The sequence below is a fragment of the Python bivittatus genome, unplaced genomic scaffold (genome assembly GCF_059951505.1).
Source record: "Python bivittatus isolate LINGU-HERP-01145 unplaced genomic scaffold, Pbiv_v1 ctg000700_np1212, whole genome shotgun sequence".
Classification (NCBI taxonomy): Eukaryota; Metazoa; Chordata; class Lepidosauria; order Squamata; family Pythonidae; genus Python; species Python bivittatus.
In genome coordinates, this window is record NW_028277098.1 from 21,360,474 (window position 1) to 21,486,078 (window position 125,605).

The 125,605-nt window shown below is 38.8% G+C and overlaps 6 protein-coding genes across 12 annotated transcripts; 3 read left to right on the forward strand and 3 right to left on the reverse strand.

The window, feature by feature from the left end:
• Positions 1-2,257: 2,257 nt before the first annotated feature.
• Positions 2,258-16,913, reverse strand: RTCA (RNA 3'-terminal phosphate cyclase). 2 transcript variants are annotated; one of them, XM_088153932.1, is made up of 11 exons: positions 16,690-16,913; positions 16,050-16,150; positions 12,426-12,569; positions 11,788-11,911; positions 10,690-10,748; positions 9,891-10,032; positions 8,324-8,448; positions 8,130-8,188; positions 6,027-6,121; positions 3,833-3,937; positions 2,258-2,800 (listed from the first exon to the last, which is right to left on the reverse strand). In XM_088153932.1, exons 1-11 carry the CDS (start codon positions 16,735-16,737, stop codon positions 2,702-2,704), a joined length of 1,101 nt encoding a protein of 366 aa, XP_088010058.1. In that variant the 5' UTR covers positions 16,738-16,913; the 3' UTR covers positions 2,258-2,701. The 2 variants fall into 2 exon arrangements, with proteins under 2 accessions (XP_088010058.1, XP_088010057.1); XM_088153931.1 differs by lacking the exons at positions 16,050-16,150; positions 16,690-16,913 and adding an exon at positions 15,516-15,597.
• Positions 16,914-17,956: 1,043 nt separating this feature from the next.
• DBT (dihydrolipoamide branched chain transacylase E2) lies at positions 17,957-44,132 on the forward strand. The gene is made up of 11 exons (XM_007420252.3): positions 17,957-18,049; positions 31,448-31,571; positions 32,723-32,798; positions 33,838-34,019; positions 35,476-35,603; positions 37,298-37,538; positions 39,253-39,419; positions 40,666-40,743; positions 42,064-42,255; positions 42,725-42,796; positions 43,490-44,132. The coding sequence occupies exons 1-11, from the start codon at positions 17,999-18,001 to the stop codon at positions 43,655-43,657; spliced, it is 1,479 nt and encodes a 492-aa protein (XP_007420314.1). The 5' UTR covers positions 17,957-17,998; the 3' UTR covers positions 43,658-44,132.
• Positions 44,133-47,120: 2,988 nt separating this feature from the next.
• LRRC39 (leucine rich repeat containing 39) lies at positions 47,121-59,934 on the forward strand. 2 transcript variants are annotated; one of them, XM_007420253.4, is made up of 9 exons: positions 47,121-47,426; positions 47,676-47,942; positions 48,517-48,622; positions 49,948-50,104; positions 51,711-51,847; positions 53,774-53,919; positions 54,806-54,958; positions 57,142-57,281; positions 59,225-59,934. In XM_007420253.4, exons 2-9 carry the CDS (start codon positions 47,782-47,784, stop codon positions 59,269-59,271), a joined length of 1,047 nt encoding a protein of 348 aa, XP_007420315.1. In that variant the 5' UTR covers positions 47,121-47,426; positions 47,676-47,781; the 3' UTR covers positions 59,272-59,934. The 2 variants fall into 2 exon arrangements, with proteins under 2 accessions (XP_007420315.1, XP_025020004.1); XM_025164236.2 differs by lacking the exons at positions 47,121-47,426; positions 47,676-47,942; positions 48,517-48,622 and adding an exon at positions 48,684-49,237.
• On the reverse strand, positions 59,512-68,991 carry TRMT13 (tRNA methyltransferase 13). The gene is made up of 11 exons (XM_007420280.4): positions 68,833-68,991; positions 68,057-68,103; positions 67,912-67,978; positions 66,994-67,056; positions 63,906-63,978; positions 63,577-63,683; positions 62,835-63,002; positions 62,531-62,597; positions 61,074-61,148; positions 60,263-60,683; positions 59,512-59,707 (listed from the first exon to the last, which is right to left on the reverse strand). Exons 1-11 carry the CDS (start codon positions 68,968-68,970, stop codon positions 59,512-59,514), a joined length of 1,422 nt encoding a protein of 473 aa, XP_007420342.2. The 5' UTR covers positions 68,971-68,991.
• Positions 68,992-69,072: 81 nt separating this feature from the next.
• SASS6 (SAS-6 centriolar assembly protein) lies at positions 69,073-90,568 on the forward strand. 5 transcript variants are annotated; one of them, XM_088153854.1, is made up of 17 exons: positions 69,073-69,171; positions 72,836-72,896; positions 75,952-76,031; positions 77,495-77,599; positions 79,955-80,126; positions 80,681-80,758; positions 81,248-81,367; positions 81,448-81,639; positions 81,860-82,054; positions 82,867-82,956; positions 83,043-83,222; positions 83,793-83,874; positions 84,442-84,560; positions 85,007-85,132; positions 86,386-86,483; positions 87,940-88,042; positions 88,128-90,568. In XM_088153854.1, the coding sequence occupies exons 1-17, from the start codon at positions 69,104-69,106 to the stop codon at positions 88,137-88,139; spliced, it is 1,881 nt and encodes a 626-aa protein (XP_088009980.1). In that variant the 5' UTR covers positions 69,073-69,103; the 3' UTR covers positions 88,140-90,568. The 5 variants fall into 5 exon arrangements, with proteins under 5 accessions (XP_088009980.1, XP_088009981.1, XP_088009978.1 ...); XM_088153855.1 differs by having other exon boundaries at positions 88,131-90,568; XM_088153852.1 differs by having other exon boundaries at positions 87,940-88,034.
• A 4,132-nt stretch (positions 90,569-94,700) lies between these two features.
• On the reverse strand, positions 94,701-120,194 carry SLC71A1 (solute carrier family 71 member 1). The gene is made up of 12 exons (XM_007420254.4): positions 119,860-120,194; positions 111,743-111,838; positions 109,311-109,373; positions 108,705-108,832; positions 106,512-106,626; positions 105,390-105,608; positions 103,750-103,863; positions 103,297-103,368; positions 101,209-101,321; positions 100,850-100,947; positions 100,356-100,513; positions 94,701-96,023 (listed from the first exon to the last, which is right to left on the reverse strand). Exons 1-12 carry the CDS (start codon positions 119,944-119,946, stop codon positions 95,817-95,819), a joined length of 1,470 nt encoding a protein of 489 aa, XP_007420316.1. The 5' UTR covers positions 119,947-120,194; the 3' UTR covers positions 94,701-95,816.
• Between the last annotated feature and the right edge of the window lie 5,411 nt (positions 120,195-125,605).

A 125,605-nucleotide genomic window follows, 5' to 3' on the forward strand; every position in this document is an offset into this window, starting at 1 on the left:
TATTTTGGAAAACAGAACTGTAAACACCTCTTATGAAAAAAGAGCCACAGAGAAATTGGAATAATTAGATTTCAACATTTGCAAACAGTTAAGGAAATCAATCAGGTTACCTTTGGAAAACTCAGTTTCAACCCGGGAGAATGTATACCTCATTTTCATAATAGGACTTTCACTTTATAACATCTGATGCAATTTTCAGAACAAACTTAGACTTGGAATTAAATTGGAATTAAAAAGAGGTCTGGTTTGTTTATCAACTACAAACTATGCTATAAAGCAATTTAGTTATTTTTGGCTTAATGTGATATGCAACACACTAATATTTATTTTGCTCATCTGCCAGACCAATTCTGGCTTGTTCAACAAATAATTAAAGTAAACCTTATATTTATTTACTTATGTTCAACAAATAATTAAAATAAACCCTATATTAATATAACACAGGGTTATTTAATATAACCCTGTGTTATATTAACAGAGAACAGTCATATTTATGCATGCTAAGCCATGGTTTGCTGAACAAACCATGGTAGCTGAGTTCATACATAACATTAAATCAAAACTAAAGAATTATTATGGCTTAATACAGAAGTAGGCAACAGTATGCTGGCTAGGGCTGCTGGGAGTTGTAGTTCAGCAGAATCTGGAATGCTACATTTATCCTCATCTGATTTAGAATGTTATAAGTAACAGGCTGAGAGCCAGTGTGGTGTAGTGGTTAAGGCAGTGTTGTCCAAACTTGGCCACTTTAAGATGAGTGGACTTCAACTCCCAGAATTCCCCAGCCAGCATGGCTGGGTGGGGAATTCTGGGAGTTGAAGTCCACTCATCTTAAAGTGGCCAAGTTTGGACAACACTGGGTTAAGGCATCAGGCTAGAAATTGGGAGACTGAGAGTTCTAGTCCCACCTTAGGCACAAAGCCAGCTGGGTGACCTTGGGCCAGTCGCTCTCTCTCAGCCCTAGGAAGGAGGCAATGGCAAACCACTTCTGAAAACCCTTGCCAAGAAAACTGCAGGGATTTGTCCAGGCAGTCTTGGAGAACTGGACACGACTGAACGGATAGGAAAAAAAAAGTAACAGGTTAGTCTGTCAATGACAACTTTAAGATTTCTGCATCAACATTCCAACTATAATATTTCGGACATGATGCAAAGTCCCGGTTCCGATAATGCTTGGAAAGCTGAAGAGGAAGTAGATGGCCAGTGGAAGGTGGATAGATTCAATTATGACAGCAATGAAAACATCACTGAGAGACCTAGAAGGCCAAGACAGATCATTCTGGAAAGAATCTATCCATATGGTTGCTAAGAATCAACAGGTGGCATCTTGATGGCACTTAATCATCATTCCAGCTATAACCTTCTCCAATCTAGTACTTTCCAGTTATGTTGGAACTACAAGCTGCAGCATTCTGATCTTAGATTGGTCCTGACCCTCTAGGCCATTAGGAAAGCCCCAAAGACATGGCTCTGCCACCGTGCCTGGGACTCTGGCAGTGTTGGGGAGCTCTTACAATGGCTGTATTGAGCTGATGTAGAATGAATTCCGCTGCTGATTGTGATTTTATATTTTTAAAATTGATTATGGACATTTTTTATATGTTTGTATGTTGGCTTTTAACTTTTTTATTGTTTTTACTTCTTGTGAGCCATCCAGAGTCGTTTACGTTAAATGGATGGCCATACAAATTGAAATAACACCACCACCATCACCACCAAACAATATCTGCCTATGCCAGGCCCTTGGGAAGTACTCAATAGGTGGATAAAAAAGCCAAATCCAGTCTAAACATCTGGCTGACTGTGCAACCAATCACAATAATAATTCTCAACTAGCATGGGGGGATTCAGCTGTAGATCACATGGATTCTATGAAAGCAGATGCCCAGAATGTCCTCTTCTTAAGATTCCATAATGGTTGATCAATACATTAAGGGCTTTAGAAAAATCCCTAGAAACGCCAGAAAAAGTAGATCTGTTTTTGTGGAGTGAATGCTATGACAAGTATCTTTATAACACAATGTTTTTTGAAGGAAAAAAAGAAAATCCAGAAAAGTGTGGATGTGGTTATGTGTTGCCCCCTTCAGGCAATTCATACTACTGGAATTATTTCTGAACAATTGTTTTCATTAAAGAAAAAGCAATTCATTCTGGCTTCTATTACTATACAGGGACACATTTGGAAAGACTTTATGATGAAACATCAGGACAAATATTCAGTGCCAGCTACCCTCAAGAAAGTATAACTTAAATATCATTTCTATCTGTTGAAATTGCTTTATTTTCTTTCTGAAATTATGAGCAACAAGGTGATTACAAAATACATATGTATGAGTGTGCATGAGAAAGATAGCTGTATCTTTGTACCCATTATATTGCATGGCACAGCATATGATCAACCCCCGGGGGAGCAGAAATAATTACTGAATCCTAGAAGACATTTTTAAAAGCCGAAGAGATCATTTTCCAACTCTGTTGCATCTGTCCTGAACAGCTGCTCTGGTATCTGTTGTGTAAGCAATGGCCTATTCCATCTAGCTCACAGTCCAGAAGAACTACCCTTCATTGGAATTAATTTAAAGCAATTGCTAATCACACAACCTTTATTCAAACATTCCGGTGAATGTAGTGCAAATACATTTATATAGATATTAAAAAACCAAACCAAAATAAAAATAAACCATCCCACCAAGAGCAATAACTAGAGATTGGTGTTTAGCAATCCGATTCCTTGGCACTCAATAATATGGGCATCCTTGGAAGATTCTTCATCTTCTGATTTTGTCACTGTAAAGTTAGCCTGCAAACAAAAATTTTAAAAAAACTGCCATAAACTTGTTTTAATTAACTTTCTGAAATTGTTCTTCACATGGATTGGACACTGGGCAAAGTACAAGACACAAAAAATTCAAAAATTACAAATACAATACAGGTAGTCCTTGCTTACCGACTGCAATTGGGACCAGCAACTGCATCGCTAAGCAAAATTTCATGTCACCACACTGGACTTATGTCAGTTCCGCTGCAGTTGCTAAGCAAATCACCATGGGTCATTAAGTGCAACATCATGTTACTGCAATTTGCAACTTCCTGATGGCTTCCCCACTGACTCTGCTTGTTGGAAGCCAGCTCTGAAAATCACAAATGGTGATCACGTGACTGCAGGATGCTGTGACCATCATTAATGCACACCAGTTGCCAAGCACCAAATTGCAATTATGTGACCATGGGGATGCTGTGATGGCTGTAAGTTCAAGGACCGGTCTTAAACCTACTTTTTCAGTGCCATTGTAATTTCAAACAGTCGTTGAACGAGGCAGTCGGTAAGTGAGGACTATCTGTAAGGTGATATTTATTAATACTGTAATGTTAGCACCAGTTGAACTTCCCCAAAGAGAACATTCTAAAGTCAGAATGTCATCCCAAAAAAGACATTATTCTTTACATATATGACGTGTGCTGCTACTAATGATCTTCAGGGAAATCTCAAGCTTGTATCCTGCCGATATGCAGCCATTGTACAAACCGTGGATGGTTAAAAACAGATCCTCAGGCCAACTACTCCATAAATCAACCATTAGACAAGGCAAGGCAGCTACCCCAAGGAGTAGGTGCTGGAGGACAGTAAAGATAAAACCTCAATTGTTATGCATCCTATCTTAGGCCTAATATAATGTTGAAAATAATTGCCATTTTTTCCTTTGCATGTAGAATTGTGAAGGACATCATCATATTTTTTGCTTCAGACAGCGAAACATCTTGGGCCAGCCCTTTGTTCACTTTGAGTAAGACTGACAGCTTTTGAAGATCTGTAAAGAAAACCGATACTCACTTTCGTCAGCAGTTCTGCAAAATGTATCGCAGTTTCCGTGTGCAGCGTAATTGGTCCAGTTCTCATTCTCGAAATCCCATTTGCTAAAGCCATGAAAATTATCAGCTGGAGGGGATAAAAAACAGCCAACCAGCATTAGGAATGCCTCAAGTGATAAATTACTCCCTGATATAAAAGAAGAAGAAAAAAAGACACAGCATTCCTTGACTATTGGAGTGGAGCATCTTTTTTATGGGATGCCTTTCCATCTAGATGTTTTTGTATTTATAGCTTGCACCATTCTGAATTACCCGAGCTGATTACAGTCAAGTCACTGAAAAAAGTTTCTATTTCAATAATTAACAGATTAAGGCTGCAATCCTGAACACATCATTAGGAGTAAGTGCCACTGAATGTAAAAATACTGATAAAATAATCTTACTGGTTGTTATTACTTAATAAAATGTATTAGTCAGAAAAGGTGCTCCCAGACTCCTCCTGATTTTTTACCACGATAGATTAACGTGACTTTCCTCCTACAACACACTTTACTGTCTCTGTTGTAAAACACACTAAACCTACAACCTTTTCCAGTTTCACACAAGGTTCTAATGCTCTGGAAAGATTCTGGATCTTCAGGCTAGTTCTTGAGCATGCTGCTTTATTATTGTTGTTAGTTAAACAGAGTTCATTAACAGGCCACTTTAGTCAAAATTTCTGAGTACAGTGTTAAAAATCCTAGCCATAATGGCTAGAAGGTGGGCATCACTTTGGTAAATTCATCTCAAGCTATTTTATATTAATACAACTATTTAGCATCATGAAAATACAGGAAGCCGGCAAGGAAAGTTGCAAGTCACTGGGGTAAGTCCCCCCCGCACCCAACCTTTCTTCACTCACATGCATTGCACCCTCCTTCCCCTCTTTGCTCACACACACCTCATGCTCTCTTTCCATGGCCTCTCTGCGCTTGCACACACACATACATCCCACACCTTCTTTCCATGGCCTCCCTGCAATTGCACACATGCACCCCACGCCCTCTTTCCACAGCCTCCCCACACGTGCACCCTGCACCCTCTTTCCACAGCTTCCCTGCAGTTGCATGCAGCCCGCACCCTCATTCCCTGGCCTTTCTGAGCTTGCCCCGCACTGAGCACCCCCTCTCCCAACTTGCGCATGGCCTGCGATGGGCCTCCCAGGGCCTCCCCCACCTCCCTGAGGCACCACTGCGCTCTTTACTGAGATTCCCTCTGCTTCCCGCTTAACAACCTGCACATCTTGGGTTATGATGACAACCAGGACTGCTTGGATTGCCGTTGCTAAGCGATGCGGTCATGCGATGTCGCACTTCATGACCGCATAGCTTAGTGATGGCAATCCCGATACCAATTGCAGTCGTAACTCGAGGACTACCTGTATCTGTTTTTAATTTTTTTTTAAAAAAAGGCAAATTTACAGAAAAATAAGGCTGTAGAAAAGTAGCCCAAAATCTTTGTAAATGTCTGTCAAAATTTGCAAAGCTATAGAGTGGCATTTCAGAATTGCAAGTAGAGTTGAAAGGGAACCTTTCATAGAGAATGACCTGAGAGGAAGGTCTGCTGAATTAAGTGGATTTCTTTGTCAGATCTGCCTTTCCCTTTCACTAACAGCCATCGTGGCTGGTATTTCCAATGCCAGAAAATCTCAACTCTACAAAGGCCCCCCAATCGAGGTACACAAAAGGAGAGGAAAGCCAGGGATCCATGTGGCTCAAAGCTCTCCTGGGACACCAGCATGCTCCGCCAACAGGGCAGAAAATTAAACCCTCTCAAGAGCTGATCTAAGCTTACTCTCCTTCATGGCATACAACTGAAATAAAATACTGTTTAAAAAAACAAAAAAAGAATGGGGAGTGATAGTTGTCTCTTTATTTTTTTCCAGTGAGGTTGGAGTAATTTATTATTAGAATGTTCCTAATAAACCTCAGGAATTATTCTGCCAAACAATTTTCTTCCAACTTTGCTCTCCAGCTGTGTTGGATTACAACTCCCATTCACCTGCAGTTGGCAAGATGGGAATTACAGGCCACCATAGCTAGTGGGCAACAGATTGAGAAAACCTGGATACTGAAGCAGTAACTCCTTGGAATCCTAATCCACGTGTGTGAGAAGGTGTATGTGTACATGTGATATTTCAGCTTTCTTGTGAGAGATTTCCCACGTGCAGATCTTACCTGGTCCTGCAGATAATCATCCACAGCACCACCATGCCGAAGATTTCCCAGCAACATCTCTGCCGCTTCGATTCCAACTTTGTCTGCATTTTTACCTGTGAGAAAAATTAAGTGGAGAGATGATTTAAATAAAATTCCTATAACAAGATTGCCTCTTTAATAAATGAAAATGTATTCATAGTGGATTTCTATCTTTTGATTTATTTTTTTATAATTCAGTTATAAAAGAGATTCATTCATTTTTACAAGGTAATCAGGGAGACTTATGTATGAAGTTTTGCTTTGTTATGAAATTATATGCAAGTATACTCATAAAATTTTATTTGATTTAGAATGCACTGTAACAGAATATACATCATGGCTTCTCTCAGCTATGTGCTATAGTAAGAGCTTGATTTAGTGAACCTTGATACAATGAACTTTGCATGCAATGGACCAGTTTCCACAGCACTGAAATCTCTTGCATGATAACATAATTATGTGAATGAAGTAAGTGGATGCAAATCATGTCACTGGCATTATGAAGTAATCACTACTTCAATGTAGGTTTGCATTTAAAATATATTTGTGAATAATGGACACCCTCCCCCTTATTTCATTAAAACAAGGTTTCATGCTATATTTAGATCAGCCTTTCCAAATCAGTTATCCTCCAGATGTGTTGAAAATTCTGGGAATTATAATCCCAACATAGGGGAGATCAGCACGTTAGAAAGGGCTCATCTAAATTCTAGATGACCCTCCAAAGTGTAGACCTCATTCCCTCAAGATATACTGGGCCAGTTCCATGGCCAATTCTTGTTGAAAAGATATTCCCTTAAGATATTCCCTGCTGCATTTAAGAAGTTATTTTTGTTGTCATCATGTTTAAGGAAAAAACTTCAAAACTGACTCTACCAAAATGCCTGCAAATATGTTTCTAGAAACCAACAAACAGAACAGACTGCTGCAAACAGCATTCAAAGATACATTGTCTCTCAAAATTAAAGTTCTTGTCAAGATGATTGCTGCTAACAAATGTATCTTCTCCATATCTAATACCTGTTTAAACACACCTCATTTTCATGACAGCTCTCAACCCACATCAACAGCAGTTTCTGCGCTAATGAGTATCTATACAGTTAAAACTGTCTCCACTTGGTCAGGAGTGGCATAATTTCCTCAAACTCCATTAGAGGAATAAATATTGTTTACAATCTCATGGCCACCACCCAAAATGGTAGACCCAGAGTTCTTATACTGAAGTTGTCTCCTCAAGCGCTTTTCCTAGCAGCAACATATCATAAATATTGGGAGTGGGAAAATATGACACATACTCTGCCATTTAATTATTCAGAGGGCTAACTGTACAAAAACATTTTTTTATTTAACAATAATATTATATGGTAGATAATTTGGGATGTGATATCAGCAACACTCCATGCTTATTTATAAAATGATAGTTATGGCCACCAAGGTCTCTTTTTTCTTCTAAAAATTTTCCTTTCCTTTCCTTTCCTTTCCTTTCCTTTCCTTTCCTTTCTCCTTTCCTTTCCTTTCTCCTTTCCTTTCCTTTCTCCTTTCCTTTCCTTTCTCCTTTCCTTTCCTTTCCTTTCCCTTTTTGTTAATCTCCTCTCTCTTCTCTCCTCCTTCTTCCCCCCAAGTTCTCTTAGCCTTCTGCCCCACTTCCCTTATAAGGAAGTGTCTGATTAATCCATTACTTGCATTATATTAAACAACAGTGCACCCTGTCATCACAGCCTCTTTTTCCAGCTGGTTTAGAAGAAAGATCTGTGTATAAGGGGCAGAGAAGGCAGATACTATCTCACTTCTCCTCTTACACATGCACACTCCCTCTTCAGAACTAAGCTTACAGACTTAACCAGGGCAAGTGCTCTATTTCTAATAAGAAGTCTTTGTTCTAGAGCACCCATGTGTTGTAACAAAGCTGTCATCTGCTAAGCATATAAATCATATTAATCCTGAGAAAGGAACTGGAGATGTGATGCTAGGGAAGACACGATCATACTTTTGGTTTGTAAACATAAAGCAAGAGCCTTCTGCAAAATGGATAATGAGAAGGTAACTCGCATGAAGCAATGTCCTAGTGCCTAAAGTTCTCACCTCTTTTACCAAGGGATGATCCTGCTAGCAAGCAGCCAGTGGATGTCTCTGCAACAATTCTAAATAAGGTAAAAATTTACTTATAGAATTATATGAAAACGTTGATGCCCACCCCACCTTGTCTTCCCCAAAACAGCTCCAAAGAAACCTTGGCCATAAACTGGCCTGCTCAAATGACAACCAAACCCACTCACATAATCCCAGATCCTGTTCCAAAGGCCTCATTATCCGGCTCTCTAACAGCCTGAATATTGACATAAAGATCCCGGATCTCCTTCCTGATGCATTTCACTGCAGCAGAAGCCATATCTTTGGCTACCTAAAGTAACGAAATAAAATGAGTTTAATAGTCATATGGAATCCCCAATGCAAAAGCTTTCCATCATATATGTATTTTACATGGAAAGAGGATGGGGAAAGATTGCAATTTTGCCGAAGATTTGCAAATGATGCCTTCTAAAAAGCTGATCTAGAGACTTAGTTTGCTTAGAATACCCTGCCTGGTGATCCTTGCTATTTCTACAGAGTTTTATACAGCAGGGACATTCAACCTATTTCAGGTTGTGGATTCTACTTAGTGTTTGAATGGCAAGTCAGGGGCTGAACTCAAGTACGTTGGAAAAAGAAATAAACATTAAAATCTTTAAACTGAATCAAACACAGTAATAAGAATACCGCCCTTGGGTTTATTGAGTTTTCTGGTGAAGAAAAAAAAACTACAATGTCAATGCAACTTCTGGAGGGGTTCTAGAGGCCACACTGAAGACTCAGGGTGTGTGTCAAACAGCCTTAGGGCCTCAGGTTAGGTAACCCTGCTACAGAAAGGAGGCCTCATCTGAAAACCTTCCCTCAGAGCAAATCTCAGTCCTGTGATCAGTCACCTACAGAGCAGTTTTACAGGGTTCTTATCAACCTGTCTTATGCTAACTTGTAAGACAGACATGGCTTATTTGACTCATTCAGCAGATGGAAGGCTGATATGAAGAACAAAAAGGGGATTTTTCTAAGGCTACCAAATAACCTTCTGGACAAGGTGAGAGTCAAACTCTCAGCCGTTATGTTACATCACCTTTTTCATGTATCATATTTGGCTGTCTGACTCGGGTTTTTTGGAATTACTTATTAATCTTTTGTAATAACCTATGCAGTGGTGCTCTTATAATCAAGTCCTAGGCACATTTAGGGGCCACTCATAATCCCCATCTTTCAAAAATGGAAATGCTATATTGTACCAGGTTAGGCTATTTGTCCATCTTGCCCACTACTGTCAACTCTGACCAGAACTTGCCACATCTTAGGCAAATGTCCTTCTTATTTGTTTTGTTGTCCTGTCATAACTGAAGATGCCAGTTAAAGGACTCAATCTGGGACCTCCTTCAGGCAAAGGATGTTCTTTACAATGGAGCTATTTATTTTTAGCCTTATGATTACATAACAAATTTCTTAATAAGGCAACAAGTGCAGAAATATAATATGTCCACTTTATTATGCTGTTATCATGACTAAATTGCCCACAAATTTTTTTCAAGGTAGCGTGGCATCTTTCTAAGCCTTAACTAGCTTAACAATAACTTGCTGATAACCAGAGGATGGGTGCACACCAAATGGGAAATCATAAGCTATGATTTACAAATCCTAACTTGTAAACCAAACCAAACAAACCACATTATAACTTAAAGCACTGTGAACTCTATCCAACTTTGGATCCAAATCTTACAGGACAAGCCCTTTTTCTTGCCTAAATCTATTAGACATACTTACTTTGATTGGCAAAGCTCCAGCTACAAAGGCTCTTCCATGTATCTTGGCCACAATGCCACGGTCAGTTAAATTGATTGGGTTTAGCTGCTTAACTGGGGACATTCGGACAACCACTTCACCACCCCCTTTGGGATAGTAGCCCCTGTTAAAAAGTAATGAAACACAAGCAGAGTTCAAAATAACAAGTTGATTTTTTTCTGCCATTAAAGATAAACCTTAAACATAAATAGTAGTCCTGCAAAAAGCTTATTTAATGTAGTGTTCTATTTCCTACACCACCCCATTAGAGAATTTTTGAGAAGCTCACAAGCAGGCTATGAACATCAGGGGTCCAGTAAGTAAGTATTCATGGAGGAGGAGGCTCAAAAGCAGAAGGAGCTATCACCTCACCCTCTACTCTTAAGGCACGTCTAGTCCCCTTGGTGTGACACTGATATCACCTGGCTTTGAGTGATGTGCAAATTCCAAAAAGGAAACAAAACCAGGGCAAAGAAGTGAAGGAGAAAATCAAAAGGCAATTCAGTTTAATGGAGTCACAATTTCATTAATTAAATACAGTGCATGATTATTCTCCATATTATTTAACAACTTAGACAAGTTACAAGTTATGAAAGAGCTTAAGGGAGGCTACACTACAACTTTGGGGCCTTAGTTTTTGCACCTCTGTCTTAGAAGGCCATTAAAGCAGGATATAAGTTAAAGGGAATGTCTGTTGTTGCCAAAATGCAGGAAAGTTATTGGATATGGAAATTTGCAATCATAGAGACAAGACACAAGTCCACATACAACTAGAACTCACCTCCTTTTTATGTCACAGTCTAGAGTCAAACCAAACTTCTCAACCATTGGCTTGAAGACCTGCAGAGTAAATACATTTGCTGAAAAATACAGGTACATCATTGTAATGAGTAAAGATCCCTTTTAATTATGTTGCCAGAGTAATGGGGAAAATAGATAGATAGATAGATAGATAGATAGATAGATAGATAGATAGATAGATAATCTATCTATCTATCTATCTATCTATCTATCGGCCTCACTCCTATTTTGTTGGAGTATGGAAAACTGTCATTTCCATAAACCATAGTTTGCTATCAAAAACTATAATTTCTTCATGTTTTAAGGACAAAGTATGATTTGTGCACATCAGTTCTATATGCTTGGGACAAAGTAGCATATTCTAATCTGCCACGAACTAGAAGTAGAAGCTCATAGCTTACTCCTTTGTACATAAAAGAAAAGGGTTTGGGGGCAGATGTGCCATATTATCCACACAATCCTATTATTTTCAACAATAAAAAATATTTAGCATCCAACTGAGTAATTTCAAGAAGCAAACAAAATTTGGAAATAATTATTCACCTCATTGCTTGTGACAAGCGAGAACTGAGTTTCCAAATGAATAGGTAGGGAGGCATTTATTACAATTTGAGTAAATTGATTAAAGCAGTTTTAACTTGCTTTAACATTGGTCTGATCAGCTTTAGCACTGTTTCACCAGAGATGTCCACAAAAGGGCTTTAAAAAGTTAACATGGCCGCAACTGAAGCTCTTCCCCTTTTATGTGCATCAGAACACATATAAAAAAGGGGTAATCTTGGCTCATGGCCATCATGATTTTTTTTTTAACCTCCTATGCTTGATTTTAGCCTTGCTTAACTGCTCCCACTTTTTTTATGGGGACTTTTAAAAGCTGATTTTTCTTTTCTTTCCTGCTGTATTTTCAGGCAGATGGATGATAAAAATGCTTGAGGACCAACAAATCTAGTGAACATATTCCCAGTGTCTGCATCGGTAAAGCTGATCAGAGACGTCTATTGTGAAACAATCGAAAATGAAGGATAACTCGGACTGCAAGATCAAAGGCCCAACTTTAAGCAAATGAACTTCTGTTTACCATTAACGTATAGTCAATCTGAGGAGCCATCTCTGCATTGGTGCCTCCTTTCAAACGAAGTTCAGAAGGAGAGGCCGCAAAAAGGACACAGGGCATTGCTACTTGCATTAGCAAGCAAACACTCCTATGGTAAAAAAAAAAATGCATAGAGAAAATAGGTTTATGTTCTCATTATGTTCCCAGCTCCAGGATCCACAAAAGGGAAAAATCTACACAAGAGAAAAATGCTCCTTACAAAAGAATTATTTTTAGAAAACAGCAGAATCTATACACACACACACAAAAGATGATCAGGTCATACAGAGAGTCATAAAAGATGAGTGTTTATGAAAGAGCTATTATTTCTGCCACACACACAATATCTATCTAAGGCGTCTGTATGTGTGTGTATGCGCACGTGCGTGTGTGTGTGTGTGTGCACATGCATATTTATACCTTTTCTTTCATTTTGCAGCAAGGCCTTTCTTCATCTGGTGTCTTCTAGGTGCATTGGACTACAATTCCCATATCATACTCAGCCATCCCTGACTGGTGACGAAGAATTGTTATCCAATACATCTGGAAGGACACAAGTCTATAGCTTTAACAGTTTCTCTTCAAAATTGAGCGCTAATTAATACAAATGCAGAAAAGAATACCCTGCTGTTTTAGTGTCTGCTATGTGAGTTCCACCCTTGATCTTCCCAGGCATGAAGGTGATCTCTGTTGACCCGATTTCTCCACCTTCCATCTGCCCATCACACAGATCACGAACCATTTCCAATCCAGACAGGTGCTGAGGCCTTCAAGTCAAATACATTGAATTAGAACATAAAAAAAGCCTGGGCATGCATTCCTGATACAAAGGATGCTCACCTTGGGTGTGCCTTGTAGTGATGACCTTCCTACATCACAGGCCGATTAGCCATTTCCCTACTAGCCCAGAAAGAGTAGCAACAACCCCTTGACAAGCAAGTGACAATTATTCCCAATCCTTATCCAGGATAAGGAAATGGGTGCCCTTCACCTAATTTCACAAGGCCTGTGGTTTCAAAATCCTTCTCTAAGCAATCAATTCAGACTTCTGACAAGTGTGATATATATTCCTTCCTCAGCAATCTGTTACACAGAGTAGGGAGAGAGACAACAGGATGTCAACATGAGAATGGGAGGGGGATGTTATATTGTATAAGAATGATAGGTTTAAAAAGATATTTTTGTTAGTCATTATATTGTTTATTCATTACATATATTATATTTTAACTGCTATTGGCTTGCCACTGAGAATCAGTTTTATGATAGAAGCAGCACATAAGCCTGAGAAATAAAAAATAACATAATTTATGATTGTTGAAGTGACTTTGATAGGACCTGTGCCCTAAAAGACAGGATATAAATAATAGGAGTAAAAATAAAACAACATAATCTAATGTGTACAACCATATAGTACAACATAATATCATTCAATGCCACAATGCCATCCTAACAGGACTTGGGCAAGCTGCTATACTTTTATTCATCCACAGGCATGTCTGTAGATGCATAAAAGGTGAAAATATCTACAGAAGAGTTTTAAGGCAGTTTTATAGCCAAAGAAGCATTAGTCTCTTTTTCCCATTTCAGATCATCCCTGCTATATACATAATGAGAAAAGATGCCCAAATGCCTAACCAAAATAAACTGCAAGTTAACTGAGGCAGCTTGTAATTATTTTTTCTACTACTCAGGCTAGGCACCCTGCTCTTAGTTGTTAGATCAGATCCTTCCATGAATCTCTTACATTCCAGAAAGTAAATTCTGTAATTCTACCATTTCATCTTGCACCGGAACTAAATCTATCAGAAGTCATCAAGCAGGGAAACATATCAGAAAGATTCTGAGGACAATCTTGAACTGTGATGAATTGAAGAGTGTATTGTCGAAGGCTTTCACAGCCGGAATACGATGGCTGGTGTGGGTCTTCCGGGCTGTGTGGCCATGTTCTGGAAGTTTTGTTTCCTAACGTTTCACCCGCATCTTCAGAGGGCAGGAGCAGTTCTCTCTGTGCCCAGGATGATGTGACCCTGTTGTGGGTATTTATAGAGATCAGCGAGGGTGCCTGAAGGGGGGGGGGTGTTTGTGGGGGTTTGGGTTAACGATTGGCTGCTGTTTTGGTGTCAGAATCTGTGTGTATCTTCCTGGGGGTTAGGCAGGGTTTTGTCTATTGAGTTGTTAACGAGTGGCTGCTGGTGATTAGAATGTTCATTGTGTGAATTGTTCACGCGTCCTGGTGGTTGAGCTGAGTTCGTTGACCTTTTGCAGGCTGTATTTTTCAGGATTGGTAGCCAGGTTTTGTTGATTTTTAGACTTTCCTCTTTTTTACTGAAACTGTGCTGGTGTTGGTGAATCTCAATGGCTTCCTGGTATAGCCTGGTATAGTGGCTGTTGGTGTGGTCCAGTATCTGTGTTTTCAAATAGGATTTTGTGTCCAGTGTGCTTGAGAGCATGTTCAGCTACTGCAGATTTTTCTGGCTGCTGTAGTCTGCAGTGTCTTTCGTGTTCTTTTATCCTGGTATGGATGCTGCATCGGGACCACAAAACGCAGCATCCATACCAGGATAAAAGAACACGAAAGACACTGCAGACTACAGCAACCAAAAAAATCTGCAGTAGCTGAACATGCTCTCAAGCATACTGGACACAAAATCCTATTTGAAAACACAGAGATACTGGACCACACCAACAGCCACTATACCAGGCTATACCGGGAAGCCACTGAGATTCACCAACACCAGCACAGTTACAATAAAAAAGAGAGTCTAAAAATCAACAAAACCTGGCTACCAATCCTGAAAAATACAGCCTGCAAAAGGTCAACGAACTCAGCTCAACCACCAGGACGCGTGAACAATTCACACAATGAACATTCTAATCACCAGCAGCCACTCATTAACAACTCAATAGAAAAAACCCTGCCTAACCCCCAGGAAGATACACACAGATTCTGACACCAAAACAGCAGCCAATCGTTAACCCAAACCCCCACAAACACCCCCCCCCCCCTTCAGGCACCCTCGCTGATCTCTATAAATACCCACAACAGGGTCACATCATCCTGGGCACAGAGAGAACTGCTCCTGCCCTCTGAAGATGCGGGTGAAACGTTAGGAAACAAAACTTCCAGAACACGGCCACCCAACCCGGAAGACCCACACCAGCCAATTGAAGAGTGTATCAGAAAGTAAACATTTATATAGGAGAGTAACTAGTGGGAATTTATTTGGAAGAGAAGGTAAATGGATTTTATTTTAAGGTATGTCCAATACTCTATGCCACCTGCCCTGCAAGCATGAACATTCAGCATAAAAAGTTCAGTGATATCACCAGCAGCCATATATCACTGGTAGCAAAGTGCACTGGATTTATTGCAAAGCTAACTCTGTGCTGTACTAATCTATTTCTGATCTGATCCAGAAAGTTTATTAACAGATTCTGACATAGAACATTACAGGTCAGTACTGAACACTCCAATACTAAACAAGTTTTCCATATAAAGGGTTTATTTTTTTGATATGGAAAGCATCCAGCCCCCATTGCACCTTGAAGTAGCATAGAGCAGGGAAAACAAACTTGTGGGTCTCCAGATCAGTGCTTCTCAACCTTGGCATGGCTGGCTGGGGAATTCTGGGAGTTGAAGTCCACGCATCTTAAAGTTGCCAAGGTTGAGAAGCACTGATCTAGATGCTGTTAAACCACAACTCCTAATATACCTCACTATTGGTCATGCTGGCTGAGGATGCTGGGAATTTCAGTTTAGCAGCCTCTGGAGGTCCACAGGCATTCCCTCACGGTCTGTGAAAAACAGAGGTTTAAAACCACAATGAGAACTAAGCCTAACAACATAGCTTAAACCAGTCTAGCATACCAACACCAGCTCAAGAATGGTTATGCCAGCAGATGGCAGCATCTGGGTGATGTTTCTGAGTTTGGACCTGGTTACTATTTGGATCACCCAGAGAATTTCAGGGCTTCCAATGCCAAATCATCTACTTCCTTACTGTTGCTTGAATACTACATGGACTCACCAGGAGTCAAGCTTGATTTGAGAGAGCCTTTATCCTTGATAGCCATTGGAAAATGGGTGCTCCTTTGTAGCCACCATAAAAACTAAAAGGGTTTTAGTAATTTTTGTGAACTTCTCCACAAATCCAGCACAAACATGAGCTACAATGATCCGATAGCATTTTTTCCCCTAAGATTAGCTCTAAAGAAATCCACTTTCCCAACAATTCACCAGGATTTACCTTAGGCCAGGCTGACTCCTGCCAGCTCTGATATTTTTCACCTGCAAAGGTGTCCTGAGCAAGCAACTCAGAGCTGTAGAAACCCGCAAGATCTGGCCGCCCTGCAAGAGAGGTAGATCATCAAACCTCATAAAACTGCAGCTGTTGCTGAAGATTGGAAAACCTACCCAGGGTTCAACCTGTGTCAAGTTCACGGGTCCTGTAATGCCCTTTTTCAAAGAACGGATGGAGTACTGGGGGGGGGGGGGGACGGAGTATTAGGGCGGGTGAGCACAGATGTCATCGATGGGCTTAGCAAGGCCAGCCGCTAAGGCTGGAATTCTTACACTCATTCACTCAATGGGAGGCATACACAAGCTGTTCCTGTAGACACCCGCTGGCAAAGGAGAAACCCAAGGCCTAATATTCCCGTTTCCAAATTTAAAAAGATCCACGGCAGAATGGTCTTGGACTCTGCTTCGGGGAAGGAGAGACGGGGTTAACCTTTTTTGCCAGCGATGATGAGAATGGCGAGCACTCTTCTTACCTGCCCTCCGATACCTATCAAACCCTTCCTTCCTTCCTTCCTTCCTTCCTTCCCCCGCCCCGAGCCTGCGCCCCAGGACCCCGCTGCCCGCGATTCTCTCTCCCGCTAACTCACCCCTTCCATAATGCCGCCATCTATCTCCGCTCGGCCTTCGTCGCCCATGGTGGGCCGCCGCTGAGGGGCCGCGTCCTGGGCCCTGCAACTGAGGAGGCGCCTCCGAGAGATCAACCCTCTCGCTCCCAGGAGCAGAAAAGGCGAGGGGCCGGAACCCGGCGCAAGGCAAGCGCGCAGGGCGATAAATCCAGCCACGGCGGCAGCGGCGCCACCTCCTCCGGCTTTGAGCCTCTACTGAGAAAGCGGGCGGGGAGCAGGCGCAGAACGGGGCCGGGCGCCGCAGCTGCCGCGGGTTCGGAAGCTCATCACTCGGGGACTCGGTTGCTCCGGCGACTTAGAAAGTGGGGTCTTCGGCTGTCTGAGCAGGCTGGGTTCTCCGACTGCCAAGTTATTTCGATATACAGCTTTTCGAAAGCCTTTGCCAGGAGAGCTATTATTTTTTCCTCCTAAATATATGTAAGTTGCATTTCAGCCGGAGCTCGACTGAATCGGTACGCGGAGCCTTCGTTTGTGACCTGATTCACACCCTTATGAGGCCTGTTGAATAAACGCAATTGGCGGGACTGAAGAAATCGGAAAAAGACACGCTGAACTTAGATTGGGCTTGAGAAAGTTGTTGCAGCAGGCCACATCATATATATATTGCCTCTAGGATACAGACGATGCAGGCTGCCTAAGAGAGTTGTATAGCCTGAAAACCTGCATCCCTTTTAGCCGTAGTGGGTGAGAGAGATGTGCATACACGTGCAGAGAGTGAGAGGCAGCGTGTGAATGTGTGTACACACACACAAACACAGATACCCCGCTAGCCAACCTCACCTGGGCGGGGCGGGTGATGTCCCGCCCTGTGAAACATCATCTCTCCTCAGAGGAGGTTGGCCCCATCCCTCTTAATTTTCCTCAAGACTTGGTTCCATCATCAGGCTTGGGGGTCTCAAGGGAATGGTGAGTTGATGAGGTGGCTCCATTGTCTGTAAGATCTGATGCTCCCTCCTTGCCTTTTTAATCATATATTATTGTTTTGATTGTTTTTTATATTCCTATTTTATATTTTTTATTGTAAGCCGCCCAGAGTCCCGGTTTGTGAGATGGGCGCCTATATAGATGATGATGATGATGATAACCAGCACTGCAACTTCTTCCTCCGCTTTCGAAGCGAAGCACCTCCCCTCCACAATAATTCATTTTACCGAAGAAGCGGAGGCAGCTTTTCATTTTGTAATTGGCCGGCGGGTGCAAAAGGTGCGCTCCGATTGGCTGACAGGGGGGAGGAGTGGGAAGGCGTGGGAATCTATCTTTCCGGGATAAGATGGCGGCAACGATTGCATTGAGGAGCAGCTGCCGAGCAGCCGGGCGTTTGGTAAGGAACAGAGAGCGGTGGGAGCTGAAAAATGTGAGAAGGGGGAACAGTAGGTGCTTCATGGGCCCTGCTGGTTTCCATTCCTCTCTACAGAGAATAGGAGAGCCGAAAGGATCTACTTGGATCCTCTTGCTCTTTAGCAAGTGCACGGATTGTTGATCCTGTTCTTCTCAAATGTGAGAGGAGTTATGGGTATTTAATCAAAATTAGCGACTCAGTCATCATAAAAGGACTGCAAGCCATCCACGGTTTGTGCCCTGTTGGCCGTAGTCATTCTTCCAGAAATAAGCTTCAGTGCCATGCATAAGTGTAAGCATCTTAGTGATTTGAGATTCTAACTTGCTATTTTCTGTAATTTCAGTGTTACCAAACCTGTCTGAACAGAGATTTCCATGTACCTATATTCCTATACTTGTTTTTTTTTTTAAGGTTGTACAATTCTAATTCATGGCTGAAATGTTTTCCAACAGCTGTTTGCCTGGAATAATGCAGCCTTCCCACCTATCACAGATGTGTTGATTTAAGACACTTTCCCAGAGAGTTTTTGGAGCTGTTCAGAAGCAGCCCTGGGTCTGTGCAGTTCCCCAGGGTCAGCATTTTTGAGATGTAAGAGTTCTCTGTTTCTGAAACTGAAGCAAAGCTGGTCTTTTCTTTTTACAATATGCAGTTCTACTGAGCTTTAAAAATCTTGTTTTTGCACTGGTGGAACTTTTAAACTCCCCTCAGCCCCCATTTCCTGGACATAATTCATAAGCTCTTAGCACTGAGAGTTATGCATTAGCACAGGTCTTTCAAGGGTGAAGTTGGCTTTGCAGCTCCCCTATAAGCAATTGCTCAGGGGTTTTGTTTGTTTTTTGGGCAATCAACCAGACATCAGGTTCAACAGGAGCTTGGCATCTCTGTGCACACTCCCTCAGCATTTTTACATTCATGGAAGAACAGATCACTGCTGATTGTTTCTGAGCGACTGAGGAGCAGAAACAGTGAAAGTGTGGAAAAGTTCTCCAAGTCCCCAAATTTCCAGCCAGCATGATTGTTGACTGTACTAGACCAGAGGTTTTCAGACTTTTTCAGGCATAACCTATGTTACCTATAAGCTTTCAGAAGCATTTCTTTTTTTGCTGAAAATATAATATTCTGCCAGATGGTTGTCTTTGTGATCTAAAGATTGTTTCTAGTTCAGATGTAAGCTTACAAGATTACCTAATATAGCTTAGTTATGGCTCAATTTCTCTAGTTTACAGTAGAAATTGTAGAAGATAGTGTGGCTTCTATCTTTCAGATATCTACCTATAGGTAAAATGAGCTTTCTGAATTGTAATGGTTTACAGATCTGGAAAGATCCAAGGGCTGGCAGCCCTTTCAGGTTAATGAATGCAAATTGTGTAGTTGTGATTACTTGCTGTAGTAAATCTCAGTATGCCTTGGATTGGTAGATGCACAATCTTGGATTAGTAGTTTTCTGCCTTTGAGGAAGCATGTTCTTGATAATAACTGCCATCCTTGAGTGACATATCACCTTTACAAGGCTCCTTTTTATGTATAATTGTGAATTTCTTTATGCCAGTCTTTGACTTTCAGTTTTGCCTTTCACTAGATACAGACTGCCTGCCAAAATGACATTGAAATTCTTCTAGTCACCCTGGCTGACTAATCTTTTTAGGTAGAAGGTAACCTTAGGCTTCATATCAAAACATTAGTTGGATGTCAGAACATTCAGTAAACAGGTCCAGAGAGGCCTGCAGAGCAGACATTAGAGGTCATATCTAACCAGGATCATCATAAAATTCTCCTACTAAGATACTTTATCTGATTTGGAAAGATTTTGTTACTTATTTTGAGCATTGAATTTATCAGAAGCTCTTGTTTCACTAAGCAGATAACATATCAGTTTAAATTTTGTTTGTTCTGTTTTAGATCAAGCAGCAGGCATACTTCTCTCTCCCTTCCTCACTCACTTTTTCCCAGATTCCTTTAGTAATATGAACTCTTGCTAAGAATTAGTTAATTCACAATTACTTATCTGTAAATTTAGGTACTCTTTTACCTGGAACTCAGATAAAATCCTTTTATATTCAGCAAGCCATGGTCAAGGAGGAAGAAAAAACAATCATCTATTATATTCTTTGCATGAATCAAAATGATGCTTGAAATATGTAAAATTGTGGCAATATAAATTTGATCCACTGAACAGTTTGGAGCAGTTTACATAAGGTTTCAGAGTAACATACTATCTAGGCAATGTTCAGTACCAGATTTGAGATCAAAGCTGCATATTAGCAGCGTCCTGCTCTCTGCCCTGTGGCCTTTTCTCAAAATCCTCAGCCCACTGGTGGATCCAGACCAGGCACTTCCAGACAGTTAAGTTTTGTAGTTGCCAGTTCCATTCATGAGGGAGAGTGATTTTTTTATTTATTTAATCTATTTATATGGCTGGCCAACTCACAGATTGTGACTCTTGGTAGTTGACGTAAGCATACAATTCCAAAATATAGATAAGGACACCCCCAAATGAAAGCATAACATAACTGAGGCCAACCCACAATCATTCAGTTTCCAATCATTTCATATGGACTCATCTAACACTCTGGCCTAGGGAAAAAGGCAGATCTTCAAGGCTTTAGGGAAGACTAACAAGGTTGAAGCCACATGAATCTTGGGTGACATGCTTTTTTAGAGGGCAGGCGGGGACCAGCATCATGCCCATCCTGTCAGGTCTTGCAGGATTGGAACCCTTTATGGAATTTTTGCTGAAGAAAGAAAAAAAATGAACTTGTGATTTATGGGTTTGATGATCAGAAAGGGTAGACTATGGAAGAAGGAGATTATGATGTAATCTTAGAATAAAATATAAATGCATTTGTAACCACTGTTAAGATAGACCACTTCTTTATAATCCTTTTCTTTCTTTTTTTTTCATCTTTTTTCTATTTTCTTCCTTATCCATTCAGTATTTTTCTTTATTTTTTATTTCTTTTTCAAAATCTGTATAGTATTTTTATCTTGTAAAAACATTCTTTAATAAAAATTATATATATAAAAAAAGATCTTGTAGGACTGGCAGACTCAGTTGAAGGTAGGTAGTCCTGCAGGCAGCCTGGCCATATTCCATGAAGGGCTTTATAGGTGGTAACTGACATCTTGAATTGTACCTAGAAGCTTAGTGGGAGCCAGTGGAGCTTGCAGAGCAGTGATGTTACATGGATGTACTGTGCCCATAATTACACATGCCATTGTATTCTGGACCAGTTGCCTTTTCCAGGTGGTCTTCAAGGACAGCCCTATGTAGAACACATTGTAACAATCCAACCAGGAGTTGACGAAGGCATAGGCAACTGAACAGTGTCTCCTAATCCAGAAATGAGCACAATTGGTACAGAAGCTGGATTTGTGCAAAGGCCCTCCTGGCCATAGCTGCTACCTGCTCTTCAAGCAGGAGCTGAGAGCCTGGGGGGACCCCTATGTTGCATACTACAGTAGTTCTGTCTGGAGGAGTGCTATCCCATCCAAAATGAAAGATGGAAGGTCCCCAGGTCTAGGGGCCCCAACACCCATAACCATTTGGAATTGCTAGGATTAAGCCAAATCTTGTTCTTGTCCATCCAGACTCCCACTGTCTCCAAATACTAAGAAAGAACCTTGATGGCATCACTTAGTCAGCTAGGAGTAGAGATATATAACTGAGTATCATCAGAATACTGATAATATTTAATTCCATGTCAACAGATGATCTCACCAAGTGGTTTCACATGGATGTTAAAATAAGAGTGGCGAGAGTAGAGAGTCATTAGGGACTCTACAAAGTAGGGGTCAAGGGCTAGATCTTCCCCTTTCTACCAGCACTGACTGACTACGAGCACTAACTGGTCCTGGAAGAAAGAGGAAAACCACCATAATACTGTGTTTTCCATTCCCAGCCCCCAAAGTTGGTCCAGAAAGACATCATTATTGATGGTATTGAAGGCTGCTGAGAGATCACTGAGGGCTTGGATGGATGTACTACCCCCATCCCAATCCTGCTAAACATCATCCACAGGTGTGATCAATAATGTCTCAGTACTGTATCTTGGTCTGAAACCCAACTGAAAAGGGTCCAGATAATCTGTTTGTTCCATGCCCCACTGAAGCTGCAAACCAACCACCTTCTCAACAACCATCCCTAAAAAGAGAAGATTGGAGAGGGATGAAAGTTCTCCAACACTTAATGCAGTGATGGTTTCTGGAGGAGATGATGGATCATCACCTCTTTGAGAGCTGGTGGAACCATTTCCTTATTCATTCATCCATCACCATCTGGATTCAATTACATGTCTCTTGGGAGGCCTTAACCAGCCAGGAAGCACAGGAATACACAGGTGGGTCCACTTACAGCTGCAAGGACCCTATCCACTTCCTTGGGGCTAACAGGCTCAAATTCTTCCTAGATAAAAGGAATACTTCAACATTTAAATCATCAAAGTTGCACTAAACTGTCTGCAATTACAAACTGCTTTTTTCTTTTACTGATTCTTACCTTTTAAAAATAAAGACTCTCATAAGTTTTTCTCAGTTCCCAAGGACTTTGTGTAGTTTTTCTGACGCTACAGAAGTGACTTTCTATCCTTTTTGTAGGGTTCCCCCCCCCATTTCCCATTGAAACTTTGGGTTTTCTTAGGGTTTTCTATTCAAGTACTAACCAGGTCAAACCCTATTTAATACTTCAAGTTCAGCCAAGGTTACTTAGGTGTTCTACCAGAGCTCAATCTTATCTACATACATAAATGCAGTTTATCTGAAATATGGCTGATAACATAACATGAATTTGGGAAATCACTTTATAAAAGTCTGTAATAATTACACTGAATTCCACTATGAAATAGGACTTATGTAAGATGCCAGAGCGGCTAATCTCAACAAAAGGATTAACAGTAAGTATAATCTTGCTGTGTAAATCTATACATGTACAAAAAATTGTATTTTGGTTCCTTATATTTATGAGCTTAAATGTTCTTGTGCTGTAGTCTGGCTATGGATTGTATTAAGTTATCTTCCTACAGAAGTAAATGTGTTCATAATGAGTATTGAAATAGCTACCTGTGGTGCCTTGGTGTTACTTTTAAATGGAAATATACTGAACAGTGAAAAAAATAAAAATGGTTTCTTTAAAAACGGCTAGGTAGCTGGAACCCCTTGGGGGATGTGTTTGCATATGTTTTCTGTTTGGTTGGCCAGATTTGCCCTTTTTTCCTTTATTTTTATTCTTTATCTTGCTTTTTCTTATTTGCCTTCTTTATTTTTATTTGTTCTTTAAATTATCTTTTCTTATTCATACAGTATTGTCTTTTATTTTGTCTGTTATATTGTGAGCCACCCAGAGTCATTCTGGAGTCAGGCAGCACCTAAATAAAATACATTGAATTAAATTAATCCCAAGAAGCCTGCCTTATTCGAATAAGAATGCCCTCAAAGGTACTTGGTGTTCTGAGAGCATATTTGGGATGGTCCACCAAAGCAGGGTTGAATTTACTTACTCGTAAAATGGCACACAGAACCAGTCACCAGTCTCCATTCAAGAGAAGGTAGTCTAGTGAAGTTGTGTCCTTGCCACCCTCTCTAGCCCCCCTCCCAAAATGCTCTCTTATCACCCAGACCTAAGTCTCTAACTTTATCTGGCAAGTATTTATTTATTTAACCAGTTTATATAGCTGCTGATCTCCCCACAGGCATACAGTTAAGCTAAAAACAATCAATACATTAAAAATATAAAAATCAAAATAGAGAATAAAAGAATGTTAAAAATAAGGGAGCCGCCTCACTAATTCCCCATCCTCTGGGGTCCCCAGACCTGCTGGCATAACCAGGTCTTAAGGGACCTCTGGAAGCTCAACAATGATGAGGCCAACCTCACCTCGGGGGAGAAGATTCCACAGCACAAGCACCACAGCAGAAAAGGCCCACCACCTGGGGCTTGCCAAATGTAGCTCCTTAGGCGATGGAACCCACAACATGCCCTCCCTGCTGGATCTGGTAGGACAGGCAGATGAAATTGGGGAGAGATGGTCCCTCAGGTAGCCCAGCCCCATGCCATAAAGGGCTTTAAAGGTCAATACCAGCACATTGAATTGGACCCAGAAAAAAAACTGGTAACCAATCCAGCTCACGAAGTAGAAGTACGTGTATTCTACTAGAAACACACCTAACTGCTTGCACCACTGCAGTTTGCACCAGCTGACGTTTCTGGATACTCTTCAAGGGCAGTCCCATGTTGAGTACATTGCAGTAGTCTAACCAGGAGTTGGCCAGGGCATGAGTGACTGTGAGTAGGTCCCTCTGATCTAGGAATGGGAGCAAAAGTAGTCACATTTCCAAACAGAACACTGGATTACAGCCCCCTCCTCCCTTTATTATGTAAGATTGTTTGTATGGTCCAGAGACATTCAATAAAATAAACTAAAAATAAAATAAAATACAAAATAGCTGTTGGAGGCTTTTGCTTTGCAGCTTGCAGCTTTCCTTTTTTTTTAATTAAAAGAAATCCTAAGAATTAAAGTCAGTTGGGGCGAGGAGCCTTTCAGGTGTCAAAAGAAGTATTTACTGGCATAAAGGTACCTGCAGGTACTGCATTGCCAATCCTTCAGTTATATCTATCTGGATGTGTATTCCCTTAAATGTGTTAAGAAAATGTCCATAGAGAATAGCTGCCATGTTAAATCCATTGGGATTTCTCTAATAGAATGAATGAAACAAAGAACTTTTTAGTTGACCTTGGTTTCTGCAAATCTTGCCATGTGAGTTGTGGGTGGCATTTGATAACTCTGATGCCACCCACATCATATGGGTTGCAAGGTTGCTGTCCTTTCAGCACTGGAGCATTATCTGTGGATATATCCTAAGATGGACCAATTTTGAGGAACAGGAAACTACTTTTGCCTCTGCAAGATGCTGGACATTGTGTGTAGAGGCAGTGGAATAGGATAGTAAGCTTATATAATTCTCGTGAAACAAACATAGGCCATTTGAAGGATCTTTTAAAAATTCTATACTGTGACTGCACGTATTTTTTTCTTTAATAAATACAAAAGAGAATAAGAGAAATGATTTCTTTTAATTTCTCTGTTGTGGAATTTTTGCCAAAGACAGGAGCACAACACTGAGGAGAAGATCCATGTTTATTGCAATGATCATTGGGTGCCTGCTTTCAAGAAAGAGGGACCCTGAACAATAGTAAAGGCCTTTTTGGCAAAAAGGGGAGATATTGGGGAACCAGCCACCAATTCAGTCATTGTAGGAACTGAAGTATTGTGCAAACCATTCTGATTAAGTATGCTGCCGGCAGGGGAGAAAAGAAAAAGAAACAAAATGGTTTTCTTTAGGGAAAGGACTGACTGGGATATGCAAGCAGTGTGGGAGAAGAGATTTCTGAAATAGATACTGGCATTATAGCAAAGCAGAGTATAAACGGTAGTACTGAGTGGGTTATTAAGGGGGTATGTGAAGTTGGGGTTGCATGGGTCAGAGGAATTCACAATTACCCCAATATCTGTGAATGCAACAGAGCCCAAAATGTAGACAGGAGTGCCTGAACAGTTTCTTTTGCTGAAATCCAATCCCCAACACCTCCCCCTCCCTTCACCAGGTTGCATAAAGGAAGCATTTGACATAATTCTGACAACCAATTCAATTCCCCCCTCAAGTCCACTTATAAATTTCTACCACTGTCCCTCTTGGCACAAGGTCAAGTTGCACTAGGCAGAGGTCCAGATATTGAAGTGGTAAAGTACAATGAGCAGTTAGTTGAGACAGGTCGGGATGTGAAAAAAAGGAGTACGGGTCTCTCCTTTTGGGGAGAGGCTTAGAAGAGGTGGTCCTTAACTTGCACAGTTCAGCTTGAAAGGTGATAGAAAGATCAAGATCAAGTCCATGCCTGCAGAGTCCCACTGAAGTGATGATTCCAGCGACCAGTGTGATTTCCCACAGAAGTCAAAGGGTGCAGTCCATGCCTTCAGGAGGGAGAAAGAAAATGGCTTAGGCGGTTGAATACAGGGCAATTCACCCTGCAAGCTATCTCTTACAATCTGCACACTCAATCTTCCGCAGGATTCCCTGAGTTTCACTTGAGGGGTTTTACCTGCCCATTGTATGTACTGTAGACACATGGCATATCAACAGTAAAAGTACATTTAGAGTTTTAGTTGATTATTAGAGAGTGCTGAGTTCACACCCACTCTCTCACAAAGTCAAAATAGTCCCAAATTTTAGAGTCATTCAGTGGCTTTGTGTAGACAGGGAATCTGCCTTGCCAATGATGTGTATACCCAATAGTTATACTGCTGTTCAGTGATGGCCATCTGGCAGTTGAAATGTCAGTATCTGCAGCAGTCAGCAGGAGGAAGAGGCAAGCATTTTCAGCTAGCAGGCATTTTTGCTTTAAACAGATTCACACCCCAACTCAAGAACTTGGAAAACTCCTCCTGAGGTGACTGCAGTCGTCCTTGTGAGTTCTTATTGAAGTCTACTGAACAAAAAGACAATTGTTACCCACTCTTGTAGGGGAGTCGTCTTGTATTTGGAGATGTGAAGCATTTTTTTCCTGCAAGGCAAAATACTTTGCCTGCTTTCAAACACCCGGTGCCTCTTTTCACCCACACTTTTGCTCTTGTGGCCTCAAATTGTCTTTCCCCCTTTTCTTAACTCTGTGCAGGAGGGTTCCCTTTTGTCACATGAGGGAAGGTGATTTTGTGCAGGATCAGTTGCACCGCGCTCTCTCCTGCTGTGAGGCTCATTTCAGGTCTCTCAGTCTAGGTGGAGAAGCATTCCTTGGTAGCCAGGGTCTATTACACCCTCTCCCCCCTCCCTTACGTCTATGCCCAGTAGTGCCAAGTCTGTTATTTTTTTTTTTTAATTTACACTGATGTCACTGGGCACTCTCAGGTCTGTTCCTGAAGCTTCCTCAGTTACAGTCACCAGCAGGAAAGCATCAGGTTCTAACTTCCACACACGGAGTGTGCAAGCCTTCTCTCCTGGGAGGGGGTTTTGATATTGGGCATAGACTAGGTGGGGGTCAACAGACTGTTGATTGAGCTTCAGGATGGCTTGATCCAATAGTGGTCTCCATCCCTTCAACAATTTGTGGCCAGACAGGAGGTGGATTTGCTGCCTTGGGAGGCTTTACCTGTGAAAACCCAGTATCAGTGTCCCAAGAGTTCTCCAAAAGATTGGATTTGCCTCACAGTGCAGAGAATGGCTGAGTACCAGATCCAGTTGATCACCTTCGTAGGGATCCTTGAGCCTTGTTAGGATTAATTACCTGATCATGTAGTGTAAGATGAAGCTGCTAGGTTGATTCTTACTACCATAGGGAAGACAAATCATGAGAGGTTAGCATAATTGTAGAAATGCATACCCAGATAACAGGCCCTCACACTGTGAAAGGGTATGGGTGAATGCAAGCAGCCTTGAGGCAAAACTTGGACTGCTCATCACATTTCTACTTAGATGAGAACATTATTATATACTTCAACTACTAAGGAATTTAATATCTTCTCATTCCTAATAATTTCCAAGAATGATAACTTGAAAAGCTGGACAGACATTGACATAGGAATTTATAGAGTGCCTGGACTGCTTCCAGAGCCAGAAGTTGTTGAAAATTATTGTTTTCTTTTGTTTTCAGATAGACCATACCAGTCCATGGAGACTCTATCCAATATTGTCCTAAACATTGTTTCCCTTTTGTTCATAATATCCATACTGCGGGACAAAGATGAAACCTATAAGTTTTTCCTCATAACCCATTTAGTTTAAAAGTAAAACACATGAAGACCCCCTTTAGGGCTGGACTTTTATTGCAAAGCAGAGAATGAGATTGCTGATAAAAGTTGAAATGCAAAGCACTCTTGGGGGCAGCACAGCAATAGGGCAAAAAATGTACCTCCCTCCCCCCTTCTCCGAGCTATTGCTTCTCTGAGCTTGCGTAGGTCTTCTTGAGAGAAGTTACCACTTTTTCCTAACAGTAGCAAGTGAAAGAAATAAATCTGCAAAAGAAAACATTTGAAATGCAGATCTTTATTCTAAAAAAGAAACACTTAAAGTCCAGCCCATTTACTGCAATCACCTTTTTTACTTTAGAGGGGGAAGCAAGGTCCCCCCACTGCTTCAAATCTGATAGACTGGAAAGAAAAGATTGCTTAGGGCTTTTGTTTTTTGGGAACTAATGCTCCAAAACCATAAGGGTAGGAGACTTTTCATAACATTTTCCTGAAAAACATCAGCTTTTTCCTGAAAAACATCAGGTTTCTCCCCTGATGTTTCTCAAATAAAACATGCCATGTTGCTGGAATTATTTTGTAATAGCATGTATAAAGTACAAAATACTGTACTGGGGCGTGTTGCAAAGATGTTTGCCATTACAGTAGTATTTGAGCCTTCAGACGTTTACTCCTACCCTCACTCCTGGCCAGATGTTTTCCTGCACCAGGAGGAAAAAAAAGAAGAAGAAAATGCACTCCTTCAGTTCTTCCTGGGCCAATTCTTGGTAGCGTTTCCGGTGGGCTGTTCAAATAGCTTATAGCTGCTTCTTTCCCACCTTGAGATCAGGCCCTCAGACAATGCCAGTAAACAGACGTCCACCTTTATCTTCCCCATTCCCAACACACTAACCTCTCACAAACCCTCTTACAACATACAGTGTGCTTTTCTTTGCTTCCATCCATCTGCATCTTTTGATGCCTTCCAAAAGACCCCTTTGTCCCTTTGCACTCCATCTTCTGCAACCATGCCCAATCCTTCCACCTTCACTGAGGCCCACTTCCACCAGTTCAAAGCAGGCCTGCTGCAGTCAACCTGCCCAATGCTATGTCCACACAGACTTCAGTCTTCCTCTACTCAAGACTGCCACTTCCTGACCACTGGAGCTCTCCTGTACCTTTACATGGAGAGGAGACTTCAACTCCTCTGACCCAGAGCTCTATTAAAAGGTCCCAGAATCCCTGATCTATTGGAGGGTGGGAACACAGTTATGTTTCCTATCACCACACAACTCCAGTGGCTCAAGTAGGTATGGCTTTGTTTCACCTGGTGATGTTCTGAATTGGCTTTAAGTGTAGATAACGAACAATACACCAGCACACATGCATCAAGAAGAGAAATGAAAAGGAGAAAGGGTCAGTTCCAAAAAAGAAATACACAAATCAAAGTACAAGAGGAGGTCTCTACAAAAGTAATTAAAAGAAAGATTAAACATGTGGCATGTCAGGAACGCACACCACCAGCAAGTAAAGAATTCCAGTCATTATTCAGATTTTATTGCCCATTGTTATACTTGGTGGTGCCTTTTCCTTTTTTTTTTTTTTTTTAGCTTGGTTCAGTAGGAATTAGTGGAGCAATCAGGGGCAGAGAGTGGGGAATGGAGATGAGCTTGTGCAAAGGTGGCAAAAGCTAGAGAGGTCCAGGAGAAAACATGGAGAGGTAGGATGGGGTCTCCACCAGGAGCCTGAAAGAGTGGGTAGAGCAGTCACAAAGAAATCAGCAAGGAAGGCATAAATCAGAAGAGGAAAGTTAAGGAAAAAGAGCAGCCCTACATTTTCAGCTAGAGTATTAGCCATAGGGGCTGAGACTTAAAGAAATCCAGGGTTATGGGGTAGAGGTTCCCAAAGTCTAAAAATATCCTTTGGAAAGAAATCTCATTTCCCTACTTGTATTCTGGAGAGCGGAGGGAAAGGGGAACACACGCACATGCGAGTGCGCACACACACACATTTGGGAGCTGAAATGAGCAGGAGGCCTCAAAAAGTTCCCTGGGGTACTTAGGCATGGCTGTACCTCATGGTTCAGAAAGACAAAACACAGGTGCAGGCACAGACATGCTTAAAAACAACTACTGATAACTCTTGGGTTATTGGAGATAGTTTGATTATTTATTTTTTAATAGTCCCCTCCTTTTTTGCGGGGGGCGGTGAGAGAAAAAGAGAGAAAGAGCTGCTCTGCGCCCTTGCGTTCTAAGAAATCCACTTGGGAAATCCTAAGTCCAACTGCACAAAGCAACAAAAAGGAGACAAGAAATGAGCTCACAAATAACTCTCAGACTCACAAACAACATGTGCACATACAACCACGGACAGTCTGGATCCGATTACTCTCTTTAGGCCCGGGGAGGTGCCAGGCTAGGACTCACCCTTGTGATGCTGGTTGGCTTTTGCTTCTTCCCAAACCCTTCTTTCTTGCTCCTGTCGTACCCTGCTTGGAAGAGGAGCTGACAGAGCTGCCCCCACCGCGAATCCCGCTTGGAAGGGGAACCGGCAGAGCTGTTTGGAACCCTGGCATCATCCTCTGGCCCCTGTCTGAGTCCCACTTGGAAGGGGAGCAACAGTTCCAGCAACCGCCACCTAAACTGCCCACAACCTACTGGTGCACAAAACTATGCTGGTGGCAACTTAAACCATCCGCAACTCTTACCTACCAGCGCTGTCCCGGCAATCTCTTAGCTTTCTCCTCAGGGACTGATCCAGGCACCGCTCTGGGGAGTGCTGACTCAAGGGAGGAAGGGATGCAAAGGATCCCATGGGTACCCAGTCTCATCTGTAGCCAGAACTCACCAGAGCAGATCACTGGATCCCACTGCTGACACCAGAACTGCTGTGGAATTTTTGCCAGAGACAGGAACGCAACACTGAGAAGAACCATGTTTATTGCAATGATCATTGGGTGCCTGCTTTCAAGAAAGAGGGACCCTGAACAATAGAAAAGCATAGAATGTATACATTTTTGAGGTTGAGAGGCGGGAAATCTGAGGAATCTGATTCCAGGATGGGTGTTAAATGGGGGATAAATGGCTTTTCTGTGGTGAGATAAGAACCACGCTTTAGCCTGAGTCAAGGAATCTATTGCAAAAGAGAACAGAATGTTGCACTCTTAATAAGGACAGAATTCCTGTGGTTTCTCATTTATTAGCAAAGGATTTCCTTGGCAAACCTTAAGCAGACAGGTGATGGCCCTCCCATTGTTTCAGTATGATAGTATTAAGATGGCTATTTTTGGCAGTGGAACATGGTCACTCTTGGGTCATGCGATAGCTTGGAGCTGATCCTGTTTTGCATGAGCAAAGAATGGCAGAAGGAAGTGGAGAAAAGAGTTTATGAGAGGGGGGCAGAAAGAGAGGCAGGGGGAAGGGGGGAGAGTTTCCAGCTTTATTTCATTATTTTTCCATCACATCTCATAAGCCCTTGATTTGGCAGTAACTCCCTTTCTCCCAAAGAGAATGGTCATTAATGGTGAAAGGGATAAAAATGATACTTCTGCTAATTTGGGTCTCAATAGTTTAAAAAATGTTTTCTTTTTGTTCTTTTTGCAAATTAAAAGGGGTATGTGGAAACTTCAAGAATACTTTGCTCTTACAGTTTTAATTTTTCTTTCCTTGGCCAGCTCTGTGTTCACCAGATAAGGCTGTATAATAACTTTTGTTTGCTAAAGCAAAAATACATTTCTGAGTTTGAGAAGACTTTATGGAGGTACCAACATCAGCATCGATCATTTAGAACAACTGCTGGTAAGATTCCTTCATGTTCAAATGAGTTAATATTTTTCATTAAGTGTCATTTGCTCTATAAATACCAGAGAAAGGCAGGCAAAGAATGAAAGATTCAGGCTTTTGAAATGTGCACATTTTTCTAAAGTGTGCAGCTCTCAAATACAGTAGTAGAGGCCAGTTGTTCTTCTGCAGATATAAGGCCTTGTGTATGCATTCAGACAATTATTTAAAAATTATCCTTTTGACTGACCATGCAGTTCATCATGTGCATGACAACCAAGCCGTTAATAATAGTTTTCTATTCTCAAACAATGTAAAAGTTGGAGAGTTCAGAGAGCTAAGATATAATTGAATATAGCCCTGTGTTTATTAGGGTAAAGTCAATTATTTGTCAAAGGAATGTCACATTTAACAAGAGAGTATAGAAACCCTGTGGGACCAGCTTCTGGGGTACAAGAAAAGTAGTCCAGTATGTACTTGTAGAGATAGCTTCACTTACAGTAATTATTATCCACACAATTTTTGGCAATTGATTGATTATATGCCATCAAGTCAGTGTCAACTCTTAGTAACCACATAGATTTTCTCCATGATGATCTGTCCCTAACCTATCCTTTCAGCTCTTCCAACAGTGCACCCTTTGCCACTGTAACCGAGTCTATCTACCTTGCTGCTGCCGGTCATCATCTTCTCTTTCCTTCCACCTTTCCCAGCACTAGACCCTTCTCCAGAGAGCTAGGTCTTTGCATAATGTGTCCAAAGTAGGATATAAAAATGGCAAACTGTATTTTTATTACAATGCCGGGTCAATAAACCAAGAAAGTTTAGCCATAAAACCTATTGCCTTTACCAGTCCTTTGTCTACAGATACTCTAAATATCACATTTCCTGATTTTGTAAGTTCAACCTGCAATTTTGTTCATGTCTGCTGGCTAATTGGCTTCATGCTGTGGGACTTCACTTCAAAGCAAAAAGTCATGCAGGTGTTGATTTTCTGCATCTGTTGGCATATTGTAGTTTTCCCAAGGCCCTTTTCTTCTGCGTTTTAGTTTTGTAAGGATTCTAATTTGTCTGCCTGTAGCTTGAACTACTTCATCTGCTCAAAATTTTATTTAGGGTTGCTTTTTAGTTGTTCTCTTTTGTTTAACATTTTCTCCTTTGTCTTCAAGCTTCACATGGCCAGATTGTTCAGTTCAAGCTCTCTGATATTGGAGAAGGAATCACAGAAGTGACAGTGAAAGAGTGGTAAGTTTAAATTGTGAATTTCCATGGAGCAGTTCCCTAACCAAAAAAGTTTGCTTTTTGAAAAGTCAGAGTAGGGAAGAAAAAAAAGAATCTTTGAATTCTAAGGAGGCCATAGAGCAGTGTTTCTCAACCTTAGCAACTTTAAGATGTGTGGACTTCAACTCCCAGAATTCCCCAGCCAGCATGCTATGGAGGTAATCTTCTGTTATTAGCCATCATTATTTTCCATTTGATGCAATTTAGGCATTGAGAACTGGACCTGATTTTTCTGACAGCAACTGACTCAAGGGCTGTTATATGAAGAAGTTTCCTCATATTTCTATGATAGTTTATTTCAATGCCTCAGCACTCTCTGTTGAATTTATTTTGTTTATAAAATGCTTTCTCTTTTGTTTATTATTAAAAACAATCCCAAAACAGGTTTGCTTAAGATTCTGGGCAACTGAATAAGAACACTTTTTAATATATTTGGGCTTAATATGTCTGGAATGCTTTAATTAATCTATATCTGTGGAAGAGAGTGTTGAAACATGATTGCAGTCAGTTTACTCAAACTAAAGAAGGATGGTGGATACTATGCAACTACTTCCTTGTTCAAAGCTTTCGAGCCTACTGGTCACATACTAGGTTGTTAAAAAGTCCAGCTTTCAAGAACTGCTTTGCAGGTCTAGAGTGACAGCATTTTCCATGTTTCTATTTGCTTTTGAACACACACACCCTCTTACTCAAGCTGAACATTACATAGGTTAATAATAACGCTGCCCTCAAGTTGAGCTTGACTTCTGGGCACTATGTTAACACATCCACGCAGTTTTCTTGGCAACCATAAGGAAGTGGTTAGTTGTTGCCTTCTTCTGGGGTACTATTCTAGCCTGGAGCCAGGCACTTCCCTTGTAATCTCCCATCCAAGTACTAACCAGCTCTGATCCTGCTTACCTGCCAGAGCAGGTTGGCCACCGGCTGAGATCTTATGAAAGCTGTTTCTGGAGATCAGCTTTACCCTTGTGTATCTTATGCTATTTTTTTTCCTTTCTTTCAGGTATGTAAAAGAAGGTGATGTTGTGTCGCAGTTTGATAGCATCTGTGAAGTACAAAGTGATAAAGCCTCAGTCACAATCACCAGCCGTTATGATGGCATCATTAGAAAACTCCATTATGGGTTAGATGAAATTGCCCGTGTGGGGAAACCCCTGGTGGATATAGAAACAGCTACTTTGAAAAGTAATGTTCGTTTCTTTTCATCACTGAATCAGGATGTCAACAGTACTGAATATTGATTTGTGGTTATTTGGTTCCTATATTCACCATGTACTTTAAGCCATGTGTTTGTGTGAAGCTATGAATGCCCATGTATAAAAGATAAAAGTCCTCAAAGCAGGCCCTAGAGACGGAAGAGTTTCTTCTGGAAGATTTCAGTTTATGCACCTTCTGGAAATATACCAGAATGATGCCTGCTAAGAAGCCGCAACAACAGACGGCTCTGAAGACATGAAGTGGCTATCAGAACAGAAGATGGTTCTTGTGAAGTAGATGAGGTGATGGTACTCAGGTGGAAGAGTACTAGCGGGGAGTGGTTGATCCTTGTCAGAAATGATAAAAATGGTATTGTTGTCCTGCAGAACCATCATATAGAATGAGAATAGCAGATCTTCATACGATTATGATCAAATGTGATGGGCTTCCTTTTTCTTAATATAGCTAAGTCTTTTCCCTCTTTCCTTTCTCCTTTTCTAGGGAGAACGCCAAAGGCTGGAAGCTCCTGCTTTCTTTTTCAAACATTTTAACATTTTAATTTAATGTGGCCTGTTGCAACCATAGTTAGCTTGTGAGGATATGCTAAACTTATGGGAAAGTGATTAATTTTCTTATTGTGGTTTAAAGCAAGTACGGGCAGACCTGTAAGGTCTTTGTTCTTTCACTAGGCTCTTGTGAGCCACCAAATGGAATGAGGTCCAAGCTTTCAGTCAGTGATGAAGCCAGGTACTGAAATGCGTAAATAATGTGTTTAAAAGACATATATAGACATACAAAACAATATTTTAGTTACTACATATTAGAGTTTCCACTAGCCTCATTTAGAATGTAGGTTCCTTTTGTTGCTCTTTTTAATAAAATAAAGGATGTTGTCATATACCCATTCTGATCCACAGACCATCTGTTGAGCTGTTCTGTTCCCAATTTATTCTCAACTCATCCCTGGCTTAAACTAATCAAATTTTCCCAAGTTCACGTATTATGGGAAATGGATTGTTTAAAATAGGAAGAAAGCTTCTTCCTGTTGCATGGAAACCTGATTCAGATCATAAACTGCTTTTCAATGTCATGGGAGAAATAGAAGGAGAAATTATCCTTTGGACTTAGGACTGCAAAACTTTTGAACCGTTATTATTTACCTGTACTTAGTTTCTTGGAGAAGCTAAGGGCTGATTTAAAAAATTGTTTTAAGACACATTTAATTATATAACCCACTCAAGATATTTCACATATTGAAGAGCTAATATAATAGTAATTATATTACTATTGGTCACCTCCCTGTGATGCTGCTCCAACCTAACACAGTAACAAATCACATTCCCATATACTGTAAATAGTTTGTTTCAACTTATATTTGAGAACCAGATGCTAACTTGCTTTACTCAACGTAATCCATGTTCTTTATTTTGGGTCCAATCTGCAGCTGTAACTCCTGAAGAAGATGTGGTTGAAACACCTGCTGTGTCACGTGAAGAGCAGATCCACCAGCAGATCAAAGGCCATAAGACCTTAGTAACCCCTGCTGTTCGCCGCCTTGCTATGGAAAACAATGTATGTTTTTACATATTAAAAAAAGGTTTCTTGCTGTTGATGTGTCATACGTGTTGTAAACATGTAGCATGTGCCCAAGTGCTTACATGCCAAAATCATCACTAATCAGAGAAGCTAATTATAAACTTTAGGATTTGGCAACTACTTTATAATGGAAAGAGATATGTTATGCTCCATAAGCGGTCCAATAATATGCTTGCCTCCTTGAAAGGCCTAGTCCAGTGTTTCTCAACCTTGGCAACTTTAAGATGTGTGAATGTCAACTCCCAGAATTCCCCAGCCAGCATGCTGGCTGGGAAATTCTGGCAGTTGAAGTCCACACATTTTAAAGTGGCTAACGTTGAGAAACACTGGACTAGTCTATTTATGTAATAATGGTTATATATTCAGTGTTGTGAACTAGGTATGGAGTAAGATCCATTCACCACACAGAATATGGTATCAGATATTGAGGAAAAGTTGCTGAGCATTAATGTGGGTGAATAATTTCCAAAACGTCTGCTCCCAAAAGGGAAGTTTGGAAAGAGCCCTTGATCACTCTGTGCCTCTTACGTGGCTTAAAGAGAGTTGAACACTTTGAAGCTTTGAACTTCCTGGGAGAATATTGCAGCTTCAATGACATATTGGCAGTATAATATACTTTAAACACTGGAGTCAGCCTATGAATGGCCATGTGATAAATGTTTTGCATTTAAAGGGTTTTCTGGGTCTTGTTTGTCCAGGGAGTACAGCGGAGTCTTGTGGTATATATAGGAAAGTAAATGTATTATTGCAGAAAACTTTGTGAATCACAGTGCAGTTCAGCAGATGCATAAAGCATAATATGTTGGTGAAAGCAAAGAGAAAGGAAAAGATAGTGGGATGGAAAGAGAATCGCTCTGACACATTAGATGAGCTGTGCCTGAAAAATGGAAGCAGCTTCCATCCTCCGTGGTGTCTGCACTCATCCTAGAAATGCCTGTGGCATCAAAACAGAGTCATTTGCAAATATAAAGAGCATTTCTAGGCAGCAGTTTCATAATGCAACCATCCCCTTCATCTTTGGAATCTGAAAGAAAGGGTCTACATACTGTCATCTTCCACTTGTAACTCTCCCCATATTTCCTTACTACTGCTTCAGTCTTATTACAGAAAATCTGCTAAGGAGGGAAAGATGGAATAGCACATCAAAGACTTATCTCAGATAGCATAGGAGCTCTTTTGTCTGCAGGGTTTGTCAGCAAATCAGCTTCAAAATCTAACACGAATTATATGTGGATCGTTTTACAGTAGGTTTTTACATGGGCTTGAAGAAATGCTTATGAACAAATAAGCGATATAGGAATTTAATAACTTAGTGTAATTGCATACAAATTTACAACGAATTTGGGAAAGGGTGGATGCATCTCAGTCCATTATTTCAAGTACCAGATGCTTCCAGAACTTGGCCCACTATGGACAATTTGTTAACTGAAATCAAACATTGACATGGATTCTTCAGGTGAATTACAGGTCTGCCATTTCCTTCCTTCCTTCCTTAGTTTGCAAGAAGTATGAGTTCTCTTGCTTGTGGTCAATTTCTGGAGTTCACATAAGTTTTCATGGATCTGAGGAAATGCACTGTAATCTACAAAAGCTCAGTTGATAAAACTGGTTAGTAGTTCAACTTACATGGCTGCATCTCTCTCAATTGTTGGTGGTTCTGTGTCTTTTAGATTAAGCTGAGTGAAGTTGTCGGAACAGGGAAAGATAACCGTATTCTCAAAGAAGACATTCTTAACTACTTAGCCAAGCAGACTGGAGCAATTTTACCTCTGTCACCAAAACCTGACATCATCACACCTTCATCAAAACCAGAACTTACTGTAGACATGTCAAAAGAGAAGGCCGCAGGAACTCTAACACCTCTTTCTAAACCCGTAATTTCAAGGAAAGATACAACAGTGGCCTTATCTGGTAAAAAGAAAAAAAGTTATTTTAATAACATGCATGAAGCACTTATAAATAACTACTACAAAATGCAGTTATTATATTTATCTTGTGATCTTAGAAGGGTACTGTGGGTCATTCCACACCTGTCTTTTTATGTTCGGGTATTATTTTCAGAATTGTGGTAGAGCCACTAAAATAGACGTTTGTATCCTCTCTAGTTGTTGGTATTTATTGGATGAGTCAGTATTATTTTCAGAAATGTGGTGAAACTTCACTGAATAAACACCAACACCTGGAGAGAATCCAAACAATTTTTATTGGTTCCAAAGCTAGCAGGTTACAGTAGGTCGTTGGTCTCTTGCACCCAAATGAGCCAAGAACAAGAACTACAGACTAGCATAGGTCTTATGTGGAATGTTGATCAAGGGCGGTTTGAACATATGTTAACAGGACACCCCAAGTGAAAGAATTGCTTTACAACTGATAAGCAAATAAGGTAACTACAAAGGTAGACATGGACATCCTTCATGGTGTGGAAACGTTGTCGAAGCAGTCCTTGAAAGGCATCATAGACTTGCGCCAAGGTTCTAATGATTGTTCCAAGAGAGAAATAAGAAAGTGCAGTAGTGTGCATCCTTGAATCCACTTCCTCCTCTCAGAGTGTAAACTATAAAATCAATTATAAACTTACAGGCACAAACTGGCACAGCAAAGAGGTCTCCATTCTTAAAAGGTGCTGTGTGAGAAATATACAAATAGTCATATATGAGATACTATAGGGGTCAAAGTAAGCATATGATTACATAATTTCTTCAACCTGAGTTCACATTCCACATCTCCATAGAAGAATTATGGAAATGCTGATTTGGGAATGAGGTTTTTACATATGCAACCAATGCAGATTTAGATTGTAGTGCTCATCAAGGCTCCTGTGGAAAGAAACTGAGTTTTCAATGCATGTGAGGTTGTGTATTCACTATGCACAGCCGCTAGTTCAGTCTAATAGAACAAATCTGGATCGTGATTAATGTACAAATGGCAATGCAGATTAGTGTTTTGGAAAAATAAGTGCAGAACCTGATAGAGTATTATAGCTTCTAAAGACTGGTAGCCTGCCCCATGTTTTCTGTCTCTGATTTTCTTTCAGAATTAGCTGAATTAATTTCCTGATTCCTAGAAAATTAATATGGACAGCTTCTGGGGATCCTTGGACTGTAGTTATGAGATCTAGATGTTCCATGTTCTAATTTTGCTAGAGAACAACCTTCTGTTGCAATTTAAGACTCGGTGTGTATTACTCACTTCAACTGGCTTTCCTACATAACTCACTGGAAGTGTTGAGGACACTTCCTTCACACTTTGAAGGGCCCCACTATAATTTCAGGCTGTGAAAGCTGTCATACAGGGTTCTGAAAAGTATAAAATGTGGTGTCACACAGGGTTCCTAAAAATCTCCCACCAAATCCTGATTACTCTCCATAGCTATTGGATGCCCCCATTGAATGCAGTGGATAAAACCATCCTTAGCCAAGTCGATTCTACATCATTCTTCTTTAGGTAACTAACTTTTCCTTAATCATACAGCTTTTCCCCAGAGTTTCTTGTACATCTGACTGTATTATTATAATATATATAGCTCCTCTAATCAGTCGGTTTGCTGTCTAAAGGAAACTTTTGAAGAAACAAGATAATTTAGAGTATCACTAACTGTAAATGGTTTCCCTTCTCTGTTTTTTAGGATTTCAGAAGGCAATGGTGAAAACTATGACTGCTGCTTTGAAAATTCCTCACTTTGGTTATTGTGATGAGGTTGACCTCACGCAGCTCATCCAGCTGAGAGAAAAGTTGAAACCTTTAGCACAAGAACGGGGAGTTAACCTCACTTTCATGCCCTTCTTTTTAAAGGTGAGTTATGATGGTGAACCTTGCTTTTTCTAGCCCAGTAGTCATATTTTGTGGCATAGGATGATCAGATTTGGCAGGAAACACTGTAGTCTCTTGATTATTCATGATGATGACTGAACCTGACAAACATGAATTAGATGAACATCTGAAGATACAAAGGTTCTCCTATCTGTGTTATAGTGGAAACAGCCTTGGAAAAAAGTTCTATCAAATTGCCAAATCTGCCTGTATTCTGGATTACTGGTGTGATGCGTGATGCGATGCCTGTTCTTCATAGGCATTTCAAATATATTGTTTCACTACAGAATGATATTAAAATGTAATTGTAGTGACCATATTCACACCATCCATTTTGCCTTGATTGTGAGTACTATGTTAGAATACTTTTAAGAACAACTTCGTAGTCCTAGAGAGGTTTTCCTTGAAAGCTCACTTTATTTCAGTGGAGCCCACCCCACAAAGCTAGAATGATCTAGTTATCACAACTTTTTGCAGATTTCTGGAACTATACTATGAAGGACAGAAAGCATGAAATGTGAAAAAGGAGGGATCACCCTAACTTCTTTGAAATGTTTGTTTTATGGGATGGGACAGTAGATAGGGTATGAGATCCATCAAATCTTCATGAGCTTTCAGCTTTACAGAATAATTAGGAATCCCAGCAGAAAAATACATGGGTTATGGCCCTTTTGGCTCTTGGCTTCATATGAGCTAGCCCAATAACCACAACATTAAACATAAACTAAGCAACATTACGGAGAGCCGGTTTGATATAGTGATTAAAAGTATTGGATTAGAAAATGGGCAACTGTGAGTTCTAGTTCTATGTTAGGTGTAAAGCCAGCTAAGTGATTTTCTGCCAGTTGCTCTCTGTTAGCCTTAAGAAGAAGGCAATGGCAAATCATTCTGGAAAAAGTTGCCAAGAAAACTACATGGACTTGTATGTGTAGTCACCAGGAGTCAAGAGTGACTCAAAGATACAATCACCCCCAAGTTACTAGTTCAAAGGGACGAAAAAAACCCTGTTTGCTCTAAGCCAGCAGAGATGTTTAAGAGAGTTTGTACCCCTTGCAGCATTTCCACAGTAGGCCCATCTGGAGAATGCCTCTCTCCTAATACAAGATAATCAAGGAGATAATGTAATACCCCCTCTTTTCTCTTTTTGTTTTCTTTCTCTCTCATACACACGCACACTTAAAAATTGTTTAAATTATATTATAGTGTGTTCTTTTTATATGTTTAACAGGCTGCTTCTCTAGGCTTATTACATTACCCCATTCTTAATGCTTCAGTGGATGAAAACTGCCAAAACATCACATACAAGGTTTGTATATGATTTTAAAAATGGTTTCTTAATACGTCCTCAACTGGTCCAGCTTTGTTTAATTTTGAATAAAGGTACATTTGAATGTGTACTGCGGATAGGAAGTAAACATTGAAAGGTTTCAGTCCCCCCCCCCCCCCGCAGCATAATATCTAGCAGTGTGTTTCTCTCTGTATTTTAACATTTACCAAAAGCTTATCTTTCCTGCAGGATGCTCAGAAAGACACATGGCACTGTATGGATTCCAGAACCCTCTGAGAACAGTTGGCTGCTTTAATTTTGTGGTGATCCACCACTTGATTGTTCTGGCCCCACTCCCTTTTAGGAATTTAGCCCCCGGGTGCCATTTGAAAGTCCCTTGGAGCCTCAAAGAAACGATCAGTCTTATGGAAATATGACCTCTGTGTATTGTGCTTGTTATACAGTAATAACTTTCAGTGTAATTAGTAGGATGTGCAGCAGTCTGAAGGGAAAAAGCTAATTTGGAGCCCTTGTGGGCATATACGTAACATCTGGTGGCACCTCTTTAAATCAGAGGCATCTTTCTGTGGGTTCACGTTGCAAATGCAGAGGGCAGCAGTGTTATCTTGAGAAAAATCACAGCTTCTTGATGGAGTTGCTGATAGGTGCTGTGTGAACACCCCAACACTTTCCAAATCATCTTTTCCTTCAAATCTGGACTGCTGTATGGTCCTACTAAAATACAACATGTATTTTTACCATTTGAATATTACTTGTTCTTCATTTCATTGCAATGTTATATTAAATTTTATGTTTTATTATAAATACAGGTTTTATATTTTATTATCAATATATTATAGGTAGATATATAGGTATCATGTTTTCAGTTTTGCACCCGTAAAGATGTTTTATCTTCTATAATAAATATTGTAAGGAAAACCGTTTGTAGTAGGTGGGAGCATCTAACTGTTCTTGGCTGATCTTGAAAAATACTAAGCAGTGGTAGACCTGAGGAGTAGTTGGATGGGAGACAGTTGGAAAAGGCCAAGACAGAATATAGGTTAGACTGGAGAGCTGGGAAAACTTCCTGGCCGAAGGCAACATCGCACTATTGTTGCCAAGAAAACTACATTGATGTCCTCAGGTAGTAACTAGGAGCTGAACCTGATCAAGAAAGGCTTTATCAGTGAAGGAGCACAAGTATATGAGAAATCATTCTATTGATAAAAAAATAAGATTGTTTTATAATCTACAAAAGAATAATTGAAGAGTAATTAAAATGTGAAATACTTTATTTTGCCAAGAATGAAGATAGCTATTTCTATACAAATTAACACAATGCATTTCTATGTATTCTAGGCTTCTCACAATATTGGAATTGCCATGGACACGGAACAAGGCTTGCTTGTCCCTAATGTGAAAAATGTCCAAGCCTGTAGTGTGTTTGAGGTCGCTTCAGAATTAAATCGCCTACAAAAGTTGGGCTCAGCTAACCAGTTGGGAACAAATGACCTCACAGGGGGAACATTCACACTTTCCAACATTGGCACAGTAAGTTAAACAGCATGTAAAATTAAGCTATTAAACTGTTGGGAATATCATGGGGGCATAAACTGGATCCCTGTGGCAAATGAGGGAGAATTGAAGTAATTTAGGAGGATCAAATGATAACATAGTTGCTTCTATGAGAAGGTATCTACTGGGCTTGCTTTAATGGCTGGGGTTATAGGATGGGTTCATGGACAGGAAGTGAATTCTTTGCTAATGCTTATTGTATCCCAAGGGCACTGTCAATTGTTTCCCCAGTTATACTTAAATACACTTTTCTAATATTGTGCTCCCCAGCTCTTGCACTTTCCACTTAGAATGGACATTCCATATTGGCTAGAACTTCTCGGTATTATAACCCCAACATGTCTGAAATGTTCCAGATTGGAGAAAGCTGCTTTAAAACTTGCCTAAAAGAGACATCATTAAAAATGTACTGATTAAATGTGTTACTTTCCTTTTTGTTTCTTAGATTGGTGGCACTTATGCAAAACCAGTGATCCTACCTCCTGAAGTAGCTATTGGTGCTCTTGGAAAAATACAGGTATTTTCACTTTGAATTATGAAAGATCAGTTTGAAGTTCTACCTAATAAATGTTTGTGTTGGTTTTCTAACTTTGTTATAGTCTTATATAGTCTATATGTTAAATCATGTTTGTTAATTCTTCACTTGTACCTCAAAGTTCTTGTTTGCTATAGATGACTCGGCAAGTGGTTATTAACAACAGAATAGCTTTCTCTCTTGATGTCTTACATTTTGAGTCTTGTCCTAGGGAAAAGCCAACTGAATGTCTTCTCCATAATAAACATTTGAACCTTAGCCCCTCCCATCAAAATAGAATGACTTACATTCCTAATTTGAATACTGAAATTTTTATTAAATGTGTAATGTGTGGGGATGGCAAACCCTATAAATATTACTCATATTAGTATAAAATATTTTTAATGCAAAAGCAGGTAATATCCTGGACATTTAACAACCTGGTGGATCATCATTAATAGTCACTTTTAATTGGCCAAATCTGGAATTATTTTCACATACGTTGCACTGTAAGACTCCAGATTATGTTATCAAGATGACTTGTAAATGTAGTTGCTGTTATGCTTGTTCATTTGCTTTGAAATCTTGAGTAAATACCTTGTAACCATCTTATCAGTGAGGGCGCTCAGGTGTTGGGAAATTCTCATGTATTAATCCACTGGGTTTTTTTACAGCATTTTGTTCTTTAATTTCTAGATCCTTCCTCGATTTAACAGTAAAGGTGAGGTGTTTAAAGCACAAATAATGAATGTGAGCTGGTCAGCTGATCACAGAATCATTGATGGTGCAACCATGTCTCGTTTTTCTAACGTGTGGAAATCCTACTTGGAGAATCCTGCTTCCATGCTGATGGATCTTAAGTAAAGAAGACAAACAGCTGGATGACTTATTTTAATTCCGAAACTGCAATCAGGCTAGTTAAGCTAGCAAGTGCCATTAAAATTAACTTCGTACTTCAGAACTGCATTGTGTTTGCTAGATCTTTCAGATCCCTGCTCTGTATCTTGATTATCTGTTACATTTTTGTCTAGCTGAATTGCTTAGCGGTAAATTGTTTGGCTATAAGCTATAATAGGTCATTGACAAGGTGGCAGAAACTTATAGTGACAAAACGTGCTATATTCCACTGTTAGGGTATTATCAAATGGAGGCTGCTAACAATATTTGTGGGATTCTTATTTGAAACTGCTTGCACTGTTCACAAAATAAATTACAACCTGATTAGAAATGAGAGTACCTGGATGAGACACTAACGGAGTGTTAGCTATTTCTTATGCAATTAATGCACTACAGATAATGTTCAAATAAAATGCTTTTAATGCTTATTTTATTAAAGATACAGGGACTCCCTTTTTTGGCATATGGTGCTAACTGTTCTCTTTTTAAAATATCTTTTCTGCCTTACATTTTGTAGCAGATGTTCTTCATTACTGAAATGAATGTGTATACACTATGTGAATGACAGGCCCTGCACCATAGATGTGTGTTTTTCAAATTTGGGGGTGGCTTTTACAGCGTACAGGTAACACTAGGCATACACAAGATCTAGGTATACACAGGTGTGCATTAAGCATTTCTGCAATGTATGAAGCTACTCTCAGTTAATATGAAGATCTTTGAAATATCTAATAGCAGTTTGTAAACCAGTGTTTTTCAAACTTGGCAACTTGAAGATGTGTGGACTTCAACTCCCAGAATTCCCCAGCTAGCATGCTGGCTGGGGAATTCTGAGAGTTTAAGTCCACACATCTTCAAGTTGCCAAGTTTGAAAAACACTGTTGTAAACCCATCACTCTCCTAGACAAAGTTTTGCTGTGGAGCCATAAATGAATAGTTTTTCAGCTATAAAACAGATGCTTTGAAGAATGTACAATATTTCTGAAGGATATCAAGAGACTATTTAGATTTGGACAACTCCTAGCACCGAGTCCTGCAATGTGATTGACAAGTCTTCCATATGCAACGTATGGATTTACTAAGAAATAATTTGCACAGTGTTTTATATTGTCCCTATGACTATTGGACTAATGTAATTTGGAAGTAATTGCAGAAAATAGCTAGCATTGATTCCTGTGGTCAAGGTGGTACTTCTTCAGTAAGCACAGTAATGAAAATGGTTTAGCCAGTTCATGTGCTATATACATTTGAATTAGTAAGTGAGGGTAAATAGAGCAAAAAAGAAAACTATGAGATGGAACAAAAGCATACAGTACAGTGCATTACATTCAATAGCAGGGAGGTGTTATGCATTAAAGTTGGTGTGTCTCAACCTTGGCAGCTTTAAGATGTGTGGACTCCAACTTCCAGAATTCCCCAGCCAGATCAGAATCAGAAGTTGCTGGGGAGATGAAGTCCACACATCTTAAAGCTGCCAAGGTTGAGAAACACTGATTTCAGTAAACACTTTGTTTCACTCAGAAATTCCGTGATATCCAATGGGTTCAGCCTGTCTTAGTTTTCAATAGCCCCATTTGGATTTACCCTCCTTTATTTTTCTGTCAGCTCATGTGCAGATAAGTTTTATACAGTATACAGACTGACCTCAGCTATGAGAAGGAAGGGAACCAGTTTCAGATAGATAATTAAGATGCAAATGCACAACTGTGGAATAGGGTTAAAATCTGTACAGTCTAAAAGTGGGTATGATTATTAGAGGCCATAAATGAAAGAAATGACCACATGCTTCTAACAAAATATTAAAAGTTTCAAAATGGAAGTTTATGGAGAGCGTCAGTTTAAGGAAACCTATTGTAAGTGTGTAAATATATACATATATATGTTTATTTAAAGTCCTTGTAATATATAATCTGTGAAAAGGGAAAATATCTAGATCTGGGCTTTTCTGTATTCATTATTTTGAGGAACAAACAGAAGAAATGTAAAACTAATACTCAAATCTCCTGTAGATCCCTAAGGAATTTTATATAACACATAACACACATAAATTTAATATTTCTTTGTTGTTTTTTATTTAATACATATTTTAATAAATCCCACTTTTTTTACAACCTTTGTAGCTTTATCTGGGGTGCTGTTATGTGACTATAAATTCTCTAAATCAGGTTTCTCCAAAGTGGCCAATATTGACCCCAAAGATCAATGGGACTATCCAAGGAGTCAATGTTGTTGTTATTTGTAGTACTATTAGTTAAAGTAGTATTTATTAAATTATTTTCATATAATAAATGTTAGGGGCTCAATGAACAATCTGAAACTTCATGAAGGGGTCAATGAGCTGAAGCATGTGGGGACCCCATTCTGAATTCACAAATCCATGTAAGAGCTACAGTCTCCCTCATTATTCTCCTCATGAGAAAGCATCATTGGCAAAACATCGTTAATCCTCAGTTTCAGTCTTCCTTTGAACTGCAGGCTCCTATAAAACAAGCAGCTGTGTGGGGTATGTGGAATCTTTGGAAGTTATAAAAATCATTCTTTCACAAATCAGAGCTTAACCAACATCTCAGCAATGGGTTCTTAGTGCAGTGGGCTATAGGCCATCTCTTCCATGGCCTGGATTAGGATCATTTTAGTGATTCTTATCAACTGCAATACATGGTTTGGGCTGAGGGAAAATTTCAGATAAAGCATTAAATAATGTTTTTGGTGGTGGTTGAAGCTTTTCCAGCTGGTTGTGGTCCTTTGCCAGGATTGTCAATAACTGTTTCTTTGATTTGTAAGCTCATGGCTTGTGTCATTAGTAATGGTACTGAGCCACCTTGTGTCCTTTTGGCCTCTTCCATGTGTCTTCGGTTTCTCCACCATCAGAGCCTTTTCCAGTGATTTGTTCCTTCACGTGTCCAAAATATCTAAACTGTAGTTTCATTGTTAGTGCTTCCAATGACCAGTCTGTTTCACTTCATCCAGTTTTCAGTTATTTGTTCTTCTTGTAGACCAAGGCCTTCTCTGCAGTTTTCTCCAGCATCTGAAGAAAACTTCTGAGAATGCCCTGATCGGCAAGAAGGCTTCAATTTTGCTTCATTCAGCCGTTCTGATGGTCCAGATTTCACAATCCTTGGTTACAACAGGGAAAACCACGGCCTTGACTTTAACAACCTCTGTCATTAGTATGATGTCTTTACTCTTTAATATTTTGTCTAGATCTGTCATAGTTTTTCCTCCAAGCAGCAGACATCTCTTTATTGTATGGCTGCAATCACTATCCTTGTGAACATTTGTTATTACTTGAACTCCATTCCTAGTTGTTTCTGGTTAAGCTATGTATTTATTTTTTTAAAGTCTATCCCCCTGTACCCAAAATAGCTTTCCTATATCAAACTCCTCGTTGGTACTTAAAACCAAGTATTATAATGTATAATACAGTACTTGTTTTTTAAAATATGAATTGTCTAGATCAGTTGGTTTTTCTTGCTCTCTGTGATTATAAGCTCAGAAAAGCAGAAAGTTTCCAAATGGGCAAATATTTTAGAGGACCGTTGCACTTGACCATGACTACTTGTACTCTTTCCAGCCAATGTCATGGGTTAAAATTAGAATCTGGCTGCTGTGATATTTTGCTCTGTCATAATTGGCACGAAGGGTTTAAATGGCTTAAGCAAAACAATCAAGATTCATGACAGATCTCTCACTGCACAGAAACCTCTGGGCCATGGAAAATCATCTGTGGCTTCAAGTAAGTGGTTGATAAAATTTTCAGCTAACACCTGGAGGGGAGTGAATTGGCAAGGAGTTTGTTGTTGCTTTGCAGCTAAAATTGGGAGCGTGCTTTTGAAATGGCTGGTGGTTCATGATTGCCATTTTGTTGCACAGTTGTCAGACAGGCTTTGTCTAAAAGCAGGTGCCAGAGAACAGAAATCTGCTTGCAAGACTCCAAGAATAGGCTCTGTGTTAATGGTGAATTAATGGTTTGTCCTTCTTATAGATGTTTCTCCTGGATGTCAATTAAAAATCCAGAAATTGAAGGCATTTTTCAATCTAACGTGGGTTTCCTGTTTTGCTCATGACATTCCTGAATACTGTGCCGAAAAATGAAAGTAGCTGCTGAGTTTGAATGCAGAAGAGCTATGACTGAAACAACTGTTTCTGTTGGCTCATTTATGGCTATTAAAGCCCTGTGGGAAGTCAGAATCCAGAAAATCACTGAACAGCTTCGGAAGGAAAAAGAGTTCAGTCAGAAGGCTGCAGGGAGGTAGGTACTTACTCAGAATTAGGGATCCCTTAGATAAGAATGATGATTTCCAAACTTTATGGGCAGCACATTGGAGCAAATATTCTCTGGGAAACCTAAACTATGCAAGAAGCAAAAGAAGGTGATGCTGGAAATTCTATCGCAGTTGTATTTCAATTGGGATCTCCCTGGGATTTTGCAGAGTTCTCCAAAACAGTGAAAAATAGCAAATGGAGAAGCAGCAGAGGTTTTTTTTTTTTTTAAATGATCAAAAATACTGCTGCTCTGCTCTCCAAGTTGCAGTAGTACTGTAGTATATTCCAGAATTCTCCTTTATGAAAAGTCCCCTTTATGACCAAGTCAGCCTCAAGATGATATGCAACTGGGTAGTAAATGTAATAGAGTATGACGATTTAGGAGCTTTTAATTTCTGATAAACAGTGATACTAAGCGCTTCTGTGTTTGATTGCATCAGCTCTGCTGCCTGATCTATTCCAGACTCAATTCTGGATCCAGATGTTTGAAAGCGTGTTGGAAATCGTAGTGCAGCAATAAGGAAAAGATATCTTTAAAGCTTTACAACTTTTTTTTCTAGACTGACAATTGTTTGGGAAGAGAGGGCCAGTTTGGCCAAGCTGAAAGGCAAAGTAATCACCGAAGATGGAAGGGCTATTTTAAGGATTGAAGAGGAGGAATGGAAGGTATTCATGCAAGACTGCTAAGAAATGATTTTACATTCTTTGCTTCGATATTTTGTTTTATCAATTTAATGTTCATCTGCTCCCCACTTCCAGGATAACTGCAAGAACCATTTATTTTGGACATGAGCCCTTGGAGACATGTTAAAGGAAGGCTAATTCCTTTTGCTAATTACAGCTAGGTTACAATTAATGCGACTTCAAATAATGCAATATTCTAATGCGAATTGTAAATGGATACCAGGTTGCATTTAATGCGACCCAAAATTCGGTTCATGCGAGGCTTGAGCGTACACAGATGTGGTTGGAGTTTTACACGCTGCTAATCTTTGTACAGCATATGCAAAATAGAGAAAAGAAATATTCCATCAGAGGAAAACAGTACAAGCTCAAAAAAGAAGAGGCTTGTTAGAGCAAAAATTTCATGTAATTAAACAACATGAACATGGTCATGGCAGCACTAAAATAGGACGTGATGTTGGAATGCCTGAATCTGTGGTGCAGATTATTATAAAACGTACAGGGGAAATGACAGAAAAAGACAAAGTTGCAGCAGCTTTTTGTGATTTGCAAACACGTACGAGGAGATGGAGAGAGAATGGAGATGTTTTCATCAGTGTAAGCTTACCTTTAGGAATGACATTTAGAAGTTTTTCGTTTTGTTTTGCTTTCTATAACTACTCTGTGACTTTGTTAACAATAAATTTATATTATAAGCATATTCTTTTTATTCTTTACTATAATATTTCATTAATATACATATAAAATTTTATGCTTGAAATTTTTCATTGCCTATTTCTTCAAATTGGAACCAATTACCATATTTTCCATAGAAAAATAACTTCAAATAGAGCAAATTCAAATAATGCGGCCATTTCATGGAATTCATGAACCGCGCTAATGAAGACCTAGCTGTATTGATTATGGATTGGATTTCGGCAGTGGTTTTAAAGTGCTAAATTGATATAAGATCACCTTTATATCCAATACTAATCCAGTGTTACCTTGAAAATTCACATGCACCTTATAAGTTTCTTTTCTGTTCCTTTACTTTTTACCTCCCTTTTTTTCTTGGTTGTGTTTTTAAATATCTGTTTAAAAATGGTCTGGGCTGCAGATAACCAGATAATAAAGATATATGGCAGCAACGTATTAGAGTTTTCTTTATAAGTGGCTATCTGTATTTTTGCAGCCCAGATTAGGTACACTGTGCTTTGTGTCATTCTCTAGTTCCTACAAACTAATTTACTGCAGCCTTTAATGGAATATCATTGATCTGATGTACTTAGTGACTCTACCCCTTTTTGTTTCCTCTCATATAAATGTAGACTCTACCTTCTTGCTTACTGAAACTGAATTACCTGCAGGAATGGCAGCTTCACAGAACTAATTTGATCAAAATCCCTCACTACATCGGTCGCTTTCAAAATCTCATTGTCCTAGATCTATCTCGAAATTCCATTGCAGAGATTCCTAGGGAGATTGGTGAGTCTCAAGTTAACATTTCTCCTTGTGATTGCTTCTTCAGGTTGGGTTCTGAATTAGGAAGTCTTACAGAGCTTAGTTTTAGAAAAATATATTTTGGGAACATTTTGAAAAATTCCTTCTTGATGAACAGCATACACTTGAAACAAATTGAGAGCCCTATTCTTTGAATGAGTTACATTTTTTACTTATTGGTTTTCTTCATTTCTTTAGTTCTTTCAAAACATATATTGTGCTTTATAGCCTCAAGGGATGTTTTCACTATATTCCAGAAGATGCTTATAAAATTGATGCAATATCAGTAGTAATAAGAAAAACAGTGAGCCTTGGAACATTTTAAATATTGTAAATTATTTTGACATGCGCTTTTGTAGAACACGGTCCACTTCATCACACACTGACAAGATTATTTATTACCAATATTTGTATATCAGTGCAATCACTATTCTCTGGGTGGTGCACACAAATGAGTCAACCAAGGGAACAAAATATCATTACTCTGAATAAAACTGCATATATAAAAGTACATAATGTAATATTAATGGCTTCCACAATCATCCAAGCTCAAAGGGATGTTAAAACAGAATTGTTTTCACAGTCTTTTGAAATGTTAAGGAAGTTGGGGTCAACTTAACAACAGGAGCACATTCTGGAGCATGTGGGCTGTTAGTATAGAAGCCTGCCTTCTGGCCCACACACCATATTCATCAAGCAGAATTTCCAGTTCTCCTTTTTGAACTTCCCCATCCCCAACTGACTTCCAATTTTGCCTTCCAAGAAGTATGTTGTGTTGAGATGCTTTAAAGAAAAGACATTGGGGTGAACTGGTGGGATAAAGGCAAAGATTTTATTTCTGACATTTGGCAACTAAAGGAAGCAGGTGCTTCTGGAATGAAGGAACAATGTTTTTCTCAGTTTTCATCTGTTCTGCCCTCCTTATTTCTTCATAGTCTCATAGTAACCTGCCTTCTGTACCTTTTATATGTATTGAGACTACAGCTTTCAGAATCACTTATCTCATGGCCTGAGGTTGGAAATTCTGTGTTGTAACTGTAATGCCTCTGAAGGACACCAGCTGGGTACAGCTGAGTTATTATTTTATTTATTGTATGAAATTGATAGAGCCACCCAACTTCACAAACAATTAATTAAAAAAAAACAATAAAAATAATGGAAACCGAAAAGAACAAGCAAAACATCTAGCAGAAACAACCCCCATCCCAGGATAGAGGAAGAACAGGTCTTTAAGGCTTATTTAAAGGACACCAGAGTTGAGAAAATACAAACTTCTGGTAGGATAGGTGTCTGAAGAAAATGTTGAACTCCTGGTAAATTATGCAGATTATTGAATATTCGTCATTAGCTGGATCAATAATGTAAGTAAGAAGTGAAATTGGCTTCTAATATTGGTTCTTTGGCAATTTGACATTTCTATGTGTGATTGAAGTAATGAGTCTTCAAAATCTGTAGGAGCTTTCTCTAAACACTGATCTTCTTGATGTTTTTCTTTTCCTCTGATTTTAACAGCATGCTTTTTGTTTAAAAGGATGCTTTTTGCAAGTGAATGTTATACCAAGGCTTTGTTTAATTTGTCTGACTTTTATAGGTCAATTGTCAAATCTTCAGGAGCTGAATCTCAGTTACAATAAAATTAAATCGGTTCCTAAAGAACTAGGCAACTGTGTTGGCTTAGAAAGATTGGAGCTTGCAGTAAATAGAGACATCTGTGACCTTCCCTATCAGGTTAGAAAATACCATACTCTTCCTCTCTATGTTCATAATAACAAAGAGTATGTTTAAAATGATTTTTTAATACCAGGTAATGAACATTCATTTATCTGCTCCTCTATGTGAACATACTAGTATGTCTCATCAGACACATTTTGTATCCCTGACATGGAGGCATCATGAATAAAATGGAGAATTTTTTTCCAAGTAAAATTTCAGCAGCTGCAAGTGCAGCCTCACATTGAGATGCCAGTGCTGATAAACTACATCACCGCCTAAGTAAGTATGGTCGAATCATGAGTCTGAGGGCAATTTCATACAATAAATAAACCTCAGCATGAGGTTATCCCTGAGATTTGAATGGCCCCCACCCTGCTTGTGTTTCGAATCTCTTCACCCAGGCCTTGGTCGAGGGTGATTGAAGCCCCCCTTTTTACTTTTTCTTTGTTCTCATCTGGGTTTGTTATCTCTGCCATCTTTGTTCTTTTTTGTTTTGTGTTGTTTTCTTCTTTTAAATATATTTTTTAATACTTTGTAAACTGCCCAGAGTCACTGGGAGGCATATAAATTCAATGAATTATTATTATGAACCTCCAATGCACTAACAGTACATGAGAGTTGCCATTTTAAATCAGCTTTTAGAATCACTTCACATGGTTCTTGGCCAATTTAAGTATATGAACTGTTCTGGAATTATTAGATATACACTTTAGTCCTTCAGAAACCACCCCATGGGGATGAAAAGTATTCTAGGTAGGAAAGAACCCTATCTCTGTGAGATTTCACATCTGACACAAATGCTACTTGACGTAGGGCTGTTTCATGCATCACATCAAGTCAAGGGATTCTTTTAAACTGACTGGTTGAACAAGCCATGAACAGTTTTCCATCTTGTTAAGCCCCAAACAAATCACATTATGGCTTCATGTTATGTGTGAATCAAATGTATAATTCAGCTGCACTTTTTCTGAAATTCTAGAGTACCATATATATTCACATCCATGGATAAGCCTACCTTTACGTTTTTAACCAAAATACCATGAAAAATGTGCCATCTGCAGATAAGCCAACCTGCATTTTCATGGTATTTTGGTTAAAAATTTGAGGGTCTACTTATTCGTGGATGGACTTATCCACAAGTATACTGTATACAGGACATACTGTATATATACAGGTTTGGTTACTTGCAGGACCACCTGTCTTCCATAGTTGCTGCTCATCCTATACAATCCAGCAAAGCTCCAGGTCCCAGGAAGCAGCCTTCTCTACTATAATGCATATAGTAATGCATATTGAGAATGCATCTCTCCCACCAAGATTCATACAGCCCCCACTCTGACATTACTTGGTGAGCTCTTAAAGCCTGGCTCTTTTCCCAGCCCTTAGGCTAGAGTGCTGGCAGGCCCCTTGTAAGTTGTCTGATTTGTGAGATGGTGGTTCTTTTCTCTGGATGTTCTTTTTGTATTCTGTAGTGTATTGTGTTGCACTGTGTATTGTGCTGTACTGTATTCTGTAGATTGTTTTATTTTGAATGCTATATATGGTATGCTGCCCAGAATCATAATGGAGTTGGACAATTTAAAAATAAAGTTCAATAACTGAGCTTAGTGAGCAGAAGCACTCAGTAAAGATCAGGCATTTGTCCAGAGCCCACATGAAACATTTCTGGACATAATGCACCATCTGGTCTAGCTTCATTATTGCTTTCTCAAAATGTTCAGGATCAATGCATTAGTGTGGGGGAAAAAAATCACAGAAATAACATGAATCATGCATAGGTATCATCTCCCTCTTAGTCCCTGAGGAAAGCATTATGGATGCCTTGCCCAAAACACAGAATTTCCGTTATGACTGCAGTTGATATTGTTTGATGAAATGTGGCTTATCAAAATGACCTATCACTGAGGTTCTTCTTCCTCCTCCTCCTCCTTTTTTTCTTAGCTGAGCAACCTGAAGAAACTTTCTCACCTAGATCTGAGCATGAACCAGTTCACTACCTTCCCACCAGTCATCCTAGACATGCCAAACTTGGAGTGGCTAGACATGGCAAGCAACAGGCTGAAAGAAATTCCTACCAATCTTGACAAGTAAATATAATAATCTGAGATGCAATTCATGCCCCTGTGATTTAATTATTAAAGATGTTGTAGTTGTCATTTCATAAACAAAAACAAAAGGTTGTTACCTAGCTAGTTAACTAAAATACAATACAATGCAGGCAAGCAGTTGAATTATATATATCCTGTAACAGTCATAAAGACATACGGGCTTTTTAAAACATGATCTACAAGTTATTTAAGTAGATAGACTGAAATTTATACCATTCGGATCTCATTCTTTTAATTGATTTCAAATGAACACAAAATATCTTATTGAAATTCACTGATCTGAATAATTTCCATACCATTTTAATTTATGTCATGCTTTTTGAGCATTTGTTATAAAAAAGAAATCCTTTAGGTAAATTGTCATTCCTATTTCACAGATGGGGAAAGTAAAGCTGAAAAATATAATGGTTACCTAAATTGATAATACTCAATTTAAAACATCCTAGGTTCGTTATCTGATGGCACTTTATATGCAACTTTAATAGTATTTGGTTCATTGCTGTTGAAATTACAGAAAATGTAAATTAGAGAGAAGGATGAACAGATGAATGAGAAAGTTATTTTGCTGAAGACTGCTGTCCATATTTTTCCCATGAAAATCTGAAGTATTTATCAGATTATTAAAACTTCACTGAGTTGGTCCAGTTGATATTGTCAACTTCAACCAACAGAAATAGCAAGCAGAAAACTACCATCCTCTGGCAGGGAATAGGGTATTAAGACTCCAAATTGCTTAAGGACATCACACTTAACTCTTGCACTCCAGTTCTACAGCCAAAACGAAAAATTCCGCAGTAAGACAAAATATTATATATAATCTTCAGTTGATTTTCTTTCTAATTAATAGACCTGTTTGACTTTACAGAGCACAAAACTTACATACTTTGTGGCTCCAAAGGAATGAAATAACATATTTGCCTGAATCCATTTGTAATCTTAAAAATATGAGCACCCTTGTTCTCACCAACAATAAACTGCAAGATATTCCTGCTTGCCTGAAGGACATGCTAAACTTAAGGTAAGAAAAAAAAAATCTCTGTTGCAGTTGGAAGATTAAGTGCTCTGGATGAATGAACTTTGTAGTCCATGGCTGATGTTTTTAGCTTTCTTTTCAAAACAGCACTCTCAGATTCATGCATCACAAGAGAAACGGACGTGTTCTACTGTGTTACAAATCGGTTCTGCATGGATAGAATTATGCCTTGCAAGATGGAGCTTCTCTTCATTTTTGGTGGTGCAGTTCCCAGTGATTTCCAACTGTGAGCCAAGGCACAAGCATGCACAAAGCCAAGGCGAAGTGTCCCTTGAAAAGTTAGACTCCGTGTTGAATGCATCATTAATCTCACCTCCATCCTCACCACAATAACAACTGAGAATTGACATATGTCTTAGGGAGTAATGGTGTACACAGATTCCTCAGCATCTATTAGAGAATAGCTGAGAGATGAAGGAAATCTAGAGGTATCATTGCCCAAAAACAAATGCAGAGATGCTGCTGTCTATGGTGCTTTAAATTATCTTGTGCATACATTTAATGGTACCAATCCAGCTTATTTTATCTACATCCTGCTAAGAGTAACAATGTGAGTTTGGGATAGATACAGCAAGCAGACATGTTGTAAGGAAACAGCTGCTAGAATGAATGAATGGCCTGGGATAAAGGTACAATGATTCTAATTTCACATGATACAGAATTTTAGTTAACATGAAAATAATGATCCTAACTGAGCCACATTTCCTCCTCTTAGGTATAGCCATGAGGTCAGATGGTTTTGCTTATTCATAGTTTACCATCTCACCTGAATCTGACAAACTGTGGTTATTTTTAACTAGGTTTTGTTGAAACAAGCTATGACAAACTGGAGTCTTCACCTCTACCCCTAAGGCAGGGCAGGCTGCATGTTACTCTTCTATATTTTTCAGTGAGAGCTTCCTATTTTTCTTAGCCCCAACATACAGAGAAATGTCTATGGGTTGCACATATGAAAAAGGATAGATCCCTTTTTCCAGAGCTTCTTTTAAACTCCATGAAATATGATCTGTGTTTACTGTAAGCTAAATAGCCCAGTTCATAATAAGACTAACCTCAGGGTGAACTCAGGAGATTCAGATGGCTCCCACCTCGATGATGGTATTGAAAAGTATTGAAGACCTACTATTCTCCCTGGCCTTGGGGAAGGTTGATGATAGAGCCTCTGTTGGTTGGGTTTTAGTTTATATGTCAGTCTTCAGGTTTGTTTGTTTTTGTACTGTTCTTACATTTTTTATTGTAAGCTGCCCAGAATTGTCAGGAGTCAGATGGCCTCCAAATTGCTTAAACAAACAAACAAAATTAATTCTGGTTCCAGCTAAATACCTTTATTCAAGAAAAGTTCAGAAATGCTCAGTTGCTTTCAAAACAAAGCATAACATTAACTAGCTATACCATTATTTCTCAAGAATGTAGGTCTTAAGACTAGATAGGGAAAGCATCTGTTTGGTTTGTATTTGTTACATTTATATCCTGCCTTTTGTTCAGGAGCAAAAGGTGGCTTCCAAGTATGAGTCTTGGCTCTACCAAGCAATCCAAAAACAGAGATTATAACACATTTTTTCCTATATGGAAGAACTGATCAATTTCAATATCTAGTCATTTAACAAGTGGTCTTGAACATGGATCCATGAGATAATTCCCACATGTACCTATAGAACTGATATATAGCACATATGGGCTCTCAAGCTTGTTGAGGAATAACACTGATTTGCCAAACTTATATTTAGTGTATATAAACATTCCTGTTTAGAGAGAAATTCTAGAAGGGGACAAATATTGGGTCTGTCACAATTTTTATCTCAAAATTTAGTTTAAAAAGATAGCTTAAGAAATCCAGTGACATTAATGGTCAACTGTGGTTAACCTGACACAGACCCTCATATCTCTCTATGGAGTAAGAGAGAGAAAAAAGACTATTTGAATGCAGAGCTAATACAGGCTCAACATTAACACTGAATACCATTATTCAGTGTTCAATGTTCAATGGGCCTTTAAAATACAGGTTTCAAAGAGCAAAATACATCAATACCACCTTGACTGAGGCTTCATAGGGGTTGTGTTACTAATATTTTTACCTCAAGATCAAATTATTAAGTTTGAAACAGTGTTTCTTGTTTCTTTTTTGAAGGAATGCCAGTTTATTAACTCCATTCTGTAATATATAATAGATTTGTCAACTTCAGAGATAACCCACTGAAGCTGCAAGTGACACTTCCTCCTTGCGAGAATGCCGAAGAGGAAGAGGAGCAGGAACTCTATGGAATTCAGTTCATGCATTTATATATTCAGGAGTCACTCAACAGTGAAGGTACCATTTATTTATGGTTAAAATAAACACAGACTCAGTGAGGAGACTGCCCTACTTTTCACTGTGAGGCAGTTTTGTAATGCTTTACATTTTAATCTCCCTTCTCCAACAAAGGATAAATTTTCCATGTGCAAACATTTTTCCCTAAATTGCTAAAATATATTTCACTGCAGGCTAGGAAAACAACAAGCCATGTTTCCATAGGTTAATTCTTGTTACTTGAAAGCAAGACTTCTTTCTGAAGGAAAGCAGCAAGCCTGTAAGCATTGCCATCTCTACTATTTGCTTCCAGCTGAAACCAACTTTCAACAATGATATGATGGGCAAATTAAGTGAACATACAGTGCCAAGACCAAATGAATATACATGATCGGAGGACTTTTTTTTTTTTACTAAGATATATTCATGGTACTAAAAGTATGTGTTAGTGTAAGGAACTAACTCATTTGTGTATATCGTTTTCTAAAATGATGAATCTCTGCCAATTTGAAAGCAAAATGCTATGCAGGGGGCCAAAACACTTCACTATCTTAGGCTTAAACTGAGACTGCATGATTTGCCGAAGATAGGCAAGATTACAGCCAATGGCCTGGCTAATGGCTGTTTCCACAGCAGAATCAAGACCGAAAGAGAGCAAGCTCTTCCCAAGACCAATTATTATATTCATGTAATTATTATATTATTGTAATATAATGAATATCCTCCCAATATTCATACTGGAAAGTCCATGTACAAGGAAACCTTTATCCACTGTAGGTGAAGTAGATCAGTATTCCAAACATTTCTATCCATACAGCTGCTATTTAATGCTGTTACTGAGCTTAGAAATAAAATGCCTGAATATTGATGGAAACTATTCTCTCCTTCAATGAGTGTTACGGGGTGCTGACAGCACAACTTTATTTGTATCACTACTACTACAATGGATTTCATTTAATCCAATCTATAAATACTTATTTTAACTTGTTTACTTCATAGATACACTGTTCCTCACACATTAATAGATTTAGTATCAAGCCAACTCTCAAGGGCTGAGTTGGCACATAATACTAAACGAGGTTTTTTAATGACAGTTTGTTGAACAAACAATAGTGGCCTTGTGCACAGAAAACATGAATCCAAAGTGGATTGGTTCACACTAAAGTAAAAAAAACAACAACCAAGCAACATTATCTCTTTTAATATTGTCTGAATCAGATGAATGTGACCTACAATATTTTAAGAACTGTTAAAATAAAGGCAAATTTGTGATACTAGAATTTCCTTGATATTACGGCATTTGATAGTGTTTAAAAGTTGAGGTCCAAAATATTAAAGGCACCCAATCCTATCTTGAACTCTATATTATTCTGATACATAAACCTGAGCACTAATACCGTTCATTTGAGCACCACGATGTGTGAGCTTAATGGTATGCACAAGCCATGCTGCAATGGTTCAGTCAACAAACCATTAAAACTTCCTGGTTAACCACTGTGTGTGAATATAACCTAAATGTTGCATTCAGCATATAGCTGGTAGTAACACACAATGTGTGCTTTTCTCTTTTAAAAAAAAAATGGGAGAGGAGGCTCAGGACTGGGATTACAGAGTTCTGGAGAGATTAACTCTTTCATCTTGTGCTACAGAACTATAGAAAAACCACGGTCTCTTCAAGAGAGTTGCAGGGGCAGAATGGGCATTACAAAAAGAGCACAGGATGAGAGAGGAAATGCCACCTGCTGGTGCACAAGATTAAGTACTGTAAAAAATAATGTCATGTTTGACCCACAGTGGGTACCTAGGTCAGTTTAGCTAAATGCCTTAATCCTTTGTAAAAATATAGTTTAAAAACACTTTTGAAAGCTTCATACAGATATACTGAAAAATTAAGTTTTAAAAAGTTGTTGGTATATTTTTGAAGAAATGTATATTTCTTGGCAAACATTACATTTCTCTTTCAGAAAATATGGAAAGTGATATTCCAGGTGCTGCTGCTGCCACTGACTGAAAGACAAAAATAACACCAAGCTAATATGGTTACTATTACACTTTTTTTGGAGCACAGAGAAACTGAACTGCAGCCAGTTCTGTTGCAATAAATATCTTGAGCTATCCACTCATTGGTGCATCTCTTCCAATCCCAGAGGACACTGTAAACTATCCTTGGTTTGTTAAGCACAATCCTGGACATTACAAATCTGCAAAAGTCCTGGAAGCAATGAAGCTCCTGGAAGGCCTCTTCTAGTTTTTAAGCAGTTGTGGAAGATACCAAAGACTGAGATGGAACAGCTGTCAAGAGAACATTTTCTAATGACACACTTGAGTCTGTATAGTGTTGCAACACAGCTTCATATCCTCTCTGCTCTAAGTATTCAGTCCGACCATGATCAATCAACAGTTTGCAAAGGTAACCTATCTGCTTTCGTTCATCAGTGGTCAGCAGCCTAGAACCAAAAAGGAAAAAAATACTTTAGGAAATACTATCACAAACCTTTGGGCACTCTATTTCAAGAATTTCAATGCAAGCTTGTTTTTTTCCCAATTTAAAATCGAGGAATCATTGTATAGTACTAATGTATTGTGACATAAATGTTAATTGAGCAAACAATTAGTCCAATTTTAAACTTTGTAATTGCATTAAATGACAAAATACATTTTGGCAGTAAAGATATTTAATACAATATATTTCTTTCTGAAGCCTATTGTTGTAGAGAGTAAGGAAGACAACCTTGATAGAAATATGCAAGAACAGTTACCTGGGCAAAAGGGGCTAAAACATTTTTGAAGTCCAGAACAATGAGATAACATTTGGAAGTGACTAGGCAGATGCTTCCCTAATTCACTGGAGTATCAGAAGGAGGCGGTACAGCACAATCAGACTTGCAATATTGTTATTATAGTAAATCTCAATAAAAATAGTTTTAGTCTTCCTGTGGAATTAATCTCCTGGTCTGGTCTACCTAATGGCGCTGACAACTGTATTGAAAGTGACCACATACCCTTGAAGACTATCCAAATTGCATTCAGTATTTATTTCATCTTGGTCATGTTCATCTTCGTTACTTTGTTCTTTATTCTGCATGCCACTTCTGCTGGTTTCTGTTGTTCTTTCTCTCATGCCACAAGTAGCCCAGCTTGTCATTCTTTTTAAAAAATTAAATTCTTTTGGGCCAAGTCCTACTCTTTTAAAGAAATCTTGGCCAACGTAATGGTTCCACTCACATCTGTGATGACAACAAAGTGCAATAACAATTCCAGCTATAGGGCTCCAGATTTCAGTTACACGATTGCTATACATTTTGCCAGGATAATGATAATTTATGTTAGTTCCATCCGTCTTGAGGCGCTTAGTTACTGGGCCTTCCTTTTCTTCAGCACAACATTTCACATAGGTGTCAACTAAGCATCTCAGAGCAAGATCTGTGAATACAGGAGGATTATTTTTACCTTTAATTGCTCCATGCAATCAATCAGTCAACACACACTTAATATAACTGAACATTCTATATAATTTATAATTGGACCATATTATTAAGCACTTTACATCACTTTTTTTTTTACTTCTGACACAAGTTTATCACGTAGCATTCATTTTAAGCTAGCTCTTTGGTATTACTGTTTAATAATAATACTAAGCATGTTTATTGACTTCAATAAGCCTTGTACACAAGTGTCAACAGTAATCAATGTATGTTAGCAACTGTGTGTACGTGAATGAAAGCCAATGATAAGCCTTTTAATACTTCATTATCTTTTTAATGACTCTTATGACATCATCTTCATCACATGAACAATCTGTACAATGTGTACCTGTTGCAGCACCACACAGATGCTTTCCAATTCCAATCAGAGGTAGTTTCTCTTCCACAAGAAGAGGTACTTTACCTGTCAAAAAAAAATCCAGACAGAATTATGACATTCTGCTATCATCTTTGTGAACATTATACATTATCCTTCCTCAACTTAATTCTTGGCCAATAACTCTCATGATCCCTGAACTTTATCTCTGTTAGTGCTGATGGGATGTGTAAGTCAAAACATATGGAGGATTCAAGGTAAGGCATACTGCTAGATTTATATGCAATAAACCACCAGAGGAAAATTCAGATTTAATTTAAATGTTAATTGAAGTGTAATATTAACATGAACTATGGATTAGGTTTGACCAGATTCTTACAACAGCAGCCACAGAAGGGAAGCAGTATCAAATCTAAACATAAAAGAACTTCTGAATCAGATTAAAAGTCGATCCTATTCAACATTCTGGTTCCCACAAGCACTTTTCCAGCAGCATATGGAAAGCCCACACAATAGTCCTCTTCTAGTATATGCAATACAGCATTATTTGACTTATTAATCTTGGTCCATGATTACAAGAAATATGCAAAATGTTCCATGTGCAAATAATTTCCACATGAAACAGTTTTGGGTAGTCCATGCCCAAACTGAAATACATGTGTTTCAGATGTTTTGGTATATAGAATAAAATAGGGCTGTTTTGTCCCATAATGAAGTTATTCTAGGTAGCGGGGTTTAGAGAGGGGGAAAGAGCAGAAAAAGCCATGACAGCAGCCACTAAGGAGAGGGAGGGAACAAAAAGCACTCAGAAGATTGGAAGGGCTGGGGGCCATTCTATGACATCACTGGTGGCAGCTGGAAAACAGAGGGAAGGAAAATGCTGGGAAGACTGGGGAGGTGAGTGTGGCTATTGAGATACACCATGCTGGGAGGAAAAGGTGGTGATGTGCACCAGGCTAGCCCGCCCAATATAATCAATCCTGGATCACCCAATAGGATCTATCTGTTTTGCCTGAAACTACAACCACAATACTGAATACTGTTTCTGCTAATCTGAAGCAATATGGCAGAACTTATGGAATGCAATTGTTTGTTGCAGATTTGAAACAAGATTTATTTTATGTTTCGTGCACACCGCTACTATTACGAACACCAGAAGTACAAATAAAGATCTTGGGAAGTGTTTTGTAATAGTTCAGTTTATATAGAATTACAGATTTCTATCTTAACTGTGTTTCATTTCATTTATGCCAAGGCTAAAAGATAATACTTTTATCCTTAACATTACACAGCTGACCTTATACTTGAGCAAGAAGAATCTTGGCATCCAAAACCAATTCTCTAGCCATTGTGTTTCTATCATAACTACAGTGAACACAACTTTATCTTGCATTAATTTAAAAAAAAATAACCACGATCATTTGCACTGTTTTTCAGAGAGTTCACACAGAGACCTTTAAGCAACTTACTTAAACACAAGTGCTGGATATCAACTTGAAGCCTCTCAAAGTAATGTTTTCTGTGTTTGCCATCCACCTGCGTAGTCAGAACTACAAATATTATTATGATGTATTGGCCACTTAAGAATCTATTCCATGCACACTGGTATATTTTACAACCCAGAAAAAAAGTGTTTTACACCAGTTGATGGTATTATTGGCAACATTGCAAATCCAGTAATTTTAAACTTTTTTTTTTTTGCAATTACTTTTTGAACTGAAATACTTCTTTATTAAAATGTTTATTGTCACATTATTACAATAATTGCCTTACCTTGAACCTGGTAGGTGCCCTTTCAACAAGAAGAAAATGAACATCTTGAGAATCCTGTAAAGCTATATCTAACCAGTGGGACAGTTTTCCCCGTCCAGCTCCAAATTCAACAAAACAGTTCCCTGGTCCAAGCAAATGCAATCTTTCCATGTTACCCAATATGGAAGCCTATAGACATCAAATTATTATTTATGAACCAGCAAAGATATTCATTGCACTATTTGAATTAAAGCATTAATAAATCCAAAAATCAGCAATAGATTTTTGTAACTCTTACTGTATTACTAATTGTAATTCTTCCTAAATGAACAGGCTTTGTGATTTATTCTATTACCATCTTAGGGGTTGCATGACCTGTTACTCTAAGTTCAAATTATATTATTTTTAGTACATTCAGAAAACGAATCCTTTCATGCTAATATTTCCTTCCAGCATATACTACAAAAATTTCATTTCCTTCATGTGAAAACTTAGAACAAAAAACAAAAAACAAAAAAAACACCCAACAACAACCCTGAGTGGTTCCATTACAGTATACACAAAACAAAAATAAAGTCAGATTCAGCAATACTTTTATGAAATTTCTAGAGAATGCAGTTGTGGATTAAACTGAGATTAAAAAGCATAAAGGATAAAATTAACAGTGTTTTAAAAAGGATAATAAAGCTATTCACCAGCTGGAAAGCAATTTCTTTAGTACAAGAAACACTACTAAATATATTATTTTTTGCAAGACAGGTACCTGCTGCTTCAAATGTTTAAAAGCTGCGTCTCCATTTTGGGGATCATTTAGGGCCTCTTGTAAGGCCTGATGAGAAAGGATTTGGTCCTTAAGTACATAATTTATAGCTGAAAATAGAATGCAGAATTTCTGGTTTGAGTTTCAATTGAGTTAACCACAAAAATGTTCTCCTAAATATCTGGTGTTACTATTGTATGAAGAAACTAATATCTGCAAATATTTTAAATGCTAGCATTCAATAACTTTACAATGTAATTCTTATAAGAGTTATTTCTAAATATTTCATCGTTTATATTGTGTGATTGCCCATATAAAAATAAAATACTCACTGTTACTTGCTTTTTTTAGCTTCTTAATTAAGTCCTCTAATTCTTGTTTAGAAAGTGCAGAAATTGGTACTTGCTGGAATGGACACAGAATATTTATTTTGTTTATATAAACCCATCTATGCAAAGCAAAAATAAGGCTTAAAAACAGTATTACGTTTGTTCTGATCCAAACAATATCCAATTCTCTTTGACTAGAAAATATAATTAGATAAAGGGCAAGGATAGTAATAAATACAGTACAATTCACAGGAGCGGAAGAACTCTTCTTTTTGTTTTGTTTCCAACCTCCCAGTGCAAATACGGGTAACCATATCCAGCCATCAGGTTATGTGGGGATGGGTGCGCTGTATCTTATGTACAGCTGTTTTACAACTTTTAATGTCATCTTTGAATCCTGAGTGTTTAGCATGCTATACAAACACTTGTATTCAATCCTATATCCATCTATCTGGAAAACATACACATATGAACCAGTTCAGGAATGGTTGACATTGCCTACAACTGGTCCATGAGTCACCACAGAGGCAGCCTCTACCTGTATTACCTGCTCCAAACATGGTGTTTTTCAGCTTCTTCTGGCACGAGGTATGCTGTGGGGTCCATGTGCAGAACTTTTTATCAAGGTAAACTATGAGTAGGACCTGCCCTGCTCCTATTGGTCATCTGAGTGCGCTGCAGGCATGCCCTCTCTCTGCTTCCTGGCCACTGGTTTTCAGGGTCATTTGCCTTTGGACAATGGAAGTCTCAGAGCTCTCCCACTGTGCCAAAGAGCTGTCTTTCCCAGTGTTGCCAGAGCTGGCAAAAGAGCCCTTGCTGCAAGAGTTTGGAGGGATGGCAAGAAAAGGGGAGGGGAGGGAAGAGTGCTTTTTATTTGTCAGTTCTATTCCAGAGTTAGTAAATAAAAAAATACAATGCAAAGGGAAGGGATATGGAAAGGGAGGGCTTTTTAGCCACCCCTATCACAGGTAAAGTTGCCCACCTAGCCTCAATAGAACAGGCATAGAAGTGCTTGAACTGAAGGGCTGAATCAGTACATTTTCTGACACATTTCCAGTAGTCTCCCATAAGACTGCTGGACATATGTAAATTAGGTGCATCAAATTAGAAAGAGCCTCTTCAGCGATAGTAATTCTGCCAATTCCCAATGGACTAAATGCTGAATCTGCAGTGTGTGTGTGTTTTGTAGAGTCTTTGGTGCTCTCTGAGCTTAGTTGTTTGTTTGCTGACTAGATAACATCATCAGTGCTAGTGAGTGTGGGGTTTGCTCCCTGCTTATATATAGTAGTTTGTCCTGCCAATGTTGCTGAGGGTGTGGTTTTCTCCTTAGTAGTTCCTTGATTGAGATATTGTTTTCTGCTTGTTTGTCTGGTGTTAATCTCTGCTTACCTGGGTGTAGGCTGCTGGAGACCTTGTGTTTTGGTCTTTTTGTTTCCTTCTTAGCTTTTTTATTGTCTTTTGAATGGTGGGTAAATGTGGTTTATCTCTATGTGTCTATTGATGGCTGATTTGTCTGAATGCCAAGCTTCCAGGAATTCTCTAGCATTTTTGGGAATAAGCTTATTATTATCTAGGATGCTCACAGTTTCCCAGTTTAAATCACAGTTGACTCTGTCCACGTGTTGTGAGATTAAGGAGTTTTCATCATGTCTTCTGACTGCTAGTTGGTGTTCATGGATGCGCTCTGCTAGCCTTCTGCCTGTTCTACACAGTGGCTGTTACATTTCTTACACTGTATGTTGTAGACGACTCCTGTTTTTTCTTCTTGGGCTACTGGGTCTTTTGGTTTACTTAAGATGTACTGGAGGGCTTTAGTTGTGTGTTTTTGATAAGCATCCATTGATGTTACAGAAGTCTGCTGGAATCATCTCAAAAAGATAAAGGAAGCAACCCTTTAGCTGGCATCCCTGGCAGAAAAGCTGCCCCTCTGAGGCTTAGGTGCTCTCACACTTAATCTGCCGTGGGTTTTTTGGACACATATCCACCCCTTGACTTCAGAGGTGTTGTTGGTTGAAGAACTACTTTCCCTACTTCTTTTCCACCAGTGGTTCACTCCCCTCCCCCCCCCCGAGAGTATGAGAACGTGGCTCTTCAGCCAGTGCCTCCTATGATAAAAGAGGATTTGCTTCTCCTCTTTTCCTTTTCTACCTCTTTACTTGTCACCCGTGACAAAAGAAGCAGAGGTAGAAAAGAGGTCCACAATTTTTCTTCTCACTTCTCTTGCAAGTTTGGGGTGGGGGGAGAAAGGTGGAAAAAACAGACAGAAGTGTTGCTCTGGTGCCACTTCTCCAATCCCAAGGAGTAATTACTCCACGAGATCAGAGAACTGACAGTAGAAGACCTACGGACCTTCTGCTGTTAATAAGTGGCATCAAAGGAGGCATTCTCCACTCTGGTTCTCTCTCACTTCTCATGCAGATGGACACCCTATCCTGCTTGTTGCCAAGATAGAACAAGGGTCCAAAGTATAGTCAGCCCTTCTTTAAGCTAGCATACTTTTCTGCCAGTTCCTGATGTGCTGCCATGGGGAAGAGCCCTTGGGTGTCAGAGCAAAATAAATACCTCTGCCCATTCTAAAAACAGGATTTTCCTTCCTGCTGCTCAGATAACATTAGATACTTTTAATTGCCAAGGCCACCAGTCTTGCTACTGTAGTTCTGCAACAAATGATGCCTATAAACATACAGTATGGACAAATCTGGATGTTTATGTTATCCCTGCAACTTCTATAAAACAGTATTTTTCCTATAGCATTCTCATTGAACTTATTATTATTACTATTACTATTATATTTTTAATCCCATCTGTCTGTCTGTTTATCTGGTCGAATCAATGCGGCAAACATATCTAATACTCCTGCCTCCTATTTTCCCACAGCAACAATCCTATGAGGGGGTTGGGCTGAGAGAGAATGGCCCAGCTGGCTTTCATGCCTAGGGGAGGACTAGAACTCAGTCTCCTGGTTTCTACGCTAGCATCTTAATCACAACATCAAACAGGTTCTCTATAAATAATAATATAGTTATTTAGATTTTTAAAAAGCAGAATTTATCTCTTGTAACAGTTCAAAATACATTTAAGATTTATTCACCTGTCCTTCAGACAGCTCTGTTTCATTTTTCAGTCCCGCATTAATATCTTTAGCAAAGTAAACCTTAAATGAAATATGGAGTAAATATTAAATTATAGACTAATTATAATAGAACACTTTTCTAGTATGCTTACACACATTAACCTTTAAACAGTTTAAGGAAAAACAAAATAATTTATCACTCTGTAGCTTGATTATACCTACAGTACGAGACAATCATAAAGTTATTATTTAGTAATGTTTAGGCAAGTGTATACAGATAGGTGAACCAAGGACTATTTTTTTCTATCAGCAGAGTAAGAAATTTAAGTAAGTTATGAATGTTATGTTCATTTTACATGTTTTAATGTTTGATTGTGATTTTGATTAATATCTTTATTTTCAAAATCTATTATTTTCTACCTTATTTCTTGTTTCCCTCTTCTTCAATGATATCCTTGTAAAATCTTGCTGCTTTTGCTGCTACCTCCTAAAAGGGTTTACCTTATACTTTGATATTTGTGGCTTTAAGGGAGCACTCTGTCAACAATTTTTGCTCCGCTATAATATGTAACACCCACATAGATTGCATCCACAGACTCTGGATGCTTCCAGATAAGGTTTTCATTATGCAATTATCTGGCTAAATTCACTTAATTCTATAAAGGATTCAGATAACACTACCTTCTATTTGCAACCTTTCCCATGTTTCTCCACAAATTTTCCAGTCTTGGTTTTCTCTGAAAATCTGTTAAGTATGGGAAAGTAGAATAGTGGTACAATATATTTGATTAGTGGTTCTGTGATGCTTCCATCTGGAAGTATCCTTATTTTCATCAGAGTATTAATGGAAAGAAACATCACTGCACAAGGCAGTTCTGCTTGTATGCCCCTAGAAAGCCCCCTTTAATTTCTTCAAGCAGTTCCAAGGACACTTACAGGCTTTGGCTTCTCTCTTGAATTACATTTTTTCAAGTGTTTTTGTAGCTGATCTTCATACACAGTGCTAAAATTAAAAATAAATAAACTAGCAATGCTGGTCATCATTCTTTAAAAAAAAATCACACAATCAACTCTTGCTTACTGTTTTGGATCCAAAGGGCAAGGAATTCTTTTCCTTTTATGTTCTTCCTAGTTAAAAAAAATAAACAATTTACTAAAACTTAAAATTATACCCTTTCTCAGCAACACACCTGCCGCCCCCCGCATAAAACTGAATCCCAGTTGAACCAGATATAATGTAATGGAATATAAAAAACAAAATAGAATTGATTTAGATTAGAATTAACAATATGTTGTTTAAAAATGTGCCTTAAATCCAGAGGTGGTGTGAAAGAAACCTTCCTTGAAAAAGTTATCCAAGGGTGCTTGCTGTTGTTTTTCAAAAACTGTTGTATTCTGCCACTGCCTATTTCCACTTCTACTTGTTTTCCTGGAAGGTGCCAACATTTTCCCTATGCCCTGAATGCTATCTTGCATAGAAACTAAGCCAGCCTTGCCCAGCCCAGCATAAGTTGCTCCATATAACCACGCTCACAATCATCAGGACAATTTCCAGTATTGGATGGAACAAAGCAGGAGGAACTTTTACACAGGATGCAAATAGAGATGAAATGGGATGAACCAGGAAGCCTAATGACATCTTCTCGCATAGCGTGTGTGTATCTGTATGTACTCTACATATATGAAATGCAGATGGCCTGATCAGAATCAAAATAGATTTCCTTCCTTACTCTGCCTATATCAGAAAAGATAAACTGGAAACTTATTAAAACAAAACCGAGCGGGCCCTTATTTTACAAATGAAACGGGTCGTTTGCTCCAGGTGGTCCAGCGGCTTCTCTCGCTCTCCTCTACTACCTCCTGAGCGCTGTGCTCGCCACAGAAGCGCCTGCCCCGGGCTGGGACCATCTTGCAGAAGCGCTTCTTCCGCTCCACGAAATAGGCGCACCGCTCCGGCTGAGGAATAGAAGCCGCCTCGACCGGCGCCTCCGCCATCTTGCCTGGCCGCCGCTGTGGCCCCTCCCCCTCCCCCGCCCTCCTGGCCGCGTGGCCCGTTCCCCGCCCTTCCTGACTCGCTCCTTCCTGCCTTCCCCCCCGCGGGAGCAGGGCGCCAAACTCAAAGCGCAAGATGGCGTCGGAGAGCCTATTCAGCCAGTTGGTGCCTGTGCAGGTGAAATGCCAGGGCTGCGAGGAGAGGTGAGGCGCCGGCGTGGCTTTCTTCCCTCAGATGAACGGGGTCTGTGGATTCTCCTTTGCAGTCGGCTAAAGACTGAGGGATCCCTTTCTCTTTTCCTGCCTTGGAGCCGCTCGTTCTACTTCAGGCCCCGGCACTCGGACGGTTGGATTTTCCCCGACAAGCCCGGCGAGAGCGGGGCGGAACTTCTCGGCGGGAGTGGCCGCCGCTTCTTTCATCCCCACCCCCCCGCATTTTTTGCCCGAAAGCTTTCAAAACAAAAACGCTAGAAAGCTATAGGTTTTTGGAACAAGACCGCTTCTATAATCCCCCTCACAATGCTCCTGAAAAAAACAACAGTGATGAATTAAACGCTGAACAGATTTCTCTCAGGCTGCAGCCACTGGGAGTGATCAATGACCCTGTCAAGCTTTTCAACTGTTGCAAGCTTGAGGGTGTGTATTGCGTGCTTTGCTTGATTCAATAGGCTATCGAGGTGATTCTGGAAATGTACATATTGTACTATCCAGTTATGTTCAGTTGATAGATACAGTACTATGGCTGCTTCTTTTCTAACATACACTCTGATTACCTATGATTAATGCTATGTGTATATATAATAAGCATCTATATCTGTCTGTCTATCTACTAGATGTTTTCAGGTATTTTGAGCATACCTCGGTCCCCTTTTTTTTCCCTGGGGGAGCTTCCACAGTTGAATGACAGATAGAAATTGAGCAGAGGGGCTCTCAGAGTTGTTACCTATCAGTATCTGCCTGTTGTGTAGCTGTTAAACTTTTGGAAGGATGTCAGGAAACAAAGGGGAGGGGGAACTCTTTAACATCTGCTCATGATTTCTTGCTGTGAATTGTTTAGTTAGAGCCCCTGGATCTGGGCTGCAAAAATCCAGACAACCAATAGAGTTCTTATTGCTGTCATCTAATGGTTGTCTGGATTTTTGCAGCCCAGATCTAGTAGCCCTAATTTAGCAAACTTTACTTATGGTGTTTAAAGGATAATAAATGGTATTTTCCCACAGTTTTAGTGTAGTTATAGGAATAACGGGATCAGGGATATTATCAATTAATAATAATTTATTAAACTTGTATGCCGCCCAAGTCTCAATGATTCTGTGCAGCTCACAACAATCAAACAAATTTCAGTAAAACATACAAAATAAAGAAAAAAAGATAGCAAGTGCAATGAAGTGAGGGGTCTCACTTTCCCTTGCCAAAGGCCTGGGTGAAGAGTCAGTCTTCATGGCTCTTCCAAACAACAACAGAGTGGGCGCCATGCAGATCTTGGGGAGAACCTCATTACAGAGGGCAGGTGCTGCTACAGAGAAGGCATGCTTCTGGTATCCTAAGAGATGACATTGTTTAATCGAAGAAACCTGGAGTGTGCCAATCCTGCAGGATTGAATTGGCTGGGCAAATGTTATGGGAGACAGGTGGATCCTCAAGTAACCAGGCCTTGTACCATGTAGAGCTTTATAGGTAACAACTAGCCCCTTGAATTGCACCTGGAAGCAAACTGGCAACCGGTGCAGCTCATGAAGCAGAGGTCTTACATGGGCATACCAATGTATTCTGGGCCAGTTGAAGATTCCGGGCAGTCTTCAAGAGCAGCCCCATGTGACTAGGGTCAGACCATAGCAGTAGTCAAGCTGTGAGGTGACTAGGGCATGAGTAACTGTCTGAAGGACAGCCCGCCCGATCTAGGAAAGAGCACAACTGGTGCACCAGATGGAGTTGTGCAAAGGCCTTCCTGGATGCAGGTGGCACCTGGTCTTGAAGCAGGACCTGCAAGTCCAAAAAGACCCCCAGATTATGTACCACCCTTGAAAGGGGAAGTGCTACCCCATCCAAGGATAAAGATGGACTATCCCTAGATCTGGGCAGTTCATACCCACAGCCACTTGGTCTTGGTAGGACTGAGTAGAAGACAGTTCCTCCCCATCCATACCCGCACAGGCACTGGGACAGAACCTTGACAGTCTCGTTTGGTTGCCCTGGAGTCGAAAGATATCATTGGGTATTATTGTCAGCATACTGATGATACTGAACCCCAAACTGGCAGATGACCTCACTCAGTGGTTGAAAAGGAGAGAAGAGAGAGTAGAACTCCGCAACAACCCACACAAGAGGGGCCTAGGGAGTGATCTCTCCTCCCAAACAACAACTGAAACCTGCCCTGGAGAAAGGAAGAGAACCATCATAAAATGTAAAAAAATAGTTTGGAAAGTGTAGTTCTCACCTGATGCTGTATGTTATATACCCATCTTTGCAGGGCTCTGATTATATATCATCAGCTAATAATTTCTCTTATCTTTTCATAAAATTAATGTCAATTAAGAATGGTAAATCCAGGCTTTCTTCACCACCTTGAGTATGGGAGAAGTTTATTATTATATATTGTAGTTTCAGACTGTGTAGGGCTGTGCAGTCTTACACATTCTGTTCAGAACTAACTACATGTCTTTGGAATCTGTGATAAAAGGCATAAGATTGTGTATACAATTAATGGTTGCCTGGAATATTCTGACCCCAACTTTCCATGCTCAGCTTTCACTGGGCTTTTGGCCTTTTCTCTGAGGGATTTTATTCTCCACTTCTTGCAAACCTACGGGGCTTCCTTAATATTTGTCTTCCTTGTGCATGAATGGTACTATTTTCATGTCATAATATTTGTTTGAATATTGTTATTCATACAAAGTAATGTCAAGTTATTAAGCTGCATTAATAAAAATGACTGGCATGAGTGGTGATTAACATAGTGATATGTAGAATCATATTTGGTTTGTTTATTTATTTAGCAAATTATATATCCGCCCATCTCACTGAAATGTGTCTCTGGGTGGCAAATAACTAACAACAATTAAAACAATATAACAACCAATAAAAAGATGTTATAATAATAATACTGGTAGTCCTTGACTTAAGACCACATTCATTATTAAGTGGTGTGGTCATTACATGAGGCATCACATGACTCCACCTGATTTTACGACATTTTTGTGGTGGTCATTAAGTGAATCATTGGAGTCATTAAGTGAATCATGTGGTTAAGTAAATCTCATAGTCATTACACGAATCACATGGCTGTTAACTGAAACACGTGGTTTCCCATTGATTTTGCTTGGCAGAAGCCAGCTGTGAAGGTTGCAAATGGTGATCACAGGACCCCGGGACGCTGCAACCATCATAAATACATGCCAGTTGCCAAGCACCCAAATTTTGATCATGTGACCTCAGGGATGCTGCAGTGGTGATAAGTGCAAGGATTGGTCATAAGTCACTTTTTTCAGCACTGTAGTAACTTTGAACGGTCACTAAACAAATGGTCGTAAGTCGAGGTCTACTTGTAAAAAATTAAAAATAATAAACCAAGATTGCAAGAGAATACAACCATCTAAGCACAAGAAAGCCATCTCACAGGCTCCGCATGGGATCCCCAAGGTTGTTGGAAAAACCATGTTTTAAGGGCTTTCCGGAAGATTAGCAGGGATGAGTTTTGATTGATTTTATGACAATCATGGTTTGATTGACTTTATGACATTTTTTAGCAAAGTAGTGTAATGGATCACCTTTACTTGAATTAAAATGCAACATCTTTCATTTGTAAATTGAAGAATGAATTGCTTTTAGTTATATCAATATTTTAAGTGCAGTTTTATGTATTTTGCAGGCGAATAAATGTCCGAGTGAGCGTTGAATTACAATCAACGACAAATCCCATTCATAGAAAGGTTTGTATCTCCTTCATTATGCATTATGCTTTCAGTTGTTAAAATAAATGATCCTGCTTAGAATTTTATTGGCTAGCTCTGGCGTAGCATCTGGCCCAGCATATGCCTTCATTAACAATAGATCTTATTGATAATTTATCAAAATAAGCATTGTGATGAACAATAATATTTCATCACTATAGAACAGAGCAAGGAGCTTTGTAAACCTGGAAGTGATATTCCATGATAGCTACATGGCAAAGTTGAGACCAAGTGGGGCCATCCTAATCAAATCACATATCTCCAAATAATCCTGCATTCATTCAGTCTCTTTTCTACCCTTCATTCAACCCCCTTCCACATTTGTGCATGTTAATTTGCCTTCCCATCTCAGCCTCCCCATCATGACCAACTTTTCATATGTATTCCCTTCCCATGTATTTACCCGTTTTGTGTCTTGGTATTGTCTGAGAAAGCTGTGTTTTCTTTTCTCATTATCTAATAAGAATGTACAAAATATGTTGAACTGTGAACAGAATATTCCAGAAAATTCTGGAATATTGTTTTCTTCTGGATCATGCTGAAACCTCCTCCTGGATCATGCTATTCTGGGGAACAATTCAAGATGTTCAAGTGATGGGTATTCTGCATGAAAGAGGCCTGTTTTGGGGTACACACTCCCTCTGGAACATCTCAGACTGCTTCCATGTAATTTGTCTGTTTCACAGACTGATAAACTTTCAGTCTTTAAGCAGCCAGCTGCAGATTTCTCCATTGTCAGTAAAAACAATCTTGCTGGCTCACAGAAAGGTCATTAGAAAGAAACTGAAAAAGTCTCCACCATAATGTAATGATGGAATGAAGTGGTTCTAAATGGATAATAATTCAAATGCTGAAATTCTTGTAACTCATTTTAATAACTCTTGTTAAAAGAGAAACTTGCTTGAAAGAAATACTTTGAAGCAAGTGCCAAAACCTTGACATTCTGGTTTGTAGGATTTACTTCCGGAAATTGTTGAGCCTGCCTGGGAATAACATAGTCGGGGAAGAGGCTTGGCGTGGTCCTGAGAGAAACAGAATGTTTCAGAGTTCTCTAGAATGTTCTGTTTCCAGAATGACAAATTTTGCACTTCATTGTGATTTATTGTGGATTCATAACAAGCTGAGAGCTAGCACAGTGTAATAGCTAAGGTGTTGAACCCGCACAAGAGAGACACAGGTTTAAGTTCCCACTCCACCAAGGACTCACTAGTTAATTTAGGCCAATCATTCTCTCAGCTTAACCTACCTCACATGTTGTTTTGATTATAAAATTAGATCCCTGTTTATTCACCCTTGAACTCTTGGGGAATAGATAAGATATAAATGTGATAAATGTATAATAGAAAAAGTGATAACCAGTATAAGAAGTGAGGATAGTTGAAAGAGTTAGTTAACTACCACATACATTTTCTCTGGATTTCTTAGCTGATCGGAAAAAATAATATTTGTTCATAGCAATCCTACTGCTATAGGTTCTTTTGAGGAATGGTGCAGACCACAGAGCAGAGGTGAATTTTATTTCCCTTTATTGTAGAGGAAGATTTATTATACAAAAATATTTACTACTGGAAGTGTGTGTACTTATTGTTGTCATTGTGCTTACTATTTCTAGGTATCTTATTCCTATGTTTCTGTATCTATGCCTTATTTCTTATGTTTACATCTATGTTTTATTTCTATACAAATACCTTATTTCTTCTGCTGTATCTGTTATCTGTGTTTTATGCACCAGGCTAAAAACTGGGAGACTATGAGTTCTAGTCCTGTCTTAGGCACGAAGCCAGCAGGGTGACCTTGGACCAGTCACTCTCTCTCAGCCCTAGGAAGGAGGCAATGGCAAAACACTTCTGAAATCTTGCCAAGAAAACTGTAGGGACTTGTCCAGGCAGCTGACAGGAGTCAAAACAGACTTGAAGGCACCCCCCCCCCAAATCTGTTTGTAGGTTAAGTAACCCTCCTCCTTTTCAAACCATGAATGTTTTAGCCTAGACTGTGTGATGTCATTAGAGCTCTACCGTTTCTGACCCTTGCTAGGCCTTTCACTGGCAAACTAGCTACAGCTATGCTGCGGGAACTGCCACCCTTGGTGAGGGGAATGTGGTTGTTGGACTGGTGTTGTGGCTAGGCTTCTCTGAGGCCCTACAACTGGTGTTGCTCTCAAGGCCTCTATTCCCCAGCCTTCTTGGGCTGCCAACTCCTAATGCTGCTGTTTCATCATCTCCCTCTAATGCTAGTCCTCTTCAAGGATGCTGATGTCAAATTGTTACTTGGCATTTGCATCTCCTGCACCACTCTTCCTTGCCAGGGTCTTGCTGAGCCATTCTTCTCTTTCGGATGGCACCCTGGAGATCTTCAATGTGTTTGCTTGCCCTGGAACTGTTCAGTATTTTTGGTTGCCCTACCAGTCCTAAGGCTATGCCTCTTCTCACTCACCTTTCACACCGATACATCAGTTAGCTCCCTTTTTCAACACACCCAAACGTGGTACCCCAAAGGGTTTTTTTAATAGTTGGTAAAAGAGTGGAATCTGGATCAAAAGCTCCCAGACCTCATTCTACACCTGTACTCTACCAAAAATGCCAATAAAACAATTCACTTAAAAATCCATAAAATTGGAAACTAAACATCTGCATGTTATTTGCTCACTAAGGATCAAAGTTACAGTAATGACAAGCCTGCTTCAGCTTTGAACTCTGGAAAAGGCCCTGCAGAAGGGAAAGGACCAAGAAAAATGGACAGGGCCTTACAGAAGAAGTTGATGGATCAGATGGGAGGCTTCCATCACTTCACCTTCACTTTAAAGGCTGATTTGGATAGACTCTGCAGTCAAACTTCTCTTTTGAAATGTTTGGGAATGAGCATTGCCCTCAGACTTGATATTTCTGTTATTGCTTTGTGCTGCTCAGAGGATTCGTATGTTGCATAGAAGCTTTCAGCACTTTATGAACCATATGACTAGGCTGTCACTGAAAGAATTACTCGAGAGAAATAAATTTCTTAACTTTTTAAATTCTTTCACACACTCTACCTATAGGATTTAGTTGTTCGGCTAACTGAAGATTCAGATCCCTTTTTCCTATATAATCTTGTTATTTCTGAGGAAGATTTTCAAAGGTAAATTTTCATGAATATTCTGATTTTTATAGATTTACATTTTAAGTATACTATCAAGCATTTAGTAATAAAAATATTGGTATAATATTTTTAATTATAATATTTATAATTATAATATTATTTATTATAATATCCGGTCAGTCACTCATGCCCTAGTCATCTCCCATATAGACTATTGCAATGTGCTCTACATGGGGCTACCCTTGAAGAGTATCCAGAAGCTACAGCTGGTACAAAATGCGGCCATGCGGGCAATCTTGGGTGCCCCAAGGATGGCATATATAACACTGCTGCGGGAACTGCATTGGGTGCCAGTTTGCTTCTGGGTCCAATTCAAGGTGTTGGTTATCACCTTTAAAGCCCTATATGGCATGAGACCAGGTTACCTAAGGGACCGTCTCATCCTCATTATGTTGATCTGTCCCACCTGGTCAGGCAGAGGAGATATGTTATGGACCCCGTCTATGAAAGAATGTCAGCTGGCGGGGCCCAGGAGGAGAGCCTTCTCTGCCATTGCTCCCGCCCTATGGCATACTCTTCCCCAGAGGTGAGGTGGCCCCCATTCTCCTGGCCTTCAAGACCTGGCTCTGCCAACTTGCGTGGGTCAAGAAGGGATATAACCAACCCTGGGGGTGGCTAGCACTTTGAAGGTGCTCCCTGAGCCTAATAACTTCTCGGAAGATATTTATTATTTATATAGGAAGTCTTCTTCTAATGTATTTTAATTCATATTTATTCTATTTTAATATTTATTCTTTTTACTGTAAACTGCCCAGAGTCGCTCTGCAGTAAGATGGGTGGTGACAAATTTGAAATATAAATAAATAAATACAATAGTCCTACTACAAGAACAACCAAATTAATCTCTATAGAATTAAGATTATATGAAGTATTAATTCAGTACTTATATTGAAACAATATCGCTGATGTTTGATGTTTTTAGTTTTGTTTTCTTTTTGCATAAATTATGAACACCCGCCTTAGACTATAAATGTATAAGGATCCATTTAGACCAGTGTTTTTCAAACTTGGCAACCTTAAGATGTGTGGACTTCAACTCCCAGAATTCCCCAGCCAGCATTCTGGCTGGAGAATTCTGGGAATTGAAGTCCACACATCTTAACGTTGCCAAGTTTGAAAAACACTGATTTAGACTTTCAACATTTTGAGGAGAAAGACCCCCTTACTTCAGAATCATGTTCTAGGAGTTAGATGAGAACTACTGGGCTAAAAATTAAATGTAATGCTAGAATGGGTAATGAGTATAACTGCAGTAATAAGTGATTAACTGAAATGTCAGGTAAATTGTGCTAACATTCCAAAAGGTGGTAAGAAAATTGTTCTGTAATTTTTTTCAGCCAAACACCTTAGAATTCTTAGTTTTTGAAAGAAATGTCTTGAAGATTAGCTAAGCACACATTATATTGGTAGGTGTATTTAATTTTTTCTTCTTTTCTGTGTAGTTTAAAACTCCAGCAAAGTCTTCTGGTAGATTTTTCTGCTTTTCCTCAGAGATTTATAGATCTTCTTCAGCACTGTATCCAAGAACAAGATAAAGAAATCCCAAGGTTAGTAATACATAAACAGTACTTTATACTATCTTCAAATTAAAGAATACAAATAACATTTGTAAATCAATCTATCATTTCTTTAGAATATCAAGTTCAAGAAACTAAAAATAAAATTAAGAAAAAGAGAGTAGGATTGTTTGCCTTTGTTTGCTTCTAGAACATTTAATGGCTCAGAGCTGCCCTTATTATTTTTTTAGGGGCTGGATGTTAGCCCTGTGAGGTAGTCCAGACAAGAAGCACAACCAGGAGTACTAGCTCTATCTTTACAGATAGTCCTCGCTTAACAACCATTCATTCAGCAACCTTTTGAAGTTATGACAGTGCTGAATGAATGGTACTTACACCCGGTCCTGAAAGTCACAACCATTACAATGTCCCTGCAGTCACATGCTCAAAATTCAGGCACTTGGCATTTACGACCACAGGGTGTGCTTTAACTTTCTTCAACCTGCCTGTCTCCCCCCATCTCTGCCCTTTTGGTTGCCCTGTGTTCCACTGTGCCTGCCACTCCCAGCTGACCTTCGCTGTCTTCCTCCTACTGCTGATGAGGCACACTGAGCCTGGCCCTTTGCGATGCAGGTGCTGGCCACGTGCGGCCTTCCTGAGGTCTCGCAAGGCCTTCCCAAGGCCACAGCTGCCTCACGAAGGGCCAGGCTGGGCATGCCTTGGCAGCAGAAGAAGACAGTAAGGGGCAGCTGGGGGCAGCAGAGTGCAGGGTGGTGGGGGCAGCTGCCTTTGGGGTGGCTGGAGCTTCACACTGTAGTGCTGGGGTGGCTGGGGCTTTGTGGCAGCGGCTGGGGCTTCACACTGTGGCAGTGGGAAGGCTGGCCACTGCATGAGACATGTGGCAGCACTCCTTGGCAGCAGGGCCAGCAGAGGCAGCGCCAGCAATGCTAGGGCTGAAGTAGAGGCCCGGGAGTGGCGGTGGCAGGCTGCTAAAGGCCCTGGGCCTCTACCTCAGCCCCAATGCTGCTGGTACTGCTACCACTACCGAGGAGTGCCACTGTGCAGGGCAGCCAAAACCTGCTGAGGCGGTGGCAGCTGGGGCTTCATGGTGCTGGGGTGGTGGTGGCTAGGGCGTCAACAGCTGGGGCTTTGCACCACGGGACGGCTGGGGCTGGGGAGGCTGCAGCTGCGGCTTTGCATTGTGCTAGGGCAGCAGCAGCTGGGGCTTTGCATTGTGGTGCTGGGGTGGCAGCAGCTGGGGCTTCATACTGTGGTGCTGGGATGGCTGGCTGTGGTGTGGGGCTTGAGGCTGCACTCAGTGGCAGTGGCAGTGCCGGTGGCACTGGGGCTGAAGTAGAGGCCCAGGGGTGGTGGCAGTTGGCTAAAAATCACAAGAAACCATAGTGTTGAGTTTTAGCAGTGCACTGAAAAGGGCTTGAGGCTACTAAAAATGTTAATGATCAAAGATTTCCCATTCTTCCATAGGGATCATAAGTGACCCTGCCTTGTTTGAGGAGGCAGGGTTCTGAGAGGGTAACTTTCACATACTGGTAATTCTCACTTAATGATGCTCATTGCAACTGGAATTTCTGTTACTAAGCAACGTCATAAAGCATGATGTCACATAACCATGCTGCTTAGCGATGGAAATTCCAGTTGCCATCGTTAAGAGAATCACTGCGGGTCGTTAAGCAAGGATATCGTGGTTGCCATTTGCGACCTCCTGCCAGCTTCCCTATTTCCTTGTAGGAAGCTGGCAAAGAAGGTTGCAAATGGCAATCATGTGACACTGGGGCGCTGCAATGTTGTAATTGTGAGCTGGGCGCCAAGCACCTAGATTGTGATTACATGATCATGGGAACACTGCGACTGACATAAGTATGAGGACTGGTCAGAATTACTACTCAGCACCATCATAAATTCAAATGGTCACTGAACGAGTGGTCATTAAACGAGGACCACCTATATGCATCAGCAGACTAAAGTAGGTGGAGCTTGAGAATGAGACTCCTGGAGATTCTCTGTCCCTGCTTTAAGCAGGTAATAGATCTTAGAAAGCCTCTAAATCATTCTGAAATGGGATGCTGATCTCATTCATCATGATAGTCAAGGCGTATAAAATCAGTTTTTACTTTTCTTTCCAGTGTGTAAGAGGAAGCCCCTTCCCAATTCCAGTCTATGAGACAAAATGCTGCAATAGTTCTACTGTATTTATTTCTTCAGTTCCTTTTTCATTACAGTCAAAGAACCTGTTGTAATGTAGGACACTGTTGTCTCATCTCATGAATCTTTGTTCTCTTTTCCCCCCTCATGCTATGGTCAGTGTTCCTAGGAGAAGAATGTGCATTTTTGTTTCTTCTTAAAACCTTTCAGGATTTTGTTATATGTGATATCTTTTCTTTTTAGGTTTTTGCTACAGCTGGTTTCTTCAGGATCTAGTTTAGATCACACACCTTCATTTCTAAATGTGGTTGAGACAAACCCATTTAAACATCTTACCCATTTATCACTAAAATTCTTACCAGGAAATGATGCTGAAATCAAGAAATTTTTGGCATCCTGCCTCAAATGTGCTAAGGTAAAATGATAGTTTCAGTTATATAATGTAGAGTTAGGCTTTGCCTTTTTTGGGGGGGGGCAATATTAATTATTTTTGGACATTAAGAAAAGTAAAAGATTAAGTTAAATGGCACATACTACTGAGTTTAAGGCTGACTGATGTACTTGCTTTAAGATTCTTTATATTTTTAGAATTGAATGATGGCAGTACAGTGAAATCTTAATTTAACAGACCATTTGAAAGGTAGGGGATGTCTTATTTATGACTCCATTAAATCAAAGAATGCACTATCTGCAGTGATGTACTAAGTCTAAATGAGGTTTCACTGTCATAGTTTAGAAATAATATGCTAACAATATTTAGAAAAACAACCAAATGGCCTTTGTAACTCATGTAGTAGAAATATGCTTGCAACTGATGTGCTGAATAAGGCAACCTTATAGTACAATCCTATGCAAATTGACTGAGAAGAAAGTCCTCCAATGTCCAGGAGAATGTATTTCCTACTAATTGCAATTCATCACTTTGTAGACTAAAAACATATTGACTGAGAAACTTTCAATTGTTTATAGGACGAAAAGTTATTGCTAGAACAAAAACTTAGCAGAACAGAGGAGGACCTTACAAGACAGCTGAATTATACTCAGCAGGTAAGAGCAAAGAGTATGCCCCAATTTATAGAAAACTGATATAAATATATTTAGCTATTTTAACTATGTTTTATCAAGAGTGTTTAAATATAAAGCTAATGGAAAAACATATTACTGAACGTCTATGTAGAAATAAAAAAAAAACTTACCATAATAGTAGTCACACAGTTGTGGTAAAATTAGCAAAGTATTATTATACCTTGAAGAATAACAAATTAACTGTATCATGAACCTAGGTAGGTGAAAGCCTAATTCATTAGAGGAAACTCATGTCTTAATGTGCTACAAACCTCTTTTTAAAGAAAATAAAATAGATTTATATAGGATTGTGAAGATAAGAGCAAAGCATTTTTCTGAGAGTGGCATACAGAACAATTGTTATATTGCTATATGTTTTAAGACATTCTGACTGGAGTCCTTTAATAAAGCATGTTAGAATTAAATTTCTTGGATTAGATGAAAGCCTAGTGATTATATTTTTTCTTTTAGAGCTTGTCAGAAAAGAGCAGGGAACTAGACAACTTAAGAAGTGAATGGGCCTCCAAGATAGCATCATTGAACAGCAAGCATACTCAGGAATTGTCAAATGAGAAGGAGAAAACTCTACAGGTATCTAAAGAATACAGTGTATAAAACAAATGATTCCTTTTATATTTAAGAATTATTAAAGCACTTTCTGTTTTTTGTAGGCACAAGCACACTATCAGCAACAGAATGAACAACAGAAAAGAGACCTGGAAAACTTGCATCAGAAAACTGTCCAGCAACTGCAGACCAGGCTGAAAGAGTTGGAACTTGCTAACAAAGACTTAATGGAAAGGAGATACAAAGGCGATTCCACCGTCAGGGAACTTAAAGCAAAATTGTCTGGCATAGAAGATGTATGTAATATTTGGCTATTTGTGTCTGATTCGCATTACTTATAATTTCTAGTTGTATACATTATAAGCAACTGAAAACATAGCAAATATTCTCCATTATAACAGGTGAATATAATACGGTTATGTGATCTAAACAATTGTTGCAGAATGTATTTATTTTTTAAATCAAGCTTAAATCTTTAAAATCTTTTAGAATGCTTTAATTTTTTCAATCAATAAGGAATGCCAGAGAACAAAGCAAGAAGTTCTGTCCCTACGTCGGGAGAATGCTACCTTAGATGCTGAATGCCATGAAAAGGAGAAGCAAGTTAATCAACTGCAGATGCGCGTTGCTGTTTTAGAGCAAGAGATCAAAGACAAGGACCAGCTTGTTGCTAGGACAAAAGAAGTATTGGCAGCAACACAAGAACAAAAGGTTCTTAGCTTTTTTCCCTCTAGTACCATTTTAATAAATGTAGTAATTAAAGTTCATTATGATCTAAAGTGTTACTTTATGTATTTGGTTGACTGCATGTGACTAGGGATGTGCTGCACTTCAGATCTGAAACTAACAGACTGCACTGAGCATGCAAGTTACACCTGTCAGTACCTGTTTTAAAAAGTTAGGTAGCTTCATGATTCCAGGAGGAGGCAGCTGAGTATTCACAGCCATTCTAAAGCAGCTTGTCATACTCTGCCTCCTTAACTCAAATGTATTTTCCTGGGGTTGTGTGGCTACCTTACAAACCTAGTGAAAAACATAGCTTGTTTAAGGAGACATCTTTTTGATTTCAGCTCTGGAGCAAAGAGCATTACCTATAAGGTTTACATTATGTGAAAAATAGAATCTTTGTTGCATCATAATCTGTTTTAATTTGTTTTTTAATATTTTGAAAGTAGCTTATTTTAGTGTGACACAGAACATAAATTTTGACAATTTGAAGCTGATTTGCTAAACTAGTAATATGGTTCTCTATGATTTGGCTATGTTTAGAAAGTTCAAGCACATTGCATGCTCCATCTTCTCTCCCCCCCCAAAATTGTAGATTATAGAACATACTGCCACATTAAACATTTTTACAGATGTTTAATAACACATTAAACTTTCAATGTGTTACTGGTTTTACAGACCACATGATAGGGTTTGCAGAACTGCTAGTTCCTTGTTTATTTTGAAACCAATCCATGCAGATTTTGACTTTTTTTGTTTTTGACATAATCTGCCTAACATTATATACTCTTTAAAAGGCGAACCTGGAAGAAAATACAGAAAAGAAACAACTTCAGATAGGAAAGCTAGAAACCTCACTGAAAGCTCTATCAACTGAGTTCCTTAAGGTTTGTTCAGACATGATTCTCTTTTATGGTTATGGTTGTTTGATTTCATCTGATCATCATTTAGTATTCTATAATATTATTTCCAGGCCAATGAGATCATAAAGAAACTGCAAGGAGATGTAAAAACTTTAATGAGTAAGTTGAAATTGAAAAACACAGTAACAATTCAGCAAGAAAAACTCTTGGCTGAAAAGGAAGGAAAACTGCAGAAAGAGCAGAAGGAATTCCAGGAACTGGAAAGTTCTCTTCGAGAAAAAGAACAAGAGGTAACTTAAGACTCTTCTATTTAGTAAATGCTTAAACAAATGCTAAGATTTCCTTTCACCAGAAATATTCTTTCCTATAAATCAACTCTTATCTGGAATGTAGTAAAGATTCCCTCAATTTTAACTCATTTCCTGGTCACCTTATGCCCATATAAGTTTTTTGAGAAAAATGGTTTCTTAACAAAATGGTTTGCTGTGATTGAGGGATTTTTTTTTCTATTTCCCAGTCTAATTTACTGTCCTGGTGTTTCCCAGTGGCATCCCATCTAAGAATTAACAAGACCCAAACCTTGTTTTCCTTTTTCAGGATCAGATAATGTCAGTTAGATGCTACTATCTGCTTAGATATATTCTGAAGTAGTATTTTTGTTTTATAGTCTTTAAAATAAATGTTTATGGATTTATTTATTTATCTATTTAAATTTTTGTATTTTACCAGTTTCAACAATAACTTATATAATGATGCTTGTAATTTAGGGGAAATGTCTTCTGGAGTTATTTTAATTTTGAAATATTTTGTTGCTATTGATAAAAATATTTCAGATAACTAATGATAGGGAAACATTTCAGGTATGCAAATTGCAGGAACAATTAGAAGCCACAGTACAAAAGCTGGAAGAAAGCAAACATCTTCTCAAAACAAATGAAAATGGTATGTGACTTTCTTACATTAACTACTGTCTAATCTTTTCAACAATGTATATTTTAATATATAGAATTTATCAGGAGATACAATCTTGGTTTTGGGCTAGGCATTTTCTCTGTTATGTATATGCTTTAGGCAATAATTGTGAATGTTTGGTTTAAGATACAGATGAATAATTCTTTTTTATATATTTGGAGGATTTGGGGGGATAGGGATATTGAAGAATGATTTTGATAGATGCCATTCTTATTTTCCCTTCTTTGGTCCCACCTGGCACTTACTAATAGGACACTCATTTCCTTTTTTGTATTAATGCAACCATTAGTCTGTTTCCCTTAACTTACAATAATACATAGAAGCTCCATCTTGTCACACAAGATTTATCAGTTCTTAATCATATTAAAACTAAGGCTGCAATTCTGTGAATATTTATTTGGGAGTGAGCCCTCTTTAACTCTGTTTAACTTTCAAAGCACCATCTATCCAGCAGTATTCAGAATTTAATTATGACTTAGTTTTAAAATTAAAAATAAACTGAAAGATGAAATGTTTTTTAATTTTTTTTGTTTGTAGTCATCACATGGCTAAATAAACAATTGAATGAAATTCAGATGACAAGGAAGCAAGAAATACTAGGAACATCTACTTCTAGCAACACTGCTTCAAGAACTGGTAGCTCTCCTCATAGTATGGTAATAGTAAAATTCTTATGAATATGTATTCATCTTTGATACTGACAAAGTTGCTGTCCTTTGTGGTTTAATTTCTAAGTAAGAAGACAAAATTCAGTGGGAGTGCACACTTTGTATAAATTCTGCAGAAATGGATGGTTCTTGGGGTCTGTTTGGGATTGAGCTATTTTCCCTTCCCCTCCTGATAAAAAGGTGAGGCTTGGGGTGCGCATGCTTCCCTCTATTTGCTTCCTGTATTATCCTGTAAATAGATGGTAAACTTATGCTTCAGCCTGGGATTCAAACCAAGTCTTGGCAGAAGCAGAGTGCCTTAGTTTCAAGCAAATTAAATATAGACTATGCAACATATGAAGTGCAATATAAATAGTAGTATGTTTGAACTTTGACTATGCTTGCCTTAAAGACTAAAAGGTAAAAGGTAAGAAGCAATTTGTTTTCTTTTACAGGCTGATAGTAGGATTCCATCTTTAAGTTCAGGGCTGAACTATCCCATCTCCCCCTTGCTGGCTTTCCAAAGCTTCCCGGAAGCAGCTGCAGTCAAAAATGCCAACCAACAAGCACCAGGAACAAAGGCAAGGCATTTGAGATGTTTATCTTTAATTACGTTCCATTACATTTGCATCTTTTCGAGTCATGTCTTTTCCATTTGATTAATCTACTAAAAAAAAACCCCTCCTCTCTCCTTCTGCTACTCTGGGTGACTCCCTTTTGTGGGGAAAAATACAACAATTAGGGATGAGTGATCCCAAAATCCTAAAGGTTCCACGTGTCATTCAGTATTTGTTGTGCAGTTCCTTATGTAAGAATACCTGAATGGCCAGTTAAACCAAGGTGTAATTGCCAAAAGAGCTGTTTTAAGGCCAAAATGATCTCCCTAGTTGATATGCATGCAGTTAACTCATAAGGCCTCAACATTTATTTATATGTTTATGTATTTATTTAGATTATGTACATAGCCACCCTCTCAAAACAACTCAGATCAATATACTGATAAAAATAATCAGCAAAAGACAACAATAAAATATAATAAAACAGATACAAGAAATTCCACCAAAGAACCCAAATCTTCCTAACCGAGTGCCGTGATTTACAAGCTTTAGAAAAAGCAGGCAGGATGAGGCCACCTGTATTTAATGTAGAATATTATTCCAACTGATTAAAATGTCATTGGATTCTGAAGTTCTCCCACTGGACAGAGGTATAACAATCAAGCTATGGCTCACATGGAGGAAGGCCTAGTTGTATTAAATAAATTCTGTGGTTGTTGCTTCCCCACTCACTCCCATCTCATCAGATTATAATTTGCACATGAAAAGGCAAATGCAGGGTGTGGGAGATTTACATAACACTGTGCAACTCAAGTAGTATTCTGAAAATTGTATTAATCAATCATAAATTTTTGATGGTAAGAGGACTCTTCTTTAGGCAGGTGAAAATGTGATTTTGCAAGTATGTAGATGCTAAGAGAAAGCCATTCATTTTTGCAAAAACCAATAGCATTGCCATGCAAAAGACATGCTGGTTCCATGAGTGAAACGTATAGATAATATTATGGCCATGATTTACTGTAAATCAAATGTCAGTGATGATGTCAGACCAATTAATATACATTACTATTAGTACTCTACTGAGAAAACTTATTTAATTCTGCTTTAAATAAATGTGTTGACAGTTTATACTGTTCAATCATTAAACATTTCTGTAATAATATGTAGAGATAGCTTTTTTTTATACGCAATATTGTATGATGGTTTTATATGCAATATTGTATGGCTTTGATACATAAAATGATTAAAAATGTAAAACTTTTAAAAAACTTTTCCAGCAGGTTCACTTCAATGTGCAGCTCTCAGAAACCAACAGATGTTCAGATACCCAGCCAGGGATTCCTGGGTTGATAAGTCATTCAACAAATAAAGAAAAGTAAGCAGTTGAGCAAGAGAAGAGTAGATTTGAGAAAACTGGGAGCATTTAAAGAAAGGGTGGGGAAGCCATTTTGGGTTGAACAGGAAGGCAAACTTGGGAATTGGGAGAAAGCAGGACTATCTAGGGGAGAGGCCAAAAGGTTGAAGGAGTGCGTAGAGTGAATGCAACCAGTCCGACTTCTAGAGGTAGTCGGGTATTCTAAATGCAAGAAAACAGTTTCTTCTTCCTGTTGCAGTACATCAGACTTCCCTTTTCCCCATTCTAAGGCAGTGTGGGAGCCAACAAGGCAAGAAATAAATCCACCAGAAGACTGGCTTAATGTGGGAGGTCTAACAGGAAATTAAACACAATTAGAGCAAGCCATATTCTGCCATGTCCTAATTTTCAGTGTGTTCTAACAAGGGCAACATATTTACTTACGTATTTATTCTGAAGTCATATGAAATATACTGACGTTTCTAGTAAAGGCTTACACTTAAGAGTATGAATGTAATTGCCACCTGGGTAGACTGCTGTTCCTGGAGCTAAACAGAGTGTCTTGGTACAGTGAAAACTACTGTAATTCAGCCCGAGAATTAGACTGAATTCAGTACGGCATGAGCTATAAAGGCATAGCATATACTGTATATCTGAAAGGAAATTAACACTAAATTTAAGATGATACCCCACCCCAGCACAGAGTAGATAAAACAGAAACAAGAAAAAAACTAGTCTTCCTCTTTTCTCTTTAAGAATGGCTTGGGGAAAAATGTTAGTCTCCCTTCAGGCAAACAGAACATATCTTGACTAATTTTAACAGTGATTCAAGTCATATGGTGCCCACAGTAAGAAAGTTTTGGGAAAAATTATATCAGTGGAGAAACATCTAAAAGCAAAGATCTAAATTTTTCCAAGGACTAGATCATCTTTCATTTCCCCAGAGTTTAAGCAGAATGTCATTACTTTATGGAACATGGCTCCTAATAACAAAGATGCCATAGGAACAGTCGTAAGGTATATCTAAGATCCTTAATCTGCTTGATTGGACCTCTTAAATTTTGACAGTGCGCTGAATATCAGTGCTGTGATCAATCTGACAAGTCATATGCTCTCTGCCACTCTCCACCTTTTGATACATATCAAAAGATGATGATCGTTAGGTATGATAGAGACTTTGTGAAGATGAGATAGTCTGTTTGATAGTAGCAGGAAAGCCAAGTTTTCAGAGACAGACTCTTCTGAAGAATTAATATGACCTGCCTTAAACTTAAGGAATTGGTCCTTGAATGTAGGAATTTTTGCCCCTACATTCCCTTTGAGGTCAGCATTCATGGGCTCACTGTCTTTTAAAGAAATTAATTAATAGGAGATCTGGAATTATATTTGAAAACCTTACAAATTTTAATTTGGGAAATTTAGCAAAATCCTTCTAATTAGTTAACTGCTTACAACAGTTCTATTTTCTTTTGACTAGTGGTGAAAACGTGGGACTGGAAGCAAAGTATTTAAAGAAAAGGGAAGATAGCATTCCTTTAAGAGGGCTCAGTCAAAACACAGCTCACAACACAGGTAAACAGGTATATATATTTAATTAAAACAGAATTTGCTCAAAATACTGAAAACTTCTTAAGATGCAAATTCAAGATCAATTCTTATCATTAGCAGGATATATGAAGTCATCTACACTGAAAAAAGCACAGATTCCATGCAAGCCTACAGCACCTTCTAGAACCTCTGCCTACTTTCCTGGATAGCGCATTATAATTAAAGGTTTACAGCAGTTGTGATTTTTTAATCGATTATCAGTTACGTGCATTTGTTTCCCTTTTGAAGTATCAACATTAAATTTTTACTGAATATCTCTTAGATTTCTGGGTACTAAAGTGAACTATTTCTGAGATGTTTAAGCTATTATGTTTTTATATAACATAAAATAAAATGGACATTTTTATTCAAATGGATAGAAATCTTAAATCTTGGTTATTCTCTAATAGTTTGTCTATACTTTTGCATATGTGAGGTATTTGCCTTCAATGTCTATTAAGGATGCACTAGCTGATAAGAATGGCTTATTGTTATTTCTGTGCGAGAAGTTTGTGGAATGTGGTGCTCAGAAATGAAGAAATTGTGGAAGGATTATGGGGGAGTTCACCTGACACAAATAGAGTTGTCTGCAGAATTGTGGAGCTCAGTTTTTCAGTCTATGATTCTGCAGAGAGTTCTGCTCAAATCCAGTTCAATGCAAGTAGATCTGCCTTATAGTTCTAACTACTTAATACTGCAATGTCAGGGAGGGGTATGGCAGATGGGATAGGATGTAGAGCTCCTGGTTCTCCTATGTATTTCAGCCTAAATAAGGATAAACTTACATTTCATTTCATACCATTTTTCATTTACCAGTTTTCATTTGAATAGTGTACACCTTTGTAAAAACTGTGTCTAAGTTGGAAATCTTTCCAATTATTTATAGATTTAAAGACTGTGTGATAACGCTCCTAAATGGCCAAACTATGCATTTTAAGCTTGAATGTCAAAATCTGCTATTTGACCATTTGGGTCTTTTGGCCATAAATAAAAATTATTATTATTTAGCCATGTCTGAAGTAATGAAATAATTTTTAAACACAATATTGTCTGGTTTCTAACCGTACTGGTAGAAAAATTTTAACATATAAACTGGCTCTGTCAAGTTCTTTTTGTTGCCTTTGGAATTCATTTAAACCTAGATATGCAAATTGATTTTAATAATTTTAGTGGAACTATTAATAATGTGATTTAGGATTGCAGTATTAGTGCCCACAAATCTATCATAAACCTTTGTTTCTGGGTTTAGAGTATTTTAGAACTCCTGTGCTATTGGTTAACAATACTGGCAAGTTTTCTCCAGGGTTTAGAAGATAGTACTTAAATCATTGCTGAATGTTGGTGTATTTTTGTTAGGCTTTCCCTCCACTGTACATATTTTATTTGTCCTCGAGTATAGTTTGGTTTGCCATCTGAGCAGAATCAATGCTTTATTTTAGCATTTAATTTTGCAACATATGTTTAAATTGAAATGTTATATCTGGAAACTGGTCTGTTGCATCATACTCACATAATGATTAATATTCTAAACTGTAATCTAATATCTGAAAGATTAACAGGATGTTATTTTTGCTGCTATTCAGTAGTAATGTGCAAACCATTTTGAATTTAGAACAGTTGTTTTGAGTTTACTAGAACTGTTTTCAATGTGAAATGTTTTGCACACTTATTCTATTCAGATGTTTTTAACTCTAGATGGTCTGCTCATATAGTTGTAAAATATTTAGGTTTCCATGTGCTTGGAAATTAAGCTTCAGCATATTATATAAAATTGGTGTATAGATTGTGAGTAACAATGTCTGTACTGTACAGTACCTTATATCTAGACTTCTACTCCCCAGATTTCTCTTCATGCTAGGAGTAGAGTGATGAGGTTCACATATTCTTGCTGCTGTTGAGCATAGGGGTCCCTGTCAAATTAGATGGAAGAATATCCTAGTGCTGCACGGAAACATAAAAATCCCGAGTCTTTCCAGCTGGAGGAGCTATTCATTTTGCAGTGTGACAACTGTACCTCTGAGTCAGATCAGCAAAAATGTTGGGCATAGTCCAGCCAATTTTAAGTTTTATGAAATGCATAGGAAAGATTTAAGCATGTTGTAAGAACTTCATCATAACTGTGGTGGCTGGAAAATACCTGAAGTTCCCTTTAATGGGGTTTTATTATATTCATGCTTTTTTTCAGATAGAACTGGTCTAAACATCTTGTAACTTTGTCAAATATACATTTAGATAAATCTAACATGTATAGTAAACTAGTTGATTTAAAGTTTGAACTGAAATCCCTTCAATTGCTTGAGGTAAAAAATTCAAGGTATTTTAAGGGTTGTTGTGGTTTGTATTTAGTTATTTGCTTTTTGGTATATACATAAACTTGTAATTCTGTATATTGTGTGAAAAACAATTGAAATCATTTAACTGTATTATTGCACAATCATTCTCTGCAGTGTAAAATGTATATATTTGTCTATAACCAGAATGTAGTGTTCATATCTATATATATGTTCATTTTAATAAAACTTTTACACAAATGTTTAATTTCTGTCAAGAGTATAAACTTAAGTTTTCTAATATGGAAAAGGAACATGTTTATTAAGGTACAGTTCAGGTTTGAGAAAGTAAAGACTATACGACAGTCTTTGCTCTATTTCCTTACAACTTCCGGTCTTTTTGCTTCATATAAAAGCTTGAGAAGAGTCACCTTGAGTAGCTACTGCAACTTAATCCAATTTTGTTTTAGACTAAAGGAAGCTTACTTTTTTGTGTTAATTATAGAAAAATGGATAGGCCTTGCATGTTTACAACTTAAATATTAAGAACCAATGCTCCTTTGTTTCTTGGTGTGAAATAGCATATAAGATAGGCTATATAAATATTCATGTAGTTGGGATGGATTAGTGTGGTGAATACCTACAGCTGAAGCACCTGCTCTTCCAAAGACTGCTTCCAGGGACATAGCCATATTCAGGACAATTATGAAGGACCGTAATTTTTATTACAGTCACTGCCCAGATTACAGGAGAATTATTCTCCTCCCCCTACCATGGAAAGTGATGCTCCAGGCAGCTAGTAATAACAAAAGATTTATATATACAGTATTGTGCAAAAGTTTTAGCCAGCCGTGAAAAAATGCTATAAAGTAATGCTTTCAAAAATATATATTGTAATTGTTTATGTTTATCAATTTACAAAATGCAAAGTAAGCGAACAGAAGAGAAATCCAAATCAAATCAATATTTGGTGTGACCACCCTTTGCCTTCAAAACAGCATCAGTTCTTCTAGGTACGCTTGCGCAGAGTTTTTGAAGGAACTCGGCAGGTAGCTTGTTCCAAACATCTTGGCGAAGTAACCACAGATCTCCTGTGGATGTAGGCTGCCTCAAATCCTTCTGTCTCTTCATGTAATCCCAGACAGACTTGATGATGTTGAGATCAGGGCTCTGTGGGGGCCAAACCATTACTTCCAGGACTCCTTGTTCTTGCTGCTGAAGATAGTTCTTAATGACATTGGCTGTATGTTTGGGGTCGTCTTGCTGCAGAATAAATTTGGGGCCAATCACATGCCTCCCTGATGGTATGGCATGATGGATAAGTATCTGCCTGTATTTCTCAGCACTGAGGACGCCATTGATCCTGACCAAATCTCCAACTCCATTTGCAGAAATGCAGCCCCAAATGTGCAAGGAACCTCCACTATGCTTCACTTTTGCCTGCAGACACTCATTCTTGTACCGCTCTCCAGCCCTTCGGTGAACAAACTGCCTCCTGCTACAGCCAAATATTTCAAATTTTGACTCATCAGTCCAGAGCACCTGCTAACATTTTTTTTGCACCCCAGTTCCTATGTTTTTGTGCACAGTTGAGTCACTTAGCCTTGTTTCCACATCAGAGGTATGGCTTTTTGGCCACAATTCTTCCATGAAGACCACTTCTGGCCAGACTTCTCCAGACAGTAGATGGGTGTACCTGGGTCCCACTGGTTTCCGCCAGTTCTGTGCTGATTGTGCTGCTGGACATCTGATGTCAAAGGGAAGTAAGCATGATGTGTCTTCCATCTGCTGCATTAAGTTTCCTTGGTCGACCACTGTGTCTATGGTCCTCAACGTTGCCTGTTTCTTTGTGCTTCTTCAAGAGCTTGAACAGCACATCTTGAAACCCAAGTCTGCTTTGAAATTTTTGCCTGGGAGAGACCTTGCTGATGCAGTCTACCTACCTTGTGTCTTGTTGCTGTGCTCAGTCTTGCCATGGTGTATAACCTGTGACATAAAACTGTCTTCCACAACCTCACCTTAGCAGCAGAGTTTGGCTGTTCCTCACCCAATTTTAAGCCTCCTACACAGCTGTTTCTGTTTCAGTTAATGACTGTTTCAACCTACATATGAAATTGATGATCATTAGCACCTGCTTGGTATAATTGATTAATCATACACCTGACTCTAATCCTACAAGATCCCTGACTTTGTGCAAGTGTACAAAGTGTGCAAGTGTAAGAATTGATGCTGGTCTGAAGCCAAAGGATAGTCACACCAAATATTGATTTAATTTGGATTTCTCGTTTGCTCACTTCGCATTTTGTAAATTGATAAAGAATTACTATATTTTTGAAAGCATTCTTACTTTACAGCATTTTTTCACACCCGTCTAAAACTTTTGCACACTACTGTAAATAACAAAAACATCTGACGATCTAGCTTCAATACCACTTATCTGAATAACTTTGCTTGCACAAAGCAACTGAGGAGGCCTAGCAGGCTACCTTTGGCAGTTTTGAGAGCTATTTAACGCTTCCATCAAATGTGCAGCTAATGATGGCAAGCACAAAAGAACGGGAACTTCTTAAGATTTTAGGTCAGGTGTCTCTGTTAGAAGAGTAGTGTTTCAATCATCTAGTGCCAAGCCACCTACGGCTTTTTAATTTATAATCAGCAATTTGCTGGTCTAGACAAAAATCAGTCAGTGGATTGGTTTAAACACCAGGAGTTACATGATCCATATCACTACTCCATTCTAGACAAGCTAATTTTTTCAATTTAAGCATGTCAGTTTCATATATAGCACATTATAGCAGTTAAGTGGAATGTGACTGAGAGATGTATCATTGTTATCAGAGCCAACGTAAGTGGAGAAGTAAAGAAATAGGTCTGTTATTTCTGGTAGACTTCACAATTTGATAAACCTGACACCCAGCTGCTTGCATTACAGATCTGACCTTAAAATGTGGTTGCCTATTACTTGTTTCTCATGTTTTCAGAGAACATCAAGTATTTGAAGCAGAACCAAGATAACAGTCTAGCACCAAATGAGTTGTATTCAACACATATCAAGTTTTTCTTTGATTCATTTCTGATTGACCAGGAAAACCCTTTTGCTATGGTGCACGCGTGGACACACACACAGAAAGCTTCATCCATCCTCAATAAATGGGGATGCTGACTTTGCTCGTGTAAAATCCCAGTTTAAAGGCCTGTCTGGTCCAAAAACATCTGGGAGATTCTGGGTACTCTGAAAAGTTGTATCCAGTCCATGTAATAATTGAGCTAGATGAAAGAATGGTCCAATATAATGGTTAATTTCCCATGCTCCTATTCTAGAATGTATTAAAGGGTGCTCTAAAACATGATAAAGATCCAAATGTTACATGTTAAAGTGTCTGCTGATAAAGAAATACTTTAGTACTTTTCTATAAAGCTGCAAAGTAATTAGCAAGATATTTTAATCAGACTTCTCAAGTAAGTGCAAATGAAGATTAAAATGAAGTCCAGAGCAGACCATATTACCTTACCCAATATTATCTGAAGTATAGTGACTACAAGGAATTAGCATCAATAAGATCTTAGTACTCTAATGCTAGCTTCTACAAACCTTTCCCCCCATATTTCTATCGACAATAACTTAGTTTATACATTTGCTAAGACTTCATTTGATTTAAGTGTACTATATATCAATCCAGTCTTTGTTAAATATCTCAGGAGAGGTAGAAGTAAAACAAAATTAAGACAATCCACCACCCCTTTACTATGTTTCTGCATCAACACAAGAACAGAAGTTTGATAAACCTGGATCTAATCTAAGAAGCTATGGTATTTTTGTTAATGCTACAAAACCACAGTGAAATGGAATTAATATGAAACGTTCCAAAGAATACTGCATTATTTAGCGCAGGAGAAAAAAGACCCCACTAAAATACCTCATTTTCTCATTATTCAAAAGTGAGATATCTCTGTTGTAACATGTTACACATAGGAACTATACTAGCACTGCTATTAAAATAAATATATATACATCCCAAAAAAGTCCCTTCAGTAATCACACAATTACTGTTTTCCATCGTTCACCTGATATTATATACTTTTTGCTCCTTTACAAGTCCTAGAGCTAAAGAAATCTTAATTAAATCTTTAGGAACTGTCTCAGTTTTTCTAGGTACATAAGTTCTTATCTGATAGAAAATATATGTAAGTATCTAGAACAGATATAAAATAAAGTTATACAATCAACTATATTGACAGTATATATTATTCCCAGTGTCTCATTTTAAAAAATCACTAAAATATTCAACTTTTATTAACAGTATTTACAATTTTTCAGCTTCTATTCAACCGTGGTGAAAGTTTTAAAAAAACTTAAGCAATAACCACAGCACAAGATGAAAACATTTTGAACTATACAATACTTTATACACATTTTATACAAAGGAACACTTAAATAATACAACTGGACACAAAAATATACACTTTTAGAGAAATTCACATCAGTAATTGTATAAAGCTCTCTCCTGTACTGTGGTCCTGAAAATGCAGGACTACCCCTTGGCTCTGAAGTGTTATTTGTGACAATCCTAAAAGGCCACTATAGAGCAAGGACTGCCACTTGAATTACTAGACAAGTGTATTTACTAGTCTGTCATACCCCCTACATATGTAATTTACAAATAAAATAGTAGGAAAAGCTGATCAACTCATTTGTCCTTAGTTCCAAGCTGAACAGCTATTCATCCTGTCAAGTAATAGAAGTGACAATCATATATAGAGTACGTTGACATCATCAAGGCTATCAGCTTAGAGTTGAGTTTGTATGTTCAAGTTTTGAGGTTCTTATGCAAAACATCCAAAGCATAGTGGTATCAAATTGTATTTATGAAGGTAGAGTGTTTGAGCCAATAGTAAAATCTAGGCTCACACTACACAGAATTAGCAGAATAATGCACTTAAAGTGTACTGTTCAGGATGTGTATTCAACACATGATTTGTGTTAGAAAAAAAAAAAAGAAAAGAAAAGAAAACCTGTCAGACACTGATTTGAAAGTCCAATATCAACCAAATTCACCTTCCTGGTCAAGTGCATTTATGTTAAGGCTTTGAATCCATCTGACCAACGATTTTACAGATAAAAGAGATACCCAAATCCTGCCAGTATGTCTCACTGAGACCAGCATGAAGAGAACGAAGCTTAACACCTTCAAGAAACTGATGCAGGAACACATGCTGATACCTTGTATATATATAATTTTGTTCAAAATTAAGGAGATTTAATATATTTAGGACTTTGACAAAAATCCTAGCTTCTTTTTAAAAACCAAAGTAATTTAAGTTGTAACTTCTTTGGATGATTTTCCACTTCCTGTTTGTGGTTCTTACGATTTTCATGCAAAGAGATACATTTCTTAAGAACATCTTAAGAAATGACAATTTCAATGGAAATGGAATGTGTATCCAGAACTGCAGGTGAAAAAATAAAACTTGCTCTATGAGTCCTTGAGTTTTGTCATCATACATTTGTGTCCTGTAATAAAGGTTCTTTGGCCTCTCCAGGGGCCTGTGGGCTGTGTGGATGTCCATGTCCACCACAGTGTTTTTTCCAGCTGCTAGAGCGAACATTTAAATTGGTGTGTTCAGGAATAAACAAGGCAACCAGTAGAGCCAGTAATACAGAACATGCACCAAATAAGAACGGGGGCCCAGGAATGATGGAGTTCTGGAAAGAAAAATGAAACAAAACAGAATTAGCGTAAGACAAAAGGACAGCACTTTAGTTTACTTAGTTAAATTATGGTCAGATTATCTTTTGCAAGAATTGTGGAGTGTGAACAATCTGATTTTGCACCTCAGGATAATGAGTTAGCTGTTTCTTTCTCACTGCTCCCTTCATTACTTCAGAGATTTCAAAGCACTGAACTACGATCCGATAAAGTTAGATAGTAATCCTGCTCAGCTCTCCTTTGGATGTATGGCTTGTTTAAGTTTCTTTCATCTCCTAAATACTCCACATGGAATCATAAAAGCGCCATCTAAATCCAAAGCTATATGTATTTTGCAAAGATGTATTACATCAATATTAATGAAATTAGTTGACTACTAGATAATCTGTGACCCATTGGGTCATCATTTCAGAAATATTTCCTTACCTAAACAGAGAAACAGAATGACCAAGGGCAAAAAAGCAGTGGGAGTATGAGCAACTTACGACTCCTTCCCTCCCTCCCTTCGTATAATATAGGCTTGCACCATTTGCCCTCCTCTCACAATCCTCAGGAAAGCTCCAGTGAAGCCTCTTCCTCCTCGGCTGACCCATGGAACAGCCTTCCGCTTTGCTGGGGGGTAGGTGAAACAAAGGGAACCATGGATCTCAAGGAAAACTGCATCCCAGGCCCTCATTCTGACATACTCCCAAGGGCCTTCTCCCTTGGTGGAGGAAGAGGGCTCACCCATCAACTGCCAGCGCCCCAAGCCAACCCTACCTCACCAGCAGGCATCTGAATTGCTCCCTCATCCTTCCCTCAATGCCCACCACTGTTAAGAGATTTCAAATTTCTGGCTTGTTTCCAAAGGAGCCAATCATCACTCACCCGCTGGGCCTGGCTGCCAGCTGATTGGGCACAGGGGACAGAGGGAGGTGGGAAAGAGGCCAGGGATATGCCCATGACGATCATGTGACCTGGGCTGATTGTGACAGCGTGGCAGCACAGCAGTGCTGAAGTGGCCACAATTTCCCCAAATTTCAATCCCATGGGAGTAATGGGTTCCGGATTTTGGACGCATTCTGTAAGGTTGCCCATTTGAGGTATCTTGGTTCAAAAATTGTTGCCCTATGACACACCATTTCGCCCAGTTGAAGGTTACAGACACGAGAACTTTAGTAGTATATAGATATTGAAGGCCACAAATAAAACTAACATCTTCCTGTAAGCAGAGATTGTACAATTATATAACGATACTATACTATTTATTTTCTCTAGGTAAGAAAATGCATTATTAATTTAAAGCATTATATGGCATGCCTCCTGCGTCCCACCAGATGGCACTGTTTGAACGAAGGGACTCAAAATGTTCCAATCTAGCATGTGGGTAGGGTGAATACTATTAGGGAAAGGCAGTCCCACAAATAACCTGTATTCTTTTTTTGATACATGTTGTTAAAAGAACAACAATAAAACATTTAAAAGAAATTGTAAACCACCCAGAACTGTTGAAGAGGCTAATGGCCTCAAATTTAAATTAAATAAATAACCCGGTCCTGTGCCATATTGAGGTTTATAGGTGATAACCAGCACTCTGAATTGCAACCAAAGTTGTTACTATATCCTAGCCTGAATCTAGACTAAAAGGGGTCCAGATAATAAGGCACAGTATTGGGATCACATTATACTAGGGTGAGGGTTGAGAATCACATTTAATCCTCTGGCTGCACAATTCCTCATCCTGTTTTGGATTTTGTATGTATATTGCAACAAATGGGCAGCTTCACTTCCAACTTTACATGGCAGGCAAGCTATAGGATCCCTACAGGAATCTGTATGATTCATAACCCTTAGCTTACAGAATCTGGACCTACAATTGTATCTATATAGAAAATAGATCCTATTTTCAGATACTCCCTTTTGAAAATCAGGCCAATGTATGTATCAACCAGCCTAGCATATGAGTGAGATCAATTCAGGCTAAGCAAAATAAAATACTCCTGTGTCAACAAAGTATGTTTCTTATTCAAGAAGAGTGAAATTCAGAAGCAATCTGTTGCTTAAAAAAAAATCCAGAGAATAATTATGTGATAGTCACTTTTTTTCTTTTGCAAGCAACAAGAAGTCTCTGTGGCCTGAATAGGAACAAGTCATCACATTGGGAGTGAGGGAAGATTAATCATTCTCCCAACCCCCTTTTTGTTCTGAGAAAAGAAAAAGAAAAAGAAAAGAACCCCCCCGTCAAGCTCCACTTAGGGGGTGAAAAAGAAAACAGCAGAGCTATTACAGTATCAACAGCTTCACTCTACAGCAGCTCCTGCTTCTTTTACTTTAACTATAAATAGTCATTAAGCAAAGTCTGGACAACCACCGAACTGATTAAAGCAAGCTAGACCACAAGACATTTACTGATTTTGAGGGATCAGCCCAGGATCATTTCCAGGGCTACTGTAAGGAAGTGATTCATGCTATTTGGCAGATAAAATTACTCAGATCTGCTTAGAGTTGAACTCCAACTAGTCAGTTCCAGTTGAGGTGCCTGGGACAGGGCCTTCTGTGGTTATCTGGAGCAAGTTTGAGCCTGTGACTTCTGAAATTCTCCAGTCTGTTAGCTCAGTCACCTGTTTGTTAAATTCAGGTTCCTCCTAGATTGTGAAAGCTGTCAGGGAGGTGATCTGTAGTTGGGTCCACGCTGTGGTAAGTGTCTTTGAGTGAGGGGGTGGTTCCACTGCTTTAAAGGCTATAGTGCGTCCTCTCCTCAAGAAGCCATCACTAGACCCAACAGTCCTAGACAATTACTAGGAATTTTTAAGAAAGGTATGGAGAGGCTTCAGGTCCACAGGACTCTGGAGGAAGAAGATGCATTTCAGTCAGATTTCGGGCCAGGGTTTAGTAGGGGGATGGCATTGGTTGCGCTTGTTGACAACCTGTGGCAGAGCTGGGATGGTGCGGTAAATCCATCCATTGTGCTCCTTGATCTCTCAGTGGCTTTTGATACTGTCATCCATGGTTATCTTTTTGAACTAGCTTTGAGAATTGGGGGGTGGGAGGCACTGTTTTACAGTGGTTCTCCTCCTTTCTCTGTGGCCAGTGTCAATCGGTATTGACAGGTGGGGAGAGATCTCACTCATGGCCCCTTGCTTGTGTATTGCAGGGCTCGATGCTCTTTCCCCTCCTGTTTAACATCTACATGAAACCACTGCGGGTAAGGTTATCTGCTGGTTTGGAGTCAAGCATCAAAAAAATGTGGATGATATCCAATTGTGTATCTTGACTCCTGGCTGGCTGAGCAACGCAAAGCCGTGATCTAGTGCCTGGAGGCTTTGCTGGTATGAAAGGGGAGGAACAGGCTCATGCTCAATCCTGACAAGACCAAGTGTCTAGATCTCCCAGATCTGGTGGTATTCCATCACTGACTCTCAGTGGGGTTGCTCTTCCCCATTTGAGACTTGTGCCCAATCTGGGGGTCTTATTGGACTTTCAGCTCCTGTTTGAAGAGCAGGTGGAAGCTGTGGCCCAGAACACCTTTGCACAAGCACATCTAGTGTGCCAGTTGCACCCTTTCCTGGATCAGGACGACCTTCAGATAGTCACCCATACCCTAGTCCTCATGACTGGATTACTGTAATGCACTCTACTTGGGGCTGCTTTTCAAGTCTATCCAGAAGATATAGCTGGTCCAGAATGCAGCAGTGTGGGCAGTAATGGGGGTACCTTGTTATGCACACATCACCGTTCTGCTTTGCAAGATGCACTGGTTGACTCTGGAATGATCTCCTCCCAGAGATTCATATGGCTCCCTCTCTTATGTTCTTAAGAAAACTATTGAAGACCTGATTGTTCTCCCGTGCCTTGGAGACAGGGTGATTGTGAAGCTCCCTTTTGTCTTTTGCCTGTTTTATTTTGCTTTGCTTTATTTTGGTACAGTTTTGAATATTTTGCTTGTTGGGTTAGTTATATCTTTTACATGCTTTTATACATATACCGGTTCTTAGCTGTAAGCTGCCCAAAGTCATTTGGGAGTCAGGCAGCCTATAAACAAAACCAATTGATTAATTAATTAAGGAATGTGTTTAACCCATGGTTTTGAGTTTCATAATACAATATGGCTTACTTAGCATAGGAAAGCATTCTAGTGTCTCATGGTGATTTCTGCATATACCTATTTAGCACAATTTAGCACCATGGGGTGGGTGGGATGAGATAGGGAAGAAGAAGTAAAATTCCATGCATGTACAAAATACGTACTTACAGATGCTTGGACATTTGAGTTGCAGTGATACATTTAAAACTATGATTCTTTTTTTCCTATCACCACATACACACATTTAAAAAAAAATTGAAAATACCTGCTGTGAATGGTGTTGGGGGGCTACGTTAACTTCATTTTCAGTCATTGGATTTTCATTCAATTCTACATGGAAAATGTAGAATATAAAACCATAAAGCGCTGGTCCCAAACCATTACAGAGTCCTCTAATTCCTGTTATCATTCCTTGGACAACCCCTACAAAACAATGAATATTCAAAGTAAACATCTATAAGCAAATGATAAAAATATACTACTAATTATTATCAGTTATTATTAGATAAAAATATACATGTTCAACAAGTATTTACACATTTTGCACAGAAACTCCATACAATTTGCAGTACCACAAATGTTATGATCTTTTTACAAGTAGTTAAGGTATTTGCACAATACCATTTGTGACTATTAGTAAAAACAATATGGTGGCATTGTTTGAAAGGAGAGATTTGTCACATTTCAGCATGGCAATATTTCCACCATTAAGAAAACGAGGACTTTCTATCTGACATGTTAATCTTATGAAATACTTACCCTGTTGATCAGCATCAGCAGTTCGTGAAACGAGAGCACTCACAGCTGGAAATGTGATGCTTGACATTGCTGCAACAGCCCCTGCTGCCCACATCATCCTGGAAGGGAGGGTACAGAGACCAGTAAATGAATCAGGCTAGTATTCACAATAAATTCAACAGATTTTTAAATCAATCAAGTGAATCAGAGACTAAGAAAAACACACAACTCCAACACTAAGTTAATACTCTGCATTAAAGCATTTATGAGAGGCATACTATTGATGGATGTTTTTAAAATCTACTGTATGTTAAATTAAGAAGAGACTGTGCCAAAGGTGTAACAATATTAAAACAGCAACACAGTGAAAAATTACTTACCAAGGTTCAGAGCCAAAACCATACCATGCGAGTTGCAATATTTGAAATCCAAGTCCAAGTAAGATGGTGTTTTTATTTCCAATTGACCTCATAAGTAAACTCAAAACTATTGTCTGAGGAAAGAAAAATGGCAAAAAATAACCAGGACTTTTCAGAGATTTGATCATTGTGACAGCTATATCAAAACAATCAATACAAGGCTTGACCTTCACCCGCCTCCTTCAGGTGGAACCAGCTGGTCTTGCATGCTTGTCCTGATCAGGGAAGCTAAGGGCTGCCCCTGTATGCAAGGCTGGGGCAGAGGCACTTGGTGAGTGTTTCTTTATCAGCCTTCACCATCCGTACCAGCCTCCTGAGACCTGGTTGGCAACCTCCTAGGCATCATTCCAGAAAGTTATCAAATTGGACCTATTCCACAGGCCCTCAAGATGTAATTACTGCTGCTATGTACATTCTGGCTGGCACCAAAGGTTATTGTTATTACTGTTTTATTAGTTATTGCTTTATTTGATTGTCTGATCTTCATATTGTATTTTGGGTTTATCTGCTCGTAAACTGCTGCAAGTCAGGCTTGTTCAGTGGGACACAAATATGACTAACTAACTAACTAACTAACTAACTAACTAACTAACTAAATAAATAAATGTGAGTCACATCAAACTGATTGAAAGTAGTGAAAGACTGAGCAGGCATTAATAGTATATTAAAATATTGTCAGAAATACTTCTAACAGCTATTTGTCAGCTTCAGTCTGTATATGCTGCAGTTCTGGCTTGCTACTAATTGGCAGACCAATTCATTCTTTTCTATTATAGCTGTCATTTGTGAGCCTGCATGAAAATTTTCCAAAGGGGTACCTCAGTATACTGTTGAAAAAATACTGCATAAAATCCAATAAAATGAATATTTATAAACACAGGAATTAATCATTATTAGATTTATGCATACTTGTCATTGAACAATTTATCAATCAAGATACTGTATTATTCACGACCCAAATCTTACAGCAAAGGTGGACAATCCATAACCCTCCAGCACTTGCTTGCAGCTTCCAGAGTATACAGGGCTGAAATCTGCAGGGCTTTCCTTGTTTGGGTGTATGTTTTAAAGAGCATAACAAGTCTCCTAAGCCATGCAGAAGCTTCAGCCCTCATTGCACCTTTTAAAACCCCGCAAATTCAAAATAGTTCAGGGAGTTTCCTGATTTGGGGGGTCTTTAGAAGCCAATAAAGGAATCTTAAGGCACCAATTTTATGCCATACATTCCTACCAATCCCAAACACTTATATACTTATATACTTAAAAGGAGTCGGAACATTTCAGGGCCACCAAATCCAGTAACGTTACAACGTCACCAGGTCCATTCTCTGTGAGCTCAGGCAGGGCAAAAAGTGGAGCTCATAAACCCCAAAATATTACCCACCTTTGATTTATAGGATGGTTTTTAAAAAGTGCCTTACTTAGCAATACCGCTTACTCAATAGGTAAGCTATATACTAGTGTACAGAATCCTTACAAAAACAGAACTAAATTAGTTCTTGTACCATGACTCAGCCCTAGTTAGTAGTATCAAGACTAACAAAGGTATCAGCTGACACACAGGATGGATAAACTTGGCATCGTATACAGGTATACAGCAACACCTTTTTTTCACTCTATACATTTAGAATGGCTGCATCTAAGTGCAGAAGAAATTGAGCTTAATTTAGTAATGGATGGGTCCAGTCTTATTTAAACTGATATCCACTTGTGCAGAATATTCCTCTGCTCACCTGCTCCATCCACACATCTCTAGTGTGTCTCTCTTCATGTGAAGGGGTGGAGATGTGGAATTACTTCACTAGCAAATGCCATTTTACCAGTGCAGTGATACCACTTGTTATTCCTTTTGGCATCATTAGTTGTGACTCTATAGACCAGTTTCAGAATTGCAGCCATAACACGTGAATAGAAAATTCTCTCTCTCTCTCTCTCTCTCTTTCAAAATACTTTCTTTTATTTTTTTAAATCGCTATTGTAAAAACCAGGCTACCATCCTACTTGAACAAACAGTACTGGCAGAAACTCTTCAAGTCAGTTATAAGTTACCTGTGCAACAATGGAGAGAATCCCAAGGACGGCAATAAATGCTGCAACACTTTCTGATGAAAATCTCATTATCTAGATTTTTAAAAAGAACATTTCATTGTAGAAGACTATGATAAATTATGAATAACTCACATAAAAATGCATAGGTAATAAAAGCTTGTTTAATGAAATGCTTAAGAAATCTAGTCAAAAATAATCCATTCCCCTCTTTCTTTACGTAGAACAACATTATAAAGAGCTTCTTCTATGGAAATAAGGCTGAACAACAGTCATTTTTTAAATGGAAATTAATCTGCTTTTAAGGATAGCGATTCCAAACAGCACAGAATGGAAACATTTTTTTCTCTTGGAGCGGTTACCAAAATTAACAATCTATTAGTAAGTCATGGCTTTATTCCCTTTCATTTTTGCAAATCAAACATCCACAATTAAAAGAATTAGGCAAATGCTTACTTGTCTGAGGTACAAGAAGAAGCTGGAATACTGGCCTGCCTCAGGGAGGTAGGAGAGAAAGACCGTTATACAGATTAGCAGCACTATAGAATCCTGACCAACTTTCTTCAATGACTAGAAATAAAGAGAAACATTAATTGATTAATTTCATTAGTAAGACTGTCAAGCATCTGGGTCTTTCAGTTTTTTTGATGGGTCATGGGTAGGAAACAGTTGGGAAAGAAACAGGGTTTCTGCCTATTGGGGATCCTCCCCAGGCATGTAGAAAATAATCAATACACTGAAAAACCAAAAACAGGCCACATGTACATTAAGTACTACCTGTTGCCCAGAATCCATGGAATATATCTAAGTCATGTGGAATATTTAATTAATTTATTTCTTTAGTAAATTTACATTGAATGAACGTGATTTAGAAATGGACAGAGATGGAAAGAGACCTAGCCTGCTGGAACTCTTTACAGCCTATGAAACGAGGCTACTTCTCCCCAACGGGGACACAGTAAGCTTTTGGAAAGCAGCCCCATTACCCACAATGTTCCTCCAAGGATGAAGAGGTGAGATAATGATGCCACCTTCCCAGCACAGCATTAGGCCCCGATGACCTGCCTTTTCTGAATCTAGGCAAATCAGCACTATAAGCCTTCTCCATACAATACTGCACTACTCTAGCTAGGGATGGAAACTGCCCATCTATTCCTGGAGTTTAGCAGTCACATGTTTACTTTGGAGGAAGGGAAACGCAGCGATACAGAAATATTTTCTTCACTTTTAATACTGTAGAAAACTTATTAAAATTGAAATATGAATACAGTTACACATACCAGAACTACCTGACATGTTTATAGGACTTTGTTCAATGCTTAATAAAACGTAAAATTCCAAACCCTGCATAGCCCAAATTTAGCCCTGTTTAATGTTATTCATAAACCTTATTTCCTACTTCTGTTCTTCTTGAAGAAGAAAAACTAAGTCTATGTTCTTTGGTACCTATTTAAAAATGTACCAAAAATAAATGGCTCAGCACTTTCCCTTTGAGCTCATTATATCTGACAAAACTAAAGTGAAGTTCAAAAAACAAACAAACAAAACCCCCACCCTTCCAACGCTAATAACTCTCCAAGAAGGAGTATCAACAGAAACTGAAATAGACAGTATAGGATAGTAACGGCAGACTGATTCTTTCCTTTCCTTAATTAAACTCCCCTTGACTAGTGGAATCTCCGCAACAATCCATTCCTCACACTATAAAACACTAAGTATCACAAGGGTCAACTTGTTCTTGGCTGGAATTTATTCTCCTACCGTCACCTCAACTAGAGAAGAGAATGTAAGTGATTTATCCACCGTTCTGGAACTTAAAAATAAAGAAACCCAGAAGTTAACATTCTATCCTTATTCTACAGGCCTTCTAGTCCATACAGGCAGAATCTAGATGTCTGTCTGCTTTTGCCATGGATTCCAACTGTCTCTTGTAGATTTCTCTGCAGGTTTGAAACCCAGTCAGACATACAGTCATGTATGGAAGAGAGATCCCAACAGGGCGGGTATGCTCAAATTAAAAAACCAAACAAATAATGCAAATTCCAGTTTCATGCGACCCCTTAGCATCCCCCATCTGAAAGAGCAAAGTATATTACCGCAAAAGGGTCGGCTTGTTCCCAAGAAATAGGTGCTCCCCATGATGCAGGCCTCATCTTTTCTGGCAGTGATTCAGGGACAGCAACAAGAATAAAACAAATGTCCAACAATGCAATTGCTGTAGCTAAGACAACCACCAGACTATCTCCATACACTCGACCAAGATAGGCACCAATGGCAGGACTGGTAACTAAACTGGCAGCAAAAGTTGCTGAAACCTGTGAATGACAACAATCAGTGAGAACAGTTTTAGTAAATAACCACATTACGTACTGACAATCCTAAATATTTTGAGTCTTAATTTCTTGATAAGAGGAAGAGGGCAATGCACTGAAAATACATTTACACTATCTTTCTGCCATACAGCATTCATGGCATCTCATGGAATACAAATGTGCAATATGAAAATAATAATGGTAATAACCGACTACAAAATTCCTAAAAATATATGTGGCAATTTAGCAAAGGTAAAGATTGATTTGTTCTGACAAATGTAAAAGTTGTATTTCAAAATGCTAATGGAAGAGAACTAAAATGAACTGTATATCCTCTGATGATTACTTTAATCATATTACTATATCCATAGCAAAAGGAGATTTATCCCCCCTCCCCAATAACTCTCTGTGAATTGAGAGAGTTATAAATGGCATTTGTGGATAAAATTAGAAGCTGTTGAAAACAAAGGAATAGGCAGAAAGTACAAATTACAGCAGAATCCCTGATGACTGCCTCTGAAGATTAGCTTGTTTCTAGCTGGATATATGTGTGTTTGCACAATTTAATTCTTTTCACCTAAGTAGAGCTTCTCTCCCCTTCCTTTTCTACTCATTCATTACCATTCCAGTTTTCTCCTCCCTTTCCCCTTCCCTTCCCAAAGAAGCAACTATATACAGTATATGGACAGAATTCTGAGACTGGTTTCTATCACAGGTGGCAAATCTAAGTTGGGAGGATAGGAAAGCCAGGCAATGCACAGGTATTTGTGTGCGTTTATAACTGTTTTTCTGTCATCTCTTCCTTGGTGGGGTGATGGTGATGGTCTTCCCTTTGCGTAAATATGGTAAAAGAGATCTGATTATCAGCATGCACAATATTTGAATATATAGAAATACTGCACATACCAAGCCATAAGCCATGCTTCTTTCATGTTCTTGGGTTATATCTGCTACATAAGCAAATACTACTGAAAAAGTCACTGCAAAGACTCCAGAGACAGAAATAACTGCAAAGTACCACCTAGAACAAAGGATACCATAAGATTAGAACTTAGAAGGAAATGTTAAAAACACCTAATTAATAACTGTATGACTCTGCTTGTCCAACATGCATGCACAACAATTACTGTCATTACTATCATAATTAACACAGATTTATAAACATTATGGATAGCATCTATAGAATTTGAATAGAAAATACTTTCCCTTTAAATAAAAAAAATTGTAAAATTGTTGTTCAAATCTTAGATTCTGAGCAGCTACCACAAATCTAACTACTGGTGATACATTTATCTTCGATAAACACAATTTCAGCATTCTTTACTCCTTGGAATCTTTAAAAGGTTAGTATTTCAGCAAAGAAACAAATAAATACAACATCAAGCTAGCTATCTGAAAGGGAAACTGACAGAAGATAAAAAAACTCCCTATCCAAAGCAGCTCTGTTGGTAAACTTATACTGAGATCAATCTTGTCCAAAAAATGGCAGAATATGAACCAGATCTGTTCTTCAAGCTACTATAAGAATGTCTGAAGGATACCAAAAATAACCATGACATTCTGCTACCAGTTACTATTCTCCAAGAGCAAAACAAACAGAGAAACCAAAGACAGTTTTTGCACCATACACAATGCATTCATTGATAAATGATCTGGCACTCTGCCAATAAGATCAACCAATGCTTGTACAAAGACAGTTGAAATTAATCTGAATGAGTTTAACATTCAGGTAGTCCTTGCTTAATGACTACTCATTCAATGGCCATTCAAAGTTCCAGTGGTGCTGAACAAATGGTAGTTAGGACCAATCCTCAAAGTTTCAGCTGTTGCAGAGCCCCCACGGTCACATGATCAAAATTTGAGCGCTTAGTAGCCTGCCCACACTTAAAACCGCAGGGGGGGTTCAACCGCCCCCACTTATCTCCCCCCCATCTCTGCCCTTTTGGCCACCCTGCACTCCCCTACATACCCCTGCTGCCCCCCGGCTGCCACCCCCAGCTGATTTTCACCGTATTCTTCCACCTGCTGCTAGCCCAGGATCCAGGTGTTGGGCAAGGGTGCAGCCCTGGGATGCGTGCAGTGAGTGTGCCAGGGTGGTGGAGCCTTGTCTGCTGAAGGGAGCTTGCTGGGACTGACTGGGGAGGGGGCAGCAGGATGGGATGGCAAGGCATGGTGTTCTCTGTTACCAGGCGAGGCAGGAGAGGCGGTGGTGGCTCCCCAGGTGAAGGTGAAGAGGTGCTGTTTGGGGTGGTGGCAGAACTGGAAGAAGCAGAGGAATGAGGGCTTCCCAGAGGATGAGGGTTTCCCAGAGGCAACAGCACCTTTGCAGCTTGCATTGGAAGTGCTCCTGGAGACCCAGTCTGCAGGCTTCAGTGGGAGGTGGAGGTGAGCCCAGAGCTGGCAGAGCCTACCTGCAGGCCCTCTGCTCACTCTCGGCCCAGCCTTCTTCCTGCAAAGCCTCATGAAGGGCCAAGCAGCTTCCAACATCCTGAAGCCCACAGACAAGTTCTCCAGGGGCACTTTGCAGGAGGAAGGCTGGGCCGAGAGCAAGCAGATTTGCGGGGAGAGATCAGACGGCGGGAGATAAGGTTGGGGGGAGTTGAAGCGGAGGCGAGTGTGGCAGGGCAGAAGTGTGAGGTACTGGCCTAATGACGGCACAGTTCTCGGCTAATGACCACAACTGGGGCTACTGGAACTGCCATCGCTAAGTGGTGTGGTCACTTGATGTTTCACCTAACGACCGTTTTGCTTAGCGATGGAAATTCCGGTTTCAATTAGGATTGTTAAGAGAGGACTACCTGTACTAATCTCTTAATTTAATGTACCAATGGAGGAAATGGTGTCCATTAAAGCAGATGTCTGTTAAATCCAAATGAAATTTTATGTATGCATTTTATGCATGCACAAAATGAAGAATGGGATTTTATGCATATGCAAAAGCAGATAATATATCAACAGATTTTGTCCACTACATCCAAAGTCTGCTAGACTGGTATATGTTAACCAAGGGTTTACTGTATTTTAAAATAGACAAGTAATGAAACTCATTCTACAGGATTAACTTGACTAACACATAAAAAGCAAACTTTAGACACTAACCATGGACTGATCTTCATTAGTGGAATTGGAGCACAGGTAAAAAATACTGTTAACAGCAGGAATGATTTTCGACCCCAAACATCAGACAGAGCTCCAATCAGAGGAGCGCTCAGGAAAGACAATAAACCCTGTGAATTAAACACAAATGCTTTAAGGAAAAAGATCAAATTTGTCCCAAACAAAGAGAAAAGGCACAACAGGACTGCGGTGGCCATCACTTCCCCATTAAAAAACAAGTTCCACCAAACTGCTTCCAGCTTTTCAGGCCAGTGCTGCAACAGCCTTCCCGAATAGTGAAAGTAGGTTTATTTTAGTATTCTTATTTTAGTAAGTTTATTTTAGTATTCTTATTAGCGTGGGGAAGCTTAGGTGTGGTTGAGGAAACCTGGTTTCTGGATGCTTATGGAAGAGTAGCACATTAGGCATGGATAGCGATAGATATTTTTAGGCATCAATCACTAGTCCTACCACATGATCTGCTTACGTGTGCTTGCTTTTTTTTTTTTAATGAGTTAGGATTGGAGACTCAATTGTCTTAAAGCTCCCTTAAAATCTATGATTCTAACCACCCGAACATGAAGTATTCAGTAATTAATTGTATCTTACCTTTACTCCTTGGATCAAGCCATTCATTAAAAATGTATGTTTTGGGAAGGTTTCATGCAAAACCTGTAAAATAATTATGCACATGACAGATAAGGAGGAGACTGGTGCAACAGCATATTTGAACTGTTCAAATAAAGACAATCAAATTATTTTAAGGAAATAAATCTCATATATCACAAAACTTCCTTTATATATAGGGAGATAAAAGGGAAATCACACTGACTGAAACTGGAAAAATACATAAGTACAGTACTTGTAATGTCAATGGTCTAATCTAGGTAAGAGGAGGAAACATCAGAAAAAAGTAGCTTATTCTACAGCAAAGGGTGTGCACTGGTTGCAATATGATCATGAAGCAACTGCACCAGTCAATGCCGGAATGCTTTCTAATATGACAGAACTGGGGAATTCTGGGAGTTGAAGTCCACATATCTTAAAGTTGCTAAGGTTGAGAACACCGTGTTAGACTGTCTGCTCCATGTGTTAAATTTCTTTAGTTCAACACAGATTTTTAGTATGGAACAGCTCACATTAAATATCACTGAAAGCACACAAACAGCATTGATAACCAGAAATTTCATTGCTAGCCCTATTTTTGCAAACTTTGCCTAATTACATGAAACTTCAGATTATTTCTTTGTTATAAAAGTTGTGGCTGTGTGGTTGTTAAGGTTTCAAGAAATAAGTGCAAAGAAAGAACTGACTCCTCAGGGGAGGGTTGAATAAGAAAAGAAAAAAATAAACATAAATGTCTTTGTTAGTGTGTATTCTCAGGGATTAGAAATCACATTGGATCCTTTTGTGTATCTAGGGCACTGATATACCAGAAAACATTAGCATGTTTCTATAAAAATCACATTTTATTGCCTGAGATTTACATCTCAGCGCCTAAATCCTTGAGATTCACACAATTCATTTATGCTGATTTTTTAATTATAAAAAAATCAAGTTAAAGTAAAATTTCCTTTGACCTGAGGTTGACTCTTAAAGATCTAATGGGCACATCTATATATTTTTAAAAATAACAGTATAGAAGTAGTTTGCCATGTCTTCTTCAGGAATGTGTTTATTTTCTTCTGACTTCCCAGTCTAGTCTACAGTTCTCATATTTCCTGGTGATCTCCTATCCAAGCACTACCAGGACTGACTTGACTTAATATTTTCCAAGATGCTCCAAGGTTGGCTAAATACTGCCATCCAGTTGGGCTCTACTCAAGAGCGATAAACATTATTCCATCATGAGAAGAGCATGTGGAAAAAAGAGCATGCAGAGCTGTTATTTTATCTAAACTAATTGTATTCAAATGTAATTGTATTTATACATTCTGGAACTCCTTAAGCAGCAGATCACCCAATGAATAAAAACCAGTTTCTAATGGGTTTTTAAAATGTTTCCCATTCTTTATAAAAAATTCAACTATAATCAGGAAATTATTGTTCTCTCACTGTCAAATACCAGTTAAACCAGTTTTCAATATGAATTTTTAATTGCAAACAGAACGTTTATTTGAGAACAAATAATCTTATAATCTGCTCTTTGTATATACTTCAGCCCGCTTTACATATTGCCTTTAATAAAACATTTTGCTAATTTCAGGAATTGCACCAAATTACACCTAAAAACATGCATGCATTTTTCTCCTTTTTACTCTGTGCAATTTTGTGTAAAATAAATAGAACTCATTGACATGTACTCCTCTCCTAAACCACTTCTAGATTTAAATGAATAGCCAATTTCAACAAAAATTGCCATATACTAAGTTTAAAACTGTGTTTCTTAAAGTACGGTCCTAGAAACTCTGGGGGTCCCCCAAGACTCTCTCAGGGGTCTGCAAAATCAAAATTATTTGCCAACCTATGTTAAAAAATAATATAATATTAAAATCTCATCAAACAATTGTGAGAAGCGGTAGCAGCAGTGAATGCATCCATTTTCATTTTTAATACAGTATATATTGATAAATATAATCCATACAAACAAAAACACTTTTGGGGTCCTCCATAATTTTTAAAGTGGGAAGGTGTCCTGAGAGAAAAAGCTTAAGAAACACTGCTTTAAAACAAAAAAGAACAGATAAGTGAAGCATCCTTTCAAATTACTTTATTGCAAATCTTCTGCAAAGACTCTAGTTTTGCCATGTAACTGCAGCATAGCAACTGGGAATATGGAAATCCAATTTCATCTTCCTTCAACAGAACTTGCATTCTGATTTAACTGCTGTAATTCATTGCTAAAACAGCAAATTATACTTTAATATCAGTTTATCAACCTGAATCTTAAACCAACGTTAATTTTAAAAGGGAGAAGAAAAGGGGTTATCTTCATGGCTTGAAAAGTCAGGAATGGTAGATCTGAACTAGTTCATTTTTAATTAAGACAGAAAACTTATCTAAAGCTGAATATTGGATTTAAAAAAAATGGTATCACTTACCACCAATGTAGGTGCTGTCAGAAGTCCCCAGGCAAAAAATTCCAAAAATATAACGATGACAGCATGGTAGACACTAGGAGAACCTATTCCTTGAGGCTAAGAGGAAAAAATATAATTGTTGTTACTTATCAGATGACTTACAATAATAAAAACAGTAGGGAAGGAAAAAAATATCAAAAGTCTGAAAATGGATGTCATAGCCAAAGGCAATGTGCCAAAACTATAATTTAATGTTTATGCCTATGAGCAAAAAATAGATTTCATTCATTCTCTCCTCCCCTTGAGACATATTCCAACAATGCATTGTTTTTCTCTGAAGATAAATATGACAAATTATGGCTTGGGTCAGCCATACTTCTTGAACCACAGAATACACTATAATTCAAATAAGGTGTGGGGAACAGAAGCCAATAAAAGTGGTGATTCCCTCTCCACATATCCTCTGTAGACAAGATGACTTGTTGGGTAGAACTAGCCTCCCAAACCCACCTCTCCTGCAGACATATTTTGGCTCCTGAAAAGGAGCCAATTCAAGAGTCCTAGCAGGAGCACTTTTAAGTGCTAGAATTCAGAACTGCCTTTGCCCACCAGCACCTCTCCAAAGGAAAAAAAACACAATATGATAGGCAAGCAGTTCCTTCCATTAAGAAGCTTCATTAAGAGCCATCTCTTAGAAGTGAAATAGTGAAAAGTGCAGGTAAGGGGAAATAGCATATTTGATGTTCGTAGATGGCCTCAACATCGAGCACCTTCAAACATTGGCTCACAAGTCGAAAGCTTTTCTTCCTGATTTACTTAAATCATAGTCTGCTGTGCTTAGATACAAGCTAAACATAGTTTGTTGACCAGTAACAAAACAGTGAGTGATTGGGACAGAAAACACATGAATATTCCTTGTGGACATAAAACCAAATCATAGTCAGTTACACTAGACAATCCATGATCTGTTTTAGTAGTATATAGATTTGAATACAGCACATGCTGAATGTTAATGCTGCAAAACCTTTTATGAAATCATGCAGAGATAAAAGTTTTTACATCCACAACAAACAATTATTTGGAATCTTATGTAATGACTTCACAAGATCTTCTGAAATTCCCTTACATTAAGATTATTCTCTCAGGAAAATTACAGAACACCATTAAAGAGAAAATGACATACACTGTGATACTGTCACATTATTTTGCTAAAATGAGTGTAAAGGTAGATAAAGGCAGAAATAAAACTTACTGCATTACTGCTCACTGCACTGAACCACACAGTTGCAGATACACATTCTTTTACAGTACTGTACTTTTCTAAGACCTCTTTGTAGGACAACATATTCAACTGCAATACAGACTTGACAAAAAAGGTTTAATGCTGAATCTAAGTGCTTTGTATTCAGAAGAAATGCTTCTGAAAGTACAGGAGTAAAAATACAGCCCCCATCTGCCACTCATAAAGCATTCACACTGTTTTCCAGTGTTACCTGGTACTAAAGAGACTTCCACTGCGGCCATAAAGTTCAGAAAATAGATGTGGCTGCTTTAATGAGCAGGTGACAGATGCTGCATTCACATGTCAATGTATTCCAAAGCACCTCTTCTAAACTGAATGTGAAGAACTGCATAGCTCTACTAAAAATTTTAACTGCCATGGGATTCCAATTACTTATAAAGTAGAAAAAGAATTAAGGCACATAACATTACTGCATATATCAAGCCGTCTTTTGTACTATATGCACCTTAGCAAAAGGAATATTTTGGTGGTATTATTTTTTTGTTTTCTCTGATATAGGAAATCAGATTAAATCATATGAATTTCAAGGCCATAGTCTGAACTGTATTTTGCATCAGGGTTCCAGAGATAAATAAGGAACAGCTCCTTCACTGTTCCATATAAGCTCTTTTTTTCCTATATGAGGAAATACAAAGATGCAACAGTTATAGCATTGAAAAGTTTTGCTGAAGGAAACTTTAGCATCTGTGGCTGCAGAAAGATTTTTGCATGGAAATAAATACAGTGCTTAACAATACTTGGGGGGTGGGGAGACCCGGTTTTTAAAACAAATGGAGCCTTAGCCTTCCACCTAATGTTGCAGCAGCAGAGGGAAAGGAATAGTCTCTGCCCAATCCCTTGCTTGTTTTGGTACATAAGAAGCAACCGGAGCTTCAACCATCCCATAGATGCTAAGGCACAGAAAGCTCAGACTTTTCTGCTGCCTTTTGCCAGCTCCCTACAGAAGGGGGAAGAGAGAGACTTCCATTTACTCCTGAGATCATGGTGTATTTTAAAGATGCAGCATGAGATTAGAGACAACAACCTGCCTTATGAGGGGCCTAGAAATAACACATTTATGGGTTTGCTACTATGGCCACTCAGAATTTGTTGAAACCTATGTACACATATGCACTGAGAATGATAACAGCTGTTACATCCCAATTCCTCTTTTCTTATATAAATAAAGTAGCTCCTAAATTCCCTGCGTGCAGCACCACTATATAGTAAGTAGCCTTGTGTAACAATACCCTTCTTTTGCTAAACAGCTAAGCAAATACAGTGAATCACTTTGGTTGCTGTCTCCCTCAGTGCTTCCTTCCTTCTCTTACAATGCTTATGTGCTGCAGAAAGTGTGCGGGGCAGTGGGGGAGGGAAGAGATTTAGTAGTTAATCCAAGGCCATTCTAAGTGAAGCAAACTATACAAAGACACTAGTAGTAAACACTGTGTGCAAACACTAAAACAGGAACAATTTGTCTATTAATATTCTTCTAATATTCTGACTTCAAGAACACTTGTTAAAACAATCTAAAGCTATACTGCATCCTGTCACACCAAAGCACTGAATAGCATATTTCCTTAAATAACAGTCTGAACAGAGAATTTAGCAATTCCTAAAATATGTCAAATAGAATAATAACAAAAAGTCATTTCCCCTTTCTTAAGCAAGACTCTTTTAGTATGTTAACATTTAGCCTTTAATTATAAAATGAAACCAAAGTTTAAAATAAAGATGGTATACTGCAAAGCAAAATGCCAACCTCATCTTTATTTCCAAAAATGCCTATGGATTCCACGTTGGCTCCACAGGCATTCTTAGAAAAGAAAGTGTAAGTGGCTGGTGTTCCATATTATTTAATAAACGTGTCCCTCTGCCCAGAAAAAAAAAAGAAAGGAAAAAAAGTCAGCTAGGGGTTTATAATGAGTATTCTGGAGGACAGAGGGGATAGCAGGGAGCAACTTCAGCAGTTTGCTTTTTAGTAAATTGTACTTTATTATTCGCAACTCCCACTGTAGCAGCCATTTTCGAAATAGGCAAACTCACCATAGCAATAATCTGTATGAGTATCCACAGCATCTAATCAAAATATCATATATGCCCACTGGGTCAAAAAACTTAAGAGATCCTTGCCATACAGTATGCTAATGGTAAAAAAAATCCTTAGCATCAGCTAGTTTATTTATAGCATCTAAAAGACAACAGTAATTTTATTACCTTACAATAATAGTCCCATATTGAAGGTAAATTGGTGACATTCCCTGCCATCTTCCCTAGCCCAACAGATTATTATTCTAAATACTCCTACTTTATCATCCAAAATCCATGGCTGGAAAATGTCTTCATTAGGTTCGGCCACAAAAATAAAACTTTTCAAGTTCTCCAAATTTTGTGTCAAGTTTGATGTCACAAAATGGGGCAGAATGAAGGAATGTAAAAGATAGGTTTACATTTAAGTGTTGTTTTAAATCAGTCCGACTATGGAGGTACTGGTTTGAATGCAGAGACTAGAGTGCTGTTGTTACTTCATTACCCACAATGTTAAGGTACAAAGGAAATACTGTAGTTGTTCTCCCTAGCTCTAAAAGTGTATGCATTTAAATGCATTCCTGCAGTTTTTTATGAAGATAGTTGGTCTACCTTCAGGTGAAGCCCTACTGCACCATTACATGCTTTTCGCAGACATCTACTGTGGAGCAGTCCTACACAACCCATAAAGGGGAAAGGGTCAAATTGATAAACTAAAAACAATCACAGGCCACAAAGAATAGCTAGCATGCCAATCAGCTGTTTGGCAGCTAGCAGTGCAGCAGCAGCGATGAAGCTGGCAGCGTCGGTGAGGCCTGGAGGTGTTGGAGGTGCTTGGCAGCACGTCTTTCGGTGTAGCAGATCCTTTCTGGTGGCAGCAACATTTGGCAGCAGTGGATTTATTTTTTTAAAAATGCCAGCAGGCTGCAGGTCATATGTTGTGCAGGCCGGATCTGGAGTAGTAACAGTGTCTCCCTGCAGCCATCTCAATGATTTTGAATATATACTGAAAAGTATATTACCCCTCATCCAGATATTCCCCAGCCATCTAGTAAGATTTAAACCACCACAATATAATTTGGCTCAAAGCAAAAAAAGGAGAGTCATGTGAACACTTGAGATTCCACACAGATAAATTAACACTAAACCATGGTTTGTTTATACAGCAAAAATGTGACTTCCACTGGCTTTCCAGGGTTAGGCATTCCCAATACCTTATTAGTGCTGTTTAAGATTAAAACCTGGATCTTCTTCATGCAAAATATATGATGTATCATTGAATCATTGCATGACCAGCTGCAATGGCCTTGTCTTGTACAGTGCCTTATACTTAAGAAGCATAAGAGATTAAGGAATGTAAGAGGAAGTACTGCAACTCTCTGTTTTCTTCAAGAATGGAAGAGGTGGCCTTATTAGCAACAATATATCCATTCTCCACCTATCCAGCTGCCAAACAGTACTAGGCCACAACTGACACTGGCAGTAATGGAATAAAAGTACAAGGATATTTTTAAAGCAGCTTCTACCAGTCTTTAAGAATCAGGATATGTGATCATTAGAGTTTAAAAATCCAGGAATATAATCATTGAAAAAATAAGAAACTTTAGTAATTCTGATATTCCACACTTGTTTCCTGGCTTAATCCCTACAAATATAACTTTGGATGCATAAAGTTGAATGTGGTGTCTCTGAAATCTAAAATACGTCTTTTCAGAAGCTGCAATATGCATGGATAACACTGAAGAGAAAATGGAATAACAGTTTCTTAAAAAAAAAAATAAGATCACCTTCACCAAATCAAAAAGAACAAATATGAAGTATGGAAATACAAAAGAAAAACTTAAGACTGAGTCTTCTCCACACTATTTTATACAACAAGAAGATGTGAAACATCTTTGAAAATGCAGGACCCCTGAAGAAGCCAGGTTTATTGTTCTGAATTCATGTACTTTCTGTACCAAAATCTATCAAGCCAGCTCCATTCATAGGTTTATACTGACTGCAATTTATAACTGACTGTTTAGCAATTTAATAACAGGTGGTATTACACAGTCAGGAGGACAGCATGCTTCAGTACAGTATGAATCTTGAGTATAAAATGCTTACCTGTATCTCTTTTCTCTTGGTATGATATTAGTAAAGAGAGAAGAGCAACTAAGTCACAACAGGGCAACTCTGTTCTACTTATTCTTTGAAGAACAGCACACAACTCTGAAAACCTGTGCATCTTGAGGTATCATTAGATATCCCATGAACCAAAAGAAGCAGCTTAAAAGCTAGAAGCATACCCTAAAACATGGTGGAAAGAGGCTTTCAAAGTATCACTAGTATTAGGTAATAATAGGAGTGCACACAAAATGGAAAACTTGTTCATGTATGAAACAAACACATTGTGACTCAGGAATCTAGTCAAATTGTTCTGGATAAGAATCAGTGTCTGCCTGAAACTGACACATAGAGCTTCCTGGTTGTTCTGGGTAATGCCCGAAATAAAATTCAGAGGGGTGTTACAGGGCAACCCTACACTGTCTGTGTGCCAGCTCACATGCCAATCTTCCCAGAGCCTTCCTTCTAGGAGCTTCTCTCAAGGGACAGATTGCCTAACACAACTGTTCCATGCACCAGACCTTTTGTGTAAGGAACATTTTGCACATCCTAGATAGTAGCACACAGTCCAATTAACAGAAGTAATCAAACTTCTTGTTTCAAATACTACCAGCTTATTTCTTTAATATCAAAACAATGTCCTATTTTGGAGAGGATTCATTTAACGAAAATATATTCAAAATTTCACAAGTTAATGGGATCCTAAGAAGTGCCTTACATACTTTAAAGAACTGTTATCAACAAAGCATTCTACAATTAATAGTATGTATATAAAGTTATCATTACAACAGAACAAACTTTAAACTACAGCTCATTTGAAAGTCATGGCATTATACAAATTGTCACATTTTTTTCAGCAAACCTATGTTTTGTGTCACTATTTCCCTTTTATAGAAAAAAAATATAAGATGCTACATAATTTGCTATTTCATAGAGAAGTATCATTCACATCCTTGAATAACAAGGAATATACTGTATAGCATAAATTGGTATCACATGTTTTTGACTATTAAAGTTATAAATTCAGACCTTTGACTTAATGCAACATGTTACCAATTTCCACACAGGATTTTCAAGTGCACAAGGCACAATTTTATTTTATTTTTGCTGAAATGGGAATAATACACCTGCAAAAGAAGGCAACAGTAGAATCAGCTGAGGCTCAGACTGCAAACATAATAGCTGTTCAGATAGCCAAGTGTAAATAGGCAACCTGTCCCTAAAGACTCAGGGACACACACGTTAGGGGACTTTAATTGGCTGCAGTGCTCTGATGCCTGTTTACAGCAACCCCAAGCACACAGCTGATATCTACTGTTCATGCCTGGTGTGTTAATCATGGACAATATTGGTATAATCACAGCATATGTTAAAAATGTAAAACACCTCTAATATAAACCTGCCTCAAATTAAACCCAGTGGAGATATCAACTTTATTCAACTATTTAAACACATAACAAAATCAGGTATAGTTGGATTCAAATCACTACAAAAGCAGAACTATTTCTATCATTCAACAGAATAAAATAATGCTATATGGCAAACTGAGCCAAATTCCCCTTACTGCTCTTCCGATCAGCTGCCCAGAGCAATAACTTCACTGTCCCTAAGGCAAGCCTCCAGATCAGCTTGCCACTTTAGCAACTTGCCTATCTGTACTCCCCTAAGGAAGTCTTTAGGGTGATGCCTGTAAAGGTAGGCCATAAGTTGTGTAGCTGTTCTACTATCATTATTGAAGAGTACTCAGGGGGGAATAGCATATCTTCGTTCTATTTCAAAAGAGACAATCTACATGCTCTGGCTTGAAACACAAAACTGTGAACAATATATAAGAATACCTATACATCAGATACTTGGTACCTCTAGATATCACTAAAAATCACATCAAACATTTTATACTTCAGTACAATTATGTCTACATGTGACAACATGATTATGACAAAACATATATGGTCAAGGAAAAAAATATTGGGCAAGCTCCCCAACTAAAGATCACTACCAATGGACATTACTCACATCAACTGCACATTACTGAAACTGTTGCATATTTCACATTATTTTGTAACAAATGATCCCACCTGAACAGTTTACTTTAACAAAATAAAATTACTCTGTTGATTAAGTAATTGATTGATTAAGAATACAGTTAAAATGATTAAGTATTCTGATGGGAGTATTCCAACCATTGTTTTAAAAAGCACCCTCAGGAGGCCAAGTGACTAGCAACTTTTTTTATATAGTAAGCAGTGAGAGAGAGAGGGCAGAGAAAGCATATTCTGATCTTCATCGTTTCGAAATCCCTGAATTTCCCCATGAAGCAAAATAGGGTGAAATCGGAATATCGAGTAAACGGATAGAAAACAAAGTCCAAAAAAGTTGGACGATTCGTCTTTTAAAGAACGCATGCTCCTTAAAACCCAGTTTTAAAGTGATCTCAATCTGACCGAGTACATTGGGGAACTCTCCCCCCCCCCGATCTCGTGAATCCGTTATCTTCAGGATACGATATTAGCTGTCGACCAAGGAAACTGAGCAGGCACCGGGATGGTGAGGCTGGTCCATGCTGACAGGTCCGCTCCCTCCCCCCGTAACACAGGCCTCACAAAGCAGCCCGGCGGCCCTGTCCGCTTGCCGCAACATCTCCGCGGGACACGCTTGCCTTTCTTCTTCCCACAAGCTTCAAGCTGGCTAACCTCCCCCGACACATGAGCCGCCTTCTCACCGTGCCGCCGTCCTTAATGATGATCTTCTTGGCCAGCAGGATGCTGCGGTTGGCGGCCCTTTTCTTTTTCTTCCCCACTTGGGTCATTTTACCATCCTCCTAGAGGGCCGAAGGGGGAGAGGGCGAAGCGACGAGAGAAAGAATCGAGGCGGGAACGTCTTCTCTTTCTTTCCCGGCGGTAGCCAGGACGTCTCTTCCAGCTCTCAGCAACAGCTTCTCTCAGTCTCCCGCCGGTGCCGCCATCTTGGGGAAAAGAGGAAGGGAGGGGGGAGAAAACAACAACCCCGCCGCACTGGCGGCGGCGGCGGCAGAGCAGCAGCAGCGGCAGCAGCAGCGGCCGAGGTTCACATCACGCGATCAACCGATTGGTTAGTGAGTGTTGCACGTGAGTCGAGAGGCCACGCCCTCACAGGGCTCTCAGTGAGAACCAATCGCTTTTGTCGACGCTTTTGCCTCCGCTGGGTATTTGGGAGGGGCACGTGAGGAGAGCGGATGTTGGAGGCCTTGACAGGAAGGTGGGAGAGAGCGCGTGAAGTGTGGGTTTCCCTCCTCATTCTACCTTTATGAAGAAACGAACGGATCGGGCGGAAAAGCCCGCACTGTAATAGGTTGCGTTTAGGAGAGGATATAATGCGATCTACTGTAGGTTTCCTGATTGCTTATGCGGAAATTTATTGAGATTCACTCACTTTATTTTTACTACAAACCGCCGAAAGTGGTACTGTGCATAAATATGTTCGGTAATTAAGCTAATCCTGTGAAGTTATTGCCCGCGGACTATATTATAAAACAAAATATAGATTCACACTTTTGTGGCACTACAATTATTGTCAAGGTGTGAGCGACTCATTGGCGCTCGTGGTTTTTAAACACAGACACCTAAGATAGCCTCTCAACAATGGATCACATGAGAATCATGGGTATGTCGTTTGTCCCTTTGTTGTCATCACATCACATAACACGACACGGATCTTTTAAGATTTTTACAGTGCTCCTCCCAAGACAAAATCTAATACAGCGGTAGGCAACCTGATGCCTGCCCTCCAGGTGTTTGGATTTCAGTTTCCATTTCCTCCAATCAAAGTCACATTCTCTGATTAATAAGGACATACCAGTGTATCACAAAAATGTAAACTGAACTGATTCTGCATGTTTACATGTGCCACCAATCCCTTTCCTTTTTTATTTGATCACTTAAAGGAATTGATGACCATAAATAATTAAGGATAAATTGATGTACCCTAAAATAATTATGTTAATAAAATACAATATGCTCCATTATCAAATAAAAATAAAAGGATTTAAAAATGTTTAAAATCACTCTAAAATAGACAGCTACTTTGCCACATTACTAGAACTATTGAATTATCAATTATTAAAAACAAAATATTTAAATTTTAATTCATTGAGACCAGCATTTTAAGCCACTTAACTGTAATAAGGTAGTCATAAACAAATGAATATAAAGTCATTAATACAGCTATCAATTAATGCAACTTAATATTGTAAAATAACTCTTTTCACATTCTATCCTGAGGGTCTATGAGACTTTAAACAGGGAAAACAAAATTAATTCTTGACAAATAGCAATGGTGATCGAACAGAATTTGGCCACTCCCTGGAAGTCATTTCTGAAGTGTCTTTTAGAAAGTGGGGGGAGGGGGATAAGATTGGCAGCTGCTTTGCTGTGACTGGTTGTTAACAGAGTTTTTATGCCAATTTAAATAAAAGGGGCAACTAAGAAGGTTGTGCATTATTGATTTACTTTTCTACAAGGGACATGGAGATAGTGCGCCATTGAATCTCCCTCCCCAAAGAGCTGAAGATAAGACATTGAATCTCACTTTAAGTAAAGATTCTTTTGTGCGTTGAATGTAAAACTTCAGTAAGACATTTAACCACTGCAAATGGTCTCCCTAGCATGCCTGAACTACAGATTTTTTGTAGTAAAGCTTAGGTCCTTCTGTAAGTCTGGATCAAAAATTCTTTTATTTCCAACTGAACTTTCCCATAGCCAACTGAGACCAGATAAGTCTGCAGAGTCTTAGATCAAACTTCATTTCAATTAGCTGGGAGGAAGCCAAGTTACCTTGTAGGTCACAGCAGCAGCAGTACTTTCAAAGAAAACAAATTTGAGTCATTATTTCAGACAGCATAGTTAGAATTGGACTCTAATAAGGTCAGGCTTAATTCAACTCTTTATAAGCATTAGCTATGGGCACACAAAGTAGGGGCCTTAGAAATTTGAATCAAGCACTTAGAAGCCACATTGTGATAATTGCCAATGTGTGTACCATAGAACAGATAGCTTACTACCTTAAGTCTGAAGATTTTGGTAGTGGCCACTATTGCAGGTAGAAAATCAAAGGATGGCACTTGTCACAAGTTGACCTGCATGGATGCAGATTTAATGTGTTTGGTCCAGGATGTTGGGGTTGACAGAGTGTTTGGTTCTGTGTTTGATTCAGGCCCAGTGTTTGATTCAGGCCCAAGAAGGCGGCTATGGGAGAAATTGGCTATCTTATCTATTGATTGGTATACCAGTTTCTGTCCTCAGTACAGATGATTAAGGAAGGCATTTATGGTATTTGCTTACAACTGACAGCATAAAAGTATGCTGAGGGGAAAGTTTGAGAAAATCCCCATGAACTATCTTTTGTACAAGGATAGTTGGAGAACTTGCCCATAATTTGTACTGTTGAATGAAGTCCATAAGCATGTTTTGATTTCTTTCTGATTTGGGAAAATGTGTTACATGCAACATGTAAATTGTACCAGCTCACACTGTCATAAATAAATGTAGTACAGTAAAGTCTTGGGCTAGGCTGAAGAGACCCACATTCATGTGTACCTTTCCTGTGGAATTTCCATGGGACGGTCGTGCTCTGTCAGCCTAACTTATCATACAGGATTGTTGTGAGGGAGAAAAATGGATGAGAGAATGCTATATCTGCTACCTAGAGCTCCTGGTTGAAAGAAGGGATACAAATCTAATAAACTACATTAAATGTTTGTGGACAGCAATTTTAGTTTATGTGGTTTTTCACGGATGTTATTTCATGTTAGCAGACTTGCCAAAATCCCCTCTCTTCATTATTTCTATATTTCATAAGCTGTACTGAAATTTGAAGATCAAAAGTTCTAAAGAGATAAGCAAAATTGAATACATATAGAGTGGAGAATAACTTAATACAATTCCTTTTAAGTCTGATGGGGCATACATAGCCATTTTCTTTTTTTACTGATCATGGATTTATTAGATTACCTGGATTATGTAGAAGCATACATTATAAACGAATATTTCAATAGAATAACATGGACTTTCATTGACTGTGATTGCACATATTGTAATGCTGTATCTTTCCATCTTCTCATGTGCACCTTGATGATGTTCTGGCCATGCATCATTAGGAAAATTTAAGACCAAAAATAAATTTATTTAAAGCCATGGGACAATCACACAAACCAGTTTTTAATGAAGACCAGTGTTGCCCAAGTCCATGAGGCATATTTTCCCCAGTGCATTATAATTTATACTTGATTGATTATATGCCATCAAATTGTTGTTGATTCTTAGCGACCACATAGATTTTCTCCATGATGATCTGTCCCTGTTTGTCCCAGCCCACGGAATTCAGAGACGCACAGGTAAATCTTATATCTTTACTAAAAATGTTTTATAACAGAATTCTAATGGCAGAAAGGTTTGAACAATCAGTCGTAGTCCCTCACACCCCAAATATCCAGACCACAAAAAACCAGCTTAGAGACAAGAAAGAGTTCAAATCATTAATAAGGTACTAGAGGGCCAAACAAATGTGGTATGAGGTTTCAGGGTCATTACTTGAGAAGGCAGGCTAGGGAGTGAAGGAACACAATGGTGAGGTAAATAGAGAGTTGTCGCCGATGGATCTGTGAGGTGCTTGGCTTTCCTTATTATAGGCATAGCGTGACCTGGATTTGTTCCTTTTGCAGGGCAGGGTTCTTTCTGGCCAGTAGTCTTGCTGAGTGCCTTTGTTCAGCCCTCCTTTCTTTGTGGTGGGTCCTTGCATTGGGGGGAGGTGTTAGCTCTGCCTCTTCGTCTTCAGAGACCAGCAATGGTTGCCTCTCCTGGTTGTTAGGCAATGGTGCTTTCCCTGCCTGCAACCCTTCCAGCTGAATCCCCTCAGACTGATGATCCTCCTTTAACTCCTCTTCATCTTCTGAGTCTGAGCTGGCCATGACAGTCCCTAACTTGGTTCTTCAGCTCTTCCAACAGTGCACTCACTGCTGCTGTGACTGAGTCTATCCACCTTGCTGCTGGTCATCCTCTTCTTCTCTTTCCTTCCACCTTTCCCAGCACTGGAGCCTTCTCTAGAGAGCTAAGTCTTCTCATAAGTGTCCAAAATAGGATAATTTCTGTCTGGTCATTTGTGTCTTGAGTGAGAACTCTGGGTTATGTTTGATGATCCATTTGTTTTTTTTCTTGGCTGCCCAACCTAAATCTTCAGGCGAGAGATTCCAATGGAATATTATTCCATTAGGGTAGTGGATGCTAGCCTTGCTAGTGACTTGTGGAATTTTGAATTTATAGTAGGCAATGTGCCCATTATGACAAATGATAAGGCACTATAATGACTAATGCCATTCAGAAATGAATCCAACAATTTGTTCAGTAAGAGGCTGCTTTTCTTAGTTATTAGCCTAAAACTACCCATTTCAAGATTTGATATTGATGTACATGACAGAGTAATTAAATAATTGGCTATTATTTAGTCTTGTTGCTCTTCTCACTTCATTCATATTGACATTACGGCCTCATGATGATTAGAAATCAAACCTAAGTATTTATATTAAGTTATAAAAATGAATTAATATACAGTACTCATTATTCATCAGTTGTATGCTATAATCAGCATACTCATTCCCAAGGCTGATTCCAGAAATAATAAGAGTTTTTAAAATATATGAATTAGCACATAATTATGTGAACCCAAACAAGACCCTGTCATTTGTTACTATAGTGGCTTGTTTTGATCTTTTTTTAAATAGCGGCTTGGCTATGTTGTAGATTTGTTGTAGAATTTACAGGATGAATAAAGCCTGTTTCTAATCAGGCAGTGATTGAAATTGGCTGCTGTTGCATGGCATCAGACCTTTACATATGAAGGGCATGTATTTAATCATTTGTTATTATGCTACTTATGAGTCTGATATTTCTTTGTTCCAAATAGTAAGATAGCCAATGATGGCGTTACTTCCTATACCCATACTGCATCAATATTGGTATGGGATGATGCCATAGGAAATAGTGATGCTCCTATAGAAATGGAAGAATTTCTTACATTTATATAAATGTTTCTCTAGCCATTGTTAATAAATACTGACTCCATCATTAAGCTATCCCTTGTTTTTCAATATTGCAGTTAATGTTTAAAGTTAGAATCATGGAAGATTGAAGCAGTACAATAGTGAATAGAAAACTGTTGCCTATTACATTGGTAACTTAGATTTCTTGATTTCTGAACTCTGGAAGAGCAGGACAACAGTGTAGAAAAGAAATATAGTGTGTGGTGTTTCGATTTATGGAAGAGGTTGCGCAATGTATGGTGAGTCCCTGCTCTAGACATTGTATTAGTTGATTGCCATGATATCAATTTAGTAATGGCTTGGGGATCTGCATTCAAAGGCAAAATAGTCCTGATCTATCACATACCTCACACCTCATATGTAAAACAGAGTTTAAAAGTTATAAATATTGTAGAGT

What these genes read in the sequence shown, in the direction of transcription:
- RTCA (XM_088153932.1), bottom strand. Translation starts at nt 16,737, where the DNA reads ATGGGCGACGAAGGCCGAGCGGAGATAGATGGCGGCATTATGGAAGGG. An exon ending in AGATTGACTATACGTTAATG is followed by an intron (nt 10,749 to 11,787) that starts GTAAACAGAAGT and finishes TTTACTCTGCAG; the next exon opens with GTCTTCAAGCCAATGGTTGA. An exon ending in CTGGAGCTTTGCCAATCAAA is followed by an intron (nt 8,449 to 9,890) that starts GTAAGTATGTCT and finishes TCGTTACTTTAG; the next exon opens with GTAGCCAAAGATATGGCTTC.
- DBT (XM_007420252.3), top strand. Translation starts at nt 17,999, where the DNA reads ATGGCGGCAACGATTGCATTGAGGAGCAGCTGCCGAGCAGCCGGGCGT. An exon ending in GCCTTGCTATGGAAAACAAT is followed by an intron (nt 35,604 to 37,297) that starts GTATGTTTTTAC and finishes TGTGTCTTTTAG; the next exon opens with ATTAAGCTGAGTGAAGTTGT. An exon ending in CACTTTCCAACATTGGCACA is followed by an intron (nt 42,256 to 42,724) that starts GTAAGTTAAACA and finishes TTTGTTTCTTAG; the next exon opens with ATTGGTGGCACTTATGCAAA.
- LRRC39 (XM_007420253.4), top strand. Translation starts at nt 47,782, where the DNA reads ATGAAAGTAGCTGCTGAGTTTGAATGCAGAAGAGCTATGACTGAAACA. An exon ending in AGTCAGAAGGCTGCAGGGAG is followed by an intron (nt 47,943 to 48,516) that starts GTAGGTACTTAC and finishes TTTTTTTTCTAG; the next exon opens with ACTGACAATTGTTTGGGAAG. An exon ending in TCTGTGACCTTCCCTATCAG is followed by an intron (nt 51,848 to 53,773) that starts GTTAGAAAATAC and finishes TTTTTTTCTTAG; the next exon opens with CTGAGCAACCTGAAGAAACT.
- TRMT13 (XM_007420280.4), bottom strand. Translation starts at nt 68,970, where the DNA reads ATGGCGGAGGCGCCGGTCGAGGCGGCTTCTATTCCTCAGCCGGAGCGG. An exon ending in TCTGTGTGGTGCTGCAACAG is followed by an intron (nt 60,684 to 61,073) that starts GTACACATTGTA and finishes CTGTATTCACAG; the next exon opens with ATCTTGCTCTGAGATGCTTA. An exon ending in AATTTGGATAGTCTTCAAGG is followed by an intron (nt 59,708 to 60,262) that starts GTATGTGGTCAC and finishes TTTTGGTTCTAG; the next exon opens with GCTGCTGACCACTGATGAAC.
- SASS6 (XM_088153852.1), top strand. Translation starts at nt 69,104, where the DNA reads ATGGCGTCGGAGAGCCTATTCAGCCAGTTGGTGCCTGTGCAGGTGAAA. An exon ending in CATTCAACAAATAAAGAAAA is followed by an intron (nt 86,484 to 87,939) that starts GTAAGCAGTTGA and finishes TCTTTTGACTAG; the next exon opens with TGGTGAAAACGTGGGACTGG. An exon ending in AAACACAGCTCACAACACAG is followed by an intron (nt 88,035 to 88,127) that starts GTAAACAGGTAT and finishes TCTTATCATTAG; the next exon opens with CAGGATATATGAAGTCATCT.
- SLC71A1 (XM_007420254.4), bottom strand. Translation starts at nt 119,946, where the DNA reads ATGACCCAAGTGGGGAAGAAAAAGAAAAGGGCCGCCAACCGCAGCATC. An exon ending in GCTTGATCCAAGGAGTAAAG is followed by an intron (nt 108,833 to 109,310) that starts GTAAGATACAAT and finishes TTTAATTCACAG; the next exon opens with GGTTTATTGTCTTTCCTGAG. An exon ending in GGTTTTGGCTCTGAACCTTG is followed by an intron (nt 100,948 to 101,208) that starts GTAAGTAATTTT and finishes CCTCCCTTCCAG; the next exon opens with GATGATGTGGGCAGCAGGGG.